The sequence below is a fragment of the Saccostrea echinata genome, unplaced genomic scaffold (genome assembly GCF_033153115.1).
Source record: "Saccostrea echinata isolate AGI-Se365-2 ecotype Australia unplaced genomic scaffold, CSIRO_AGI_Sech_v1 ptg000009l, whole genome shotgun sequence".
Taxonomy (NCBI): Eukaryota; Metazoa; Mollusca; class Bivalvia; order Ostreida; family Ostreidae; genus Saccostrea; species Saccostrea echinata.
The window spans coordinates 27935401-28079579 of record NW_026889758.1 but is presented as its reverse complement, the minus strand read 5'-3'; the positions used below and the strand labels follow the sequence as shown (position 1 = coordinate 28079579).

General features: G+C 32.9%; 3 protein-coding genes and 3 long non-coding RNA genes across 6 annotated transcripts in view; 5 read left to right on the top strand and 1 right to left on the bottom strand.

The window, feature by feature from the left end:
• Positions 1–14179, top strand: part of LOC133182612 (calponin homology domain-containing protein DDB_G0272472-like) — a 19723-nt gene extending 5544 nt beyond the window's left edge. The window contains exons 7-18 of the mRNA XM_061317458.1: positions 1–120; positions 423–482; positions 581–700; positions 3997–4056; positions 6127–6195; positions 6935–7027; positions 7266–7334; positions 8930–9007; positions 9124–9183; positions 9312–9419; positions 13533–13562; positions 14135–14179. Of these exons, the coding sequence (XP_061173442.1) occupies positions 1–120; positions 423–482; positions 581–700; positions 3997–4056; positions 6127–6195; positions 6935–7027; positions 7266–7334; positions 8930–9007; positions 9124–9183; positions 9312–9419; positions 13533–13562; positions 14135–14179 (912 nt within the window). The remainder of the gene's footprint in view (positions 121–422; positions 483–580; positions 701–3996; positions 4057–6126; positions 6196–6934; positions 7028–7265; positions 7335–8929; positions 9008–9123; positions 9184–9311; positions 9420–13532; positions 13563–14134) is intronic.
• Positions 12443–13194, top strand: LOC133183545 (uncharacterized). The gene is made up of 3 exons (XR_009720670.1): positions 12443–12517; positions 12944–13021; positions 13142–13194. It is a non-coding gene; the product is annotated as an uncharacterized LOC133183545 (long non-coding RNA).
• A 1055-nt stretch (positions 14180–15234) lies between the features above and the next one.
• LOC133182611 (coiled-coil domain-containing protein 175-like) lies at positions 15235–34829 on the top strand. The gene is made up of 12 exons (XM_061317457.1): positions 15235–15263; positions 16542–16610; positions 32432–32509; positions 32637–32696; positions 32834–32941; positions 33025–33054; positions 33151–33183; positions 34007–34084; positions 34203–34262; positions 34403–34510; positions 34636–34665; positions 34785–34829. Exons 3-12 carry the CDS (start codon positions 32453–32455, stop codon positions 34827–34829), a joined length of 609 nt encoding a protein of 202 aa, XP_061173441.1. The 5' UTR covers positions 15235–15263; positions 16542–16610; positions 32432–32452.
• On the top strand, positions 17106–17539 carry LOC133183546 (uncharacterized). Its single transcript, XR_009720671.1, has 3 exons — positions 17106–17122; positions 17239–17298; positions 17440–17539. It is a non-coding gene; the product is annotated as an uncharacterized LOC133183546 (long non-coding RNA).
• A 3467-nt stretch (positions 34830–38296) lies between the features above and the next one.
• Positions 38297–45431, top strand: LOC133183544 (uncharacterized). Its single transcript, XR_009720669.1, has 4 exons — positions 38297–38328; positions 40741–40773; positions 41101–41169; positions 44908–45431. It is a non-coding gene; the product is annotated as an uncharacterized LOC133183544 (long non-coding RNA).
• Positions 45432–46140: 709 nt separating this feature from the next.
• On the bottom strand, positions 46141–143286 carry LOC133182145 (uncharacterized). Its single transcript, XM_061316873.1, has 17 exons — positions 142839–143286; positions 136716–137110; positions 118639–119241; positions 97584–97786; positions 87616–87727; positions 77068–77660; positions 66046–66211; positions 60049–60240; positions 59745–59838; positions 57752–57949; positions 55794–55946; positions 55003–55095; positions 52205–52349; positions 50696–50858; positions 47420–50210; positions 47123–47319; positions 46141–46664 (listed from the first exon to the last, which is right to left on the bottom strand). Exons 2-17 carry the CDS (start codon positions 137073–137075, stop codon positions 46506–46508), a joined length of 6222 nt encoding a protein of 2073 aa, XP_061172857.1. The 5' UTR covers positions 137076–137110; positions 142839–143286; the 3' UTR covers positions 46141–46505.
• Positions 143287–144179: the final 893 nt, after the last annotated feature.

Below are 144179 nucleotides of genomic sequence, written 5' to 3'. Positions count from 1 at the left end.
AAAAACAAGGCATTGAAGGAAAGAAGTAAGCAACTAGAGAAGCAACTTAAAATTCTGGGAAAAAAGATAGAACAGAGAAATAAAGTTTCACAACAAAAAGAAAAGGAAGCAAACAAAAAGGTAAAACATCTTTCTCAGTATATCTTTTTTTTTTATTATACACTATTATTATAAACATAATTACTTTCCTTATTAAAATAAATGATAAATCAAATAATTACCTTACTTTAAATATAACATTTAATCAATATTTTTTCCTCTGAAATTCACCTTAAGCTTGATTAATTATTCAAAATCAGCCTCATCAACACAATTACTGTTGATCACTTTTTAGTGCAAATTAGTTTTATTTTATTTGTTGAAAAATATCTTTTCTACAATGTGTCAAGTTTCCATTGGTATTACTGGTTTGAACATTATAGTTGCAGAAAACAAAAGAACAGCTCTCAAAAATTTCAGCACAAAAATCTCAGTCAGTTAAGGTACGAGTCCAATGCACTGCAGACTAAGTTAACTTTATCATTTATATTACTAGTATGTCATTTTTTTAAATATACTATTTGTGTGACATTTACTGTAGGAAAATCAAAGGAAGATAAAGGAGGAAGCAAGACTGAAAACAAAAATAGACAAATTGAAAAGGAAGACAAAGAAAATCGCAGAAGAATCGCAAAAGAGAAATGAACTACTTAACAGAAAGGTATTCTCAGAAAAACACCGTAAAAATTTCAGTGTGAAATGAGGGCTTAAAATTAGTATGAAAAACTTCAGTCAGCATTTGGCCTAATGATAGATTGTATTTGCTGATAAGGTCAATCATTTTCGTCTTTATCCTGATATTGTAGTTGCTCTAGATGATATACAAAATAATAAAAATACTTTTATAACGCGTATTGAAAATGTTTAATAAATCTATAATAAAAATAAAGATAACGAACAGTTTTTAAGCTCATAGTCCATTTAAACAAAACAAATCGGGAGCAGAGCAAACACGGACCTCTAAAAACATTAGAGGCGGGATCAGGTGCCATGGAGGAGCGAGCATCGCTTGTCGGCCGATCACACCCGCCGTGTGCTCCTTGTCATGATCGAGAAAACAAAAAAATCCATAGACATTTCAATGTGTAAATAAAGGCCTAACAATTAGCATGGAAAACATCAGTCAGCATCTAACTTAATGTTAGGTTATATTGGCTGACAAGGTCATTGTGTCGACCATAAAACTTGTGAAATTATGACTTCAAACGAGACTGTTAATATCCCTGTTTCATCAACTTGTTTGTCAATAGCTGGCCTCGTTTTAGAAATGTTCATACTAGAGCATGCTCTTGCGTATCGAATCAACTGGGAGACAAAACACCATTTATGCAGGTGATAAGGGTATATTGCTACATAAGTAAGGAACGTTGACGATTGAAAAATTGAAGTCATCACGTTTATATGGTATTTTGCTTTTATATGTGTTTGTTTTTAAGGTATAAATCAGTTTTGCTTGGCCCATGGTCATCTTTGCGCAAATTTAAGTTTTGCACCTTCTTTTGAATAGGTGTTAACTTTTATTTTTATACAGATTTTTCGTTTGCCAGCTGATTGGACTTTTCGACATAGTAATGCATTTGTTCTTTGAAATTGTTACTGATTTAAATCCACTTAAAAGCAAATTTGGTAAGAAATGTCTTTGAATAAAACATACCAAAATGCCATAAAAATTCATGAGAGTATATTGAGTGAATGTTTCATTTCCACACCTTCAAATACTTCAAACAAAACGTTTGAAATTTAGAATTATACAAAAAATTTTAATGTATAATATAAAAAAGTACTTTCACAATCTCAAATGGTCAGATAGGCTTGTAAAACAAATTTTGAAAAAAAAATTAAAAATACCTTTATATCTTTGTTCACTGAGTGTTCTTCAGAGACCATGAAAGGCCAATACGAGAGGAAATGTGATGGGTTTACTTTATAAGCTTGAGCACAATTGTTTTGTTTAGTCTGCATGGTGATAGTAATAAATGGGAGACGAGTGTATTAGCACTGACAAATATTATGATTTGCTAATGAGTACTACACTAACTTTTTTTCATCCCTGATTATCCTATTTCTTCTGCTTTTGGGTAACATATCTTCAACTCTCAGTTTATTTTTTATTTCATTTTATACTTCTATGGATCCTTTACAGTGTTATACTCAGGTGACCCTTAAGGCCACTGAACCTCTTGTAAAGCCTTGGGGAATGAAAATTACTTCGAAGGAAGCGTCCATTCATTATAAGTGTGTTCGCTATAGGCGTGTTTTACTGTATCTATCACTAAGCATTTTCTTCAGAACTCTGTCACTTTCAGTCATTCGATATTAAATATGAAATCTAAGTATATTAAAAATTGGTTTATTGCTTGTTATCTTAATTAATGTACATGCAAAACTTTTCTTCTGAAGGTTCCGATAATTATGTTCACCATTCATTTACCATATATTTATGTCTCCCCTTCCAGGGAAGACATGTTTTTGTCGATTTTTTTCTTCTTTTTCTTCTTCTTCATCCAAATTTTGTCTAGGCCGTAACTTAAATACCCTTTGACATTAAGACTTCAAACTTGGAACATAGATAGATGACATTGAGAAGGAGTGCACGCCACCAACATTTTTGACCTTGACCTATTTATAAGGTCAAGGTCAATCTTTTGAGTTCAGCCCATAACTTGAGATCCCTTTGATATTAGGACTTCAAACTTGTAACATAGGAAGAAGACCTTGAGACAAAATGCACTGCATTAGAATTTTGACCTTGACCCCTTTCTGCCTTCAAGGTCAAATAGGGAAAAAACACGATCTGACCATAACTTGAGAACCTTTTGACATTAAGACTTCAAACTTGGAACATGCAGAGGTGATATAAAGGAGGGATGCATGCCACCAAAATTGTTGATTCAATTATTATAAGGTCAGGGTCAATCTTTTAAATCAAAATAGAGTCCAAGCCATAGCTTGAGTACCCTTTGATATTAGGACTTCAAACTTGTAACAGAGAAAGAAGACATTGATACAAGATGCAACACACCAAAATTTTTTACCTTGACCTCTTTTCTTCCTCAAGGTCAAATAGGGAAAAAACTTGATTTGACCATTACTTAAGAATCCTTTGTTATAAAGACTTCAGACATGGGACATGCAGAAGTGGTATGAAGAAGAGATGCATGCTACCAAAATTTTTGACCTTGATCCAATTATTATAAGGTCAAGGTCAATCTTTTACATCAAAATAGAGTCCAGGCCTTAGCTTGAGTACCCTTTGATATTAGGACTTCAAACTTGTAACATAGAAAGAAGACATTGTTATAAGATGCAACGCTTCAAAATTTTGATCTTGACCCCTTTCTTCAAGGTCAAATAGAGAAAACATGACTAGATCATAACTTGAGAACCCTGACATTAAGACTTCAAACTTGGAACATGGAGAGGTGGTATAGAGGAAGGGTGAATGCCAACATTTTTTTCACCTTGACCTATTAATAAAGTCAAGGTCAATCGTTTACATGAAAATATAGTCTAGGTCATAACTTGAGAACTTTCTGACATTAGGATTTCAAACTTGGAACAAGGAAAGACAACATTGAGACTAAATGCACTGCATCAAAATATTTGACCTTGACCACTTTCTTCAAGGTCAAATTAAGAAAAACACGAGCAGACCATTACTTGAGATCCGTTTGACATGAAGACTTGAAATTTTGTACACAGAATTTGAGTTGAGATGCACTGCATTATTATTTTTGACCCTGATCATATATTTGCAATCGTTAATGTCGGTAAAGAAGGGGAGACATGGTTTTTTTAGTAAAAAAAAAACCAATACCCTTTAGTTTCAAATTTCACATTATCAAGATATGTCAAGGTCACGAAACATAGCATTTTAAGACAAAATATATATAAATCTTTTAGTCTTCTATATACACATCCAATAGTTTTGTATTTAATATAATGGTCAATTTTCAGATGAACAAAGTGAAAGATAAGCTTAAACTGATTTCTGACCTAAAAGGTGAATTAGCCAGGGTAAGGAATGTTTAATAAAGAACAAGGTTCACTTAGGACCTTTTTTGGCCCTGTGAATTTCTGAAAAACTGAAACTGCTTAGTTTTAGTTGACAATGCATTAAATTTCATTTAGACCTTTGGTGACTGCGTATCAATCAAAAATGACGTAATTTTCTGACTAGTCAATGCATTATGACGTCATGAAATGCGTCATTTTCCTCATATCCTGAAAAATTCTACAAAAACAACCAATTTTTAAAGCTATTTTTCGATATTTAAAAAAGAGCGCAACCTCTGATCTAAAATATGCAACTATTAAATGATGGAACTATTTCTGAGGATTACAAAACATGTTTTATTTTTTAGATCAGAGGGTGCGCTCATATTATTTCTCTTCTGTGAAAGTACTCAAATATACTTGTTTTCCTTAAAATTCAAGAACATTGCAATTCCATGAAGCCTGTTTTCCAAGACCTTGGCTTTAAGAAGAAAATTTTTAATAGGAAATGAAAGCACTAAGTCTCTACTTTATCTTGATGTTTAAAATGGAACATAAAGTGTTAGTCTATAAATTGGTATATCTACAGGGCCATTTTATGCATAAAGTGAACCTAGCTCTTTTGTAATTGTTTCATAACCATTAATGTTTTAAAATAATACTAGTATGTGTGAAGCAATTGTTAAGCGTTATAGAGCAATTAACTATATTTCTATCCAGTGCAAACGAATTCTTTTACGGTGGTGGTGGTGGTGGTGTAGGGATGGTTGGTTGGAATAAAGGAATAACGTTGTCCGTCGTTCTTTCCGTCTGCCTGCCCTTCTGTTCACGCAGTCTTTTCTGAACCGTAACGAAGATTCATTGAAAGTTCATACATGGCACAAAGATTGCTTTTGACCTGAGGATGTGTCAATATCTTGATATAGGATTATATTTAGTTTAGTAAAATGTAACTAGCAGATTAAAAGTATAAATTGTGTGCGGAGTATAACTAACGGATAAGAAAATTATTCTCCACACAAAGACTTCTTTAATGAAAGAATGTTTTTGACCTTGACTAAAGGTCATTTGTACAAAATCAATGTAAATGGCAGAATGTGTATAACTTTCTAATGGATAAGCATAAGACGTTTATGGGAAATGTATGAATCCTCTCCTGCTTATATCTTGTAATGAAATATCATGAGAAGCTCGTACTTGACACAATGATTGCTTGTGACCTAAAGTTTTATCCCGACTTTGTCTTTTACGAAAGCGAAAAAGCAGTAATATTTTCGACTGTCCATAACTTTGTAAGAGAGAAACTGGGATGCAAAATTTTAAAAGTGCAGAGAGGGGGGGGGGGGATTATTTAATGAACTCACTCTAAGTACTTCTGTTATTTATTTATCTTAAAGGCGATGACTTTTTATTTCAATTATGACACATGTATTGGTTTGTAGCAAATTTGATTTATTATATAATATGATTAAAACCATTAAGTATAAAAACTGAAATAAAGTATAAAAAGCATACATAAAAGTTATAAAAATAGTACTATTAAGCTATATTTTTTAACATCACAAAAAAATTGATAGAGAGAAGAAACAATAAAACGAAAAGAAAAAAAAATAAAGAAAAAGATTGTGGAGCTAACCCAGACTGCTACGAGCCTTACGCAGGTAATATTGAATATCAATCACAGAGCCGTATATTAAGAATTAAGCTGTAATATTAACCTAATTACAGCCAAAGTAGTTGATATACTTACATTGTATTTAGAGTTCTTATTCATTTTTTTAAAAAGGGAAAAGAGGCAGTAAGATGGAAGAAGAAGAAACATGAAAAAATGGTATTCTTTTTTCCGATAGTGAGAAAGGAGATATAACCAATAGAATTTATTTAAGAATATCAATGCACATAATTATTTTTATTCAAAATAAATCTTCTGTGAGAATTTATTCAATTTTCCAGAAAATTCTTCCAGACTATGGAAAACACAGGAAACTTCCTGAAGGAACAGTAAAAGTGCCAGTTAAAAAAGTATCACATACTATATCATATAAAAAAGTACAACATTACCATGTCAATAAAACCCGTTTATAATTGTAGAAAATTATTCCAGACCACGGGAAAGGAAGAAAACTTCCATCAAGTACTATAACTATGCCACTTCATAAGGTAAAAGAGTTATAATTCAGATCCATAGCTTTATCAATGTAAACATATATGTGATTACATGAAGATTTTTATGTTTACTAGCAATATTTAGTTTTGCTGAAACCACAAGTGATAAAAATTAAGATTAAGTATTTGATTTTTCAAAATAATTCTCTTTTTATGGTTTTTATCTGTCTTATCAAATCCTTTCACAATAATACCAACTTAATGACAAGTACCTCATACGCTACATGATGTTGCTTTTACTGAAAAAGTTTATTCAGTGGGACTTACCTTTAAACGCTATTCCTGCTGGAGTTTCATGTGTACTTTGAAGGAACCGAAGAATGCAAGTAGATACATAATTCTGGTACAAAATTCTGTTACCAAGTCTTATGGTAACATCAGACTTTAAATTTACTAACTCTAAAAAGCTTCTGTCCCTTGTCTCGTTTAGATATAAAGGAAATTGTATACTTCATATAGAAAGTACAAAAGGGAAGCGTAATACATCAATGCAGCTTCTTCTTTTATATATATATATATATATATATATATATATATATATATATATATATATATATATATATATATATATATATATATATATATATATATATATATATATATATATTATTGTGGGTCTAAACCAATAAATATATACTGACCATTAGTTAAGGATTTTGTCCTTTTATTTTTTCTTTATTTTAATATAGATTTCTGTTTAAGAGTAGTGAGCAAATTTAACATTATTCCTCAGAACTGTTCTATGAACATAATGCCAAAGATTTTATCACAAACTTTTGTTATAACCATGCAGGCACAGAGAGTAAAGGGAAAGAAATCTAAGATCGTAAGTTTATGACATTAAAAATAAATATTAATGTTCTGGTGGTTGTTTAGTCCTCTCAAGAATTTATTACCTCATTTTAATTAGCTCTTCAATATTCATCAGTGTAACAATTTACATTGATTATTTAATTAGGAAATACCTGTAAACTTGAAGAAAAAATATGTTTTGTTTGAAGTAGTCATTGAAGTTTTCATCTATTTTTTTTTATTTTTATTTATTTATTTTTGTTTATGAAAAGAAAGTGACCCCAGATCGTGGTAAAATCAAGAAACTTACAGCAGGAGCAGTGAAAGTCACTTTTCCAAAGGTATTATGCTTGACCATAGTCACCAACAGTAATCCTAAAAATAAATTCTAACAACATCAAATAATCTTCCAATGTGGGTCGATGCATAAAATACAAATAAAATATGAAATATTTAGTTCGTTCTTTTTATCCGATCACCTCTAAAATGTAAGAAGAACAGGAAATCGATATTAAATCCAATATTAAATGGAAAACTATAGCTTAAATGAAGCTCTGAATATTTCATGTTTAATTTCGTGTTAAGTTATCTACAAAATTGTTAAAATCATTCTGATTATATGCACAGGTTTTCTGAAGTTGATATTGAAAAAATACCGGAGTTCCTCATTGACAATATCTGGAGTCTTTTAACACCAGGTCTTCCAACGATTGATTGGAATTCCAATAGGAACAATTTATGCTTCTTTTGTTAGCCGACTGTTTTGTATTTAAATAAAGCAGAATTTATATATTTTTTTAAAAACTTCTAAATCGGAAAAAGAAGATTTTTACAGTGGCTTTCAATTCGACGTTCAGGTCTATCAATGGCATTTTATCACAACAATATTTATTTTCGTTCATGTGTTGATTCGATATATTTCAGTGAACTGGAAATCAAAGGACATCTCATATTCTGTATCTTTTACGGCAAACTAAAATCTAAACTATGTGACATGTGGGAAGATATCAGCTTTTCTATTGTCAGTTTCTCGTATTTATGTAGCAATATTCATTTATCACCGGAATTTGGTGCCCTTGTCTCACAGCTGATTCGGTATGCGAGAGCATATTCTGTGAACAACTAATTTTTTTAACTGACGCAGGTAACTGACAAATAAATTGATGATACAGTGGATTCGACAGTCTCATTTAGCGTCACAAATTTGATGTTCGATAAAATGACACTGTTTGTAATAAAACCATTTTTACTAACATAATTCATACCAAATTGTAGTCGCCCGCGTGGCGCAGTGGTTAGAGCATTCGCTCTAGAGTCGCGGAGTAAGGAGTTGATCTTTATGTCGTGGGTTCGAATCCCACTGAGGGATGTGGAGACCGGTTCTTCAGATGAGATCGTATAAACTGAGATCCCGTGTCGCAGTAGGTGCTGACACAAAAAAGATCCCTCACTGCTCAATGGCCCTGAATGCCGAGTATAGGTCAAAATATGCAGCTCTCCACTGGTAAGAGGTGGCGTCTCCATATGAGTGAAAAATTCTCGAGAAGGACGTTAAACAAAAAACAAACAAACATACCAAATTGTTAGGCTTTCGTTTTCAAACTGATTTTGTTTAGTAATCTGTTTACCTACATGCATTTAATACAGACGGACATCTTGATGGTCTGTTATATATGAAAAATTCTTTGATTTGCACAAGCATCTCTCTCATTCTCTCTCTTTCATTCTCTCTCTCTCTCAACTGTCACAGACTGGAAAAAATATTGCTTTGTTTAATGCTTTACCAGATTATTTTTGTTATAATAATAAAGAGTGCTGAAGAATACAGTAAAACACTGTAAGTAAGTAGATAAAATTATAATGAAATACAAGTTCGTAGCAGTATCTTCATAACATTTAAGAAAAATCCGAATGACTTATGTATATTTTATTTTAGAAATTAGTTGAAAAGCTGAAGATGATAAGTGACAAGTACAAAGATGTAAAAGAAAAGGCACTGAAAATGAAGGAAAAGGTATTGACGGAAGTTACATAATGAGTTTGTAAGTTGGTAATTAATAGATAAAATTTAATTCTCTGAGATTTCCTGAAAAGTGTATTTATTTTAATTTGTTCTTTGAAAAATGTTAGCTTAAGGAAAAACTACAGGAGAAGAAATATATCTCGTCCTTACCAACAAAAACGACTAAGGTAAGATATTCCTAGTTAAACAGTGTTAATATCCCGCTTAAATGATCAATACAACTGTATTTCTTGAAATACAATGTTTTCTAGATTATAGGTGTATTCTTATAGGAATACAATTTTTTTATTTATAGGAGAAGAAAACTGTAAAGAAGCTCAAGAAGAAGCTAGAAAGAAAAATAGAGAGAATTAGAAAGATCTGCAGAATAACTAGAAAGGAATTAAGAAGAATTCGAGAAAGGGTAAACTTTTATCTATGTTTTTTTTCAATTTAATATAAGATACGTTATGTGCTTAGTTGTTAGCTGAGTAGGAAATTGCTGGAGAAGTGTACAAGGCATTAGTACGTAAAACTGTGAGGTGAGATCATAGTTCGGCATTTTTATTGATAGATATGTTTTATGAATTGTATAAAAGAATGTTACACCCTTGTTGTCATTATTTGATTATCTGCATTTTTGTTTATTTTTCAATTTGGATTTGTAATTTGTAAGAGTTAATGGAGTGATGACTCAGCAACAAATTAAAAAAATTAAACGTTTATATTCAAAAAAATGTTTGCTAAAATATTAGCAGCTTTCTTATATACATAACTGTCCACATAAAAGATGAAAATCTTGACTTTTCCCCAAGAGAAACTTTCCATTAAAGTATATCGATCGACATTTCAAAATTCGATCTAATTCATCTAAATTCTACCATATAATATTTAGAGAGGTTGTTCAATTAAGAAATAAAAGTATGCCCAAATAAGAAAAAGAAGACATAATTTAATTTATACTTTTTTAAAAGCTTATAAGTCCACCAAGTATGAATACAGTTAAGATATATGACATAGTGTATTTCATTATTTACAGAGAAGGAAATGGGAACGAAAGATATACGAAGTGAGTAAGACTGTCAATTAAGAATTTGGCATAGATGCGTAATTTTGTCAACGATGGTGATTATCATAATAAGAGAGAAACTATTGCATTATTTGCAGTCAAAATTCATATTTTCCAATAGTTTGTCTGATTTAAATAAAACTTACTGGATAGTCTATTTATTAGAAAACTATCCCTGATTCAATTTTTTAATTCAAATAAAATTCATCATACAATCGTAAAATACATAAGGATATAAATTCACGTTGTTCAATTTTCAGTTTCATACGGAACCATTAATGGTGTTTCTAAAATTTAGAAGAATTTCTATTAAAAAAAAAATAATAATAATTTTTACATTTTCTACAGTTTTTGCCTGCTTTGATCAAACCTTATTGCAAGTAATGGCTACGTAAAGATACATACCTACTTTACATAACACTGTATCTGTTACTGAAATATGACACTGTAAACGTACTTTTTCCCACGGGGTCATAATTCCTCAGAATCGCAATTACTGTTCAATCTGCGGGTAGACAGTTATGCGGATTTCTTGGATTGCTGTTGTATGTCTTAAACATACTTTTCGTGGAAAATTTGTGATAGCGTTGGTAGTGTAAATTAAACCCACATCAATTCCACGTGGAAAAAATGTACGTTTACAGTAGTTAAAATTATCTTAATAATATTATGAAGTTACTAATTTTTGTGGGGGTTTAATTTTCGTTGTTTTTGTGGTATGAGGAGACCAACGAATTCATGTCCTCCACAAAAGTGAAATTTCAAATGTCTAACAGCTAAACTCTTCGTCAGTCACGAAATAAAATTCCCCACAAACCAAAATTTTTTCTCTAACCATGAATATTTGACTCCCACGAAAAAAAATGTGATTTTACAGTATGCTACTCCGACTCGAGATATTTGTCGACTTTAAAAGGAGCTTTGCAAATAGGTGGCATACTTCTTTATAAAAGATTCTGTTATCAGTTTTAATGGTAACGATAGGTTTTCTTACATATCTAGCTCTTCACACCTTTCAAATATCGTTTTGATTAAAAAAAAAGATTTCAAAAAGGATAATTTATTTTTCATCATATTTTTCATCATATCATTTTATCACTTAATCAAAGAACTACGAAAGTATTACATTAGTAAACATTTATCTCTTTATGCCCCAGTCATAAAATGACTAGGGCATATAGTGTTATCTCTTTCCGTCATTGAGTCAATCAGTTTTGGTCAGTTTTCCGGACATTTTTGTCTTTGAGATGATGATCTGATTTTTGTTATGTTTTTTATTATTGATGATTTACAGAACGATTTCGAGTTTCAAGTTGTTAATCCATTTTCAGGAATATTACCGATATATTGTCCTTCGAATTTGAAAATTTTTTAATTATTTACTGTTTCCCTGATTTTTTTTTTAGGTAACCTGAGCCACTCGGGTGACCTATTGCTAATTGTTTCTGCCCCCCCCCCCCCCTTTTTGGTGTGATTTTAGATACTTAATTGAATTTTAGTAAAAGATTTTATGTTGACGACTTACAGATAAAGTTTGAGTCAGATAATGAGATGATTTTTGATATGTCACTTTATATTTATGATTTGTTAGATTTTCATGTTGATTGACTCATGTTCTTGAAAGTTACTCCAGCGTGTCAAGGATCCGTGTTTTTGCTCTGATCATGATTCCTATTGTTTACAGGATCTTCGAGACTGACCACTGTTCCTTTCACTTTTTCATTATTATCTTTAGACTTTGAAAATTTATTCCCTTTTATCTTTTCTTGTAGGTGATACAGTGTGATACAATTTTAGAAGTATGTTGTGATATTGACAACTGATTCCGGGAGATGAAAATATATTCTACTTTTCATTTCTAGTCATTGTCATTTTCAAATTTTAGAACTTCTGAGATATTAAAACTTGGATATCGACAGGGGCAATCATATCACACTGGCACATTGAGTTTTTTTTTTTATTTTTCTTATTGAGTTTAAAAACTAGTTCTATGAATACAGTGTTGTGTTACTCAAAGCATTCATGTATCATTAGGTTCTCTTTTGATTTTTCATTTTAGACGAAGACAGTAAAGAGGAAAAAATCTCATATAGTAAGTTGCCATCACACAAATAAATATTAAATTCTGGAGTTGTCCGTAAATGATTAATGACATATGCTTAGTTAATCAATGTCAAAGAGAAATACTCATCATAGAACTGAAAGATGTGGTGAAAAATCTGCTCCTATTATTTTCTTATTTAGCTTTTGATATTTATCATTATAGCAACATATTTATAGATTATCAGTTTACTTGTTTAAAAATATTGGAGAAGAAAAGAAAAAAGACTTTTATTTTTTATATTTATTGCACTTCTCTTGTTTGAATTTTCAATTGTCCAAAGAAAGTGTTCCCAGATCATGGTAAAATCAGGAAACTTCCACCAGGTGCAGTGAAAGTCAATTTTCAAAAGGTATAACCTTAACTATAATTAATTGTCCTTCATTTTTCTTTTTCTTTATCGTTTATTCTTGCAGATAATTTGAAGGGAAAGATATTTTATGGACATTTTCTAAAATTCAATCTCATGAAAAGGCACCATAATACTGTGTTATATGATGTAAAATTCGCAAGACAGTACATGCATGTTTCTGTCTCTTATAATGATAGATTATACCATGGCAAAATTAATATTGCAGTTAAAAATGTTATTTTACAATACTATTTTCTTGAAATTTGTAAAATGCAATTTAAAACAGGCCAAATTCTTGACATGAAAATAAAATGAAATGAACAATAAAATGAAATGTAATGCAAATTTGCAATGTATCTAATTTAAAATAAACAGGAAAAAACATAAAAGAAAATCTGCATGATTTATGTATTTTTCTTTGTTTAGAAGTTAGTTGAAAAGCTGAAGATGATAACTGTCAAGTACAAACATGTAAAAGAAAAGGCACTGAAAATGAAGGAAAAGGTACTGATGGAGGTTACATAATAAATTTATAAGTAGGTAAATTAAAAGATGAAATTTAAATCTGTTACTAGAAATGCAAAATTATGTGTTAATTTCAATATTCCTTTTATAAAATTTTAGCTTAAGGAGAACCTACAAGAGAAAAAAGAAATTTGGTCTTTACCAACAAAAACAATTAAGGTGAGACACACATATTAAACAGATTAATAGTATTCATAAATGAACAATACAGCTACAGTTTATAACTACTTCTTCAAGTACACTGTTTTGTTGGATATACATGTATCTTTATCCTTAAAGGAATACTTTTTGATATGTAGGAAAAGAAAACTGTAAAGAAGCGTAAGAAGAAACTCGAAAGAAAAATAAAGAGAATTAGAAAGATCTGCAGAATAACTAGAAAGGAATTGAGAAGAATTCGAGAGAGGGTAAACTTTCATCCATGTTTGAGATTTCTTTTATTTTTATAAAACATTTGATAGTAGATAGTATATGTGCTTTGTCGTTTTAGAGGAGAAAATTGCTAGAAGAGATGTACAAGGTAGGTAAAATGTAAGGTGTGGACATTTCTTCATTTCTTGATTTTTAATAATTGTGTGCTTTATCAGTTAAATATATTTGAAAGAACATAATATCCTTATTGTCATAATTTGAATGCTTTTTCCTTTATTTTTTCAAGTTTTTAATTTTTAGCTTTAATTTAATAATGGCTCAGTCCGATATAAATACGAATTACCAGTTTATATAAAAACATAAATCTATAAAATTATTTAGCTTCCATATAAATCTCTAAGCACAATCAACCAAAATAGTGCTATTTTCCACAAATGGAACTTTCTATTGAATAGAAAGTATATTGAATAACATCATGACTTTTTCATGTTTCTATTTTTATTTCATTTATATTTTATTTATTTATTTATTGTTTTTGTTTTTTCGACATTGGATCTGAATCTAATAAATTTTACAATAGAATATTGAGTATTTTAATGATCAACTAGAAAAACACAGTTTGAAAATAAAACACCCTTTTCATCATTTTGACTTAAGTATATTGATCAAGCAAATATAAATGCAATTAAAATATGACATAATGCATTTCATTAATTACAGAGGAGGGAACGCGGAGGAAAGATAAGCGAAGTAAGTAAGAGTTGATTAAAGGCTTCGCATAGACGCCACCTTAATTGGTAAGGAATACAGATACAATATCTGTGACTGCTTGTATTACAATACAAAGGTCTGATATAAGTTTGAGCTCTGCTCATTGTAGACTTGAAATGGTTAAGCATTGGTATAATAATTTCTAGTATTTCAAAAGGAAACTTTTCTTCTTGTTTTGTCTGATTTGAATAAAGATTGCCAAAATAGCTGTTAATGTCAAATTTTGAGGCGTCAACTTCAAAGATTGATAAAAAAAATTTCATTCTGTTATTAAAAATCAAATACATGTCAATGCACTATCCCTGATACAATTTTTGATTTTTGTAAAACTTGATACAATCGTAATTACATAAGGATGTACATTTCCATGTTTTATTGTTACTTTTACTAGGAATCATTAATGGTATTTTTGAAATATATATATATATATATATATATATATATATATATATATATATATATATATATATATATATATATATATATATATATATATATATATATTAACTACTACATTTCCTACAGTTTTTGTCTGGTTTGAACAAGTTTTGATACAAATGATAACTACATAAAGATACGAACTTATGTACAATCCATACTTTACCTGGCACACTGCTTTTACTTAAAATATATCAATAAGTTTAAATTATCTTAATATGATACCTCTGCTAAAGCTTATTACATGTAGAGTACAACTTGATACATGATCCCGATGTAATTATTAATGGTAAAACAAAGTGTGTATTTTACATTTATTTTACATTTAAATTTTACGTTTCCAAATGCTGCCCAAGAAGCTATTTTTAACGTGCTTTTTTTGTATTTTTTAAAGATGAAAATCCAGAATGTTAAGAAAAAAAAATCTTTTATGCAACTGTTTTTCTTTGAACCCTTTTCGGTTTAAATTTGTAGAGCTATACACATTTTACAGTAATAAGCATAAAATTCATTTTGTTTTCTTCAGTTAAAATTGTTCTATGTACCCAATATTGTTTTGCTCAAGGCATTTTTCGAATTAAAAAAATTTGTTTTAATTTTCTTTTAGACAAGGACAGTCAAGAGAAGAAAATTTCCTATAGTAAGTCATGACATTATGAGAAGTAAATATTAAAGTCTGGAGCATGTTTGGTCCCTAAATGAATAGTGGCCTTGACTCATTTTATCAAGATTACATATAGATAAACCTTAAAGATTAAAAAATGGCTTCTTATTTTCTCCTTTAATAATTTCTTTAATATTCATCAAAGAAGCAAGTTATTGATAGCTTAGTTGTTTATAATACGTGTACATGTATTTGTAAAGGGTAACTGCACTTAACACTGGGTTTTGGGTCTTTTTTCGTCGCCTCTGTTGCTTTTATATCTAAACCTTATTTCACTTTTGTATATTTACTAAAGAATTCTGTCAATTTGGCACCAAAGTTAAATGATAAGTTATTTTAGACTGTGATACAATAACATTTTTTATGTTTTTTGTCCTTACTGTTTTCCAAATATAGAGAATTCACACTTACCTGCCCATGATTATGCATTAGATATGCATGAGAGGTGGAGCTAACATTGTAAGAGGGGCTCTAAAGTAAGACTAGATAAATAACAATAACATTTATAAAAATAAGAGATTACTCTTTCCCATCTCCCCCTTTATTCTGTATGGCACGAGTACACTATTAACAAAGGTTTCAAAACGAAATTAACAATATCAGCACGTCTTTGTAAGGAAAGAATACTGTGAATCGATGCCTGACAATTCAACGTGTTCGAGCACAGTGTCCTAGTTAGCACAAAACATGCTACCTTACAAGTCATGTGACGGAATTTAGTATTCAAAGAGTTACCTGAGATAAGAAATCACGTGGGGAATTATAATATTCAACATGCCATAGTCCTTGGTTACAACAGAGAGGGCGAATGTAAGAAGAAGCATTTTTTTCTCATTTAAATCATGAGCGCATGTTTGTCTATTAATCTCCTTTTGACACATCATTATCAATGCAAATATAAAACTACTGTTTAACGGAGAACAATTGACAAACATGCGCTGACTATGTATAAAATCAGTGAAAAGGTGGGCGTCCTAATTATCGTACGGAGATTCAACAAATTGTGATGACTCCCGCCTTTGAAATCAGCTTCGTACTTCGTAAATACATACTTTTATTTAATGTAATTATGTAAAGTTGTAGATCAGATGTTGACCGTTTCTGCAATTAAAAGAAAAATGCTTGTTTTGAAAGTTTATTCAGTTTCAATTTTGGCATGTCCTTAAGTGCAGTCATCCTTTGAAGACAAAACATTTTAATTTTGAATCAATATAATTTCACTTTTTCATTCTTTGATTTTTCGTTTATCAAAAGAAAGTGATCCCAGATCGTGGTAAAATCAGGAAACTTCCACTAGGAGCAGTGAAAGTCACTTTTGAAAAGGTATTACACTTGCTATGATTTATTGTTCTTTTCTTTCATTTTTTTCATCACTCTTCTTGCATTAATTTAATTTGAAAAATGAAAAGATATTCTATGGAAAACTTTGAGATCAATAAAATTGTAGAATTCAATCTCAAGGAAAGATTTAAATATTTTACGTTGAGTGATGTAAAATTTGTAGGGCAGCATATGCATTTCTATTTCTTTTATGGTGGTGGACTATAACAAGAGTAAAAAAAATCCGGATTGCAGTGTTATATCAGAATACGATTATCTTGAAATCGCTGTTTTCATTTAACAATATTTAATACTCAGAATACACACCAAGCTCTTAACTCTGAAAATTGAAATGAATTGCAAAATCTTGGTAGTATAATGAACAAGAATAACATCGAAGAAATAATTTAATGTAGTATTTTGTGTTTTAGAAGTTAGTTGAAAAGCTGAAGCTGAAGATGATAACTGACATGTACAAAAATGTAAAAGAAAAAGTACTACAAATGAAGAAAAAGGTAACAATGGAATTTTATAATGAGTTTTAAGATGGTAATTATTAAATAAAATTTAAATCTGTTACTAGAAATGCAAAAAAGTTCTTAAATTGCATTTTTTTAAAATAAAATGTTAGCTAAAGGAGAAAATACAAGAGAAAAAAGAAATTTTGTCCTTACCGACAAAAACGACTAAGGTAAGACACACATCCTAAACAGGTTAATAGCCTTCTTAAGTGAACAATACAGCTGTAGTGTACAACTACTTGTTGAAGTACACTGTTTTCTAGAATAAACATGTATCTTTATTCTTAAAGGAATACTTTTTTGATATGTAGGAAAAGAAAACTGTAAAGATGCGTAAGAAGAAACTCGAAAGAAAAATAAAGAAAATTAGAAAGATCTGCAAAATAACTAGAAAGGAATTGAAAAGAATTCGAGAAAGGGTAAACTTTCATCCATGTTTCAATTTTGTTTCATTTTTACGAAACATTCAATATTATATAATTAATGTGCTCTGTTGTTTTAGAGGAGAAAATTGCAGGAAGAGATGTACAAGGTATGTATAACTTTTAAAACTGAGGTATTTGTTCGACGGTTTTTCATGAATTTGTGCTGTATCAGTTAAATACATATGAAAGACTGTAGGAGCATATTGAATGCCTTTTTTTTTAATTTAAATTTTTTTTGGAATAAGTCCTATTGATTTTTATTTTTAAGGATGGTTCAGTGGCAAATATAAAAATAAAAATGTTAGCAGCCTTCTTATATACATGTGCACATAAACAATCAAAATTATAACTTTTCCCCGAGGGAAACTTTCTAGAAAAGTATATTAAACAATATCATGATTTTTAAGTTTTATTGTGAAGTTCGATCTGATTCATCTAAATTTTACCAATATTGCATGAGGTTCTGAATCTCAGAGTTCAACTAGGAAAACGAAGTATGAAAAGTAATACACTTTTCGAAATGTTACTTTTGAAACCATTTATACAGTGCTTTTCTTCTTTTAATTGTGTAAATTAAAAAAATAATATACGTTTTCTAGATAATTCAGGATAAAATCGTGTGCAAATATTATCTTTGAATCTTTGTTTGGTCTAAATCATTAGATCTACACAGAATCTACATTAATTGGCATAAAATTCTTTTTTTTAACTCAAGTTTTAAAAAAGTCATTCTATATACACAATCTTACGGTGCTCAAAGCATTAATGAATCACAAACTTTTGTTTAAATTTTCCCTTTTATTTCCTTTTAGACAAAGACAGGCAAAGGAAGAAAATCTCCAATAGTAAGTTATTAAGACATTGCAGATATTAAATTCTGGACTTAGTTTATAGTCCATGATAGAATTATAAAGGTCGAGGAGAAATAATCATGATTTCACTTAGAAATTACAGTAAAAAAGCTGACTAATAATTTGTTTTTAATAAGTTCTTTAATATTCATCAATGTAGCATTTTCGACAGAATAGTTGTAATAAAAGTATATATGAAGACAGATAAGTTTTATTTTGAACTGATATTATTTTACTTTTTTCATTCTTTGATTTTTCGTTTGTCCAAAGAAAGTGATCCCAGATCGTGGTAAAATCAGGAAGCTTCCACTAGGAGCAGTAAAAGTCACTTTTAAAAAGGTATAACCTTAACATTAATTAATTATCCTGTATTTCCCCCTTAGTTTTTTTTTATTGCAGTTAATTTGAAAGGGAAGATAATCTATGCTCATTTTCAAGATTATTAAAATTTTGAAATTCAAACTCAGAAAAGATTCGATGATAAAATATTGAAATTCAAACTCAAGATTCTTTTTGTCATATCATGTTAAAGAGCAAGAGCCACTTAGGGCCTTTTTTGGCCCTGAGAATTTCTGAAAAATCGAAACTGCTCAGTTTTGGTTGAAAATGCTGTATTTATAGCTTGGACACTTGGGGACCATGTATCTATTGAACATGACGTAATTTTCTCTCTAGCCAATGCATTATGACGTCATAAAATGCGTCATTTTCTCATATCCTGTAAATTCCCTTAAAAATGACCAAAGGTTGAGGTATTTTTTCAATATTTCATATAGATCACAACCTCTGATCCAAATTATGCAATTACATAATGAAAGATCTGTTTCTGAAGATCACAAAATATGTTTTAATTTTTGGATCAAGGGCTGTGCTCATATTTTAATTCTTTGCTGAAGGTAGTTAAATACGAATGTTTTCTGCAAGATTCAAAAACATTGCATTTTCTCTAAGCCTGTTTTCCAATACGTGGATTCTCAAAAAGAAAATTTGTTATAGGAAATAAAGCACTAAGTCTCTACTTTATTTTGATATATGAAATGGGACAGAGGGTGATAGTCAATTTATTGATATAAGGACAGGGCCATTTTATGCATGAAGTGAACCTAGCTCTTTGTAGGACAACATGCATCTTTCTTTCTCTTAGATGATGGATTACAAGTATAATGTGGGAAAATCAGTTTTGCAGTTTATAATGTCATATCGTGATACTATTACCTTGAAAAATGTATTCGTTAAACGTCAATATTAACACTCAGAACACAGACTAAACGCGGGTTTGCTTTTGTCATCTATTTTGGCATATAATTTCCAAGGTATGTCTGTGCACATCAAGTATGATGCCAGTTTCGTCACAAAGAAAGACAAAAAGGTGACGCTCCACTTATTCCAGTTTTATTCTCTGTAAATTACTTTAGAAATAGTCCGTTCAAAACAAGTAAACTAATACAAAGTAAGTTAATCTCGAAATCTCTGAACAAAGGTAATTATAAGTTCGAATTCTGATATGATTATATGTAATGTCTATGGTGTGTAAATGTTAAAACAAACTAATACAACAGAATAGATACGATACCCAATACAAGGAATAATTTATATCCTAATTGATGCTATGATAAAAGTTAGTCATAATGAGACAGTGTAAAATAATGGTATTCAAAAAGAAGGTTATTGTTTAGCTGAAAACTAATAAGTGGGAAATGGTTATATAAAGTGTCGAAAAGTGGTACGTCTTGATGCTATTGATTTTGGTAAAATTTTGTGATTTAAAATTTTCTAAAAGTTCCTTGGAGTGTTTAATTATCCATATCTGATTAACACAATTTTCGAATATGTTGTTGTACAGTACTCCAGATGTTTTCACACTGTAGTTGATATTTTCTTGAGGGAGAAAAGAAAGAGGTTTGGTAGAACATTTACTAGAATTTGCTATGTACCTGATTGTAAGGATTTTTTTTGAAGTTTTGGAATCCAGTATGGATATGATAATTCATATTCAATTTGATTGTTGGCAATTAAAAAATTTAAAACTGACATACAGTGTATGGTTTTGAAGAATTTCCTTCTTCGAAAGGTAAACTATAAATTGGATTACAAATTGTAGAATTGAATCCAAGTTCCTCTAAAAGCAATTGTGATATTGAGCCTTACAAACAAAGACTATGCTGCTTCTCGTTTTTTTTCAGCTGGAACCAGTACATATTAATATGTATTTTATTCTTATTGAAGACCGAAGGATAGATGATTTAACAGGAGACTTAAATTTAAACATCCATCTTATATTTTTAATCTATTCTGACAAAGTGTCTAGGCCTTCCAATTCATATTTGACCCATCATCATTCATTATCTTTGATAGAATTTATAATATTTCTGAATTTTTGTCGCTAGTTGAAAATTTGGCCCTTTTAAAAAAAAGTGATTTAGATAATTATTGTTAACTATAAACTATATTCACATCACCAGTAATGGCGTGTCCAGCAGGACTGTAGTTGTAGGGAGAAGAACATGAGCATATAAGAGGATAAGTAGAGTTTTTAAAAATATTTTTAAAAGAGTTTGGAGCAATGAATATTTTTTGTAAGAAACACAAGGTGTGGACTTGAAGTATGGTGGAATACAAGACTGGGCCCTTTACTGATTAAGAATATTACTAAAGTTAATGACGTCAGTTCCTTTGTTGGCCAGGATTTCTTGAGGATTCTTGTATTCCGTAAAACGTGGATTCCTAAAAACCCTATGACTGGCAATATCCATAATCACAGAATTAAGTCTGTATCCTTGTATTGAAGAATGCAAGTATAAACTTTCTTCCTTGATATTTTGAAATTCCTAAATAATTCGTCTACTTCTGTAAAAAAAAAAAAAAATCTGACTTTTTTTTTCCCACAAATAATTCTATAAAATTGGTATAATAAAAACGCTATTTTCGATATACATGTATTTCAATAGAAAAACATAAAATGAGTTCCTCAAACTACACCACGTTCACAGTAATATTTAATTAAAATTAAGTAGGTAAACTTGATGAAAATTGCAGCTGATATGCTGCAAATTCGAAGGAGCGTTATGTCAGATTTTCAGGATATGTTTCTCAACTGATCTTAACACGGAAATTTGAAATATAATGCAAATTCATGGAAATATAAAGATCAACAATATCACTGAAGAAAATCTGCATGATTTATATGGTCTTTTTTGTTCTAGAAGTTAATTGAAAAGCTGAAGATGATAACTGACAAGTATAAACATGTAAAAGAAAAGGCACTGAAAATGAAGGAAAAGGTACTGGTGGAATTTATATGACGAATTTATGAGAAGGTTTATTAATACTAGTAAATCAAATTTAAATCAGTTATTTATAATGCAAAAAAGTTTTTTTTAAATTTTCCTTTATAAAATGTTAGCTTAAGAAGAAACTACAGAAGAAAAAAGAAATCTTAACCTTGCCAACAAAAACGACTAAGGTAAGACACACATCTTAAACATAACCTTCAAAAATGAACAATACAACTAAAGTGTATAACTACTTCTTGAAATACACTATTTTCTAGAATATACATGTATTTTTATTCTTAATGGAATATTTTTATATGAAGGAAAAGAAAATTGTAAAGAAGCATAAGAAGAAACTCGAAAGAAAAATAAAGAGAATTAGAAAGATCTGCAAAATAACTAGAAAGGAATTAAGAAGAATTAGAGAAAGGGTAAACTTTCATCCTTGTTTCAATTTTGTTTTATTTTGTTAAAAAATGATATTCGATAATTTATGTACTTTGTTGTTTTAGAGGAGAAAATTGCTGGATGAGATGTACAAGGTATGTATGATATGAGGTGGGGGCATTTGTTCGATGGTTTTTTCATAAATATGTCTTTTTTAGTTAATATGAAGGGGAAGAGGATCATTATTATCATAATTTGAATGCTTTTTTTTTAAATTTCTTTTTGAATATATCCTTTTGATTTTTAATTTTCAGTAGCAAATAAATAAAAGAGTTAAGGGGTCTACATGGGTTTTCATTCCGCAATACTTCTAACATGGTATTAAAATAAAGCGTTTTATGCTTTTAAAGAAGTAATTTTAAAACAAAATGTATTTTTCAAAAATGCTTTTGAAATTTTAAGCATAGGAATTTGAATATCTCTTATATGCCTGTGCACTTCATTAACCAATTTTTTTTTTTTTTTTTTTTTTTTTTTTTTTTTTTTTTTTTTTGTGGAAAAGTATTTTGAAGTACATCATGATGTTAACTTTTTTTTCATTATTCAACCTGAATCATTAAAATTTTACTATGGAATATATATTGAGGTTTTAAATTTCAGTTGACCGTCACGGTAGCTCAGTCGGTAGAGCGCTCGCTCCGTGATCGGAAGGTCGTGAGTTCGAATGTCGGCCGCGACTGGCCTAAGTCGATAAAAAAAAAATAGATAGCAAGTGTTCCTTCGCCAAACGCTCGGCACTTTGAAGTGAAAGTTGAGGGATGAGACCTTAAAAACCGAGACCCCGTGTCACGACAGGCGGTGGCATGATAAAGATCCCTCACTGCTCAATGGCCCTAAGTGCCGAGTAAAGGTCTAAATTTGAAGCCCTTCACCGGTATATGGTGACGTCTCTATATGAGTGAAAAATTCTGGAATGGGACTTAAAACAACATACAATCAATCAATCGATTTAAATTTCAGTAGTCAACTAGAAAACACAGTACGAAATATCAGACACCTTTCCCAGCATATGGATTTTTAAGTATATGAATGCAATTAAGAAATATGACATAATGCATTTCATTTTTTACAGAAGAGAAAATGGGAAGAAAAGGTAAATGAAGTAAGTAAAACATCCGATTAAAGAGGTTGCATTGATGCAAGCTCAGTAAGTAATACGGATGCAATATCAGTGACTGTATTTTACTTTTGTATAACAATACAAAGTTCAGATATACGTTTGAGCTCTGCTCGTTGTAAACGTTAACATTAGTAAAATGTTCACTCGATGTTGTCTGTAAACAATATTGCAAAATACAACATCTGCGATAATGTTTGAATTTTTTGTCTATAACGACACAATTGAAGAATATCTAAATATAAAAAAATTCTCATTGATTTTTTTTTTTCAAATTTGATTGTTCGTGCTGCTAATAAAAAAAATTACTGTTTAATTACTCCAAAAGGTAACTCTTCCTATTGTTTTGTCTGATTTGAACAAAAATTGCCACAATTGCAGATTATGTCAAGATTCATTTTTCATTACTTCAACTTCCTAGTTCAATAGAAATAATACAAATTGAATAAATACCCAGATTCAATTTTGATAAAAGCTTTTTCTACAATCATAAAATACATAAGCATATATACATTTTCGTGTTTCATCATTCAATTTTACAAGGAATCATTAATGGTGTTTTTGAAATATAGAGATATTTTTTGAATGCACATCTTTTGTCTGATTTGAACAATCCTTGATACAAACGAAGGCTATTTAAAGATTCATACTTTTGTGAAATTCATACTTCACATGCCAATGCATCTGCTACTAAACATCTAATAATAAGTTGAAATTATCTTTGTATGATATCCCTGCTACTGCTAATAGAACTTCCATGTAGAGAATGTTTTGATACATGATCTTGAAATCATATTTAGTAATGGTAACGCACGGAAGTGTGCACTTTTAAAAATCTTTCTACGCAATTCCAAATGCTACTTTTGAAACTATTTTTAAAATACTACTTTTCTTTCTTTGTAATGATTAGGTTAAGAAGTTCAAGAAAAATTTTTATATGCAATTGTTTTCTTTGAATCATTCTTGGTCTTAATTAGTAGTGCTACAATTTCCAGTAATAAGCATAAAATTTATTTTTTTTTTCCTTAAAAAAATGTTCTATGTACACAATTTTGTATTGCTCAAAGCATGTTTGTATCACAAACTTTTGTTTTAATTTTCCTTTTATTTTTTCAGACAACGACAGATAAGGGAAGAAAATCTGCAATAGTAAGTCATTTGACATTTTGACAAAATCGAGGGGTTATCAGAAAGTTCGTTGACTAACGCCATAAAATTAAAACCGCTTGAGATACATCACTGATTTTTTTTTAATTTTTTTATTTTTACAGATTTAGTCCGCATTACCTTTTCTATATCTGTAGAATAACTATAAATCATAAAAATTATTTTTCAACAAATTATTAATGATTTTGTAAGCAATCGTATGATCAAGAAGCGCAACCTCATAATACGACTTATTTTCTACCTGAGCCTAACGGAAAAGAATTCTTTTGATATGAGCATCTATCATCCAAAGATCACGTTAATTCACTTATGTGGTATGACACAATTGTTCCATAAAATTTACAATTTTTACTTCATTTTGTAAGTTTTATGAAATCTTATCGTTAATTTTACATGAAATATCCAAACAACTAAGGGTTTCAAATGACGCCAGGGGGAAGAATGCCTTTTTCCCACATAATTCTATAAAGTTTTCACCCCTTGAAAAACTGGCATAAACCTAGGAAATATTCAAACATGCTACAGAGAAATAAAATGCATTCAGAGTTAAATGTTTTCAACGTCAAAAAAGATTCAGAGAAAGGAGAGATGTACTCTTAGTCGATTTGTAGTCCGGTTGTCCATAGTCGAAAAAAGGACGTTGCTCTTGTGCCGTAGGCATTGAACTCGTACAACCAAATTATACAGGCATAATCAAGTGAGGGACTTTCCCTATATATAGATCCATTTACAATATTATGAATTGAAATCATTGTTCATGACATTGTAAAGTCATATAACCAAGACAGGTTTCAGTCTTTACTTACTCCAGGGAATGTCATCAAGAAAAGTGAAAGTGTATTGATGACACTGAGAAACAATGAGTCATGAAACTCAACGGCGACAGCACCGGGTGATCATGTAAGGCCTTTTGTATTTAATGAAAATTTAGCAAACAACGTATCAAGCTAAAATTTTCAACACTTCTTAAACTTTTGTTGTTTTATGTTTCTTATAAATTTTGTAAGCGCCGACTACATAGTATTAATTTTATAGCATCAGTCAACGAATTTTTTGATAACCCCTCGTAAATATTAAGGGGGTCGACTGGGGAATCCATTGCGCAATACTTCGCGCATCATAGTAAAATGAAGCGTATTTACTCTTTTAAAGCAACTGTTTTCACATAATTAATAAGATGGAACAAAATTAAGGAATCACAGGTTGATAAATCTTATAATAATTTTATATAACTGATTTTTAAAACGATTTTTCAACCGATAGGTAGATTGACGTTGTAATAGTGTGTTTGTGACGTTATGATAAACTGAAGTTCTTTAAGAGGGGGGTCATAAAAAATGTTATGAGAGAAAAAGTATTAAATATAAGCTCTTGAAATTCAGAACATAGAAAATTGAGAATCTCATAATTATTTTCGTAATTCTTTATGTAAATCCTTTATATCTGTCATATTTTGTAGTACTCCATAAAGACAAAAAAATCGTTAATTTTGACATTTTGAGATGCCCCCTCTGGAAACCACACAGTAGAATTTTGTATTTCTTACACAAAATGTACAATATAGTATTACTCATCACATATTATAATTTGAACAAAAAGTCTATTGTAGTATTTGTATAATTTGCTTTGAGGTGCGAAAAACTGGCACTTTCCCGTATAATATAGTAAATATACTTGTATTTTGAGACAGTCCCTTAAAAATACCTAGACGGTAGATTTTCCCTAAACTTGGCATGTACACTGAAGTCAATGTAAGTTACATATGGTATAAAATTAAAGTTTCTCTATTGTAGTTTTCACACAATAAACCCCCAGTCGGCTCCCTTAAATTCTCGCGTTAGTTTAGTCCCTAAATGAAAACTCATTTTATCAGGCCACAAGTAAATAATCATAATGTCATGTAGATGTTAAGATGAAGAAAATTAGTTAGCCCCATAAATTAATTTGCGTCCCTTTATCAAACACAGATAAATAATAAAAAATTACTTAAAAGTTACGATGAAAAAAGAAAAAAAAACAAATCTGGCTTTTTTCCCTCTTCTTATAAGTTTTTTAGGTCACCTGAGTCACTCAGGTGACCTATTGCTATCCGTTTTTGTCCGTCGGCGTGTGTCGTGCGATGTGCGTTAACATTTGAACATTTTTAGCTTCTTCTCTGAAACCGCTCAACCAATTTCAACCAAATTTGGCATATAGCATTTATGGGTGAAGGGGAACAAAAATTGTGAATTTCATGGTCCCTGCCCCCCTGGGGCCTGAGGGGTGGTGCTAAAACCACCAAAATTAATGCAATCTTTAAAAATCTTCTTCTTTACTCCTGGACATCAAGCAGTCAAACTGTTGGAATCATTGTAATGAGCATTGAATTCTCTACCAAAATTGTGAAATTCATGGCCCCAGGATTAGGGGTTCTGGTGCTAGGGCGGGGCTATATAGATCATATAGTGAAAGTGCATTATTTCTTTGAAAATCTTCTTCTCTGCTCCTGGGTATTAAATAAACTAACTAAGTATATAGTTAAGATGAGTAAGAGTGCCTCTTCCAAAATTGTGAAATTCATGGCCCCAGGGTCTGGGATTCTGGTGTTAGGGCGGGGCTCTATTGATTATATGGTGAAAATGCATTAATTCTTTGAAAATCTTCTTCTCTGCTCCTGGGTATTAAATAAACTAACTAAGTATAGAGTTATGATGAGTAAGACTGCCTCTTCCAAAATTGTGAAATTCATGGCCCCAGGGTCAGGGGTTCTGGTGTTAGGGTGGGGCTCTATTGATTATATAGTGAAAATGCATTAATTCATTGAAAATCTTCTCCTCTGCTCCTGGGTATTAGATAAACTAAGTACATAGTTATGATGAGCAAGAGTGCCTATTTCAAAATTGTGAATTTCATGGCCCCAGGGTCAGGGGTTCTGGTGTTAGGGCGGGGCTCTATTGATTATGTAGTGAAAATGCATTATTTCTTTGAAAATCTTCTTCTCTACTCCTGGGTATTATTGAAACACATTAAATACATAGTTATGATAATCAAGGATGCCTCTTCCAAAATTGTGAAATTCGTGGCCCCTGGATCAGGGGTTCTGGTGTTAGGGCGGGGCTCTATTGATTATAAAGTGAAAATGTTTTAATTCTTTAAAAATCTTTTTCTCTGCACCTGGGTATTATTTAAACAAACTAAGTACATTGTTATGATAAGCAAGGATGTCTCTTCCAAAAATATGAAATTCATGGCCCCGGGGACAGGAGTTCTGGTGTTAGGGTGGGGCTATATAGATCCTATAGTCAAGGTGAATTATTTCTTTGAAAATCTTCTTCTCTGCCAATGGGTATTGTATAAACAGACTAAGTACATTGTTATGATATGCAAGGATTGTGCAAAATTGTGAATTTTATGACCGCAGGTTTAAGGGTTTTGGTGAGGGGGGGGGGGGGGGGCTTCTATTGATTATATAGTGAAAAAGCAAAATTTCTTTGAAAATATTCTTTTCTGCTTCTGGTTTTAAAAGCAAAGAAGCTAAGTGTATAGTTATGATGAGCAAGAGTGCTTCTTTCAGAGTAGTGAATTTTATGACCCCTGGGTCAATGTGCTGGTGTGAGGGTGAGCTCTTGATAATATAGTGAAAATGCATTAATTCTATTAAATAATCCTGTTTGCTCCTTAGTGTTAAGCAGATAAACAAAGTGATTAGTTATGATGAGCAAACTTATGGTCCCAGGGTCAGAAGCTCTGGTGTTTTTTTTTTGGGGGGGGGGGGCTCTATTGATAATATAGTGAATCTGTAGTAAAAATGCATTATTTCTTTAAAAATCTTCTCCGCACCTGGGCATATCTGAGGTAAATAGAGTAGAAATTTTTATAAGGAAGGGAATTTTTACCAGATTTTTGAACATCTGGACCATTTGGTCAAGTGTTCTGGTCCTGGCCAGGGCTCTATTAGTTTGTATTCTACTGAGAGGAGTTATTCCCCTTTGCCATTTACTTTTGATAATTTATCACTGTAAATAATGTACTTGAAAGGTAAATAGAATAAGAGAATTATGCAAAAACTTTTATTGTACAATACAAAAAGTACTTTCATTGTTTTAATGATCAGATAGACTTGTAAGTAGTAGATAAATAAAAATGAGACAAAAATAACTTGTCTTATTAAATGTTCATCAAAGACCAAGAGAGGCCAATGTAAGAGATTTCAACAAGGGATTAAAATAGTACAGAAGCATTGATAATTTGTTAATATACCGTATGGTGATAGTGATAAATGGGGAACGGATTAGAACCTAATTCATGAACTGTTAATGAATATTAAGACCAATTATTTTGTTGATCATGATCACCCTATTTTTTTTCTTTTGGGCAACAAAGCTTCACCTTTCAGTTCATATTATACTCTATGCATCCTTTCAATTATTGTATCATACTCAGGTGACCGTTAAGGCCCTTGGGCCTCTTGTTTTTTTAAATATTCATTATTGAAGCGATTAATTGATAGCATAAGGTCTTAAATATATTTTTAAATATGAAGATGAAATACATGGAGATAACGAACAGTATTCAAGCTCAAAAGTCCATTAAACAGTACAAAATAGGTGCAGAGCAAACACGGACCTCCAAAACATCAGAGGTGGGATCAGGTGCCACGGAGGAGTGAGCATCCCCTGCCGATCGGTCACACCCGCCGTGTGCTCCTTGTCATGATCGGGAAATAACGGAAAAATCCGTCGACTATTCAGTGTGTAAATAATGACCTAACAATTAGTATGAAAAACGTCAGTCAGCATTTGACTCAATGATAAATTGTATTTGCTGACAAGGTCATTGTATCGACCATAGAACTTACGAAATGATGACTTTAAACGAGACTGCTGATATTCTTGTTTCATCAACTTGTTTGTCAATGAGAACTACTCACGCTAACTCTCGATTCCCGCCTACATTTTAAACCCATTTAATTTAATACTAATGGCAATTTGGCCGTAAAATCTTTGTTGAATGCAAAGAACAGTTCAATGGTAATTGATTGATAATTTTAATACCAGTGTTAAATATTTAATTACCCCTAATTCCAACTCTTTAAATAAGGGGGGTAGACAATATTTTCCATTGAAATCGGGCTTTAAAGCATCACCACATTTTAAAATATTTTTGGATATGAATAAATGTTCCTTAAATCTTTTCTTATGTTTTATGCATATAAAATCAAGCATATATTATCAATAAAATACAATGTTTCAATTGTAAACCCCTTTGAAATTGGTGAAAAAATAAGCATTTTTGTAGTTTTTAGTCTGTAGACATATGTTCCCCCCGTGAAACACAAAAAGCTTTGGTATGAATTTGTGAAATGATAGTTCATATTACCTGTAAAAAGGAATTTTTGTTTCACGGGGGGGGGGGGGGGGAGATGTTTTTAAAAATATATTCCGTTTTCCGTTGATTTCTATAGTGAAAAACACAAGTTTTACCAAAATTATAGAGTTATCTCTCTTTGTTTTCCCCAATGTTTTATGAAAATTCATATAAATATCTGTATAATTATGAAAAATCATTCAAATGTGTTAACTTTTGAAAATTGACTTGGAGGTAGGCGGGAGAACAATACTATCGTTCGCAGTTCTTTACTTCGTTTTAGAAATTGTACATACGTAGAGCATGCTCTTGCGTATCGAATCAACTGAGAGATATAAACCCCGTATGCAGGTGATGAAGGTATATTGCTGCATAAGTAAGGGAAGTTGACGATTGAAAAATTAAAGTCATCAACTTTATCATAAAGCTTGGTTGTTAGATTATCATTAACGTCTTTTTCAAGTAAAATATCTAAATATGAAACAGATGTGTCAGACTCTGTAGTATCTTTTATCTCAAGCTCACCGGGATATATCGTATCGACATAAGAATGGAAATAACCATTGTTAATTGACAATACGTCGTCGATATATCTAAATGTCGAGTTGAAGGCCACAGCAAGTGTTTTTCTTCTTTTCACGTATAAGATTTTAAACAAATCCTGCTTCATATGAATACAAAAAAGGTCTGCTAATAACGGGGCGCAATTGGTACTCATGGGAATTCCAATAGATTGTTGAAAGACCTGGTCTCCAAAAACCACATACTCGTAGATATTGTCAATCAGAAACTCAAGCATCTTTTAATGTCAACTTCAGAGTGCTTGTGTGTACAATCAGAATGTTTTTTAACAAAAAATTTTTGCAAATGACCAATGACAAGGTAAGTAAATTTACGAGTTCCATTTTTATTGAAAAAGCAGCTGTCAATGATATCAAAAAGCCTGGATTTTAATTTATCGTGGGGAATGGTTGTGTTTAAAGTTGAAAAAGTCGTAAGTTTTTAAGCTGTTGATTTTGGTAAAATCTTGTGATTTCAAATTTTCCAAAAGTTCTTTGGAATTTTTAAGTATCCACATCTGATTTACACCACTTCTCGAATATATTGTTGCACAGTACTCTTGAAGTTTCCCCTTCACTACTGTTAATGTCTTAGTGAGGAGTAAAGAAAGAGGCTTGGTTGAACATTTACTGGAACCCGCTATGTATCTTTGTTTGTAAGGATTTTTATGAAGTTACGGAATCCAGTATAGATATGGTAATTCAAATTCATTTTGGTCGTTTGGAATATTAAAAATATTCAAAACTGACATATGATTTTGAAGAATTTCTTCCTTAGAGAGAGAATTATGAGTATAAGTTGGATTACCACTTGTAGAATTAAATCCAAGTTCCTCTAAAATACATTTAATATAATGAGCCTTACAAACAAAGACAACCTTATTACCTGCTTTGTCAGCAGGGACCAGTACGTACTGATCATGTTATCTATCTAATTTCTTTTTTTCACTTCTAGATTATTGAATACAGAAGGAAAGATGGTTCTCATATTGCCCCTCAATCTTTTAATGCGCGATTTTAACACACATCTGATACATTTAATTCATTCTGACAAAGCGTCAAGGTCTTCTTTTTCATGTCTGGCCCATCGCCTGGCGTAATCCTCTACAGAATTCATAATATTTATGAAATTCCGACGCCAGTTGAAGGATCGGGGTTCCCTATATTTAGGACCTTTTAAAATTAGTGATCTAAGGTCCTCATTATTAACTATATTTACATCACCAGTAATAACGTGTCCAGCAGGACTATAGTTATAGGGTGAAGAAGAACATGAACACGATGGAGGATTATGTTTCAGATATTCTATATCCAGGCACTGTAAAGTTTTCTTGTAATTAAAAAGTTTGGAAGCAATAGCCGATGTATATTTGTAGGAAATTCAAGGTGTAGATAAGTCTTATTTTGAATTAATTTCATTGCATTTTTTTTATGCTTATCCAAAGAAAGTGATTCCAGATCGTGGAAAAATCAGAAAGCTTCCACAAGGAGCAGTGAAAGTCACTTTTCAAAAGGTATAACCTTGATCAAAATAAATTGCCCCGCATTTTCTATTTCTCATCGTTTTTCATGTAGTTTCAGTAAAACATGGATATAGCGAACACGTTTACATTGAATTTACGGTTACAGCGAAGTAATTTTCATTCTTCATTGTTCTAAAACGTATTGCAAACGGATATAACGAATTACGTTTATAACGAATCAAAATTGTCTGTCCATGGCACTTCGCTGTAAGCGTATTTTACTGTACTATGAATGGAAAGAAATACGATGGACAACTTCGAGATTTTTTAATTTCTAGAATTCAATTTCAAGAAAAGATTTCTTTATACTTTAAGTTGTATGAAGTAAAAAAAAAATTACGACAATGCAAGCATCTTTCTGTTCTTATGATGATGGTCAAATAGAGGGGGAAAACGCTTTTGCAGATTACATGTTATATCGTAATTCTTTTTTCTTGCAAAGTCTGCATTCATTAAAATTCAGTACATGTATTTAACAATAGAAAACTGACCGAACTTTCAATACTGAAGGTTAAAATGAAACGCAAATTCATGTTAGTATCTCAATGAATAACATTTTAAAAAATCCGCATGATTTATGTATCTTTTATTTTAGAAATTAATTGAAGAGCTGAAGATGATAACAGACAAGTACAAACATGTAAAAGAAAAGGCACTGAAAATGAAGGAAAAGGTACTGATGGAGGTTACACAATAAGTTTATAAGAAGCTTTGTTAAAGCTTGTATATAAAATTTAAATATGTTACTAGAAATACAAAAAAGGTTTGTTTATTTTAAATTTTCCTTTATAAAATGTTAGCTAAAGCAGAAACTAAAGGAGAAAAAGAAAATTTCATCCTTACCAACAAAAACTTCTAAGGTAAGACACACATCCTAAATAGGTTAATAGCCTTCTTAAATGAACAATACAGCTACAGTTTATAACTTGTTGAAGTACACTGTTTTCTAGAGTAAACATGTATCTTTATTCTTAAAGGAATATTTTTTTATATGTAGGAAAAGAAAACTGTAAAGAAGCGTAAGAAGAAACTCAAAAAAAAAATAAAGAGAATTAGAAAAATCTGCAAAATAACTAGAAATGAATTGAGAAGAATTCGAGAAAGGGTAAACTTTCATCCATGTTTCAATTTTGTTTCATTTTTACGAAATATTCGATATTATATAATTAATGCGCTCTGTTGTTTTAGAGGAGAAAATTGCAGGAAGAGATGTACAAGGTAGGTAAAACTGTGAGCTGAGGGCATTTGATCAACAGTTTTATGTTGCTCAAAGCAATCATGTTTTGCAAACTTCTGTTTTAATTTTCATTTTAGACAAAGACAACTAAGGGAAGAAAATCTCCAATAGTAAGTCAATTATGAAATCACAAAAATGTTAAATCCTGGAAGTAATTCATTCCCAAATGATTAATAACCTTGACTCATTTTATCAAGGTCACAATTACTCATTATAGTACATTTACTTTAGGTTACATCGAAAAAAGCGGGTTCCTTAGGGGTGTTGCTAATCATCTCTTTTATACATAAATTATTTGCTTTAAGATGCATATCTTCATTCCTAAATTTGAAGGAAAGGGTTTTTATTTAGAGGAAAATTCATCAGAGAATCTTTTCATTCTTTTATTTTTCGCTTAATCAAAGAAAGTGATCCCAGACCGTGGTAAAATTAGGAGACTTCCACCAGGAGCAGTAAAAGTCACTTTTCCAAAGGTATTACACTTGACCATTATAACATGTACAGCATTTTCTTTTCTTTTAATCGTATTTGATTCAACTAATTTGAATGGATAGAGAATCAACATGTATTTATACTTTTAAGATTATCAAATTTATAATTAATTTTACAAGATAAGTTTTGATGGTCAATTTTATAAACTCAAATTTACTCTCTCTCTCTCTCTCTCTCTCTCTCTCTCTCTCTCTCTCTCTCTCTCTCTCTCTTAGACTTTTATAGTATACATGTAGTAGAATTGTTGTGAAACTAAAACTAGAACATTGCGTTCTTTCTTTATTTATTTGGATTCAATATTTCACACTCAGACCACAAGTACAAACTTGAAACAGAGGAAATTGAAGTAGGTGGAAAATTCTTGAAAAATGTATAATAAAAAAAAAATACAGTAATAACATCCGAGAAAAATTCAGACGATTTATGTGTGCTTCATTTAAGAAATTAGTTGAAAAGTTGAAGATGATAACAGACACCATTAAACGTGTGAAAGAAAAGACACTGAAGATGAAGAAAAAGGTACTTATGTAACTTGTATAATAAAAAAGATGGTCGCTGAGATATCATTTTTTTTAATTGTTACTAGAAATGCTAAAAAAATTATTTTGATTATCCATTTTCCTTTATAAAATGCTAGTTAAAGGAGAAAGTACAGGAGAAAAAAGAAATATTGTCTTTACCAACAAAAACGACTAAGGTAAGACACATATCTTATCATAATTATCCTTCTCGAATAAACAGTACTTATCGCTTTATCTGCTTATTCAAATTCAGTGTTTTCTTTAAAAAAAGATGCATCTAGCCCTGTTCTTAAACCTGTTTTTTTTTGTTTGGCAGGAAAAGAAAACTGTGAAGAAGCATAAGGAGAAACTCGAAAGAAAAATAAAGAGAATTAGAAAAATCTGCAGAATAACTAGAAAGGAATTGAGAAGAATTCGAGAAAGGGTAAACTTTCATCTTATTTTAATTTAGTTCTTATTTGAATTTTTTAAAATTATTTTTTGTTATTATTCTTATATATATATTTTTTAATTTGGAATAAACTTTGTAATGAGCTTTGATCTTTACAGAGGAGAAAATTGCTCGTGGGGATGAACAAGGTAAGTGAAACTGTGTAGTAATGGCATAATTGTATGCTTTTTAGGTCACCTTGGTCACTCAGGTGACTTATTGCTATCTGCTTTTGTCTGTAGTGGTGTGAACATTTGAACATTTTCAGCTTCTTTGCTTCTGTACCAATTCAACCAGTATTGAGCGTCTATGAGTGAAGTGGAACAAAATTGTGAATTTTATGGTCCCTATTCTCTGGAGCATGAGGGGTGGGGCTGAAACCGTAATGATTTATGCAATCTTCAAAAATCTTCTTCTTTTACTCCTAAATGCTCATCTGGTGCATCAAAATTGGAACCGTATAAGATTAACATAATCACTCCTGGGTTGAGGCCTCTGCTGGTGGACTATACTTCGGTACTAGCTTGAAAATACGGACATATATTTAATTGTTGTGGTAAAATTCAGAAATTTATTTCAAAACTAAGGATTATCTCCCTCATGCATAGCTCCAATTTTCAACGTATTAGGCTCCAGTCTTTGACACCCCCTTTTTAGCTCTTCAAAGTGTTTATTCTTTAAATATTTCGGATTTCCAACGTTTCGGCATGAACATCACTGAGGAGACATAATTTGTTGAAATGTGCATCTGGTGCATCAAATTTGGTACCGTATAAGATTTACATCCTGTACATCAAGCAGTCAAAGCATTGAGTCCTCTGTATCATTTGTTGAAATTCATGGTCCCGTGGTCAGGGGCTCAGGTGTAAGAGTGAGGCTCTATAGATCATGTAGTAAAAATGCATAAAATTCTTCAAACATTTCTACTCCTGGGTAGAAGGCAGACACACTAAGTGCATAACTAGCTCTCCTGAGCCAAAGGCTCAAGTGAGCTTTTCTAATGAAAAAGTATCCGATATCCATCCGTTTGTCTGTTTGTCTCGATGTCATCTGTCATGTGTTGTCTAAATACTTTTCACATTTTCGACTTGTTGCCCGAGTGGCGCAGTGGTAGAACGTTTGCTCTAGAATCGCGGAGAAAGGAGTTAATCCTTACAAAGCAGGTTCGAATCCCACTGTAGGACGTGGAGACCGGTCCTTCAAAGGAGACCGTATAAACCGAGTTCCCGTGTCGCAATAGATACTGGCACAAAAAAGATCCCTCACGGCTCAATGCTCCTGAGTGCCATGTATAGGTCAAAATTTGCAGCTCTCCATCGGCAAGTGGTGGCATCTTCATATGAGTGAAAAATTCTCGAGAGAGACGTTAAACAACAAACAAACAAAAACTTTCAACTTTTTCTTCAGAACCAATGGGCCAATTTCAACCAAACTTTGTCATAAAGCATCCTAAGATAAAGGGATTTAAGTTTGATCACGGGAAGTGCCAAGCCCCCATTCAAGGGGAAATAATAAAGAATTCGTGAACATTTGATTGCATCAATTAAAAAAAATCTTCTTGTCAAGAACCAGTCGGCTAGAAAAGATGAAACTTATGTGAAAGCTTTTATATACTGTAGATTCAAATTCGTTTATATCATGAACCCGGGGGGTACGATGAGGCTACAACAGGGGGTCATTGTTTTACAGACTAATATATAGGATTTATTTTTAAAAATCTTATTTGCAAGAAGATCAAAGCCATTATTAGTCATATTAAAACAGAAGCACCATCAGGTATTGAAGATCCAACTTTATTCTAATTATGACCCCCTGGAAATAGGGCGGGGTCACAACAAGGGATCGATTTTTACATAACAACATATAGGAAATATATTTAAAAATCATCTTCTAAGGAACATCTCAGGCATTATTAGTCATATTAATACAGAAGCATCCTCAGTTAGTATAGATTGAAGTTTGTTCAAATCACAACCTCTTGGGGTAGGCCACAACAGGGGTCAAATTTTTACAAAGGAATGTATGGGAAATTTGAAAAATCTTCTTCTCAATATTAGCAAAGCCATAATTAGTCATATTTTTACCGAAACATCATTAGGTACATATGTAGTGTAGATTCAAGTTTGTTTAAAACATGACCCCAGGGGATAGGGCGGGCCACAACGGAGTATCAAAGTTATACATAGTAATAAAAAGGAAAATCTTGAAAAAAATCCTCTCAAGAAGAGCAAATCCATGATTATTCATATTAATATAGTAGCATCCTCAGAAAGTGCAGATTCAAGATTGTTCATATCATGAATCCGTGGGGTAGGGTGGGGCAACAACAAGGGATCCAAGTTATACATTGGAATATAAAGGAAATATCTTGAAAAATATTTTCAAGACCGGCAAAGCCATGATCTGTCATATTTATATGGAATCATCCTCAGATAGTGTAGATTGAAATTCATATCATGAATCCTTGGGGTGTAGGGGGGAGAGGCAGAAATGGGGGATCAAAGTTTTACATAGGAATATATAGGAGAAGTCTTTAAAAATCTTTTCACCAGGAACAGCAGGGCCATAATTGGTCATATTTATATAGAAGCATCCACAGGTTGTGTAGATTCAAGTTTGTTCAAATCATGACCCCCGGGATTAGGGTGGAAATCAAGGTTTACCATAGGAATATATAGGAAAGATATTAAAGAGTCTTCCCAAGAAGAGCAAATACTTATATGGAAGCATCTTCAGTGGTATAGATCGATGTTTGTGCAAATCATGACTCTCTGGGGGTATGATGGGGCCATTATATGTGATCAAAGTTTTACATAAGAATATATCGGAAAAAGAATCTGCTGATGAAGAAGAGAATGGTCATAGTTACTCAGGTGAGCGTGGTGACCCATGGGCCTCATATTTTATTGAACAAGGGTGCTTCTTCCAATATTGTGAAATTGGCCTCCTGGGTCAGAGGTTTTTGAGTTAGGGCGGGGCTCTAGTCATTTGATCATATGGTGAAAAGACATTAATTCTTTTTGTCTGCTCCTGGGTATTTAGCAGATAAGCTAAGTGCATAGTTATGGTGAGAAAGAGTGCTTTTTCCAAAATTGAGTCACGGTTTCTGGAGTGAGGATGGGGCTCTATTATGATCATGTAGGGAAAATTTAACTTTGCTTTAGAGACGAGGATTTATTCCTTATTGCTGTTCAACTATGGTAATAAACAACTGTAAATTATGTAATGAATAGGTAAATTAAATGAAAGACTAAAAGGATTATACAAGAATTTTTTATGTATTACACAGAAAATGTTCTTTATTAGTCATATAGAGAAAAATATCCAAATTATCATAATTTGAATTATTATATTTTCTGGAAAAGAGTCTGAACACAGCACACTGAAGAGCTCTTATTTCATGGTAGTTCAATGCAGTTTAATAAGAGTAAATTTAAAAGTGAGATAGAATAAACGAACATCTACAGTAAATGGCACAATTTTTACTCTTAACATTACACAGTACATGTATAACAGAGCAAGATAAAGTAACATATCTTTATTTGCATGCGTTTTCCCAATATAAGTAAATAATATGATATCTGTTAACTGATACTTCATCGTCTTGAAAAAAAAATTCTTGAGAAATATGGCAGGTAACCTACATCAAAAAATGAACTAGATAAACACAATACGTGCTATACAGCTTCCATCATTTGTAGCTTCAAGATATAAAGAAATAAAACACCATATATACAAAAGCGTAAAAAATGAATTAAAAAAAATGTTTTTATCGTTTGCAGAGGAAGAAATGGAGGCAGAAGATATTTAATGTAAGTAAGACTGTAAGGGGCTTTGAGTGACGAGAGCTTAATAGATAAAATACAGAAATAAAGCTGAACAGTATCTATGAAATAACTCTACAAAGTTCAGAAAGAATTTTTAAACTGCTTGTGGTTGTAGACAAGGTAGAATGTATAAGGTAAAGATAACGAACAGTGATCTGTCTCAAAAAGAAATCCACAAACAATACAGATAGGTGGAGAGGGCATAAAACACGGACCCCTGGAAATTCCAGAGGTGGGATCGGGTGTTAAGAAGGAGGAAGCATCCCCTGTTGACCGGTCACACCCGCCGTGAGCCCTATGTATTAATCGGGTAGACGGAACTATCCGTACTCAATTCAGTACAAAAACAAAGGCCTAACAATTGGTATGAAACAAGTTAATCAAAATACGACCCAATGATAGATTATATTTGCTAACATGGTCATTATAGGGACAATAAAATTTAGGAAATGCTGACTTTAAACGAGGCTGTTGAAATCCCTGTAGCATCAACTTATCAGTGAGTAGTCTGCCTCGCTTTCAAAATTGGTCGTACTCAGAGCAAGCTCTTGAGAAGCGAATAAGTTGGGAGACGTAAACACCATAAGCAGGTGATAGTGGAATATTACTACATAAGGAAAGTTAACGATGGAAAAGCTAAAGTCATCTCGTTTGTCGTACAATTTAGTTGTTAATTGGTGTTTACATCTATAGTGAGTAAAATATCTAAATATGAAAAAGACGTTGCAGACTCTGTGGTGTCTTTTATTTCAAGTTCACTGTTTCGAGTCGACATACGAATGAAAATAACTATTGTTAATGGATAAAACATCGTCGATATATCTGAATGTTGATTGAAGGACACAGCTAGTGTTTTCCTCTTCTCCAGTAGAAGTTTTTTTAATTAATTATGCTTCATAGGAATATAAAAACAGGTCAACTAATAAAGGAGCAAAATTAGTGTCCATCGAAATTCCAACCGTTTGTTGGAAAACTTGGTCTCCGAAGACTACATAAATGATGTCAATAAGAATGCAAAAATTTCCGAGTTCCGTTTTATTTAAGAAGCAGTTGTCTATGATATCAAAAAGTCTAAATTTTAATTTATCGTGAGGAATTGTTGTATAAAGTGTAGAATACTCGTTAGTTTTGATCTTATAGACTTTTGAAAAATTTGGTGAATTTAAAGTTTCTAGTTCTTTCAAGTTTTTTTAAAATGATTTTGAAGAATTCCTTCTTTGAAAAAGTGTCTATCGCCCGTTGTTTGTAAACAATTACAAAATGCAACCCTACAAGAGTGTTTGTGTGATTTGAATAAACTTGGTAAAATTGTAGAATATGTAATCATACAGATTTCTTCACGTCGATTTTAATACTTATCACCAGGGAAAAAAACGTACCACACCTATATACATTTTTATGGGTGCGGGACGTTTGTTTAAACATGGTGTTCTTGTCTTTATTGTAACAACTTTTTAAGTGTATTCAAAGTAAATTCAAAATTTATTTATTTTAACATTTAACAAACCCCTATGGTGTCAATATGTACCGATGGTCGACAATATGTGCAGTGAGTGTAGATGCATATTATCGCCGGCGACATTACGTACAGAGCAACAAAATGTACCCTAACTATCGGCCAATATCTATCTTACAAACTTCTTTTAAATAACTTGAAAAGCACATAACCAGCTATTCACCAGAACTTTGTGACTTCATAATGAGCTCTCGGGCTATTTTCGGGGAATCTCAACACTGAACAAACTTACTGAAATATGTTGCATGCAATGAGCAAAGGAAATTTGATTAATATAACTCTTCAGATTTCAATAAGACATAATCAAATAATTCATAAAATCTTAACGGAACGGTAAAAATACTTAATTTTGAATCCTTCACGTCCAGAAACTCTTCTATAATTCGTACTTTTTTCTGTATGAACTTAGTCTTACAGTTTGAGGTACAAGTATTATATATAGAGTAGGACTTCCCCTATAGCCACACCCCTACACAGAACTGAGTGTCCATATGCAGTCTAAAATTGTATGATTTATTCAATTTCCCTGAAGGTTAAAGATACTCATTTTTGTGCTTCAATTTTTAGTGAAAGTCATTGGTTCCATTAGTAAAATGGCACAGAAGTGTGTATCATGTTACTTTTGATTTCATCTCTTTATGTATAAAAATACGTAAAAACATAACTGCTGAGTAGATTTACTACATTAATATGTAAGAGTAAAATCTTAAACAATCAATTATCGTAAGCTATGGTACAAGTGTAATTATGACTCATTTGTATGATTGTATGCACCCGTTTTAACGTAAATTATGAGCAATATATGTAGAATAGCTAACAAAAAAATTGTCATACCATCCATGTACAGTGTATCATCAACTTTTGTTACAATTTCCTTCTAGCCAAAGACAGTCAAGAAAAAGAAATCTCAAATAGTAAGTCTATTATGATATCACAAATAAATACTAATTTCTGGTTGTGGTGAAGTCCCCTAGATAATTAATGATATTGGCACAATTTATCAGGGTACTGATATACATTTATCAGGCATATGTAAGTTACGATAAAAAAAAATGGAGTTCTTACGTATTTCTTTATTTTAAATAATCTCATTTATATTCATAATGTAGTAATTAATGTTACATATATTTTTTAAATGATTATTGCGTTTAAAAAATTAATTTCTCCAAAAGTAATTATATTTTAAAGTAGTTATTTTACTGAACTTTTTTCATTCTTTGATTTTTTTTGTTTATTTAAAGAAAGTTATTAAAGATCATGGTAAAATTAGGAAACTTCCATCAGGAGCAGTGAAAGTCTCTTTTCAAAAGGTATTGAGTTGATCAAAATAAAGTGTTCATCATTTCTGTATCTGTTCATCGTATTTCATGCAGGCCAATTAATTTGAATGGAGAAAAATTCTTAATTTCATAATTTTCAAGATTTTAAAATTTCAAGTTTTTTTTTTTAAAATTAAATTTGATGGCCTGTTTTACGAGTTAAAATTGGAAGGTCAGTACACGCATATTTCTCTCACCATCATATGATGGTACTTAAAGGTGCATAGACACAGATTTGAAGTTTATATTTTTTCAAATTTTCTGTATAATATCACAACTTATATTTTGCTGTAGCATTTCACACGAAAATAAAATTAAAAACTTATTTAATCTGGAAATTATTGGAACTACGAATTTCGGGAGGCGTTTGATTAACACATCCTTGCACTTTCACAATTTTTACCTTTATCCTTAATACTTAAGAAAAGTAGCAATTTTGTTGTGTATTAATGAATAATATTACATCTATAATCCAGAAAATTCAGAGTTAAAATGTGCGAAAGCAAATCCCACTCTTTAAGTGACTTAAAGTATTCTCAGCTTGTGCTCAGTGTTTTGTAGTTGTGTACAGAGTTTAACAAATTGAATACACCCTTGAAACGTAAAACTGTTTTTTGTAAACAGGGACGAGCTCCGTTGTTGTTAATGTTTACGTTTCACCGAGTGTGTTCAATTGTTAAACTCTGCACACACCATTGATCACAGACTGACAATACTGGTGAGAGGATTTTGCTTTCTACATTTTTACTCTGAAATTTCTGCATTATAGTTTTAATATTTTTCATTAACAAACAACAAAATTGCTACTTTTCTAAAGTAATAAGGATAAAGTTAAAATTTGTGAAAGTGCAAGGATGTGTCTTTCAAACGCGTCCAGAAATTCGAAGTTTCAATAACTTCCAGATAAAATAAGATTTTTATCAATTTTTCGTATTAAATGCTATAGCAACATATAAGTCATGAAATTATACAGAAAATTTGAATAAATATTTACTTCAAATCTGTGTCTAAGCACCTTTAAATATAGAAAAATTGATATTGAAATTTATAATTATAAAGCAGAACAATGTGATCATGCGCACTTTCTATACTCATCGATATTAACAAAGGAAATGCAAAATTCTTGAATGTATTTAAAACAAGAATTATTTTGAAGAAAACTCTTAATATATGCTTCAATTTAGAAGTACTAGTATGTTGAAAACTGTTGCACATTTTTTTCTAAAATTTAAGTTTTTTTTTAATTGTGCACAAGTTACTATAACTGAAGTGAAACAGAATTTCATGGTCCACGTGTACGTACGCATTCCCATGGCTTGAGGGTTCAAAAAGCCAAAACTATAAAGATTAAGGCAATCTTCAAAAATCTTTTTCTGTTATAGCATGTAAACTGCATGAAAAGGACCAAAAACTAAAATTTTACCCTAACAAATTTCAGGCCATTGAAAGGCAAGACAACTGTGGATGCAAAATTCATGAAACTTGTCTCATATATATGTTCAAATTTCAAGATCTCACAAGTAGCCAAGAAGGGAAATTGGTTTACTACATTATTTGACATTTTTGTATCAAATTTGCTATAAAGGTGGTAAGTTACAAGAGGTATATAGCAAGTGACAAAGTGACAAATTGAGTAATGTGAACCGATTACAGTGTGTATCTTACCCCACCTATCCTTTGCAGTTATCTGTCAAATTATATTTTTTACAAACATTGTAAATTTAATAAGTAATAGTTCAAACCAAATGTCTATTTATGGTGACAATGCAGAATGATCTTGTGTATAAATTCTGGTCTGAAAAATTATCAACGTCTTTGATATCTCAGGGATGTTTCATGGTTTTCGTTATATTTTTTTTCTTTTGAAACTGAAACAAAATACGAATAAAATACGTAAAGTGTACTGATCAAGCATAAACAAAATATGACTAAGGTCTTTTTTTTTAAAATTTCTTATATATATGCAGAGGGTTTACTTGAAAAAAGTAAGGGAAATGTGTATTTTGAAACGATTAACTGGTTAATCAGTCGGAACGCCTTGCAGTTAACCGATTAGCAATTCTGCATTTGATTGCCATCCTCAATATATATATATATATATATATATATATATATATATATATATATATATATATATATATATATATATATATATATATATATATTATTTTTCTCATTTATTACAAGCTCTCTGATTGGCTCAAACTTGATCATTTGATAAGATATATAACAGCATATCGACGGTGTTACTATTCAAAAATTCTGAAACGCATATCAACTTGATGTTTAAAACATATAGGTAATCAGAGATTACAGAGCTCACCTCAACGAATGTTGTCTTTAAGTAAGGCAAAGTCCCACACTAAACTAATAATCTAGGAGTGTGCATCCCTAGATGCAACATTTATGCAATTTTGGTCTGATAGGGCTTGCAGTTACTTGGGAATGGACTTATCTGAAGACTTAAAACTAATCACTCATTCAGAAAATGTAAGTCAAATCCAGCATCCGAAGCAAGTTTTGAGATTGTTCGTCCCTTGATGCATCATCCATGCAAGTTTGGTTCAGATAGGCCTTATAGTTACTTGGAAATGAGATCTGCTCCAAAAACTTTAATCTGGTTACTCATCCGGAAAATGTAGGTCAGATCCAGCATCCGAAGCAAGTGCAGTAGTGTGAATCCTTAGATGTACCATCCATGCAAGTTTGGTCAATATAGGGTTAATAGTTACTTGGAAATGAGACCTGCTCCAAAAACTTTAACCTGCTCCAAAAACATTAACCTGGTCATTCTTTAGCTGAAATTGCAGCATCTGAAACCTTAACTGGTACAATGAAACACACTAGAAGCATCCTCCATGCATCTCTGACTAATATAGGCCATAGAAGTACTTGAAAAGAAAACTGCTCCAAAAACCTTAACCTGGGACGCCGACGCCAACGCCGAGGGTATTACATAAGCTCCCCCAACTTCGTTGAGGTGAGCTAAACAAAATGGAAATAATCTTATGTAAAGCAACAAGAGTGCTGAATTCACAATAGGTAATAGAGTGTATGACTTGGTGTTTGGGGGAAAAATTATACTTAAACTCCTATAATTTATTATCGTGATGATCTGTAATAATTGATAAGACATAACAATGCCTTGAATAAGGATCTACTCTATATTAAAAGATATTAGATATGTTTTCATAAATCGACACAAAACATAAAACAAATGTAGCCTTTTAACATGTTTAAATTCCCTTAATTACTCTATCAGTATAAAGGAAACACAATTACATTAAACAGCTTAATTTATTTTGATCGCTAGTCTCTATGTCTTAAAAAAAAGGACAAGAAACAAAACTTGTGCCTTGCTCCCACTATTTCATATTTTGTTTTTCAATCTCTAGAACAAATAAAATAACAAATGAAGCCCTTTCATTTGGTCCATCCATAGATATATCGACTTCACAGAAACGTATATCGACCTCACACTTCGTCGATATGCTTTTCTGTGAAGTCGATATATCTATGGATCTACCGAATAAAAGGGCTATATTTGTATTATGTCTATTCATTCAAGGGACAAAAGCTCATTGTCAATGTTTTGGTATCTAAATTAACACAAATGCACCTTAGTAAACAGAAAACGACTACCTCCAAGGTAGCTGTATATTTTGATAGGAATCTGGTCTTTTACTTCCCTTAACCAGATTGTACATGTCATTTTTTTTTCAATTTTAGGTTGGCCGGTGAATTGAACAGTGTGCCAAAGGAAAGTTCTGGAAGCAGGAAATCTCCTTCAACCTTTGCCTGGCGCAAATAGAACAGTGTGTCAATTCCTGTTTAAAATCCATGTAGATCTCAATACAATAGAGATACATCTCAGTACAATAGAGATACAACTCATAATTTCACTTTAAAGACCCAACTAAATTCAGGAAAAATGATTTGAGCCCTTAATTTTAGAAAAGAAATAATTGCCATCAAGTTCTTTTTCATACTACAAAGGATTGTCTTTTGGCAACAGTTAAATGTTTAGCTCAATCTGAGCAGGGGTTTGCAAACTCTTAATATTTATATTTTAGTGAAGTAAGTTGATTTTATCTTATAATTTTATAAATAGGGTGTAATTTTAAGGTTATATCGAACCCTGTGTTATTTGTAACAAACTTGTACCTTCACTTAAATGTATCAATATATGTTAATTTTTAACATTGTTGCAATATACAACTTTATTTACAATGTAAGATTTTAGCCCATCTCTTCTTTCACCTGATCACTAACTTAATAAAATAAAAAAAAAAAGGACGTATTTGTATTAACCAGCTTAGACCACTTAAAGTCTGATTTGACATAAAATTGATGAAACTAATAATGCTCTTTATTTCAAAATCTGATGCTGATGAAAGTAAAAATGATTGATTGTATATTGTTTTACGTCCCATTCGAGAATTTTTCACTCATATAGAGACGTCACCATATACCGGTGAAGGGCTTCAAATTTTGACCTTTACTCGGCACTCAGGGCCATTGAGCAGTGAGGGATCTTTATCGTGCCAACGCCTGCCGTGACACGGGGCCTCGGTTTTTAAGGTCTCATCCGAAAGACCCGCAACTTTCACTCCAAAGTGCCGAGCGCATGGCGAAGGAACAGTTGCTACCTATTTTTATCGACTTAGGTCTGTCGCGGCCGAGATTCGAACTCACGACCTCCCGATCACGGAGCGAGCGCTCTACCGACTGAGCTACCGTGAAAATGAATGCATCTGCATATTTCCATTTCAGCACTGAAACGAATGACTTACATTTAACATTCAAGTTAAATGCTGTTTGTATTGTGACCTTAGCATACAACATGGTTGTCACTGTACAACTGTAGTCCATACTTGAATTTAAGTTTCATTACTGCTTTCATTTTGTCAACATTATTAACCTTACCAAACGCTGAACTGATCCAAAATTTGAAAGATACAATTTTTTTGAAATGGTACAAATATATTTATTAATACCACATTACAATTATATATAAGTACATAGATGTCATAATTCCCAAAGTCTACCATGCATAACCACTATTGCAAAGGGAAACTGCATATTTACTGCATACATAACATAAATAATAAAAATGTACAAAATCTTTTACAGTTTAAATGCATGTAAATATACATGCAATCTGTATATATAAATAAAGTTTATATACAATATGTACAATGCATAATGATATAAATCAGAACAAAAACAAATGCACACATAATCAAATCCTGCAAACTCTTTACTTAATGCACTTTAAAAATTTGGCAGCCAAAGTTCATAATTATTTTATTGGCAAGTTGGACAAATTACAAGTCTGTCTGTTTCTGTTTATTACGGCAAAAACACATGAAAAAACGACAGTCAAATCTCCAATTACGGTTCTCCATCACAATCTGATCTTTATGGTCGATGAGTTCCAGTGGTTTGCCTTGCTTCAACACCCTTTCCTTTTTTTGATCATTTTCCTACAAAAAAAAATCAAACTATAAGATTTATCTTTCTTTAGCTTCTTTGTGGAATGTAAATGTTTTAGGACTTTGAAAAATCTAGTGTACGTTGAGTTTAACAAGTTCATTTTCAACAAAGGGGTACTTGCCATATTTCCCCAAGAAAAATGTTCAAAGACAATGAGGTGTTAGTAAACAGAAATCACTCTTGTCAAACTATCAAGCTTCCTTATATTGGGAAAATATATGCAAATAATGTATTCAGTAACTTTCAGTTGAGTAATAAAGTACTAAAGTCTAGAACAAAAGTGTCATTCACTGTAGATTTCCATATGTTCTATCTTACACCAAGGGCAAATCACTCCAACTGCATAAAACTACCATGGAATTAGAACTCTCTAGTGTGCAATTCTTACAGCCTCTTTTGTTTTTGAAACACCAAAACAATGTAAACAACGTTAATCATTATTATTTACCTCTTCTTCATTTCGTCTCCTAGCAAGTCGCTCCACGTCATCCATATCATATAATTTTATTTCAAATGGCTCCTCCTTGATTCTCTGAATCTGCCGTGTGTCAACCCAAGCCTTTGATGAGGGACTTGAAATTACTGACCCTTTACCATCAGGACTTTCCCCTGATCTAGCTGGGGCAGAGCGACTCCGTTTGGTGCCTACAATATCAATCAGTATGTCTAATTAAATATTGGTTTAACATATTTTTCTTTCACTTAAAGATCATATTTAAGAAAAACCTAAGAGGGAAGTACTAACTTGACTTCTTTTTTTTAGATCCCTTTTTTTTATCACTGGGGGCCTCGCTGTTGCTCTCTTCCTGTCCAGAAGATGTTGCTGATGCCTCTTCACTGTCTCTCAACATGCTCTCATATCCACTGCTGGTCCCACCATGAAGTTTGTCTTTGATTCCCAGCTGTGACCTCAGATCAGCACTAACAGTGCTACTGTTGTCACTGCCATGCCCACTGCTGGAATGGCTAGGAGTGCGTGGTTTTGTCACTGTGTTATACGGAGAAAGCAATTTCTTTTCATGTGCAACAATTCCACTGTCATTACCACTGTCAGAGTCTGTTCCTCTACTGGATGTGTTCAGTTCAACCACACGACCATTGCCAACTTTATTTTCCTTGTCTTTTTTACGAGATGTTTTACTGGAAAAGATGGGAAGTTTACTGGGAGATGGAGATTTTGAAGATTTTGAGGATGGACTGGTGGTGAATGGAAGAGATGACTGCGAGGACACTGAAGATGTTGAAGTCTGACGAGACTTTTCTTTTGAACGACTGACATGGCCAACTGGTGAGGATGTTTTACTTGTATATGAGCCAGAAGATTTTGGGCTGAGACTCAGATCCTTACAGCGCGATGGGCTAGCACTGTGAGATTTACAAGATAGTTTAGGAAGCGGTGGTTTTGACTTTGATTTTCTACCATCAGGTTCCTCATACTTTACAAATGAGGTAGCTTTCTGGTAAATATCCATATTCTGACTAGAAATCTGCTGCACATGGTTAATGATGTATTCTCCTCTCATGAATTTCAAGTCAATTTTTTCTTCATAATCAAGTTCATTGACTAAATTTGGATTTGAAGCACCATCAGGTGTACGATGTAAAGAAGATATTGGTTTAGCTTTGTCATAAATGAATAAATTTTCTTTGATTTTTTTATCAATCTCACAGTCTTCATAAGATTGATCCTGGTTTGATTTCTGCTGATCTGCACCAACTGGTTCTGCAACAAGTGTTTTCAAACTCTCAACGGTCAAAGAATGAGGAAAGCTAAAATCTTTTGCAAGGAGAGGTTCATTTTCACAATCTGAGTCCTCATCTTTGCTTACACTACTGAATGTATCATTGTCTGGGATATCAATATTTTTCAAGTCACTCTTTTCTAATTGTGCATCCATCTGCATTTCGTAAATAGATTCCCTGTTAAGTGAGTTGCTGGTGTCACAAGCGTCCACACTGCTATCAAAACTAATGTCGCCAATATTGCACTCAGCCATTTCATCTGGTCGACCATCACTGCTACAGGGAGCTGTGTTCATGGTTGTTTCACACTGAGAATCTACTTCCATAGTAGTTTCTAACTGAATGCTACTACATGAAGACATATCCTGAGAAGTATTCAATTCAGATGCCCTCACATTAAGTTCACAACTAAAATCACTAACTGACACAAAATTGTCACAATTTGATTGGGTTTGTTCTATCGACACAGACTGTATCCAATCTTTGACTCGTTTGGTAGGATTGGATGGTGTTGGTAAATGTGACTTTTGCAATTTCCCAACAGCTTGTGAGTCACATTTAGTTTTTCTTGGAACTGATGGTGAATTCATCGGTGACTGTTTTGGTGTTGAAGCACTCAGTTTACGATGAGACTCTGCCTTTGCCTTCTTATATTTACACTGGGACTCCATGATATCAGACCGATCCTCTCTCTTTGGAGCATTTTTACTGTCAACAATTGTACTATGTTTCTGAACCCAGTCTCTTACAAAAGGCTTCACATTTTGCTGGTTAGCATCAGTTTTTCCCTCAGATTCATGCAAACTTACTGGCCTTGAATCTGGGCCTTGCACAGCCACTGACGAGTTGCTTTCCTCACTGAAAGTACTCTCTGGACGTTCTTTTATATCAAGCATTGGTTTGGACTTGTGTTTTGATTGTTTTTCAACTTTACAGCTAGTGTGCACAGATAACTTTGCATTGGTTGCTTTTCCCTCTTTGTTTTGCTGTTGAGATCCAGCTATCATTTCAATGGGTCCATCCACCCATTGCTCTTCAGCATTCATTTTGGGATTGAATAGATGTTTGTTTGCAGGGTCCAAGGTATTGACAAGTTCTTGTTTAACAAAAGCCTGTGGTCCATCAATCCATTGCTCCTCCATTAATTTGCTCTTTGAATATACACCTGGCCCATCAATCCACTGCTCTCCTTTTAGCTGCTCTGATGAAGGCCCTTTCACTGTTAGTCTTTGAGGTGAATCTTGTGATCTTGAACGTGCTGGAGTTTTGAGAGGATGTTGACTTTGTCCAACACTTGGTGACATCGGTGGTGACTTTGCACGAGAGGACACAACACTGACATCCCTAACAGCTGATGGTGGTTTAACAGGCTGTGGCTGGAACCTTGGAGAAAGAGTCCTATTCACATTAAAATTCTCATTGTGAATCATAGCAGCTCTTCCGTATTTGAAATCTGAAGATGCACGACTACGTCCACTGTCTGAATTGGATCCCTCATCTCCAGATGACCTTGACCCACTTGGTCGTCTAGGTAATCTTGGATTTGTCCTTGGAACAGACCTTGGTGGTCCTTCATTGTCTGTGATTTCACGGTCACTGAGAGACTGCCCATTAGCACCAACATATATAACAGTATCACATGATTGTTCACTGCTAGAGGTATAATAGTCAGGGTCTGAATGAGAAGAATTGTACAACATATCTTCTCTAAGGGTTCCCATTCTGCAGCCTTTGAAAGGTCTCCTAAGTCTTCCATCATCTGTTGAACTGTCATCAGAGCTGGTACTTGAAAACTACAAAAACAATGCAATGTGCAGCAAAGTGATTTAAAAAAAAATTATGTATATTTTTTAATTTAATATATATAAACAAATAAACAAAATGTGTTTAGGAAAAACAAACCTCTTATCATGGCCAAGTTATGATATGATATGATTAATGTAGTTCCTGGACATTATATTTCTGTGATTATAAGAATTTTGGTGGATGGAGAGAAATGTGGTTACATATGTATACATGCAATTATACAGTCAATCCATAAATTTAATTCCAAATCAGTAGAGAATGGATGCAGATTCTGATCTGTCAGGTTTAAATATGATATTTAACAAAGAAAATCAGACACAGATCTTTGATCCAGGTAAATTTGAAAGGGCAGTAATAGTTGAATATGAGTTTCACACTGAAAAAGATTAGCTACAATGATTCAAAAGTTGAAGCAAAATATTAATGTTCTTTGCAGAGAACATGGGCATAAATTAATCTAAAGATTAATTACCTTTGTTTTTCTCCTTCTCATTCTGTGGATCCTTGCTGCCAACTGAATTACTTGCAGGGTCTCGTTGTGGTGACTAACAGAAGAAGAGACATGAACAAGCATACACGTACGGCAAGAAATTCCTCCAAGAGAATCCCTCAACAGCTGGGCCACTTTGCTATCTCTGTAAAACAAAATGATTTACACTGTTATTTTTAATTTCGCATGTTTCTATGGCTATTCTTTACTGAATTCAATGCATATAATAACAACCTTATCTAAGCATTTAATGAACACAACTTCCAAGATATGTCTTGAAACTTCAACTCACTTAACAAGCAAGCAGGATATGTAATCCACTAATTACACAAATTCCTGCATCATGGGTAGATCTCAAGATACAGGTAATTAACTATTTGTTCATTCTGGATTGAGTAAATTTATCTAAATAATAGTTCTTTGGCACATCAAAGGAATTTATGTAGATAATAACATTCACAATCCAACCAACGGCCGTTATTCTTTGTCATAATGTCAAGAGCCAACAGTCGGCACTCAGTGCTGTTAAAGATTCTACCTCATGATGCAATCTTTTACATACTTTAATGATAATCTATCTCTTCTTCATTAATAGGTAATAAGACACTCCTGAGTTAAAAAAATCAGTTACATCTCTGTTTTTATATCCCTCTTTATAACACCTTAATAAAAGATTGTACTTCTTGGCAACACTTCCTGAAAATAGGATATCTGCCAATAAGTTCAAGATACAATAAACACTGTTTTGCCCCTCTTCAGTGTAAAAATCTGTTTGTCATTACCCTAGGTTTTTCTTGTTAATTTGCTTCCTATATAACTTGCACTATAATTATTTGAAGTTGAGGCCAAAGATTTTGAAGCGTGTCAAAACTAGCTTTTCAATCCACAAGCAAATTCATTATGGAGATATTTTTTTCCTAGGCATTATGACATGAAAGTCATCCTAATGAGAAGAGAATTATAAAGTCAAGCTTCAGAGATTCCAAATCTTATCTTTTTTACACAATTTGTGGACTGCACTTATTAAAGCTAATGAATTTAAAATAATAAGCTTTTCTACAGAGGTTAGAACATATTATTATATAGTTTCGGCACGTGTATATCATTACTGTCATTACTACTTTTTTCCTTAAAAATAGATAATTTAGGGATCAAGAATATCCACTGCAATATAGATTGGAGAACCAGACAGGGAGTATATAACCTTGTACACTATTTCTTCTTTTGGTTCTTGTGAGGTCCAAAGTTCTGAGGTAAATATATATTTGAAACATATGGCAAAAAAGTAAAAGAATTCAAGATAAAATGCATATAAAACATAATGATGCTAGCAATGTTAAATTTGATTAAACCTTGAATACCAAACAAACTCCTAGCATTTCCACAAAATGAAACAAGCTTAATATTCTTTCTGAAAGACCTCATAAAGCTTAAAACACTGCTTACTATTAATGAGGTTAGAGGGTATATAAAGAATGTTGTTTAATTTACCTGTGAGGGACATGTCTTTGACCATTAAGAAGAGCCATGATAACATTTCCCAGTGCAGAAAGACTAAGTGATACATTGTCAGGATCTTTAGACTTTGAGGAACTTCCAAGGTCAATTAGATGAAGTCTGCTTCTTCCTCCCGCCACTGAAATATTTCAATTGTTCTAAAAATATACTTTCTTACTCTGCTTACAAGAAAAATAGAACTAGAAATCTGTCCATAGGACATGGATGCCCCGCCAAGGGTATATTGGTAATGCAACATGAAAATTTGTATTAGTGTATGAAATTTGATGAGAATATCTTGAACAGTTTCTTTAAAATTGAAATCTAAAAAGTTGGATATAGATGATAAATTCTCACCAAATTATGTATAAGTGCATAAGCTTACACAAATATATCTAATTGGTTTCTTTAAAACTAAGCAAAATGCAAATTTAAGAAAAGTGAGGTCAAGATCACAGAAACATTCAAGGTCAAACATTTTTGATGCAGTTGAATAGGTAATATGTATCATCATATTAAGTTTGACAAAAATATTTTGAATGGTTTATTTAAAACTGAGCTAAACACTAATTTAAAATAAATGAAGTTATGGACAAAGGAAAGGTCAAAAAATAATGATGCAGTTGAAAACTGACATCAGTATGTATTAGCATATGAAGTTTGATAAAAATATTATGAATGGTTTCTTTAAAACTGAGTTAAACACAAATTGATGAAAGTGAGGTCAAGGTCAAATGAAAGTTCAAGGTCAAATATGTTGATGCAGTTGAATAGCTCTCATCAGTATGTATCAGCATATGAAGTTTGATAACACTTTCCTGAGCGGTTTCTTTAAAACTGAGCTATGATAACACTTTCCTGAGTGGTTTTTTAAAACTGAGCTAAACACTAATTTAAGAAAAGTGAAGTCAAGGTTAAAGGAAAGGTCAAAGTAAAAAAAAATGTTGATGCAGTTGAATAGCTCTCATCAGTATGTATCAGCATATGAAGTGTGATAAAAATATCTTGAATGGTTTCTTTAAAACTGAGCTATACACTAATTTAAGAAAAGTGAGGTCAAGGTCAAAGGAAAAGTTAAGGTCAAAAAATGTTGAGGCAGTTGAATAGCTCTCATCAGTATGTATCAACATATGAAGTTTGATTTCACTATCTTGAATGATATGTTCAAAACTGAGCTAAACACTAATTTAGGAAAAATGAGGTCAAGGTCAAAGGAAAGTTCAAGGTCAAAAAATGTTGATGCAGTTGCAGAGCTCTCATCAATATCTATCAGCAAATGAAGTGTGATAAAATATCTTCGATAGTTTCTTTGAAACTGAGCTTTGAACTGAGCTAAATGCAAAGCGCGATGGAAGGACAGACAAAAGGATGGAAGATGGACATGACAAACACTATATGCCCTGGCCAGGCATAAAAATACCTTTGTATATACAAAGTCATGTACCTAAGAAATCTGATGTTGTGGAGTGTATGTGTATATGTATATATTTTAACAGTATGATAGAGGCAATCAAAAGTGTTGCAGATTTGTGGGTGAATAGGATGGCATTATCTTTTCTCAGTGCTTTAGCAATCTGATTGATTGAAGAGTTTGTTAACAGAGAAATGGCATAATTGATGTTAGTCCAGGGTAAGGTCTACTTGATCTGACGAGAGCTGTTCCAAAGCTGAGAAACTATCAACCTTTCTGTGTACATTTTGGATTACCATTATTGATTACATTCACTTTGGCCACTTCTGTATCTAGATGCATTCTAAATAACCCACTGATTTCAATACCAAATCAATGGACCACTTCCCCAAGCAATGCAACCATATTAGACCGATTCAAAATCTGTCATCTGCATGTGCTTTCTAGAGTTGATATCTCCTTTCTTATAAATCCCGAAAGCATTTATTTTTCAGCCAAGACATCAAGAAAAAGTGCTTCAACTTGTTGCTTTTTTATCAAGAGAAAAATGCTTTCACTCAAATCACACAACTAGTTGAATTGGTGCCGAATCAAGTTTTCAAATTTGATTTAGCCAGGATGGAGGAATTCCGTGATTGGCATGCAGCATACAAAATTTGATTTAGTGAGCCTCACCAGGGAAACTCAAATTTGCATTCAAGAGAAAAACTAAAGAATATTACTAGTTCCTGTTTGATGATGGGAGTAGGAACTTCTACATTGATAATCCACTACCAAGCCTAAGAAATTGAACTACTGAATGTAAATTAATTGTTCAGATATAACTCTACATAGAGGGTACTTAATTGATTATGAAGTCTATTTATGATGTTAAATTTATTCCTTTGTGTACAGTTTATTTTAGCTTTATACAAAAAAATTAAGCAAAAGTAAAAAGATTGAAATAACATCACAAATTTAATTTTTGAAGATCATAATGTATCACAATTAATTTTTCAATGTTGGACACATCAGAGTGAGTTTATGATTCCAACTATATCACAAATCTGAATCTCAATATTCATGTCTCACACACTTCAAGTTTTTCTGCAGTATTGGTATTCATTTTAAAATGAGTAGACTGATAGGGAGAAAAATCATTCTTATTTGTTGTCTGAATAATGCAAATGGTCATTTTGCATCAAACTCAAGAGGAAATCCCCCAAAAATGCAGCTTTTCATGGAGTCTTTAAGCATTAAAAAATAATCTATTCAACCACACTCCACAGTTAAAGCTTAGTTTGTCAAATATTTATTTGTCAAAATGTGCCAACATGTTTTAATAGTCTCATTCTGAGAACTGGTTTAATCATAACTGCATGAGTATAAGAGAAAGCCTTACCTCCTGGAAGACCTGCTTGATTTGCCTTCTCTATCCTATACTGATAAACATGAAGGGTGAACACGATGTGAGATGATCTCAGCTCTTCTTCTTCTGCAAAGGTATTCAATGAAACTTTGTAAACAAATTATTAGAGTTATACAAGACCTCTGGTAATGTGCACTTTTTAAAAAAAGTTCATTGTTCTTTCTGCACTTAATAATCAGGCATATGTTCATTCATTCATTAATCCTTGATGCAAACTAATTTTTGGCCTGAATATTGCAGGAAAATCATGGAGCGACACCTCTGTTTAGCTAGACTTTACATTATACAATAAAACTCCAAACCCTATCAGAGTAGCCCTCTGTTATGTGAATTCATATTTTTGCAGAAGATTGCACCTTGATATGGTTGGCTAGTTCTAAGAACAAGAGAACAGAATTTCCAGATGTGTGCTGTATTTGAAATAAATTGTCAATTTCAGTAAGGGTTAAAACATGTTTTCTGCCAACAGGGGAATTTTCAGGTTGAATTAGCAGCTTTCATGTCACATAACTGTCTACATCTTGGCTAGCTACAACCCCTATTAATATGTGTAGATCAGCTTTGCAAGGTTATGTTAGAATGTTTTAGCCAGCATCAATGGACTCCACAATGTTAACCTATCAAAATTCATTTATCTTTTGCACTTTATGCCGACTATATTAACGGACAACCATTTATCAAAGCATATTCTTAATACTGGTTCAAACTCTCAAGATATCAGTTGCTTTAATACAAAATAATTTTGCAGACAACTTGATCCTAACCTTGTGCTCTAGAAGCCAGAGCAGCATCCAGGTAGTAAGCGGCTCTATCAGCAGAGGGCGCCCTGAGCTCACTCTGGTTCTCTAGCTGAGTTCCACAGATTGGGTCTTCTCTCAGATACACACCAGGGGCTGTTCCTACACCTGCTTCAGTATCTTAATAAAAAGAAATCTAATTATTAAATTTTAATGATTTAAATTTATATGAAAATGGTCACTCAAAATAGGGCTACCTTTGCCTAATAAAAACAAAACCAAACTGCAATTCAACTCATGAAACAAACATAATACAAAGCAACATAAAGAGCAGCTAGACTTCATAAAAATCTTCCTCTTCATTTTGTGGTCATTGTGCTTGAAACATTAAGGCTCCTTTAAAGAGGAGAAAATGGTTAAAAAAAAATAAATTAATTAAAAAAAATCGGCACCATACCATGCATTGTGGTGGAGCTGTCAAAATTGACACATTTTTACTCAACATATAACTCATCCTGGGTAATTAAATAATGGGAGGCAATTAGTCAAACAAACCTCCCAGTGTTATACTTCATTAAAAAACTATTTTTTGCATTAAGTTTATGAACCCGAGGACCAGGTCAAAAACCTTTCAAAAATATGACTTGTCTAATGAGTTATATAATTTGAGATCTTTTTAAAAGGGTGTAAAAATAATTAAATTAAATAAAGCATTCATTTCTTTTAAATAATGATGCTGCAAGTTTATCATAGCAGGCATAAAACAATTACTAAATTACTTTTTGTAAAAGAATAACTAAATATTTTTATCAAGAACATTCTACATCAACATTTCCTGACTACAACTTAAATTCAGCTTAAACTTATAATGTTTATTTGTTGTGCTATAAGACAAAGTGCAAAATTAAGGATTAAGGATTACTTTCTTCTTTTATTCCCAAGTGTAATGCATGCATTGAAAATGAACTCCATACACATCAAGCAGTCAAAATTCATTTGAAAATCAAAGTGTTGCAAAGATAATGTTTCTTGCCAATTAAATCCCACCTTTATCAAATGCCAAAATATGTACAACAGATTTTAGATATTTCTTCTGTTAAATTATTATACAAGTCTTTTTGATTTCCAGACAAAAACACCAATACGTGCAAACAGTTTTGACAGTGAGTTCCGGCATGCTTTAATGAGCATTCTTATTACAGTAAATTCTTGGAATATGTCCATCAATGCTATTTATTCATTTCATGAGATTTTTCAAAGATCATATGATGAACACTTAGAGAGTACTTGTAGTTAGCTGTCTGTTGCATGTTTTTCTCCAATAAAAAAGCCATGTAATTAACACTAATCATGGCAGTGAATTCATGCAGACATCTATAACTGGGATGAAATGGAGTTGGTTAAGGTTTGTATTGTAATGCAATTACTGGCTTCAACAATGCATATAGTCTCCAACATAGCTAAAGATGAATTTCAGGTGCAGATCATTACATGCATTAATGCCAGTAAAGCTCTCCACAATACTTTTACCAACAGACTTTTTTTGGGTTGCACATGCACCACATATGCTTATCTGATCAACATTTCATCAAATTATCATTTGGAGAACTTCTTACAACATAGACAGAAACTTTTGGCTTAGAGAACACAATTATTTTATACAATGTAAATAAACTTCCTCTGTTACACCTATCACTCTCTGGTATGCATAAAACCTTCAAAAATGCCTTTGTAGCAGAAGACTAGATGCATCCAGGCAAAAACGAGAAAGCGTAACACATCTTCCTCCTTGTGTAAATAGTTTGAGTGTGTATGATTATACATCAAATCAAAAAAAAAAGGGGGGGCAGCGGCATAGCTATGCAAGACAAGTTGACACATATTGTCCACCATTGTCAGAAGTTTCATACTATAATAGTTATTATTAGTAGTCTTGAATGAGAGGGCAACAAGATATTTTATACAAATTAATTGACTTTTCTTACATTTTGCAACTTCTGCCAGAAGATCTTTCAATTGTTCATTTTTTCCAGAAACTTCTATAGCTGATACCCTTACAGAAAATCTTGCCCCTGTTTTGTCTTTCTGTTCATCGATGAGACGAAAAAGCCAAGAAATGGCACAAGGCATGATTCCTAAGGTCTGTGCTGACACATCCTCTCCCATCATAGTATGGGATTTACCTAAAAGTAAAACATATCAATGAGCAAATAATTCACAAAATTTAGATTGTCATGGAGATCATTCTAAAAACTAAGTTTTCTGCTACTTTGGCTGAATTTTTGGTATATTTAACATATATAAAAATACAAAATATATATTAAAATTGTACACTTTCCATATGTGGACCTTTACGCTAACTGAAGCATTGATATATCGTCTACAGTATCACATCTAAATAAAGATCTCATTGCATTAGAATCTTGGCTATCTAATTCATTATTTTTTCATTAAATTTCCTTTTTATGGCTATGAAATAAAGACATGATCCACATTTCTGCACTGACAGAGAGAAAGAGCTATTTTCACTTCACACCAATTCCCCATCTCCCTAATTCATCCCATTAACTTCAACCATATCATCATCAAAAATAATTACTCTCTACAGACTCAATTCAATAAACAAAGTAATTGGCAGATTTAGATATTTGGTCAGATGACAAGCTCTTTATTGGAGGAAGTGAGGACTAAGTTTTTTCTCTTCCAATTGGAATCAAATTAATTTAATTGATGAATGAAAACTTTCTCCAGACATGATAATAGTCTTGAATAGAATCTAGTTAGGAAGCAACTGATATTTGCATGTTTTTATTTGATTGAAAGCCCAGTTGCTCAGTCTGCATCACAAGGTTCTAATTAAATTTTGGCACATCTTTTTCTGTTTTGGTTTGAGTCATCCCACACCAACTTGTGGGGACACTGACATTCAGAGAGCAGCTCATGAACTGTTGATTATCCATATCATTCTCAGCAACTGCAGCAAAAACTTAACCAACAAGCACAATTAGAAATGTTTCACTCATATAATATTCTTTTGATGAATATTTAGGAAACAGATTGCAGCTTTATTACATTTAACAATTTTAAAAAGTCTGACATTTCCACAGTACAGTATTGAGACCAAGCTCTTGATCCACACTCGACACAGTCTCTTTTAGATACACAATATGGATGAACTTAAAGGGTGGTTAAAAAGCATAACATTTTTTAAATGACAACATAATGATAGAAAACAAAGGACAAGACAACAAATCCCTTTAGCCCTATCAATCTAATTGGTACATGAGAAACATGAGTCAGAACCAAACTCTCTCACTGGGAAGATCCAGGACTGTCAGAGAGACAAGATCCAGGAAACCCCCTAGTGGCAAGGGGAGGTAAATTTCGTGTCAACAATTAACAAACTATTCACTTGGCATGTTCATGGCAACCTTAAAAATGTTGTTTTTGTTACAGTAAACTGTTAACATGGTGGAGCTCTCCAAAGTTAATTAAAGGATCTGTTTCGAAGACTGCTAAAAACCCAGCCAATAAAACTAACAGCGTTCACAATCAAGGATACATTATATTCAGATATTTTCTCTCAGGTTATGTTTAGGATACACAAACAAAATGTCTTCCTCAGCATTAATCATCTATATGTAACACATAAAATTTCTAGTAATTCTGCCTGTGCACATCTTCACCACATTTAATAAAGGCTTTCATGTAAAACAGATGTATCTTCTGCACACCAGTTTAATTATCTTACAAAAATTGCACATTATGTCTCTGGGCTGATGAAAAAATATTTCTGAATTAATAAATCTCACATGGGTTGAAGAAAACATCATTAATGATCTAACCATAATGACATGTGAGTTCAACCTGTAGCAAGAAGTTTTGATGGCATGACAAGAGGCATCATCAGCCTAAAACAACTTAGATGAAAACTGATTTTATTCCTCCAAAGAATGTGTTCTTTGTAAGAGTACAAACCATGTCTGGAATATCCATAGGAGAAGAGACAGCCGTCAGCCCCATTGACAACACCTTGAATAATGTCTGTCAGGCTGCTGGAGCAAATCTCCGTCTGAAAGTCACAAAATTTGAATTACAAAGATTGTACAAGGTTGCCAATGTTCTGTCTACTTTGTCTTGCTACAGCCATAAATTTTCTTATCTCAAAGACTTACTATTATAACAGACAGTAACAGGATTGGATGATACTAAAAATTTCAAATCTAGCACACAACCAGTAGACAGCAAACCTTCTAGCAATTTACATAGTTTTAAAACTTACCTGCGAGTCATCAGGTGAAAAAACTGCATCAAAGGCAAACATTTTTGGGGCTGTTGGTGTAGTTCTACGATGAGATGATGTTGTGACCCCAACAGTAGAAGGGTCAAAGACTGTGACCTGTTTCTTTCTAGGGTCAATGGATAAACAGGACTGTGCTTGTCCTTCAGAACAAATCTTCAACATGACCTTCACCTATAAATAAAAAAAAAAATGATTTTTACTACATGTATACCCATGACTTTTTAAATTCCTATCAGCTTTCTTTTAAAAGTGATGATCTTTGAAGAAGTAATTTTTTTCTATATGAAATGATAATGAAATAATCTTAGAACTTGAAAATCCCCTCCCTTTAAATCCATGCTGGTGTGTCCACATTCACTTTAAAATACAATTAACCAAATCTGCACCTGCATATCAATCGATACATCAATCAAAAACAATAGAAAAAAATCTTGATTTCAATATTTTATTCATTGATTGATGCTAAATTTAATATTTCATGAGAAGCAGAAAGCATGATAGCAGGATATTAGTATGACCAACCATAACACATTTTCTCTCTTTTATTTTCTCAATCAATCATATTGATAGTTATGTCATTTGATTTATTGATATTTCAGAAAAATATGACATTTTCTTCTACTGCTCCAAACTGAACACCTGCATGTACCTAATGCATATTTCCATGGAAAAAAAAACAACAACAACAAACCAAATAGATCACCATCAAAAGGAAATGATGACATCTTCTTTATCTCTAAATACCCAATACTAAACTTAAAAGCTTAAGCTAAATAGCAATTTGTTAAATTTGTTCATTTATAATTTCTATTTGTACGTTAGGTGAAATGCAAATATTTTTTGTCACTATAGGCCTACTCTAAGATATTCATTTGCATATTATTTTAAAGAATCATCCTTGCTCAATGGAAAGAATCTGGGCCTAACATTTCTACAAAATTAAATCAAATTCTGTTAAATCAGTCTTTTTTGAGAGCAGTTTCCATGAAATCAGATTTCCCTTTTCCATAAAAAATACATTGCTTCCACTATCCTTCTACTTGCTCAGTAAAACAAGCACACAGTGTAAATGGACTTCATTAAGCAGCACTTTTTTTTTTTACTTTGAGTGGAACCTGTTGAATAATACTGAATTAGGAGATGATTAAGTTTCATGGTCTCTAAAACAGAATGGAAATTGGATGGATTTTTACACTAACTTTTGATTGCATGCCAAAGATGGTACAGTTTCTCCCTCTGATTAGAGAGCGCAGTCGAGGTTTGTAATTTGTTATGATCATTCTGTCAAAACTGTTCTTTTAAAATAAAATTCACACACTTAAACCGATATTTTATGGTTGTTAAAAAATGTAACAAATAACCATCTACCAAAAAGGCCATCAAGAACACGACTGGTCAGCTGACCATAAAATTGCATCCCCTGGCGTTTCTTATTACTTTCTATTTTTTGCACATTTTCGTGGGCATGTTTTGTGCAGTTTTATAATTGGCCATTTTTTTTTATGTTTAACAAATGCTAAGCCAAATAAAACATTCACAGAATATTCCTGGAACAGTACTTTACAGTTTGGCAACCACATGTTAACAAACAGATGCCTCCAAGACTACAATGTTCCTTTAACATAAATTATTAATGATACACAAAATCAGCCCTCAAAAGAATTAACCTGAAAGGTTTTTTTTAAGCAAAGGGGTGATGTATTTTGTGTAATATTTTACATCCTTTAATTGTTCTGTGTAACATCATAAGTTCTTCCATTTTTTTTTTAATCTGTATGTCCATCTACATTTAATTCTGATCATCACTGAATCTTTAAATAAAAATTAATAAACATATCATTACTGGGATCAGCCACAAGTCATGGCCAACATCATCAGGGGAGACATAAATTGGCCATTAAACCATCCCTATCTCATTTTGTATGAATATTTATCCTTAAATTTATTTTTAAGGAATCTTCAAGAGATGATTATCTGCTAATGTTTGCTGGGGCTCCATTCATCCTATGTATTGATGCCACTTGTAAAACCCGGCAGTGTGTCTCCAGCTCTACACATTCAAATACTAAATTCATATTCCTAGTAAAATCAATCTTCCAATTACTGAAATTTTGCTCGAAATCTATGGTCAGACACAAGTGACCACTGCCTGTTGATAAGTGCTGGTATAAATTTGAAGTGGGTGGAGTGGTAGCCGTGTCCTTTGAGGCATTTCTTCATTGATTTGTATGATACTGTATCATGTTGACAGGTCACTTAAACCTTCTAGTTATTACTATTTACAATAACAGATCTACAGTTACATATCAACTAAAACACCGTAGAGTTATCCGACATCTGATGACAGATCAATTTTCCAATATAACAGATTGATTCAGCTCAGATACCTAAGCCATCCACTTAATAATACGATAAATAAAAATGAAATGATAAAAGGAATCTTTACAGAACTGATAATTTTTTTTTCTGTTTTTTTCTTTTAATTACTTCTGGAAATGATTATGTGTTGGAATCAAATATGCAAGCAGGTTACTTCAGACAACATAAAAGGGATGTGAACTGTTCATTAGTTGACCAGGAAATAGAAAGACCCTTTCAATTAGCGGGCAACAAGTTATCATCCAAACCTCACAAAAGTCACGTCAAGTGCAGAAAAATTAATTATCATCAATTTCAAAGTCTTTTCTCCTACTCTCAAAATGTTTCCAATTAAAATATACAATTTTTCATCATGTTCCATCAAAGTTTAATCTTGCTGATTATTTCTGAGACTGGAATCATGATTTTTCATTCATATGCAGGATATGGGATCACGAATACATCACAGAAAGGTGGAATATCTAAGGTCCCCTATTTCCTGTGTGTTATTGTCCCCATGTTCTGATAACATCAAACACATTGCTTATCAGAAGAAATTCTTTAAACAGTGAAAATTTTATGTCTATTGGATAAGATCTAGATTTAATCTCTTTCAGATTATCTGGAAAAAAAAGTTTCATAGTGAGTTCTGAACTATGTTATATAACATTGCAAATGAATGGAAAAAACCCCAAGAGTACGAGTTTTTGAAAGGTTCTGCAAAACAGTTCCTTTTTTTGAAAGAGACAGTTCTCTGACATTCTGCTCTATGGATTCATAAACAAGAGGCCCATGAGCCACAATGCTCACCTGAGTAACTTTAGCCCTGTTCTTCATTAGATTTTTATATTCTAACAAAAATTGTTACTCCATAATCTGAACTGCAATTTAGAATCTAGCAATTTAGAATCTACACTACCTGACAGGAAGCTTTCACTTAAGTTTCACTTTTTCTGGCCCAGAGGATCTTGAGAAGAAGATTTTCAAAAACATTCTCCCTAAGTACTTCAATGTAAAACTGGTCCCCTGTGGCCCCACCCTATCCATATATAGTTGCCATAATTTGATAATTTGGAATTTATGTATAAAAGTAAGCTTTCACAAAAGTATAATCTTTTATGGTCCAGTGGTTCTTGAGAAGAATTTTCAAAGATTTTATGTTTCAATGTAAAACTTTGATCCTCTATCATATCCCCACCTATCTGCTGGGGCCATGATCTTAACAATTTAGAATCTACCCTTCCTCAGGAAGCTACCACATATCTTCACCTTTTTTTACCAAGTGGTTCTTGGGAAGAAGATTTTTAAATGATCCCATCCTATTTTTGTTTTTCTTTGATTATCTCCCTTTGGAAAGGGGCTTGGTCCTTCATTTGACCATTTAAAATCCCCTTTACCAAAGGATGTGTTGAATTAACTTTAGTACAAACTGGCCCAGGGTTCTTAAGATGTTGAAAATGTGAAAATTTTATAGTCGGACGGATGGACAGATAGACAGACAAATGCTGGGCAATGGATGATCAGAAAAGCTCAGTTGAACTTTCAGGTCAGGTGAACTGAAGATGGGCACCAAAGACTGCATGTGTATAACAATCAAATTTCTCATATTTATTTATAGTTCATTAACATTTTATTTTGCAAAGCATTTCTCTTTCTTGCCAAAGTTCATGTACCACTAGCCCAATCTATCATTCTTCACCTATCCATCTATTTCACTCTATACATTAACACAACTGACATAAGGCACAGATGGCTGCATGATCTGGTCAAACTTGTGTTAACTGACCAAACCCTATATGTCTAGACTCTAAATCAACAGTTTATTTGGGTAAAATAAATCTCTCTCTCAAAAAAAAAAAACATCTTTGATATCAGGTTTAATAGAGAAAGTGCAAAATGTACTTAAAAATGAAACTTCTGAGCTAAATGACAATAAATTTGCCAAAGAACACCTGAAAAATCACTAATTTCCTACTTTATTGTCATTAAAAATAGTTCTAGACTACACTACAAAGCATTTGTCCAAAACATTTTTTATAACATAAACTATTGATCTATAATTGGCCCAGGTTCTTACGGCAATCCCCCACTGAATAACACTAGTCATGTGTGTGGGTCACAATGAAGACAGTGAAACTCTCTCTCTAGTTTGTCCTTATGGTCCAAGTTTTGCACAGCAAGACACTGGCTCGATCCTAACCATAATCCCTCCAATACACTTCTAGTTATCTTCAGATTGATACCAGATCCTAATCTATTACAGCTATTATAGATGATCTTCTGAGAGGGTAGTATTTCTTGATTCTTGATAATTAGGGATTATCACTTTGCTTAGGAGAGATTTTCACAAGGCAACACCAATCCTAAGCTGTCTTGACCACCACCAAGAATCAAGAAGGATGGGTTTGAACATGCATACATTATTTATTTACATAGCTAGACCCCCCTCAAACTTTAAAGCTTTATGAAGCTGATTGTTGTTGATTTTGTGTGAGAGTAATTTTTCTGAAGGGATATTCCCACCCCCAGAAACAATTCAAAATATGTTCATTCATGAAATGGCTACAAGACTTTGGGCTTCAAAGTTGTAACTGCAATTAACACACGACCATGGGAAATTGCATGTCCTCCCTAGCAACTATATACAAGATAAAATGACTGATAAAAACTTTGGTTGTAAGCTGCAGGGCATAAAACACATTAAAAAGACCATCCTATCCATTCAAAACAATAGTGAAGCCAAAAGAATCATTTCTGACAGCTATACTATGTAACCAACTCCCCCAATGTTTGGTTAGCTATGCCAAAGATTGATTGCTTCTCATCAAGTTTACTTCTGACACCTCATTTCTACAGCTACAGATAATGGTCATCACCAAGGAATAGGGATACTCTATGTCTGTTTAGCTAATGAGCTGTACACCTATAAAGACCCTCTTTACACATCTCTGGCATGTCTGACCTTTAGTAACATATGTAGCAATGATGTTTCTGCAACAAGATCACTGGTTTTTGTCAGACAAATTCAAAGCTACTGGTTTTATTCCTTTTTCACAGTTTGACCATTTCCAAGCCATATAGGTATCTGGGCTTTTTCAAACTTTTACAACTCTAAAACACTACCATCTGTCAGTTGTTTGATAGATGGATATGCTTGACCATGAAGTTTCTCTACAGGAGAGAATATAATAATCATTCCTGTAGGCTAAAAGAAATCTACTTTAGGCACTGAAAGATACAGGTACATCTATGTTTTCAAAAATTCTATTTTTTTGTTAGAGTCTAATCCATCACTACTGATATGGGAGACATGTTTATGGAGAGATAGGTATCCCATGTGTGAAGAGACTAGCCAGGTCTCCATCTATCATCCCCCTGGGTGCTGGACCATTCAGGGTCACAACAACCTTGGACAGTTCTGGCAGGTTTATGATAGAATTTAGATACACTGACACTGAACATCCTTTCCTGATGAAAACTCACTACTTAATCATCAACATCAGAAACCTGTTTTAACCACTTCTTTGTTTTCTTCTGCATTCATATATAAAAGATTTCACAGGAAATTAGTTCAGACTTTTGCATGATTCCATGAAAGACTGAAAAAGGTATGCCTACCTTTCCAATTCCAGGTTGTTGCAGTCGTCCTGCTGCCCTCAGAAGACATGGTGGGGCAGGGGGTGGGGAGTTCTTCAGAACCTCATTGTATTTGGTGGTGTACTGTGGTAAATCTGGCTCCTGTTGGTGGTGCTTCTTCTTTTTCTTTCCTAGTTTTTGTGCAGCCCTAAAGAACAAAAATTCAAAGGTTGGTTACAAAATGTTAAACTACCTCAAATATGCACAATAAATCATGAAGAAAAAAAAGATCAATCCTAAAAGTTGACATGTATGGGACAGAGTAATACATGCCTGGAATTTTCACAAAATAATGAAAGTGCGTCTGAAGTTCAGCTTCTCAAAGCCCCCATTCATAACCTACTTGTGACTTCAAATGTAGCCACCAAAACTTTAACCTACCCAGATTGAGTGATAAATGTTTAATGCTAGGCATTTTCACATTCCTGATACATATGTTTACTCAGTGGGAAATTCCTCAAAAATTAACAGATTAATATCTAGAAAAAATAAAGTTCCTTCTAATCAAAAGTTTACATAATTTGTATGCTTTCATCAAAGAACAGGAAAACATTTATTGCATTATTCAAGAATAAAACCCAGAAATTCTGGAAAGATCATATAAATAATAATTAATATCATCTGTTTATATGTTCTAAGGAACCTTTGTTACATCTCTAAATGGAAAAAATATACAAAAATGAATTCATCTTTCTTGTAAAAGTTAAAAAATACTGTCTTGAAATGTGTGATGATTAGATAAATATAACATTCATGAACAATAAGTCAATTTACACTCAGCATTTTCACATTCGTCTCAATGCTTTCTTTACCATTGTTTTCATTTCATGAATAATCTCATCGATCAAACATGATTTATATAAATATTCCTCCAATCTGCCAGATCATGTCTCAAGATATATGGACAGAAGATTTAGATAGATAGGTGTTTAATATCAGGAAAAGTCTACACTGAGATATATCACAAGTTCCTTCAGTATAAAAAAAATCTAATGTGATTTGTTTTGAAGATTACCCAGCAATTAGCAGGAAATGATATTTGTCTTGGTCACATAAATCACTCTCTCCCCTCTGCTATCATCCATCATGGGGTATTTACAGAGGCAAATATTCTGCAATATCTGAATCCTAATGTGGTATGCATTGCATTCTCTGTATTATGAGATTCGGGACTTTCATCTATCAACATTTTTCACCCAATTCTGCAAATTTATTCAAAATCCATATCACTGCTGAGATTTAAATCAATCTTAAACCAAGTTTAACTACAGCATAAAAGTTGTTCTTATTTTCACACTTCCAAATTTAGTTTCAAATCGTTCAACTGTTAGAGTTCAGAAAAAAAGTCAAATGAATCAAAATACTATTAAGCAAGGGACACTGCAACTTTCATCATCATGATCATTGTTTATACATTGCAGTGTAACTTAGTAATAAGCAGGTTTTTGCTGAGAGTTGATCTCAGTCAATAAGTTTTATTGTATACTGACATCTAAAAGTGGAGTTGTAGTTCTTAAACTCTGGAGAAATTGTGTTGTCAACTATTTTCTATAGATTGTTTTCATGGCTGAGAAAAAGCCTACAGAGATAGCAAAGAAAACAACAGTTGTTTAATATTAAATTGATAACCCACCAATAAATTATTGCTTACTTCTCAATATTTAAGAGCCTTCTAATTTTAGGAGTAACTGATATTGATTGACTGCCAGATCATCTGTACTCTATTCCCATTTGAAGCATTAATAAAATTAATATGCCTGGAGACCATATATGACCTTAATTAGTGCACAAACAGATGGAGGGTCAGCTATGTCCATACTGATGATTGGCTGGTGATATTTGTACATAACTATTACAGGAAGTCCTCAACATTTTGTTGATTTTTACGAGCAAGAGAAAAATGAACCAAAAATTAAAAAACAAACAAACAAACAGAAAATGTAAATAAAGCATACCTGTCTTTTACTTTAGGTGAATTCATGATTTATTCATAACCTGGTGTCCAGAGGTAATTTTAATCCAGTAATTTATTACATATCACAACCACAAGTTATGCTATAAAGCTAGCAACTCTATCTGAAACTTACAACACGCAAACCGTCACTCATCCCTACTGCAGTCAATACAATGTGTGTCATGCAATAACTCAAAAGTTTTACCCCCACAATATGCACACATCTCTGTCAAATTAGCATTCTGAAGGAAAAATCACTTCAGAAAAATGACAGGAGATCTGCCAGATGCCCATCAATTCTAGAACCAATCCAAGACTTCTTCAGGTAAATGTCAACTATTCCCAATCACATTTATCCAATAGCTTATAAAGTTTTCCAAAGTTTTTTTGTAAGTCACAAAATCCTTGATAAATAATGTCATCAATCACTACACTGCATGTGAAGTGATCAATGAGAGTTGTTGAGGAATATAATATCTATATCTGACTACACATGCTCTGGGTTTCTGAGGTGCTTAATCAGTAGTAATCAGTTCAGCATCTCTCTGGCTGTATGGCAAACAGGATCCCAGGAGGCTACTACATTATTACCTACTGGCTTCAAACTTTCAATATGCCTAATCAACTTAAAACTCCCATTAGCGCTTTATGGCCAACAGTTTATGTGCAACATACACAGAATTAATTTCCAATCCATATATATCAATGACCAGGAATTCCCAATACTGGAGGGAAACTGCATTCAAACTTTTTTCTCTTTGTCTAGTTTTGTGGTAAACTTCACGCCCAAAGACATTTATGGCCCTGTATCTTCTTTTGTCTTGTAAATCTCTGAGCTTCAAACAGGCTGCTAAGATGTAGAACACTTTTTTGCCTCTGAAGTTGAAGGGTTCTTGCCAAAAATGATTTTATTCAAACATATTCTGTGACAAGGATCTTGGCAAACACAGGGTCTTATTTACACAAGGATTCATCAATAATTTGTCCCATCAAGCTCCATTTATGACAAGCAGCAAGCTATCCATACAATACCAACTTGTTGATTATTGGAAGAAAAGAAAAGCAGATTCACTCTAAAAGTCCATTCTCACCACTCAAATAACATACTCTTCTGAAGTCTCTGACCACAATTTTTGAAATGTCAAAATTTCACAATAAAATGATAAACAATATACCAAAAAAGTGACATTTTTTCACCACTTGAGCACCATTACCATATTTCAAAAAAAGGGGTAAAATGCAACAAAATTTTGAAGATGAAATTGATTGTTTTTCTGACACTTAGAAGTCACCTAAATGGGAGATTGTTCAGAAGGAATTATAAATGGCTATGAAGCTACATCATCTGCAATGTTTTGTCTTTCAAACCACTGTGAATACCATTGTATGATATATGTGCCCTGTTGTCCAGTTCAGTTTTTACTGCTTCAGAAATAAACATGAACTCTTACAGACTACAGCACATGGCATCCTCTCCTGGAACAGTGCTAGCTAATGTTGTGTCTGTTCTCACTAAAGATTCGCTCTTGGTGGTTTGACATCTAATGGCTGAGCAACAAAAATGCTGGCACCCAGCACCATGAAAAGGCTCAACAATGCTTACTCACAATTAACATTATGAACACAATAGGATTCTTAAATAAGCAAAAAGTTGCATCAATTCATTTTTATATCGAATACCAGTGCTTATGTAAATAATGGGCTAGTATCTGTGTCCTTCCAGCAACCCTTGGACATAATATCGATGGTTGATGAAAGATGCATCAACACAACAGGTTTATGAGGTATCTAAAGGCCACTTGTCAAAAAGAATAACCACTAACAATAAACAAATAAATTTTCCTGTCACAGACATTACATCAAATTAGCATCACCTCAACCCTGCTCAGTAAGTGTCCATTCCAGCTTCACAACAGACTGCATATTTGCCTCATACCTCACCTCCCTCCTTGTACAAGTTTCGTATTTAAGAAAGTTTAGAGTTCATGTTATTATGATATTCTTTGATTTCTGCAAGTTACTTCATTAATGTGTCACTAAATAGCAAATATACTCAAACAAGAAACCCATAAAACCAGAGACGATGAAATTTTCAAATTTTTTATTTTAATTTTAACCTTCTTCATATGGTTGTAAGTGGTTCAGCCATTGCAGAGAAAATTCTGCGTGAAAATGTTCTCAGATTTATGAAAGTTGAATAGTACTGCACAAAGATGGATGGGAAGGGATACCAATGGGTCACCTGAGTGACTAATTATGACTATCACAATGGGAACCAGAAAACTTCATTGCTAACAACTCCACAAAACAATTTTGATCATGCTCTAGGGAATAATGTAAATATGTCAAAAAAGTATTTCCTCAGCTGTAGCTGTTTCCTCACAACTTACACCATGAATATAATGTTTTGTTTTGTTTTTTTGTTGTTGACCTTGCAACTCTATCACAAGTCTTTATGCAGACTCCACTATTTTTTCCCTACAAAACCATCTCATAGATCAACAAGTGATATAGCATACATTGCCATGCTTCAAGCAAATTCTATACTTTTCTTGGCAATGATATTCCAGTGGCAACTTCCTCACACAAAAACACTAGAAATCAATTACTTGGTGCAAAACTAGCTTTGTTATGTTGACAGCTAAAAAGGGTACATGTCAGTCGTGAATTTGTGATCAAATGATAAGACAAGGAAAAACAATAGAACCAATTAGAAAATATTATACAGTTTCTTTCTCTATTGCACACCAATTGGTTGGGGTTTTTATGTGTCTCTGATGGAGAAGCCAGCCAGAGAGGCAGCTCTGTGTCTCTGCTCTCTGTACCACTGATCTCCATAGTGAGTCACAATGGCTGCCAAAGTGGCTGATATCGTCTTTTCCTTTCAATTAATAACTGCTATTGAAATTTATTTTCAAAAACCATTTCTCATGACTTAAGAATAATAAAATATGAACATTTTTGCCATTTTCAATAAATTTTCAGGAATAGAATTAAACATCAAAATGGAAAATGACATATAGTTATTCCTAGTTGTCATGGTCATTAGTTAAATTAATCAAAGAATCAAATTTTGAGTAAAGAAATAAGAAAACTTGACTTTTTAATTAAGAATCGCAGTGACATTTGCAAGGCTGATGAAGGGGGTAGACTCTTCATAGGGGACTACTTTCAATCACAATAGTGGAGCAGACACAGAATAGGTGCACTCCCTCAATGTGACACACAAAAGAAAATTGAATTTCACAATGTCATTTGTATTGATCTGCCAGAAACCTGCTAATATAAACTGTACAATGCCACATATCTATCACTATTCTCCTTTTTAATGGACTTTTTTGACACTAGATGAGTGCCTAGTGGGGATTTTTTGCTATCAAGTAAGATTTCTTTTTACTAACTCATGAACAATTCATGAGGAAGAGTTAACTTTTCCATGCCTTTCAGTCAACGCTTGTAAATCTTGGACTATTAAATCTCTAAACCTATCTCTACAGGCATTATGGAACAGTTTAATAACCTAAAAGTGCTACAAATTTCATGGTCTTTTATAGCCCAAGACAAGTTCACAACATTGCAAACCCCATCTCATAAAGTCACTTTAGATTGTGTAGCATCTAAACACTTTTCGTAGACCCGTTTCATGCTTGTTTTATTCTCTGGAATTGATATGTTTAAATTCATCTCTAGACCTTAATCAAAAAGTTTTATGTGCTTTGACTGAAATTTCAAACTCATAGGTGATGCAGTTCCTATTTCATTTCATCATAAAGTTTACAGCCTTGTTCTTGCATGAATCAATGGTAAAACCTGTCACCCCAGCTGAGCAGACAGCTGAAAACTGCACTGTGATATCTCTACCTCCATGTTTGTTTAATTTTATGAAGTATAATTAATCTTGTAGATGACAAATTAATTCAATATGAAATCTTATGTACCATCATGTATCAACCCAACTTCCCATATGTCTTGGAAATATGTGCACTAACTATATTCACTGTCTTTTACAATATTGGGATACTCTAATTCTATGCCACCTGTACTTACATACTTTGCATGTATTCTAACAATAAAAACTAATTTCAATACAGCAAGTGTAATAATTCAAATAATAGAACTGGGAAAATACAAAGACTTGCTTTCCTGCCCATTTTTTTTTTTTCAATCTAAAAGTGAAACTGTTAATGCAAATGTTACCCGCGGTGGCTTAGAACCACCTGTCCCTTCATATAGAATTTTGCACACAAGACAAAACATTGGCTCTGGTGACTCAGGCATGATCTGCTGGACATACTGTCTACTTTCCTTTTAAAGGATGAATGTCATTACGAGTTCAAAACAAGATTTAATTAATTGAAATGTGATTTATGAACTGGTCAGCTGTTACCTGCCTATAGCAGGGGCACCCCCGAGAATGAATCACATGGCCATTGGTGTTCAGTGAGCCACATAATGAACAACACAAGCCTGCTCTACTCAGGCATTTTGTTCTTCATCAGCAGAGGGATTAGGAGTTAGACTGTTAATTAGCTCCAGGTAAAGTTTTCAGGTGCATGGAGTGTTTAGTGGAATGAGTAATCTAGCATTTACACAGGCTCAATAATTCTAACCACATGAATTCTACACATCAGCTAAATCCTAGTAATTCAACTAAAGCCTTTTGGAAAACTGAGAATACATCAGACAAGCACATGCTTCTAGATTATACAACAAAAACTCTTCTTTTTTTTCAAGGGGAGTTAACTATGTTCCTTTTCCTAGTTACAGCAACATTCTGTGACTAATACAAAGCAATTTATTGTGTGCCAGGGATTCACATTGCAATTTGCTTGGCCATTTAATTGATATGATCTGACCACTTCTTAAATATGGTTCACAATGCATTTATCATGGTAACTTATTAATTCTCTCAATTAATTGCTGGATCTGAGTCACCAATATTTTGTTGAACAAGCTAGGCCAGATTTGTAACTTACAAGTTCTCTATTTCCATCCTTTATGTAGGATATTAAATTTATAAAGATCTAAAGACACTGAAATAGTTTGAAATAGTTTCAAAGAACTTTGAAATAGTTTCAATATTAACAATGTTCCTAAATTACAAAATTACAATTCACTCATGGTGAGGAAATGAACTTTTATTTTCTCAGACATGAAGGCCCATTTTATTGACCAGAAAAAGGCCATATACAGGATTCTACATCCTTTCTCATTTATAACATGCAAATATGACAGAGAATAAAAAAGGGGAGAAAATGAAATCTCCACAAGTCCAAACTGATTTATTCCCTATGCAAATATGAATGCCCTGGCACAAAGATGTTAGAAAATTGATCCTATATTGATGCTTTGAGAGCGTGCTAGCGTCACTCACTTACCACGGGGAACCTACTCCTCAAAAGATCAAAGAGAGAGGCCTGCCAATATCACTTAATTTAAAATTTACGCTCGCAAAAAATTAATTCTTTATAACAAAAGAAAATCATTGAGTAAATATATTGAACAGCTATGTTAAAGACCCCTTGTATCAAACTACCCCTCGGAAAAGATGATGTCAAACTATTGAATGAACCTGAACAGCCGCCGTATCCGTCTTGTGTAACCTAACACCTAAAATACCAGGCGAACTTCATTCAATAATGGCCATTTACCATCTCGATTTAAAAAATGAACAATTAACAAATCAATGATGAATTTTTGCGATTTTTATGACTGTTAAAACGTATTATGTTTTTTCGTTTATTTGTCAATAGTAGTCCTTCAAAATCATTTGAGTTGTATTTAAAGATTTGAAAATTGGCTATATATCTGAAAAAAAAAGTTTGCATGAATCATGTTTGTCATGGGACTCATGCAGCAAAACTAAGGATTTTCCAATAAAGGCTGTACTTTTTTTTTTTTTTTGAAAATTCAATACTTCTAATGTAACTTACATCCAGTTCCTTGTAATTGCAGGAGAAATGTCATCTGTGGCTTTTTTCTCCTTCTGCTTCTTTTGTCTGATATCTTTTTAAATTTTTTTTTTTCTAATTATGCTTTGTGTAAAGCCGGCATCAGTCAACTTGAATGATTATTGAATAGGACAAGAGCCTCTCTAGGAAATCATTGTTTATCCATTCTTAACTATTCACCCTTCATATTTGATACTCTATTTAATTACCAGTATTGATTTTATCTTTTGGGAATCCGAGCAATATCCAGCCTGAGAAAAGAGAGATAACTCTGAATAGCAATTTCCACAAAAAACTTGGTTCCTTGGAACAAAGATAATCATATTTTGGACCATACAGGTGTGTTGTTCAATTGAAATCAGCATGATCAAACAGTAAATCACTGTCTGTTCTGCTTGGCAACTTTCTGAATTTTTATGAATGAAATTTGAAATTCAGTGATGCTTGAAAAGTACCTTTCTTCATTCTATTTACCTTCCTAGGTGTTAAATATTATTATACAAAACCCTAGAATATTCAGCCAAGGGGGCAAAGACACTCCATTTTTTTGGTGTGATAGTATCATTGGCATATCAATGTGTGACTTTTATTATTGAGATAACCCCAGAAACATAAATCAAAGAGATGAGTCAAATCCATTCAATGGCTGTGGTGAATAAAATTTGTGTTGGACTCTCAACACAATTAGTTGTGTTTGGAAAAGGAATATAATCAGCAATAATTACCATAAAAGGACCATTGATGATTGTCATTCAGTTAGACCAGCCTTTAATCACTAGTGTTGCATGTCCACTTGTTCATATAAATCAAGATAATTTTTATAATGGTCAGTTCTGCCATGTTAACAAAATCGAGAGGAAGTTGTCAACACTCTCATTTCCTGGAAAATGAAGGCAGCATCAGCTACTGCCATCATCTGCCTTGTGTCCATGTCAAACTGGTGGTGCCCCAGGAATGGAAGACAGGAAACAAAGAAATCGGCATGAACTCTGTGGAAAAGGTGAAACAGCCTGCAGTCCAAAAGGTGAACATGTACATAGAGGATTCATCACACTATTGTTTTTGACCTCAGAATCCTTGCTCATACATAAACTTCCCCTAGGCAGAAAAAACTAACACATTTTCTAGTTTTTGGAACTGGACCAAATTATTTAAAAGTGACATTAAGCTAGCTCACCAGTTATAGACATAATGAGAGTCAAATATAATTAAATGACCTCTGCCTTATTTAGATCATAAAATGGCAACTTCATAGAAAACCCATGACAGGACTGCTTCAGAATATTCTACTAATTATCTATCCAACAGATCTAATCAATCAGACCTCTAATCTAGCATTTAACTCTCTACAACTGGAGATTAAAAAGTCTGTCAGTTTTATGCCTGGTAGATATTTTGGTAGGTGTAAGAGCGGAACAATCAAAAGCGAGGGCAAAACAATAAAACTCATCTGCCATAGATTTCACTGATAGAGAGGGTGAAAATTGTTTGACAACTGACAACCAGGTCAAATTCTACAAAGATGGGGACCTAGGACTCAACCTGTTACCAATCAGATAACTGGAAAATACAAACATTATACACTATACTATGTGACTGAGCAACAATAAAATCAAGTTTATATCAAACCATATGTGACTTTTGACATTCCACTGTTGTACAGCTCAAACATAAAAATAAATTCTGAACATCTGCATAAAAGCCATCTGTTGAAGTTACACCATCTTCAGAAATTGAACTATTTCTCAACAAACATTATGCTCTTTCAGACATATTGGGTAATTCAGGATAATTTACAAGAACAAAAGAAATTGTGCAACATTGCTCCTTTATCTGATTAATCCCTCCCCATGTCTTCTATAAGAGCTAGTAGCCCAGGACATGGTTTGGTTGTTCATTTCTATAAGACTGTTCTCTCCTCTGTCTCTCATTATCCCACAATCAATCCCTCACTCTGTAGCTTCCACTGTTTGTATTGCCTGAAATACACTACTAATGACAGAGGATCAATTTTCAAAATTGCTCTTCCTGCATCAGAGATTTATTTAATCATGACATAAATCTGTAGAAATATTTTGACAAATTTCCCCAATTCAAACGATTTCTTTTGTCCCTGTACATTACAGCAGAGATGAGAGGAATTTGTTATTTTCTCTTTTTTCCATCCGTCGCAACAACAATTGGAATTTAGAGAAGACTTTTCTCATTGACATTTCTCTGAAGCTACAAATGAATGTAAGGAGAGGTTTTGACACCTTTTACAAAGAGATCTGTTCCCGATTAGATACCATCTCCCCAGCCAATTTTCCTTAAACAGATTTGGCTTTATGGGCATTGGCTGAAGTACACCTTCTCTGGTATTTCACACCTGTAGATCTGACATTTTCTTGACTTAAGGTCATTGAGGCCGGACAAGGTGACAATAGGATTATCAGATCTTAATCAGGGTGATTTGTCAGCACTTGTATCTATCAGTCATAACAAAGCATGTGATGAATATTATCTACCCCCTTAATCCACCAATACCTATCCATATAATGAAAGTCTCTAAGGTGAGAAACAGCTGATACGTTAAAAGTGTAGTGTTAATTCCAGCATAAACAGAAAATAACTCTCAATGAAAGACACTCTCTCCAGAGAATCACTGAAGAAATATTTGATTTTTTCACGTTCTTTAAATGGAAGCTTATGAAGTGTTTAAACATTGAATTCCACACCTACATTCTAATTAATTTGGGTTTCTGTCATTCGTTGCTCTGTGAAGAGTTTAGAAGATCATTATAAGGTTAAACAGATATTGCTGTATCACTTTTACCAATGCAATTATACATATTATATGTACTGCCCCAGGAATTGAAACTGCAATTATATTTGAACTTCTTTTTTTTTTTTTTGTATTAGATAAATTTTCTTTTTGTCATTGCTATAGTTCCATATTCTTGACAAGGTTATATATATAACTTACATCAAACTTGTTTCTGAAAAAATATACTATACAAGAATTCTTTTAAACTCCTCCTTCTTAAAAGGAAATTTTAAACAAAATGTAGACATACTGCTAACAAAATATGAAGTTCTACCAAAGTAATCCTAGCTTACCTTGCAAAAAAAGAGGCTGCTGCAGACTGCTGGCTGGACACAGATCCAGGGGAGGACACTCTGGAGAAAGGAGGGGGAGACATGGCATGGGGTGGTGACATGGCTTGTGGTGGAGACATCGCTCTGGAGTGGTGGGGGACAGGAGACATAGGAGAAGGCACAGAATAATTCAATGGTGAAATGTAATTTGTTCCTGACATAGAATACTGTAAATGAGAATACTGAGCACTTTGCAGTGGATCTGAATACCCTGCATTGGACTGGTTGATATGAAATGGAGTTCCTGTATCCCTGTAAGGGGAACCTGGAGTCACAGGGTGAACACTATATGACTGGCCATGACTCAGATAATTTTGTGGGTACATCAAACCACGAGAGTGCTGCTGCATATATGGGTTAATTCCTGCTTGCATAGAATATTGTCCAGCTTCCATGTCTTGTAAACTGTTTGATTGCATACTTTGTTGCCGTGTTTGGTTAGCATTCACTGAGTGTGGTGATCCAGGGTACATCATGGAATTTTCCATAACCTGAGCTAAGTTTTCAGGGACAGACTTTGCTCCTGTTGCACTGGTTCGCTGGTGTGTCAGCATCTGAAACGATAAGCCAACAATAAATGGCTATCAAACAATATATTTCTAGTTATTGTATCCATGTACAAAAGAAATTATAACAGACCCTTTCAATTATTTTCATATTACACAAAACTTGCTTTCAAAGAGTATTCAATGAGACATAAAATTTGCATTGCAAGGCATATGGCATGAAACTTGTTTCTTGATACTGTTGGCCATGCTCAGTATGAAGTGTATCTTCTGTATAATTTATCAAAGATACGAATGATCAATCAAAATTTAAATCACTAAAAACTTTCTACATTCAACTGTCCAATTGATGGAAACATAGATTTACACTGAAAATAATCCTCTGTAGCAGAATACTTGATCACTTCATGCTACCATCCTTCTTAATCTGATTTTTCGGAACCAACTACAATCTCAGATATCACTCTAGTATTTCAAAAAAATGTTGGTACATTACAGAAAATTCAATCCCACATCCTACCATAAAGCTCTTGAAATGTAACACATGGCAGACATTACTTTATGCATCATTTCCTGTATCAGTAATGAAAATATTAATATGCATTTGTGCACATGAAATGTTCATATTGTTGACTTAAGTGTCAAGACCTACACCAAGATCAAAGACCCAGGCTCACATACTACTAATCTCAATGAAGACATCATCTATCGCCACTTACTACTTTCTCCCCCAAGGCTGTTTTTTGATTGGTCAAATCTTCATGATATGGCCATACATTAGTCAAAGCAGGATCTTCCTAACATTACAATAACTTGCAGTACATAATAGATATCAACTCTGTTCCATTGTCAGTTTTATTTCCCATTAAGTGCATTAGTTGTGTCATGGGCTGGCAGATCAAAGAGGGAGGTCTCTTATTATTTATTGAGGATTTGGTACCTTTTTGACAGTTTTTATTGCTTGTACAACATTTTTGCTGTTGTAAGACTGTAAATCAAATTTTGATGCAATGCCTTAGAAGTGTAACTCAACACCTTAAACTCAACACCTTCAACATCATGAAACACTGTAAAAACAACTAACATTTCCGAGCCTCAATTCATTCATAATTTACAATCCCAAGGAGCAGCACAGTAATGTGAAGAAAAAAAATCTAAAGCATAGACATGGGTTAAAACTATTTTGTGGCTACTAAATGTCTAAATTCCACAAATGACCAATGACATGTGTGCCAGAAATTTTCTGGACAGAGAAATCTGACATGCTCAGTTAATTTTTATACTGCCAGGTGCGAAAAATAGCCAATGGATTTGAATAGTTGTGGATAGCAGTTGTCAGCTGTATTCCCCACAGAAAGAGGCTATCAAGGAAATAAAAGAGAAATTAAATTTGTTATCAGCAGATTTTTAACAACAGGATGAACCTGGCCAACCTACCTTTATCAAAGACATTTCCACCAAGTTTAGCATCCAAAGGGTGTATCAATTCATCTGATCTAGGCTAATGAAGCAAATTTAGAAACCAGAGGTCTAAAATTACTTACGGCGTTATCACTATAAAGTGTATACATCCATGACCACGATATGAATTTGGATGATATTTCAAACTTTTTTAAATTTTAACAACTGTAAGCTGTCCTTTGAAAAAAACTGCAGGAAAATTTTCTTCTATGAAGCTAAGTCATCACTTTCTTCACAAAAATAATATAATGATCCCCTTTACCCACTGTGGCAGTAGATATCCTTAGAGCCACCTTGCACTGTAATTACCCTGAAGTCTCCGAGGTGCATTAATAAGGGGTCGTTACATCATAAACCACCAGACCAGTAAGTAAATCTCTCCAGATCATCAAAGGCCTGGGAAACCTGATCCTGCTACAGTTTGTTTAGCACTGACCTGATAACATATAGGACACACAAGAGAGCAGATTTCATGACTCCTGTACAATCACCACTAGACTGTAATAAATGAAGAGTCTTAAGCATCATTATAAGGCTTATCTCACCACTAAAACAAACAGTTTGACAAATCTTATCAGGTTTCCCTATACTAGTATCCTATAGATGAAAGTCATTCTGGTCAACCATAGTCTAAATATTTACTCTATTTATATTACGGGACATCCTTTTCCTTCTCAAGAATTTATTAAGAGAAAAGACGTAATCAAAGGTCATAAAAATATTTCTTAAACTTGTACACTTCCGCAAACCCTTGCATATCTCACAGATGTCTAACATATAAAACATACCTTTGCATTTGTTTACTACTACCTTTAATATGTTAAGTTTCTTGAAGATACATGTATAATTAAATTGTAGTCATTCTAAATACATGACAGCATGATGTAATTTAAAATTTATAATATTCAAAAAATGAAGAAATAATGAAGACAAATCTCACTCATTAAGCAAACAGATCCTAAAATTGTGATCCAAAAAGCACTGCTCTTTTTTAAAGTTTCTTCAAAAGAAGTTTGCAACAGTTATTCTTTCAGAAATCCTTTATATTGGCAGAACTACCCCACCCCAAGAAAACTAACTGTGCATTTGTTATACCTGAAAGTCGCTACCTGTAATTAAGCCAATCAAACTCACACCTGGACCAAGACCCACACAAAGTGATCAACAAGAATACCTCCAAGGACAATTGACTTTTTTAACCCCCTGCTGTTTTCAAACAAATTTCTTTGATAATGAAGGCTTTCTCTGTTACATTTTATAGCTGGGGTGCTAACTCACACTATATATTGAGGCACTGGGCATGAGAAAAGAAAAACAACAAGGTAATCCTCCTAATGACTACTTCTGCCCCACAAGAGGTTCCTGACACTGTTCTTAAAAGCTTAGGCTATTGGGAACCATCAATAGCCAATCATTTTATTACATTAATAATTACATCACAACACCATGTAGGTCTCTGTATTAAATTAACAAAATGCCCTTCACTTGTTTATAATCCTATGGAATGTGTAAATAACTATTATTAGATTCCACTGTGTTTTATTAAAATGGTAAATAAAGCATGTGGCTTACATGACTTGGAATAGCTAATCAGCTACATGGCATCTTAACTTTGCTGACATTTACCACAATGGTTAACATTTGCATGTATATTAAAACTTTTTTTCCCAAATCAAGGCTAAATAAGAATGTATTAACCTTGATTTTTCTAGCAATTAGCATTATACTGACACACAAAGACAACTAACAAAACAGTAAATTAGGCAACCCGCTGATAAAATTTCTCTTAAATGAATATGTCCAAATTCACAATGCAAGTTGACCAAAGGGAGCCTTCAACTAAAAAAATCCTTTCTATGAATCCAGTGAAGATAATGACATCCTTTATGTAACCAGACCTATAAGAAAGTCTTTATCTACTCTCAGCTGACAAATGAGGACTGAATACGTTTCTAAAAATGTCTTGTAACTTCCATCTCCGAGCTTTGACCTGTATACTGCATGACACAATCCCTCTGGCCATGTCTCTGTAAATTTTCCCCTTTGAAAATGTTTCTTTAAGAGATGACTAACACCTTTGTAATGTAGAGGTGTACATTGCCCTATCTCAAAAAAATAATCTTTGTTGCTGACAAAATCTGTCCCTCCCCTCCAATTTACAACTGGACACCCACTAACTGTGTCCATAATATTCAATCTCACAAGTTGACAGGGATAGTTATTCCTCAAAAGGTGACCAAGTTCATTCATACTTTGCATTTTCAAAGTTATCTTTAAAATGCTCTCTACTAATATATATATATATATATATATATATATATATATATATATATATATATATATATATATATATATATATATATATGGGAAAACAGGGTAAAGCAAAAATTTCAGGTAACCCCACAAGATCCATTGCATCACAACGATGCATAAAACATGATTCCTCTAATTTTACACAAGCTCAGGTATTTTTAAATTTTTGAGAGAGAACCACAGAATGACATGGTGTGGATGCCATTGTCAATTTTCATATGCAGTCAGTGATCTGGTGCAGGTGACCTGTTATTTATTTCTTTAACTACTGATTTCCACGACAGTAAAAAATCCATTCATAAAAAAACAGGATACCAGAGGTGTGAGAAAGTTAGATTATAAGAGGCACTTCTGAACATATGTAAGTACCATGTCATACGAGGAATTGTAAATATACAGCAATTAATTCACTTGTAAACTTGTAAAATAAAATTAACTCTGTAATATATTACTTCAAAGTGCACTGCAAGTCAGAGTTGATGATTTTCTTAAAAGTAAAGTTGCACCTCACTTCACAAAGAAGTTTTTATTTTTCTAATCAACATCAGAAAAAAGTATTAAATTTTCTCGTTACATATTATAGGTTTAAATTTCTAAAATACAGCTGAAATTTTCTAACAATTTTTCCCCTATTCCAACATAAATCAACAAAATTGTTAAATATATCAAAATTATTTCTGTTCAAAATATGTCTCCTTTTTCTATATATACTGACAATATGTAATCCTTACCTATCCATTTACATTTCTTTATAAAGGAGGTCTGTATTAAAGATCCGACACCAAATCATTTGTCAGACTGTAAGACTGATCATTTCTCCAGGTGTACACTAACATGGGGATAATCACAATATCGCACAAGTCTACACCACTTCAAAATATAAAGCGATCCAATACAAACAATATATTCCTTAATCGTAGCTCCAGGTCATTTTCCTTATAAGGATAAATCTAAGATAATAAATCAGTTTTTTTTTTCAATGAACTATTTTCTTTCTTTATTAATACTTGAAGGTGAACAAACTTGTCAGATTGATGAAATCCGAAATGATTCAATTTTTGATCACTTTTAAAGTTTTCCTCATCCCTGGAGATATTTTATCCGTTGAATAGGTGTCACCTTTCACACACCAAATCAATCCCGTTGTCCACATGAGCTTGAATTAAAATCTTGCACTCTGATAAAAAATATTCCTGCTCCGAGAACTCTTAAATAGAACTGCTACATCTTCATTTTGTCTGCAGGCCTGTCTAGTACACAGGACACAAACAGTTTCTGCAGTTTAAAGCACCTGTAATTTTAACTATCAAACAAAATACAAAAAAAGCAGCTATCATTTGATTGTGTTGTCTGTAGTTCCTAAATATCTCTGAAGTTTCAGATAAGTCCTTTACTTAGATATGGACCCTATACCTTAGTTCTTCAGTTGACAGTATACGTCCATGTGTAACAGAACAGGCATTTAAATACCTGAGACAGAAGAATGTACCTGGTTGCCTTGCAAGTATCAGAGAGAGCACGCTGAACAGCCCATATGCATGGCCTTACTTGGAGAATAAATAGTCTACTCTTTCTGCTGCGTTTAAATCAATGTCGTTATTTTAAGCCACTCTACAAAAAGACATATAAGCCTCATCCCAATGTGCAGTTATGGATCACACAAAAAGAACATTAGAAAGGCGCAATAAAAATGCTCGGATTCTGACGGAGGTGAACATTTCCTATCCAATATCTGTAACGGTGTAACTAATATTACTTTCCTATTAAGTAGTTAAGTATGCTGCGAAAATTGATCCAAATCGGCCTGTGATACTTTACAATGCTTTTAACTTTCCGTCTCGGAACGAAGTAATCAATCAAGACAACTACAATGTAGCCTTCTCTTATATATTATGCAAAAAATATTTATCACTACAAAATTTTGTCACCAATCATAAAAAGTACTGTTTGTTGATTTGCATTCATCAGATGTGTCATGCTAACATTACTGTTTTTATTAACGACATGGACTTATTTTTTTGTTTAAAGTTAAAACCTTGGCAGGTTCAATGATACAATCATTCTGTCGTAAACCTCCCATTCATATTAAAAGTCTTTGAATTCATTTTGAGGCTTATATCAATATTTTGACAGAATCGGTGCCATCTGATAATTAAATATTTGAACCTGCTACATATACACTTGATAAAACTCCTCAATGTAAATTAATGCCCGACTTTAATTTGCTGGCACCACATTTGCACATCTCTTATACTGACAGTATTTAGATGTTTTTCTAAATCTCTTGTTCTGTACTTTTACATTAACAGAATCTACACTGCATGACAATGAAAAGTAAACAAATCCACTTTACTGAATAGAGTCACAACACGAGAACTGAATAAGAGTGCAGGGAATTGAAGAATTAATTGAGTCATTAATTTTGTCCATTAATATAAAGCAATGTGGGGTTGAACAGGTCAACTCTACTGAGAATTCATGGTTTTGAGCAGAAAAAAAATCAAAAATATCTAGTAATTTTACTTTGTTAATATCAACTCATAATTACATATACAGTTGAATTCGGTATCTCGAACATGGATATGTCGAATACCATGGATATGTTGAAGTGATTTTGAAGTTCCAACTGCTTATTCCATAAGTATTTTATCCTGCATATCTCGAATCCTCGGTAATCTCGAAGTATTTTCTCGGTCCCTTTGAATATGAGATGACAAGGTTTGACTGTATCTAGTAATTTACTAAGTATAAAGATTTTCTTCGAACCTTGAAATGTGTAACATATACGAAGTTCTTATGGATTCAGCAATGAACAAAACAATGCATTTTCTGCCATTACTAAATGAACATAACCATTTCCTAGGAAGACCAAAGCATATGAAAAAAAATTCCCAATATTTCCACAAGCATAATTAATTTAATCGGAGAATAATCATTCACTGGTTAAAATACAACAGCAAACAGCCTCAGCTTCAAGGAAATTAATGCGACAAGAACACGGACTGCCTCAGTAACAATGAATTCAGATGTATAACAATTTACTATAATCGGTAAATCGCCCTCTTTCTGAAGGAACATCTATGGAACATCAATGAATTACCAGTCAGTGCACACTTGTAAATCTGTTAATGTGTTATAAGTCTAGTAATCCTAAATTCTTTAGCAATAAAGGTTAATTATTCTCTTCTTTTTTTTAATCATTAGGAAATTGAACATTTACATTCAATCAATGGTTTATTTAATTTTCTGTCAATCTTTTTTGTTTAATTCTATGGCCACAGTGTTATAATGGATCTTTACTTTTCATTCACAATTCAATAAAGATTTTACATATAACATTGACATAGCAAATTCCAGCCTTGTGGTAGTAAAGTAAAAGCTTAGAAAAATATTGTGAATTCCTTTGATTTGTCTGTTAACAGCAGCTTGCATATTAACGCAAACAAAAACATTTTCTAACCGTTAATCATCGAGTAAAATCACACAATTTTGTAATCAAATTTCTTGTCAATTACCAATTTTCGATTTTCTTGCATTGTAGTTTCTTTCAATACCCAAAAGGTCCTTTGATACACGATCCTTTAATTTCATGAAGCAAATCATGTGGGAACTGATTATGCATCATTTTACGTGTTCCAGTAAAACACAACACAGATCATTCCTATTGGAAGCTGTCCCCAATTTGTCAGGTGACTTAATCTCTGAAGTTAGAAACCAAGCTTCAAAACCTGACAATTCAATAAACATTGCTTTTATACTCTGAAAGTGTTCATGTTTCCCTCTATTCTGATCAAATATAAAAACTTTCATTTCTTAAATAAAATTAATATCTGAAATACTTATTAACAGAAATTGAGCATATAACATATTGAAGCCAAAGTCATCACTTTACAGTGAGCATCACTAGAGAAAAAAATGTATGTACATCACATAAACCCTCTCAATTATTTGCTTTTTCCTAATTTTCCCCCAGAAATGTGACATTCAAATAGATTTCTGAACACAATGATGTTTCTTTGAAATAAACAGAGACATACACAGAGACAGATGCTGGATGCACTCTAGTCATAAAAACAAATCTTTGGCTTGAGTGAGCTAATGATAAAAGAAGGATCTATAGAATATGAATGTCTAGCTATGGGCTCATTTTTGTATAGCAAAAATTAAGAATTGTGAGGCTAAATTACTAGAGATGGTCCAATTCACAAAATTTAGATATGAATAATCAACATGTGCTTGACTGGATCCTCTACCTAACAAAAATTAAATGGACCCAATAAGAACTGAGATAAAAATTTATCCAGACAGTCTGTCAAAGGTTAAGTTCAAGGTCAAAAAGAAAACCTTCCAAAAAAAACAAGAGGCCCAAGGGCCACATCGCTCACCTGAGCACTGTGGCTAGGAAAAAAGGAAAAATCAGTTTAGTATTGAAAAGCTTAAATGCATAAGTGGTCCCAACCTACCCCTAAAAAGGGAGTGGGGGGGGGGGGGGGGTCATGATTTGAACAAACTTGAATCTACACTATATGAGGATGCTTCCGTATAAATATGACAAACCGTGGCTCTGCTGTTCTTGAGATTTTTAAAGATTTTTCCTATATATTCCTATGTAAAACTTTGATCGTCCAATGTGGCCCCACCCAACCCCCGGGGGTCATGATTTGAACAAACTTGAATCTACACCACCTGAGGATGCTTCCAAATAAATATGACCAATCATAGCTTTGCTGTTCTTGAGAAGAAGATTTTTGAAGATTTTTCCTATGTACACCTACATGTATGTTAAACTGATCGTCCATTTTGGCCCCACCCTACCCCCGGGGGTCATGATTTGAACAAACTTGAATCTACACCACCTGAGGATGCTTCCATATAAATATGACCAATCATAGCTTTGCTGTTCTTGAGAAGAAGATTTTTGAAGACTTTTCCTATATATTCCTATGTAAAACTTTGATCGTCCAATGTGGCCCCACCCAACCCCCGGGGGTCATGATTTGTACAAACTTGAATCTACACCACCTGTGGATGCTTCCAAATAAATATGACCAATCATAGCTTTGCTGTTCTTGAGAAGAAGATTTTTGAAGATTTTTCCTATATATTCCTATGTAAAACTTTGATCGTCCATTGTGGACCCACCCTATCCCCGGGGGTCATGATTTGAACAAACTTGAATCTACACTACCTGACAATAATTCCACATGAGTTTCATCTTTCCTGGCCCACTGGTTCTTGAGAAGAAGATTTTTCAATAATGCCATTAATTTTTTGCTATTTCGTAATTATCTCCCCTTGGAGGAGGGCGTGGCCCTTCATTTGAACAAACTTGAAACCCCTTCACCCAAGGATACTTTGTGCCAAGTTTGATTGAAATTGGCCCAGTAGTTCTGGAGAAGAAGATGAAAATGTGAAATTTAGTTTACGACAACAACGACGCCGACGACGACGACAGACAACGGACAAATTTTGATCAGAAAAGCTCACTTGAGCCTTCGGCTCAGGTGAGCTAAAAAAAAACTCTTCAAACATTCTTAATGTCTTGCTCAACATCAAAGCTCAACCTCTCGAAGGTCAAATTCAAGGTCACTTATTCTGTAAACTACGTATTTTATGGAGGGTATATTTATAATTATTAATTTAACAAGCTAAATATTAGAGCCATATTTTTCTTTTTCATACTTTGCAATGAAACTAATTCTTGAAGAATAGGTCAAAGGTCAAGTTCATGAAGTTAATAACTTTGATATTTTTTGAAAGGCTTTGCAGCAAATAAAGTTATCCTTAAGTGTCAGTCTCCTTTGCAGGTGAACCAAAAATATCTGGAGTAGTTTCAGTGATTCTGAACTACTATCCCCATCATGTAAAACACATAGTTAATATGAAGCATTCTCATCTTTGAAAGCCATATGTATCAGATGACAGAATCCAGTGGTTACTGTAGATTCCTCATTTTTCGCGATCGAGTACTTATTTTCGTGAAATGGCTCTTTAACGTCAAATCGTGAGAACAATAATTCGCGAGTGGGCAATTGATCAAGATATTTAACATTGATTTCAGCACCATAAAAATAAAAGCGAGTAATTTTATTTCGTGAGTGGTGCTTCTCGCATAATTACGCGATAATTAATTCCTCGCGTATATTTAGGAATCTACAGTATGATATGCAGCTTACTGGTATGTAGAGCTCCCCTTTCCTTCTTTTATTGTAGTGTATGTTTCACTTACCTGACTGACTCTATAGTGGTAGTTCTTCTGATGCTGCTGCTCCAAATATACATTGTTGAGGCCACCTGTCCCGGATGATGCTGGGCCTCCTTTCGTCTTTTGCTTCAATGATCTGAAACCATTTTTGAAATTCTTTATACAACAGTCCCTTAATAGCATCATCAAATATCCTTATTAGGCCTAATACTCAAAATCAGAGTACACAGTGACCTAAACTGATAATGACAAATGCTCATGTAATATAAGTTTAAAATTGGTTTCATCATTAAGAGAAAGATCTAGTCATCACTGAATCCAGGGATGGGTGTTCAGCTCTTGTATCCTTACTGATGTTGTAAATAAATTTCCCTGTCTAACACATTAACAAATTTTCATAGAAAAGCAGTAAATCACAAGCATTCCTTGTAACATTACTCAAAAGCTAATCCTGATATCTATGTTCATTTACCTTCTATCCAAAAGGACAATGAATTTTGAACATCATCATCCTTTACTAGGTGATTTGTCAATTAAGGCAAAGTGATCAGCTTATTGTGTTCACTGTGTTCGTCTGATTCATTGCATGAAGATCAAGGCATAAAAGTCTTCATCAAAAAGAAAAGTAAGGATTGACCATTTATATTATTCAAAATTTTTTTTCTGATATGAAAAAAGAAATTTATATTTAGCATTTTTGGAATCTGTAGTCTCCCTGCATTTACTAGAACCTTTCCCTAAGATATCCATCTGGCACTCTATAAACTTCAGTGCAATTTAAAGGAGAGCAATACTGATCAGTGGCTGCACATTGCAGTTGCATAATACCTATCTGTTATGAAATGAAGAAAACCTCTGTGATTTGACTTTCTGTCTGATATCTGATGAACTTAATTGTGTTCGTGCATGCTTGTAAAATGCAATAAACATGCAGTAGTGTTTGTTAAGTGTGGAACTAAAGTATAGGAGAGGTCTTTGATTTTTCACTTAGGGTTTGATGTGATATTGGTTCATATAAATGTTCCATCATTGAAGCAATGAGGGTGAAAATTAATTTAAAATGAAATATGAACACTTCAGTCAACAAAAGAACATTTTGACATGAATTGTATGTGCCTAACACTTGAAATATTTACATGTAACAAAATATAAAGGTAAAGGGATAAAAGTGTTTGCTTGAATATTACTTTCAATTTGATGACAAATCACATGGAAAGACCCATATGGTAGCACTCAAGTTTCAAATATGATGGATATATAGTATTGATATTTAAAAAATCAAATGCGCAAGTAAATGTTGAGTCATGGATATTGTCATTTTCTTATCTCAATTTATAGTCTTCATACTCAAAATTAGTTTGTAAAGGACCCTCTACAATGCAGAAAAAAAGCCAAGTAATAAAACAAATTGTTAATGGTCTAATATCATCGATAACACTTCATTTAGTATATTGATTATGGAAACAGACAACAAAAAGTTAATTCAACAATATTATAACTTCCACCTGTAAATTTCTCAGATTGTCAATTTCCAATAAAGTTTATTCGCGAGCTGTCTGGGTCTTTTCTATCTTTAACAAAGGTCCACACTGCTAACAATCTCGATGAGGAATCTGTATCAATATTTTTTCCAACAAACCATTTCTTCCCAAAATGCAAGAAAAAGATAGCAACTGCTATCCGTATTGAAAATCAGTGGACTCTGAAGATGGCACTCATATAAATCAACTGGGTTTTTTTCAATTTAACTCGACATTTTTTATATATAAATAGTTGTTGGTAGTGAAATGAAAAAGATTCATAAATATGGGAAATGTTAATAATAAGATGGAATTACAAAAAGCTTCTCAGAATAAAACCACCTGCATTCAGAGATTCAACACCTGTTATTTCATCTTGCCAAGAGCTTTTGAAATTATATTAAATATTGTTTCAGAATATCAAAAATCTTTTTTGAGATGCTGGGAACTTTCAAAAATTGTTCCCCCCAAATTTCCAACCAAGCATGCAACAGAAGTTTTAAAAAGAAAAAAAAAACTTACATTCTCTCTTTTTTTTTAACCGTCTTAAAAACATGCAAGTTCTTGAAATTTACACAAGAGAACAACACAGTACAATCATGTCAATTTTAAAAGCCTCTAATTTGTAAATGATAAAATTCTTCCACTTTCCACACTTTCTATTTTGTTTGAGAAACAGAGCTAAGACAGAACCTGACACCATTCACAAAACACATAAGTCTTTCACAAAGAAAAGGAAAACTTGAGTTATTGCTTGTGATCTCATTCTTCAGAGGATCTCTACCATACACTTGTTGTAACACGACCCTAAATACGTTGAATTGTATATACTAGGGTCCAAGTTTCACCTGTGAAATCTACAGTTCTATCTATCTCTCTCTCTATATGTATATACACACAACACTGCAAAGAGATATCAATTTTTGTGCTTCCCTCAAAAACTTTACTGAAAGAAAGAGGAATAAAAAGTCTATCAAAATCCCCTATCTAATGTTAAAGGAAGGGGTCAAACAGGTGTTTGTAGTTAACTCTTTGATGTGGATTCAAAATTCCTCAAAACAGACCTGTCAGTATGCTTATATTTTACAACCTTGTAAAACCTCACCATGTCAAAAAGTCACATTTACAATTTTCATTCAAAAAAGTCTCGAAACTTCAAACTGCCTGATGTTTAGAGCGATATGCTATTTCAGATGAGCAGCTAGTGAGAGGGATATGTATTATCAAGGAGATCAAAAGCCAAGCCAGTACACTGATGGTAGATAGAAGTGACAGGACCATATTTACATATATTCACCTAAAAAATAAAATAATCTACACATCAATGTCTTCCCCAGTAGTTTGTGTTGACAGTTGTATAGCATAAATTTTACCCATCATTGAATGATAAGTCTTAACAATGGACCTTTTGATTCAAACACCTGAAACAGTAATAATTGTATAGATTAATCAGATATACAGAATCTTTGTGTGAGAGATTTATGTTTCATTAACTATTTACACTCCTATTAAGGACCCTCTCTACACTCCACCTTAATTTCAGGATACTTTTGTGTAGTTAGACTGACCCATCATTTGATATAGAAATAGAATAAATTGTAATCTGCGCTGTATGACATAATTTAAAATAGATCCAAGTATTCTAAACATTATATTAGACCAAGATAGAGTAGTCAAAAACATTATTTGCTTGTATTTTCTCCATTTGAGTAAGCAAAAGCGAATTTTATTTATAATTACTTCATTATCTTTGAAGATTTTTCCTGGATAAAAAAGGCACGCTCCCTATATTAAAAATGAATTAGTTAAATTCAAAATATCCTCCTTTACACTATATAATTTTCTCAAAGTCCAAAAAACATTTTTCGTCAGTGTATAGAGGGTCCTTAACATAATTATCAATGATAAACAAATAATAAGCATAGAGAAGAAATAGTTCAATTGTTCAAGTTCATTTACTAATTCTCTCAAAACCATGGTAAGCATATGGTACATAAGAACAGTGCAATATATCACAAAATATCTACTGAAGAAACCTATAGTTCCCTGGGTTTAGGAAATGAATTCCTTGGTATGCTACTGAGGATGTTCAACATTGGTTTTGTGACTGATGTCACCCATCTTCGCTAGCCAAGGGTTTCTGATACGCTACTCCTCATAAACCCTTGGCATACGGTGATGACAAAAGACGGGATTGTTTTCATCACGTGATCACGATTCTTACCAGGTACGCACAGATTGCGTCATCGACAGAAATAAAAAGCGTATTTAAAAAAATAATGTTTTTAAAGAATAATTAACAAGAAGGTAATGAATTATGTTAATTTGTTATTTTAAACATGTTAAAACGCAGATCTACACCTTCAGTATAGATTCTTAATCACATATTTTGCACGTAGATTAGGATTATTGTATGACACCATATAACTATTCATAGAATGACATGTTATCTTACGGATCTTTGTTTACTTGCATTTTTCATTCCCGATATTAAAAAGTCAAGATATATCCCGAACGCAAATATCGTCCATTACAAAAAACAATTGCTGATTGGTCGAACGATGTCGATCAACTCCAATCACAACTTTAGAAAAAAATCCCAACTTTTTTTAACACCGTATGCCAAGGGCTTATGAGGAGAGTAGCGTATCAGAAACCCTTGGCTAGCGAAGATGGATGTCACCAAAAAGTTTTGTTTCTTCATTTAATGCTATGACTGCAAATGAACTTTTGTGACTATAATATTTACTCCATTTAACTCAATAAAACATATTACAGTACATTTATTTTAGTTCAATTGGGATCCTTCAAATTCAATGTCTATATAGCAAGACCAAATATATATATATATATATATATACATACATACATACATACAAATATATATATATATATATATATATATATATATATATATATATATAAACAAAGTCATTAAATGCAATTAAAAGACAAGGGTTTGTTTGTTTTTCATTCTAATGATAATTCATCAAAAGACCTCATTAATGTCTTTCAATGCCAAAAAACCCCAAAACATTCTATTGCCTCAGTGTTTCAAGTGATTTATCTCTAATTCTGGCGTGCCATTCATGAAACATGTATATAAATGAATTTTGTTTGTTTATATATTGTCCCTTACATAATTATCACATCAGTAATTTTTTTTTTTAAATACATGTATTACTTGGCAATTCACTCCATTCCTGTAGATAGATACACAATATATGTGTGAATGAGAATTTGGTGTGGAGTATGTTGTCTTCAGGGAATCTGAGATGATGCTCTCAACAGCTGCTGCTGCTGCTGGAATTGAGAGTTCTCTCCCCTATACCAGATTAATCTAGTACATGTCTTGAGCTGAGTGCACAAAGAATTTGGAAATAAAAGTTATATCATTTCTTAATTTTCTTCAACAAATTAAAACATGCTAATAATAGCTTTTTAACTTGTGCCAAGTTTGTCAACACTGTTAAATTGTTTGAAAATGAATAGTTGCCATTTAACACATTTATATAATTTATATTTAAAGGTTTAAATTTTTATACATAAGGATGGTAACTTGTATACCATGCATTTCTTAATGCCCATAATTAAATGTCACTGACGCAAACAAGAAAATTTCTTGTAGCCATAAATACTACTATTAATTTTGAAGAGGGTATATCTTTCAATATTAAAGATTCCAATACTCCCTGTTTGTTTGTCCTACGACATCTTGATAGCTATCTCCAATTTTTAAATTGACGACATAAAATATTCCTTTACATCAGAAAGGGGATGATAGATATTCAAACAGTGACGCTATCAAGAAAATAATTGATAGAAAGTCCTTCCTGTGTTAGAATCTGGAATTATGAAGTATTTACACTATGAATCATATAGTGGTATACCATTATACGCTGACCCATTAAACAAGCCCCATTTCCTAAGATTCCTTTTCAATCAATCATTTTGATGAAAAAATCCTTATCACAAATCAAAAAGATCAGAAGGCTGAAGTTCTCTTTTGCAATGGCAATCAGTACAATTCTGCTTGAACTATAGGAAAGAAAAGTGCAATCAATTTTAATACATGTATATGCTTCATAATTCTCACCATGAAATTGTATATCTTGGTGAAGATCCCATTGTGTCTGCTCTGGTGACCTACGACTTCTGCAGACATTACCGCAAGTGTCAGTCAATATACAAAACTACTCAGGTATAGACCCATGCTTCATTATCAGTCAGATCAAAAGTAAACTACAGACCACCAAAACAAGATACTTTTGGTGAAAAGAAAGTTTCTGATTATTTCAGAATTTCACACCATTCAAGTAGGAAGTCAGAGGAGAAGCCTTGCTTTGCTTCCCACCCGTCTGGAGCGAGTCTGGGTAAACAGTGCCACCAATCTAAAACTTCACAAGTCTCTCACAAGGTCAAACTCCAACAAAGGCCACAAGTTGTCAATATTACACTGAAATGGTGTAGAATTGCAGACAATTGTCCCCAGTATACTTTGAAGTTATTTTATGGCTCTTTAACACCATTTGGTCTAAAATCTATAGAATGGAAATAATTGCACTCGTGGCATTCAATGCATGTATTTCAATTTCGAAATCTCCAACATCTAATTATTGCATATTAGTTTAAATTTCATTTTAACTACAGCTTTTTGATCTTTTTGATTCCAGGAGTGTAATTAAGTTGTCAGTTTGTGGGAGAAATACTGCTCTCTTACCGAGAAACATATCCTAGTTGTCAGTCACACAAAATGGAATACCCTCCTGTCCTACATATTTGGTTCTTACTCAGAGTATGGTATTCTGCCTTTAATTCCTAACAAATATTGGTTGCAGTGTCTTGTTGTGTACAAAATGCTTTATCTTTACCAGTGTCTAAAATTTCAAATGTTGGAATCTGATGAAATCTTTTTCGTATTTCAAAATTAGCATCTTGAAAGTTTATGAAATAATGTGAAAGAATGAAATATGAGAGCGTTCATACCTACAAATTTCATTTCTCATTAACACTAGATAAATTCTACAAGATTATTACTGACCTAGAAGTATCTTATAAAAATCCCTTCAAGTAGTAAACAGCCCCATGCAGTGAAGTAGCTATCCATGTCAAACATGTCGTATTCAAGATTACAACTTTTGAAAATTAAAGAAGTGACAGTTATTAAACTTGTACAAATTAAGCCTCTCAATCTTGCGATTTCTCTCATTTGTTTGAATTTTAGATTTAATCTCCTTTTTTGTATCTTGTGTCAACATTTGCTCTAAAAATGAAATCAATCGATCTTTATATTTGTCTCTAAATCATTTCTTTAAATAATTGCTATATAGAAAATCTTATAGGCATCTTCTTTGCAGTCTTAATGTGTGTTTTAGCACCAATCTGTTAAGAAAGTCTTGACCCCTAGAAGCAGGAATTTCACATCTTCATAGAAATACCAGGATAATATTAGCTCAGGTCTTTGTTGAGATTTTTCTAATTTTCAATACGCTGAACCCCCTTCTACATGTTCTAGCTTACGAAATCCTGACCACTCCAAATGAAATGTATGCAATATGTCAACAAGAATTGCGTAAAAGCTCCTCAAAAACTTAATTCCTTTCAAAATAGACCTGCAAGGAAAGTCCTTTATAATTCAATGACACTGAACTTTAATTATAATGAGGTTTGCAAGCCAGAAGAAGCATCTCCAATAAAACACACAAAAAAACTCAACAAGACTTACCACTGCTCCCTGCTATAGCTATCCCAGAAGGCAGTACTGACCACTTCTGTATATCACCTCCTCATTAAATGTATAAACATCTCATCCATTGATCTCTTAATGATTTGAAGGCCATGAGAAAGATGTATTTTCTTAATGATGGGTCAATTGAAAAATTTATCAAAAAATTACTTCCGGCACAACTCCACTTTTCTCAGCATCAAAGTCTAAAGTATGTAGCTTGGACGCTAATCCTCTTTGATATTTTAAATCACAGTTGCATTAATCAACTTCAAAAAGATCAGAAAAATATAACATCTATGATTATAGGATTATTTTCTTTCAGGTTAAGTAGCTGGCATCTTTAAATACACACTAAAACACTTAGGTGTTTAAATTGTATATGTATATACTCAGCTATCAGAGGACTCAATTACTGTCCAGCTCAACAGATGTCAAATTAACATCTGATTCACCTGTTAAACCAACATCCACAGATAGATACTGAAATTCATTAAAATCATAGTTAGGGGTAAAAAGCTAAAGACTTGCTTCTTCAGAGATACTGATGTTTATCTGGAATGTTCTTTTCCCTATCACAGAATCTCAATACAGTCATTTCGTGCTTCCATGCAAATTATGTATCTTCATCCTCCAAGAAAAACTAACTTCATTAATTCCGACATTTATGTTTTACTCAGTGGTATAAATTTTCCAAACAGGGACAATTAGTCTACAATCACTATAATAATCTGTAGGCTTGTAGCCTACCTCATTCCAATACTATGAAAATGTCAGTCTTATCACCAAAAGACCAGGAAGAAACTCTATAACTCATTTAAAAAAGAATTCCATTATTTCACAAATCTTCTATTTTTACCATACTTTCCTTTCATCACTGTTAGGTAGATCTTTTTTTTCATTTTTATCTTTGAAATCAATGATGACCTTAGAAAAGGTATGTTCTTAGGATACGAAGAAAAATGGTTAATATGTACTTCCAAAATGTTTTTATCTACAATTTATCCCTGGAATTAAATGAATTCTCCTCTTCCTACATTTCAATGAATAATAAATATCTAGCTAATAAAGTTAAAGTTCATGTCTAGATGAAATATTCAGTTTCTATACACATCTATCAAGAATCTTTCAGACAACATACTGCAGAAATCTACCACCAAGGGAAATCATCAATTCCAAAAACATTAGCAAAAATATCATCCATTGAATTCCCTAGCCCTAGACACAACATTTTCTGTTTTATGTTATCAGTATCCCTCACTGCTTGGGTGATTCCCAATTGTCTTCAGCCATGAATATTCACCATAAAAGAAAACAGCAGAAGCAATATGTCTACTGATGACATATTCGCCAACTTGCAAGGAGGTGACGGATGCAGTGATCTATGGGAATTTCTACCCCTGTCGAAGCTTTTCCTGCACACTGGTATCACAGAGGGCACTGCATTGATATCTATCACCATTAGAATCTGACTATCACTGATTCTGTCAACAACCTGTCAGCAGCCTAGACAGTTGGCACGCTCCATCTAATCTGTAACCCTGTCATACCACAGTTTTCTAGTTGTTACCATAACCTAGCTTACTCAAAATATATTCATAGTAATTTTTTGTTACCATAAGCTTACTAAAATACATTAATGGTAACCGATTCATCCAACATCATTGTTGCTAGGATTATGGACTTTAGCTCACTTCAGATACCTTCCTGTAATAATTTCAAGGTCACACTACTGAAAACTGTGGTTTTATCCTGTTATAAAAATTCCATATTAATCTACTGAACACTTTATCCTCACTTATTATTAATGCAGAGTTTGAGCCCTTATTGAAATTGCATTATTTATCTAATAATGATGGATATGACCTTGTAAAGGTCTTGACCTGATCAATCATTCAAGGCAGAAATGATGAGTATCTGCAGTATCATCTGAGTGGGAAAAATTGCCGATTTATTAAAACTTTCAGCAAATACACAATTCAGGAATGGAACAGAATAACTAATAGCTCAATGAAAAAGCTATCTGTTTTGTCTGTCGGATGTAAAGGGTGATTTTTCAAGGCTCATGCAAGCAAATACTCATGATATCCATATCTAACTGAGCTATCATTTGAGTGCCTGATCTTCTACAATTTCTGAAGAGAATACTGGTCTCTTTTTGACAACATTCTCAATGAAATTAATTTCAGCCTCACCATCTTTGTTAAATCAACTGAAGGCAAACATGACATGTAATTTGTATCTCTAAGCATCACATCTTGATTTGGAATTCTGAGTGATTAAACTTTATCCAATAATAATTATTCAAATAAGAAAGCTGACAAAGCCTTTACTTGAGACTCAGAAGCACTGCACACATATTGCAGTCAAATGTCTGTGGAATTTTACATGATGAGCAAGAGGTTAATATGTCAAATATAATGCTAGCTTAACAATTAATTCATGATTTTGATTCTTTAAGTTAACCCCTCCCCACCCCCCACCCCCCCAAAAAAAATTCCTAAACCTACAGAAAATTCTGTAAAAGCTAATAATATATCATATGTATATTCCACACACAAATGGCTAACAAATACAGAATTAAACGTGTGTTCATATGTCCTTTTGAATTATATATATGAACATAGGAACGCAGTTGCATATTTATGAAGTTTTTGTGCATGCTTTCATTCATTCTACTAAAAACTTTTACAAGTTGATAAAATATTAATCTTCAATATCTATATTAAGCAGCATCTAGCTCCTACCTGTTGCTGGACTGCTGACGGAAGACATGACTAGGATGTACAGGCGACTCGGTCTGTGCCTGATGGATACTCTGGACCATTGCCACCACCTCTCGCTTCAGCTGGACAGTAGATGTGTCACACACATTACAGAGGCCCTGCTGAAATTGCTTGCAGGTGTCTGGGATCTGTAATTGCTCTCCTATCTTCTCAACATGGAAATTCTGAAAAATGAAAAACATTTCTGTATATTGGATATCTCAAAAATTATGTATCCCTCTAGGATGCCTGTTTTAAAAACAATGTACAGGCTTATGTCCAATGTTCTTTTTTATGATAAAATTGACATTAAAGTATACAAATACAAGTTGTAATCTTTTGATCTTATGACCTTGACCTAGCTTTCCAAATGACCTTGGATCAGGGGTGTAACATACCTACAGGTAAGAAGCAACCTTTGTGCCAAGTAATTTCTCCATTAAAGATAATCCCTGGCACCCAGAACTGGCAAGGACAGATGGATTGACAGTCATGTTATTCCTATATATTCCTCATAATGGGAGGATCACACATAACTATATTATCATGTTTTACATAAAATTTGTTACACCAATTCTCAAATGATGTTTTTATAATTTTCATCTGCAAGTTAATGGAAGTATGATTCCAGTTTGTTGAAACTATCTTCTTCTATCCTAAGTCTGAAAACCATCCTTTGACAAATAATCAAAATTTAGAGGTTTAATTTAATGATTACAATGACCCATGAAAATAAGATGACGGTGTTCCCCATAAATCACAGTACCATTAATTAGATTAAGTCAGCAATATAACACTATCAGGGCTAATTACCCACAGTGAATATTCTCTCCTCCCTCTCTGTTGCTTCACACATTGGAGTGATACCTCACTGTGGAATCTGTCAAGACCCTACAGCAAGGCCAAATCCAGAACAGATGCAAAACACAACAGGATTTTCCTTGCTATGAAGATGCTTCACAGAAAAAAAAACCCTTGACAGTAATATGTTTTTAATTTCTATTTATTGCCATGATGAGGGAGAATGAATGAACATTAACATTTTTATATCACCATAATATTTCTAAAACTGTACAAAATCATGGCAATTTTATGTAGATTTCTGATTTCACAATTACTGGACAATTAATTTTTGCAATTTTACTTTTTTTTTTTCTCAGATAACATATACTAACATATTATAAAACACACCCATCTTTAACAGGGATGCAAATGAATTCTTTTCTCTTTTTTCATTTACAGAATGCATAGAAAGAAGCATGTCTACTCTACCTTTTTATAAAAGATTATCAATTTGACATTTAATTTTCATCCTTTCATCACAAATCTAAATACTCATATAATGGCTTAAGAAATTTGCTATCCAGAATTAATTTACCAGCATGTATCATGAAGCCTATTGAAAAAAGACGAAAATTGGAGAACAAGACAAAGTCGTGACATTTCCTATATATCTCTGTCTGAGAAGTGCCCACCCTGTGGAAACACAGAGACATACACACAAACACACACAAGTATGTGGCCCTGAAAGTCATTTTTCACTGCTCTAGATATTTGCCAACCTAAATAAATTGTAAACTGGAACTTCATGCATATAATACCTGCACTTCCAATACAAAGGTGACACGCAGAAATATGAATTTTTTATCTGCTTTAATAGCTGGGACTGAGTGAGGAAAATTAAATTTTCTGTTCTCAAAGAAAACTGGATTTTAATTTACTTTGTTAAAGATCACAAATGACATTCAAATATCAAATTAAAGGAAAATATCTGTTCCATTTAATATAATGTCTGTTTAAATTGCATTTGGTATGTTAAAACATAATTTCAGTGTGTTTCACAAGGTCCCAGGTGTTGATTCTTACATAGGTATGCTCACAGAATACGAAGTACTGTGCCACCCTTATATGTACCATTGAGAACTGAAACAGTTAATGTCAATAGTAAATATATTCTGTCAACACAACCTAAACTGAAAAAATTGTTCAATGTTTGAAGTTTAAATATCTAGTTAAATCTGGGTTATCAGCTGTCCAGATGCAACCTTCATCACCTTTGATAAGATAGAGGGATTATTCTGCATGACAGTGCTTTTCACACAATATGTCCTCAAACTTAAGATTCATTTACTATGAAGATATTTCATCATCTCTGAGCACTCAAATGTTAACTGGCAGCTAGAGAATCTTTACATAGAACCTGTTAAATGCATTACAGCTATGCTGAATAGGGAAGAATTTGGGGTGCACCCAATAATGGTTTCTGATGATTCATAAAAACAGTTGTGATGGTACTTCTAGTGTATTCCTTTACTAAATACAACACAGAGAAGCTGTTCATCAAGATAATCTCACTGACAGGTGCCCCCCAATAAAGCTGTCCTACACTCCTGATAGCAGTATCAAAGGCTGCACACAAAATGACTACTGCATCATCATCAGAAGCTGTTCACAATCTCAGCAGCGCAACAGCAGTATCAGAAGCATGCCTGCTGCCACATCTTCCATAGCTTACACATCTGTTCCTGGTCTATATACACCTCTTTGATTGCAGTGACCAGTGTATACAGCCTCTTTTATGTTGGGAAATGGAAGTTGATTTTAATTTTTGCAGTATGTGTGTATGAATGCTGCATTAAAATTGGATCAAAGCTGACCTTTCACATGATTTCCTTGTAATGTCAGCTGATAAAGCCAAATGAATGTAGGATGCATGACCTTGCATATCTTAACATTTTTCCCATTCTATGGGACCTCTGATCAGTACTCATCATCTAACAGTTTCTTTGTACAGCAAAGTATTATGACAGGATCTCCAAACTTCTTTACAGTGTTTATCGCTTAGTCATAAAAAATGTCAACATATCAGGCCTTTAGTATGTACCATCATACTCCCATTTTTATGTTCTGATAAATATATAATATATAAAGGTCAATATTTGATGTTATAACCTGGTAAACCTTGATATGTTTAGGTATGTTCAATACACTCTACTACAAGAAAAAGTCATGCCTCACAGTTTGGTGAGAAATTTCTTTCTTTCTTATCTTTGAATTGTAAAATTAATGGCTTAGACCACTGAATCTCAAGCAAAATCCTTTTGAATGAAACTGTCAAAATGCATGTGAACAAGTGCAATTTACAACGGATTATTACATCAGTCATAAAAACAAAAAAGCGATCATAGCGACTTCAAAAACAATCCCACACATATTTCTGTCAAACCTGATAGCCACAAAGTTTAGAATCTCATTAACATGCAGATATCCTATTTAGCTAAGAATCAAAGCATTTTATCACAGTCAGTAATACTTCTATTTAACATAATCTCTGTACTTTAACAGTCTAAAAACGATTTTAAATAAGGTTTTTACATGTTTCCAATAAAACTCATAAAATAACATATCAAAAGGAATCAATTACCTTTCACTAATTTTCAAAATCACTTATTCAATCAGAAGTGTTATAACACGTATTATCTATGACACACTGGTCATATATATAGACAAATAAAAAATAAAATTGGAGACAAAAATTAAGCATATTATCATAAAGTTTATTTTTATGGATTCTCCTTATAATGCATACATCAGAAAAAATCCTTTGTTCAAGGACCTTCATAGGAAATCACTAAAGTAAATATTTTGGCAAGAAGTAGACAAATACGGATTAGATATAGACAATGGTGGCTAAATTCCCACCCCTAGTCATTTAGAAGTTCAGGACATTTACAGACCAATACTTAACTACTGACATTAGACCTATATAAGATAGTGCACTCTTAATCAGGTTTCTAATAACCAATGGTGCCAATTTATACCTACTTATAGCCATAAAGTACAGAGTCATTTAACAGATAAAGACACCACAAAGCTGTAGATTACTGTTTTGCTGGGGGTTCTATTCATCCTGAACCTTTTTTTAATTCCATGATACCTGGCTTAATGCTCATTAAGTTAGATTTTTAATTTGACCTTTTAAAATCCATCTGCAAATCCATAAAATCTGCTACTCCTTTATCACAAAACAACAAGCCCAAGGAAAGTTCCTGATAGAAAAAAATCCTAAAAAATCTTTAAATCTAATGCCAATAAAACTATTCCTCTATTGGTTAAAAAAATTAAGCTACTTACCATTCTATTTTTCTCCTAGTTTTATGCCTTTTATATCATTCCCATTTTATTGCAAAACTACTTAGTCACACACATCAACTTGTTTTCAAATGTTCCAAAATACACAATGATCTATGAGGAATGGTATCCATAGATTGAATTTTGTTTGTTTTCCTGTGACTTGATACATTTATCTTACAACTTCCTAACAGGTGTCCAATTTTCCTTTCCCTTTTACTTTGTCCACTTTATGGGTAACTGATCCTATACCTCTATCACAGGAAAACCCCCACAGTGACTGACCACACTCTGATAGTGGTACAATACTTGGAAAACCACAGTGCACTTGTTGGCTACCAACAAAGATTTTTTCCCTCATGTCTAATAACATTATGAATAGAACATTGACAGACACTCATTGTAAATTTTTAATGCAAATTTTATCTCCCATTTTCCTCAGAGTATCAACAGTCAAAACTCGAGATGTCAAAGCTTTCTAAAGCCTGAACAAATAATTTCTTACATAAACCTTGGACTTATCTTGTTTGCCAAGCTAATATTTAAGAATAGCCAAGAACACTTAGCTACAATAGACAAATACTTAGGACTGTTTTTAACATTCACAGGATTCTCTGTAATAAATTAAAACAACATTATAATTCTGCCGAGGTTAATATGTTCAGGACCTCTCTGATCCATTGTCTGCACTGCTCTATATGTACATGTAATTAATGGGCTTACAGTTTGAGAATAGGTCAAGAAATAATATTATAGTTTTTATATGATACATATTATGATATCTTTTTATGAACATAAATTGTTTAACCTTTCAGCCAAAATCAGTTAACCAATTTAATTATCCAGAGACCAATCCGTTTTCATTTAGAGAATAACAATCTAGGTGGTGGTATGTTATGCTTAGGCCTACTCTCTTACTTAATTTCTTTGTATTTACTTCATTAAAATTATTAATGTAATTAAATTATATTTTTCAGTTGATGAAGTGTATCAACACATATATTTATGAACCTAATTAAGTGCATTTGTCTTGCATGCTATAGCCATTATGTTATTTTTTTTTTTTTTTTTTTTTCTGTTCAATGTCTGTCATATTTTGACTGTATACCAACATGGTAATGTCAATAAATTGAATTACATTGAGGTAAGGGAACATCATCTCAGCCCTTATACAAAACTTAATTAAACTCTAGGTACTCTCTACAGAAAAACCTCTCATGATAAGTTCCAACAAACTGACCTTGCATCACTACCCTCACTAACAAATAGACTCAGTAGCTCCATACCAAATTATCCTTGATTAAGAAATTATCTGCTACTTCATAGAACTTGGTATTGCTGACAATAAAACAACAGCTTTAAGCAGGCCATGTAAATTTTATTCTCTTTGATTATCCTTTTTTACGTACTGTTAGAGTTTTTTAACATTTCAACTCTTTTATTGATATTGCAGGTACAACTGTCTTCAAAGGAAATTTTTTTTCCTAGAGTTTTTAATGTTCACCTCTTCTAATTAAACATAACAGATCTCAATAGCTTGGAGGTAACAACAAAAATGTTTTCTTATTGACAAAATCCACACTTGTACAAATATATAGATCTCCACCCACTTTGTATTACCCAGATTAACCGAACATTAATTAGAGCATTCAACCTTAAGGGTGTATTGGCATATACAGTTTTATAGACGCAGGAGTTTTGACAATCGTCATTCCCTTTTTTGTGTATCGGTATCACATCAGGCCAAACATCCCAATCTAATTGAACAAACAAGCGTGTCACAAGCTGAGACCTAAAACAGTGTTTGTTTTCTTGCTAATCCCCAGTTATGTCAATTGAAACTGTCCAAACTTCAAATTAACAATTGCCCATGTTACAAACTCAGCCCCACTACAATATATTGCCATTACATATAGTAAACAATTTGATATAGAGAGATTCATACATCTCTTTGTTTGCCCTTTATGTTGTAAAATGGGTCCTGGTGGTCAAGTAGGGTTACCTTAAACAATGTTGTTGCAACTACTGAAACATGCATGGTGACAGCTAGCTAGCAAATTTTTTTCCTTAGATTTCACACCAAGATGACCATCTCCAAAGACAATAAAGGATTTGACACATTATGCTTTTTTTTCCTTTGGTGATAATTTAATCCAGCAATTACAGTTAAACTTTATCTCAAACAGTTGACCCATCAAGTTCAAGATAATGAGGTTTGACTGTACATATTTACAAAGCAAGTCAACTTAACTGAAGTATAAAACTTAATTATAAGTATAAATCTTGTACAGATTCCAATGCACAGCAATGAATGTGAACACTTTATCCTTCTTATTTTAAATGTTCCTCAATCAGCATTTCATTTTTTTTTTTCGCCGAATCAATTAAACTACTGTAATTAATTAATTTCTGTGAAATTGGTGCGTTAATACCCCATCTCTTGAAGAGCACAGTGTTAATGATGTAAAAACCTTGGTAACTGAATGGGAAATTTGTCACCACTAAATCAGGAAGGACAGAAGCACCTGGTCCTGTGTAAAAGGGTCTTAAATCACAATTCAATTCAATTTATTAAGTCTGTGTTGGGAAGCTGGTCACAAAAATGCATCCAACTTAAGCAGTGAGAAAAGAAAAAATGAATTATGTAATCATGCCATCTGCTTAATTACAAGTCTGCAGGGCTAAAATTTGAGAAAATGTGTATTTAGATCCCATTTAATTTCCTTGTTATGGACTCCAATAAAACTGATGAAAGATAATCTTGTGATCAAATCTTGCTTTTGTCTGTAACAAACCCAAAAATTCAATTATGGCTGCAAAATACACTAAATGAACAGCAAAAAAAAAAAAAACAACTTAAAACACAACATATTGTTTTCCACCTAATAATGATCGAGTTCTGAGTAGTATATGAGCACTGTTTATCAGAAAAGGAATCCATATAAAACACAACAGATAAAACTTGTCAGCAAGAAATCATGGGACAAAGCACTGGATAATCTTTTTTGCATTTTCTATCCTAGCTGAGGGAAGATCTTAGTCTTGTCCGTGTGTTGAACATTTTCAGCAATTGTAACACATCTGTATAAAATGTACTTTCTTGGCTATACATTTAGTGCCCTCCCTTGTTAGATGAGCCATACATATTAATCATTATTTCTGTCATGTGTCATTTATGTAGTAAAACTCTTTTGAAAACTTAAAGATAAACGCTCAGGTTAGGACTGATTCTGGTTGTTCAATTACATTGATTGATTTGTGGAATATAACATAATATTATGAAACTGAAAAGGCATCCTCATACTTATAGATGCATTACATCAAGCCTGACAGATTTATAAGTGGCAAAGCAAAAAGTGCTATTTATTTTCTCATTTGAAAAGTCCACACCTCTTGCTTCTCATTTTAACTAAGAAGAATCAATATATATATACATGTACAAAATTACATGCATATAAACAATGTTTTCTGTCTAATTCATTGCCAGGGTTGTAAACAGTGCCCATGATAAGTATGTTATTGTTAAAGTGATTGTGAAGAATGAAACTTTCATAAAAAGTGGAAATTAAAATGATTTTTTTTTTGTTAAATCAGAAGTAGACAACATTGTCTAATAAAACCACTGACGGTGAAAACTGCTACCACAGAAAGCTTGTTTAAGTTGATGGGTATGTATGTCCTAAAACTTTCTTTTGATGTGTAGATGTATATAAACATAGGAAATGGCAGGAGATCTCCTCGATACACACAGGTAGATCACAGGTAAACAAACCCACTCTCAGGAAGGGAGGCTACCCAATTAACCCGCGGCTGAACCTACGATACCTTACAACCATAATCTGACCTTAAATAAGACTTACAGTATTATAAAAGAGACATGGTATATAGGTACATGCAAAAGAAGAATTTGTTCTCCATGCGATCATGACAATAAAAGAAATTTTATTTCTTCTTTATTCAATATTGTTACTGATGGTTGTTCATTTAAAAGAGAATGAATTAGTTCATTAGTGCTGACCAAAGTGGAGTGTTTTTTTTTATGTGCTCACTTGTGGTACCAAATAACTGATAATGTTTCCTGTATGCTTCTCTCTACTTCAAGTACCTAGCACTTTAGTTACTTTTGAAATCTACCAACTTCAAAGTTGTGGAATCTTTAGGATTCTGTGAAGATCTCACATAAGACAAGAAGTCTTGCACACCTGTTGGCTTTAATTGGCTTCCCTAAGTAAATATCCATAAACTCTGGGTAAATTTCTCAAATTGATATTTTTTCCCTCTGTTAACTTTATAATAAAAGAACATTATATTGTGACTCATATTAAAACTGTACGTGTTACAAGAACATTCTTTAGATGCTCAATCTTCATGTTTTAAACTGAAAAAAATATCTGATGCCAAATTTCGCAGTTGAATTAAGATTTCAATCTTTTGTTTATCAAAAACTATTAAACAAATATCCAGGAATCCAAAATAAAACCCCATTCCCTGGCTTTACAATATAAACAGTTTTGCTTATCACAATGGTGTTTAATGCATACTTCTACATAATACACTTTGATAGCCAATCACAACAAATTGTCGTATCCTGATCCTCACAAATTGCTAAAAAGCTAAGTAGCCAGGATTCTGAAGATAAAATGTTATTGCTCTGTTTCTGTGTACATTTTTTGGGGCATCTTAATAACCAACCTTTCACACCAACACATCAATTTTAGAAAGTTATGGTTAGTCCTTAATCTGCCCTGCTCTCTCAGAAATAATCAAACTTCCCCATAAATCTCCCATCCTCATTTTCCTAACTGCTTCATTTCATAAATATCCCCATAAATAAACATATTTCTGCCTTCTGCTAATTTTGTTTATGGATTTGAACATAATTATTTTTTACAAATAAACAATAAATTGATTCCATGCAGAGATTCATTAAATAGTCTAGAGGCATTCTGGAAAATTTCTCAAAACTTCTCCCAGTTTTCATTCCGTGGTTCTTTTTGTGAACTATTTTTCCATGGAAAACAATCCTGGCAAATATCACAAATTTTGAATCAACATTCCTGCTCCCCTAACAATAGGAAATTTTCTTTCCCAAGTCAACCACATCAAGGGAGTTTAATTGCTTAAATAACATGCACAGACACAGTGTAAGAAAATAAAACATTCTGCAAATGGTCACCACAAATTACATCACAGGTAATTTTTTTTTTTGTTTTATAGTTTTTGGCAAGGTATTTCAATTATCTACATTTAATTTTCTTTCTGTACTTGAAAAATCAATGGCTGGATTACATGTATATCAAGTGCACAAACAAAAAATTCAGCTTATCTGGCATTTTTTCAATTTGTTTGTATATATTGTCTGAACAATAAACTTTGTTAAATCTAAAAGTCAAGCTGTTACAATGCAAGTTTCGAATCTAATTTTTTTTTACTGTATGCATTCAAGCCTTAATTAAGGTTTTACATTAAAATTTAACATGTCAATGGTTAACCGGTTAACCAACTAATCGGTCAGAAAGATCGTAACTGGTTACAATTTTATAATCAGTTAATATTTTTTGCAGTATATGTAGTTTTTAATTTTTTTTTTTTTTATAATTTTATAAACAATAAGTCAATCCTGCATTTTTAACCCTGCATGCTAAATTTAAATTTTATGAAATTCAGTCAAAGAAATTCTACATGTAGGTCCAGCCTGCATGTTTTTGTTCCACAGTATAAAAAAACTAATTTTTTTTTCTATTCAGCAATGTTATACAATGTAGGTTTTAGCAGGAGAGTATCTTACACTGCAGAAAACAGAATCTACACCGTCAGAGCAAATTTTTGTGAATAAGAAGAGAAGTCGCCCGTCATTATCAGTGGTTGAAATTATCAGTGGCTGATGAAATTATTTTAAAACTTAAGTTATAAGAGATTACAGAGCTCACCTCAACAAATGTTGTCTTTAAGTAAGGCAAAGTCCGACACTAAACTAATAATCTAGTAGTGTGCATCCCTATAGATGTAAAATTTATACAATTTTGGTCTGATAGGGCTTGCAGTGTCCTGGTAATGGACCTGCTCCAAAACTTTAACATGGTCACTCATCCGGAAAATGTAGGTCAGATCAAGCATCCAAAGCAAGTTCAGTAGTGTGCATCCTTAGATGTATCATCCATGCAAATTTGGTCAATATAGGGCTCATAGTTACTTGGAAATGAGACCTTGCTCCCAAAACTTTAACCTGGTCACTCATCCGGAAAACGTAGGTCAGATCTAGCATCCGAAGCAAGTACAGTAGTGTACATCCTTAGATGTATCATCCATGCAAGTTTGGTCAATATAGGGCTTATAGTTACTTGGAAATGAGACCTGCTCCCAAAACTTTGACCTGGTCACTCATCCAGAAAATGTAGGTCAGATCCAGCATCTGATGCAAGCATGGTAGTGTGCATTCTTAGATGTATCATCCATGCAAGTTTGGTCAATAAAGGGCTAATAGTTACTAACTTGGAATAAGACCTGCTCCTAAATTTTACCTGCTCAAAAAACATTAACCCGGTCATTCTTTAGCTGAAATTGCATCATCTGAAACCTTGACTGGTACAATGAAACACACTAGAAGCATCCTCTATGCATCTCTGTTTAATATAGGGCATAGAAGTACTTGAAAACAAATCTGCTCCAAAAACTTGGACCTGGGATGCCGACGCCAAAGGTACATCATGAGCTCCCCCCAACTTTGTTGAGGTGAGCTAAAAAGTATTACTGTGGAAGTGGAGAAGCAAAAGCAAAGTGAATACAGTGTTTATCTGGAGGCTAAAGCATCTGGATATCTGGCATCCAGATATCTGAAGGTCCACTGTATCGATAAAAAAATGTTTTAAATCTGATAGCAGTAATTTGTGGAAAGAAAATCATGTTGATATCTGTTCTACTTTGTTTAAAATGTAAAGAATTCTGATTATCCAAATAAAATGGCCAATCTGATGAAATTGATTGATTGTTAACATCCCATTCAAGAATTTTTCACTCATTAGAGACAAAACCTGCTATAGGTGAAGTGCCACAAACTTTGACCAAATCATGGTGCTTAGGGCCATAGCAGTGAGGGATCTTTAATGTGCCAATGCCTACCATGACACGGGACCTTAGCATTAAGGTCTGATCAAAAAGACCCTTGACTTTCACTTCTAGTGCTGGTAGCATAGCAAAGGAACAGTCAATACCTACATTAAATGTATTAGGTTTGATAGAGCACCGGGAACGAGAATCGAACCTAGACCTCCCAATCATGAATCGAGCACCCTATCACTAGGCTATGGTGTTATGAATAAAATTATTAAAACCAGACTATTGGTAAACTTTAGGAGAAGAATTGCCTTTAATTTATGGGGGCTTATTGTCGAAAATTTCATGAAAGTCACTTTTAATGACCATCTGGGTACTTTGGAATGTTTATCATAAATCTTAAATTAGTTCATTGAAACAGTCAATGCCCAGTGCTTTTTTTTTTATTTTTTAAGCTGAATTACTTAGGCCAAATAAAAAAATATGTGTGGTTCCGGTTACCCGACCTTCCCTATTTTATACCCCCGACCCTAAACTTTTTTTTGGCAATTTTCATATTTTTTCCGGAATTTCCCCCGATTTCCATCAATGGCTCCAGTTTAAGTTTTAGTTTCAGCAATGACGGCCTCCTTGCAAAACATAGCGCAAGTGTTTAATAGTGTTTTATCCAAAGCAAGCTAGCATGTAGGTGTCCCCTACCAATATTGACTAGTATATTATCACACCACATCTAAATGCCATTTGCAAAGCAGTGATAGGTAGGTGATGATTAGAAAAAATTAAGAAAATCATTCTGTTAAAAAAAAAAAAAAAAAAAAAAAAAAGAAAATCCCTACCTACCTACACTAATTTTTTTGGAAGTGTAACCGGAACCACACATATTTTTTTGTTTGGCCTTACATTTTAAAATTTTCATATCCAAAATTTCATCCATTTCATCTATTACAGGTCTCAGGTCTATAAGTGTTGCAAGCCTTTTAAAACACATTATGGAACTATGTAGAAATCACAAGTTAATTAATATTGCAGGCTTATTTAATCTGAATTAAACTAAACTGGATTAAACTTCACATAACATCAGGATCAGTCCTTAGACTTATCTACAGCATATTATATTCAATTAATATTTACTTATAGCACCACAGTGTTTGTAAATGACTTCCAAAACAATGCCCTCTGTTGACAGGTGCCCTGGATTCTGGCCAATGAAAATGTAGTGGCATTACTAATGTAAATAAACAACAGTATAATATAGTAAATCACAATCATGGCATAAACTATAACATCTGTCTCAATCTCCTGGCTATATACCTTATACCTTCTAAATACCTCAATTAGCATTACGAATGTATGTTATCCAACATCCAAAATATCATTTAAGAAAAACACATCAAAACAATTTTTAAATGTTAATTGAGAAATATGACACAAAAATCTCTGTATACATGTATATAGTTATCACATATGAATCACATTTCTACATCAGCATCATTCAAGTTTGGCAAAGTCATAACTAACTACCTTAGCACATATCAATCTTGTATTTGCATGTAAATCAAAGAAATTGGCTACATATTTACACAGCATTACTTTTTCTTTAGGATTCCTCTGTAATCATTTTGAATTACAATCGTATGAACTACTATGGTGAGCTAATTTTGACCTAAAACAGTCTCATGAACAATGGCCTCAATACAATCACAATGATTACATCACATTTTCAGACTTTTCTATTGATTTTTCAATTAAGCTATTAAATGATAGAGGATCATTTTTTGAAAAATGTTAATCTAATTACATTAAGTTTTGAGAAGAACTGAGATTTTTCAGCCAGATAAGATTAATGCATGTATTCTTCATGAAAAACTGACACATGAACTGAATGAAATCTTCCTGCATGTTTGAAAAAAAAAATCTCCCTTTGTACTCTTAATGTGCTCTTCAAATGAATAAAAATATTTTGAAATGAATACTAGAAACTCCTTCAAGAATGTCCCACAAGAAAATGTGAAACAGGTGACCTGTCACCATGTATATAGACAAATTAAGACACCTTAAATTCAACAAGTGGAAGTGGTTTCTCATTTAGTCATTAATAATATGAAGTGAAACTTGACTTTTAAAACTCTTCATTAAAAAATAGAATTTTACAGATGACTTTGCACTTGACATGTGACCTTCCGTTTTCTTTTTTAGAGTTTATGACTAAAATGATGAGTCACAAAATTTAAAAGATTTTTTAAAAAAAATTACAATCATCAATTTTGCAGAAATAATAATTTTATTATGTAAATTTTTTCTCCATCATGATCATTATTTATTTGTTTTTTATCTGTACTATTAGAACTTAATAAAGAGTTGGTACTTTAATAAAGGTGCAAAACTGAATATTTCCAATTTATTTTTTCAAGTTCTTTTCTTTTTTATCAATCTGATCATGGGCTTGTTCGAATAATCAATTTTCACAAAGCCAGAACAAGCATAATCTCACCCAATAAAAATGATGATCCCATTGACATCAACATTTTATTCTCCAATCATTGAGGAAGGATTATCTTGTTAAAGTTGATCTCCACCACATGTCCCTTGGATCCACCATGATACTGTCTATATCCCCAAACTCTGTGGGGATTCTTAAGCAAAAAATCCTAACTCCATTTACTTAAATCCAAAACCTAAGCTCTCAGGCTCCACCAGGATCTTGAACAATATAACAGCAATTCTCAGTCAACATGTTGCTTTAGAAAATGATTTTACCCAGATATTTTCTAAATAATAACCTTATCTCCAAGTTGAACCTGTGAAAAAACTTTTAAGTTCATCAACAAATGTCAGAATTTATCAATATCGGACACAATTTTTTTCATAATGCTGTAAAGTCTTTATGATTTTTGCCAGATATTCATGAATAATGCAAAATCTGTAAAGCTTTGCACACTTCGATTCCATTAATGTAACAAAAATATTATGTAATACGCCTTGCAGATTTTAAATAATAAAGGCTATAAAATGCTATTATGTCCCCATCATCCAATTTTTGGATCAACTCTAGTGTCTTGTGTATTCAATATGCAGTTTACTTGTAGAAGTCAGTGAGAAAAGGTCTTCTTTATTACCTGATATGCATAAAGATGCAATTTCAGGTGAACAAGCTGAAATCAAAATAAGCCCCGAGCTGCAAAGCATCAATGGAAGAACATAAAGATGTTCACATTTCCATTTTTTCCTTGGCAGTAAGTTGTAGAACAGGCAATCTTTAATTTGCAATGATTGCACAAGACCAGGAAAATATGGGACAACCTGGCACCTCTGGGAGATAAATATTCATCATCAGTCTACCCAAAAAATAAACTGAAGGCCTGGTCTGATGGCTTCCTTACTTCACCTGAACAGAGAAATCCTTTGTTCTTGACTGAAGTAAACTTCTTTCCATGTTCATCTGTTAAATGTCATACATTCACATAGGCAAGAGATCAAGCAGGAATTGTGTGTCTACTCATTGGAGAATTTATTAACAATTAGTATTTCATGATATTTCTTCATCATGATACAACTTTTGAAGAATCCACACAGAACAAGTTCATCAAGAGTTCATATTAAAGATTTTATAGAAAAATAACCAAAATTCTTTAAAAGTTTGTTTCCCTTATAAATACAAAACAACTATCTCGTGAAAATAAGGTGTCATGAAAATTTTGTTATCTACAGTTTTCTATTTAGTTAATTTCGTTATCTACAGTTTTGTATGTAGTTATCATGCATTTTACTCTTGCAGAAAAGTTGTATATATTAATTTGGAAATAACATCCATAATATGTCTTGACAGGTTTTTTTCCCCAAAATAAATACAGGTGACTCTCGATGGCTCGAACTCCGATCTCTCGAAGTTCTCGATCTCTCGAAGTGAACCTCCGGTCCCGTTTTTTTCCTCTATATAACTAAGCAAATTTACCTCTGATCTCTCGAAGTTCTCTATCTCTCAAACCAAGAAATTGGTCCCGTTATACACATTTCATTGTTTTTTACTCTCTATCTCTCGAAGTTTTGATTGCGCGTGTGTAAACGCCAATCAAGCATAAAATTAATGCAGCTTCGACTTACCTGGATAACAGTGAACGCCTGGGTCTGGCAAGGAGGTGTTAATTGGGTGTTTACATAGATGACACTATACTTATGAGCATCCGAGTGTTGATATACATGTAATTAATTGGTTATAATTGGTTAATTATAAACGAATTGCTTCACAACTTATTTTGACTTGACAGCGAGACGATAATTTTTAGAAAATAATTTAAGGGACGTGTCAATAATTTTCAAAAGATTACGAAGTTTTATTAGAGTCTACATAATCCCAGTAAGACAAACATTGCACAAGAAATCCTAGCTCAAGAATTGAATACCGATTTAATACGAGAAATCTGGTGAAGGACCCACCAAGCCCGGGGGTAGCTACACCGACGATTGCTATTCAGGTTTCATGTTATCATGAAATGAGAAAAAAATATATTGAAATTTAAACAGATCGTTTTATTTATTCAAAATACGATCGTTGTTGAAATCAAGTGAATTAGCTGTAAAAAACGAATGAAAATGTGCAATGACATTATCAACATATACTTCCGATATTTATAATAGTAGAACAATGAAGATCGGAACTGAAAATTCCGGATTTTATTCACTTTCTATCTCTCGAACCCCTCGATCTCTCGAACTTTAATTGCGGTCCCTTGAACTTCGAGAGATCGAGAGTCACCTGTATTAAAATTTTATAACATGTCTTGGAAACGGGTACAATACATGTATTTTATACAATTATTTTTCATGTGCTAATATATTATATATATATATGTATATGAACACCAAGTTTATTCTACTTTCCACATAAATAATGATGTATTTTAGCTTTCTTCCAGTTATCCTATTATTCTAAAATGTGCATCTAAAAACAACTGGTATTTCTCTTGATAACTTCTAAATCACTTGTTGACAAGTTTCTAAACTCAATGGATCAAAAAATGATAAACAACAGCTATTGACTACTTATTAATCAAAGACTGTATACCACATGTTGAGTATGCAAGACATCAGACGTTCTTATTGCTGTCACTGAAAACTATTAAAATGTTGAACCATCATCTACTGATAAAAAAAGGAAGCACCCAGTTTATTTCTGGACCTGTAGCCAGTTCCCCCCCAGCTCTGATAAGGAAATGTGATGTCCATCTACATTGGAGATTGTTTGCAATAAAATGAAAGATGAAGAGTGCATCAGTATCAGAGAAAATTGAATCACAGATATCATAGATCATATCATACAAAGACAGAATCTCAACATCTTCTTACCAGACCCAAATAAATGTCAGAGGAATGAGAAATATTCCTTCTCATAAATCCCAATTTGGAATGATTTCATTACACCCCTGTTCAAACTCACAGTCCAAGTTTGGAAACCATTTCATAATACAACTGACAGCAGCTAATAAAAATTGCATGTTCTGAGACAATATCGACAACAACACATATAATCATTATTTCTGTAGATGCACAATTATCAGTTTAATATAACCCGGCTTCCTGATATTGTTTTACTTATAATGATCACTAATTGAAATGGAACTACTCTTTGCATATTTTTTCACGAAACTGTTACAATAACCTATGAAAACTGAGCTCTGTATCATGTGTGAATAAATATTGCTTATTGTTTTACCCACACAAAAGTTTTGAATAACACAAAATTTGAAAGTTAATCCCAAAATTGTTTTCAGTAAGAGCTACCTGCTAAAAATATTCATCAAAAATAAAATTATTTATAACATGATTGCTCAACATTCGTTATTTTGTTTGTGGAATTGTATGCAAAGCTCACTGAAATCATACTGTTTCTTAAAAACAGTAACAAGATAACAACAGTGAGAACAAAAATCATTTCTGGAATTGCAAAAAAAGAATATGCTATTGTCATCATTTTTAACACACACTAATCTCAGGAGAATGGCCTATGTTTGCTTAAACAAGCATTCCCTAGAGTATTTACATTTCCACCTGCTGAATCAAGATATACCAGTAGGATAAGTCAATTTATACAATTTTTGAAAAGGAATACAAATGTAAAACCAGATAGAAGGAATCACTAACGCAATGAATGGAAAGATAAGCTTGTTTTGTCAAGCTTCATGAATCTGTTGGTAGAAAGCTAATCACAGAGATAAGATAGATTAGAAAAGCACAACATAGGCCAACAGAAAAACAAACTTCCAAAAGAACCAAATCTTCAGAAGTTCTCTTTAATTTGCTGAAAATTTGAAATAAAGTTAATTTCAAACTTAGTTGAAAAGGTCCATTCCTTGAGCTTATACAAGAAATATTTTTGCATTTAGGATAAAGATTTTGCGCTGTATCATAGCAAAACAAAACTATGATTGGTAACAATCCTAGTCTTAATGCATTAGCACTTCTAAATTAACCTTCCAGTATATTCAATCTTAAATATTTTTATTTGTAAAATAGTTTTTGACATATTATCTAACACACTGACAAATAAAAGATAGCATTAATTCCAAATCTTTAAATCTTCTTCTTTTTTTTATTTCTGATACGGACTTACAGAGCTTATAAACCAATTCCATTCTGCATGGTCACCTCTGCATCTTTACTGAAGCTTGCTCTATGAGTATTTTTATAATCCAATGATGGGCTTCCAAAATCCTCTCTAAAAACATTTACTGATGAAATTAGTTCAGCTTGGCTGAGCACAAAAGTGTTCCCAGAACTGGGTGAGTCACTTGAGAGATCTCCCAAACCAATTTTTTTTATCTTGGCCTCTAAGACTGCTTTATGTACAGGGCAATGCCACTGAAGATGATCAAATCAACATATAGACCAGAGGGCATTTATTGTCTCTGTAAGATGGAAAATTAATTAACGATGATTTTTAACAGTGAAATGTTCAAATATGGCCCACTTCCACAGTTTCATTCAATGGTTTGGTTACTCTTCTGGAATACCTTATCAAAGTTCCCAAGTACCGAAGCTGACTTTAATGGACATCATTTTATAATTCTAAAGAGCTAAACAAACACATCAAACAGATTAAGAACTTGTACACTTGTTTTACTCAAGTATCTGAAAAGGACACAAGGCTCATCCTTAGTGACTGCAAAACTGGACCAGAGATTATTGGTCTATTCCATCATACTTGAAAGGAATTGATAAATGGTGCACTATTTTATGTTCTACATTTAATACCTCCTTATTCAATTTTCGATTTTTATCTACCTATTAATATTAATTCAAATACAGTTTCACATATATTTATATACCTTGTTACAGAAAGTTGAATATTAAGGAGGCTGGGGGGTCAACAAATTAACCACAAATTAACCACCAGATTTAACTTAATTTTTTAGATATGATATCTTAAGCTGTCAACTATCATTTGGAAAAGAAAAATTTCAAAAATTTTAGTTTTAAAATTTGATCATTTTCTATATCTTCATATGGAGCTCTTCTTCTAAAGGAGATCAATATAGTCTAAAAATGGCCACAACCCCCCAGCCTCTTTAAATCACTGATTTATTATAACAATTTTTGGCAGAAATGTGTATGCTTTTATGAAATGGTCTAGTGTACTTTTCAACCATAACATTTTCGTTTTCATGAAAAGTTTCCTTTGGAATTTTTAATTCAATTTTTGACTACTTCAAAACATTATTAATTGACAAATTCTCACATAAGAATGTGTCATAAACATCCAAAAATTGTTCATGTTTTACTCAAAGAGAACACATACTTTTTCCTTACGCAATTATCAAGTGTAAAGAACAAGACTGTAAATTCTATACAGGTATGCTATATAGTGTCAAATTTAGACATTTTCTTGAAAAATCTGACAAGGAACATGTGCTTAATTAAATAAAGACAAATTGCCAGTGGAAAAGCTATCACCTATGCACCTTAAGCCTTCCAATTTTTAACAATATCACTAAAACCTAATAAATAATGGTCCAACTTCTGACTTTTAACACCAATAATTACCCATTTCCTCTCTTTCAACATCTGTCATATAATATTCCTTCTCCAACCATACAAAAATACTCATTTTAATTGAATCCCCATGATTTTAAGACTGACAAATGAAATTCAGTTTTCTGTTTGCTGTTCTTGCAGCAGTGGACAGACATCTAAACTGTCAATAAACTGACCACATTAGTCTCATGGGTCATCTGCAGCTTTTTTATGACCTTTGAGTCCTTCTTCCTTTTGTTGTACCAGCTATTGGTCAAGTTTTCATTCTCTGTAGAGAACCATCTGTCAAAGATCTGCAGAATTTGACACAATACAGCTACCCAATAATTAAGGTGATCAGTTCTGTAATGTTTCTCATTCCTGATATGTGACATAAGCTGAATCAAGTACCAAAAAATATCATTTCCTCCAAACAGAAAAAGAAAACAATATAACAGACATGGACCCTTAAATAGTGAAGCATATAGGAGTTAATAAAATATGAATAATTATGAACCTTTGGCTATAATGGTCAATGCAGGTGTTCACACAACTCTATCATTAGAAATTCCAAAAATTACTGGCACGTACAGAGCAATGGTTCGGACATTACACCTAATCAGGTGTTAAGTTATTGAGTGCATTCATGTAACCTGTCACACAATTCATCATAAAACTGCCCATTTTTTCTCTCCTGAACGTATAAAATTTATTATAAATGTTACAAGGACAGGATTCAATTATTATGGACAAAAACAGCACCTGCTGGCATACAAAATAGTATATTTCTTATTGAACATACTGAGTATGTTTTTTTTTTCACCTGTCCAAGGAGATGGGTGAACATGACGAGCGATAAGCCTATAGTGTGACAAACATGAAGATGAAAAATTAAATTTCAATTACATCAAAATTTTCCTTTATATTTCTTCTAACATTAAATTATACTTTATGTAAAATCTCTATAATTTGCAAAAATCCCTCAAAGATTGAAATCATTTGCCTGTGAAATATTAGACACACACTAAAGCGGGCAAAGAGAGTCATTTTCTCATACTATAATACTGTTTTTCGATATGAGTGGGTCTTCGCTCCACCTTTTTGAAAGTTAATCCTCAAATTTTGCATAAAAATATACATTTTTTGGTTACCAAAAATATGGAGCAATGACCCACTATACTTTAAAAATATACTTTTATGACATAACATTCGCATCTTTTCGAGAAATACTTGAAGTCCATTAAGTCAATGGTCATATCACAAACATGATTTAAATGCCACTATTCATCAGGACTTACAAGTGTAGTCTAGTGGTTAGCGTGGTAGTCTCGAAAGAAAATGATACTCAGGATTTTTATTGCTAGGGTTCTAACCCGAGAATACCACATTAATTTTTTTAATAAAAGAATAAATTTTGTCGAGAAAATTTTCATCAGAAAAGTTTTGTTTATCATAATTTCATAAATTTCAATAATGAGAACTTAACTCTAAATACTAAATTCACAAAATGAACATGATTTTTATATATCTGAAGCTATAGGCTTTCTGCACGCTATGTTCGCCCATCTTCTTTGATCAACTTCATTCATGTTTCTTCATTTTTGTCATATATTTAATAAAATACTGATTTACAAGTTTTAAATATTCAAAGTCTCTATACATTCATAAATTTTGATCATAAATCAGTGTCAGTGTTAAAAAGCTGGTCTACTTGTCAGACAGGAAAACTACATGAAAAACACAGAACAACCTCTCAAATGAAGAAGAAACAAAGAAATGCTAGTTTTAGTAAAAGACATAAGGCTGTATAGCTACCTGATATTGACATATGATGAATTCTTCTTACCTTTGACACAGCCTTCCTCTGGGGATCCTCCATATTCATCAGGTAAAGAGCTTGTTGTTTGAGATCCACCAGACAGGCCACACACTGGTCACAACACCGTAGGCCCTGGTTCCCATTCATCCCTAGCATGGCTAGGTAAGGCACTTTGGCAGACTTACTAGGAGGTATATAAATTGGTGGCTTACCATTCCGACCCCTGTATCTCGCAGGGTTAGCACATTTTCGCCCGACTGCTGGTATTTTGTTGTCGTAGGGCGGTGACACACATCTACTTTCTGGAGACAAAGGTCGACCAAAAACAAAAGAAATTTGACTTTCGGCCCCCTTGTCTTCTTGACTTTTGTGAATGCCAGGCAGAGGTGAAATTGTGCCCCTGATTGTGTAATCCATATCACTTGCTTTGTCCTTCACATCAGCCTCTTTTACATCCGATGTCTCATCCCTATTGTCTTTTCTGTCTGTGAATGGTGAAGTTGCTCTCTCTGCAGCATCCTTCTTAAATGTCCTGTCTGGAGTTGGCAGTTTCCGTATTTTGGCCTCGCCACCAAACATGCATACAGCGGCCTTTACAGAGACATTCTCTGTACAAAACCTTCCTTCATTCTGTAAGATAAAATGTTACACATCATTGAAAACCATGTCAATAGCACTTGGATTCACATCAATTCACATTTCAAATTAATGAGAGTTTAACTTTGCAAGAAACAAAACACATGTTAAGTCAAGAATCCTGATTAACATCAAATTAAAGTAGACATAGAAAAAGAGCCACCATTTTCTCAAACCTCCCACATTAAGTAAAAAATTCACAAAAACATGCAAACTGAAAATGCAGTTTCCTCCATATTATTATTTAATACATATATCAATAATTTTCTTATGATTACCAGTAGATAAATATTCAATTTCACTTTTTCATACAGTAAACAGTCTCGGCATTTCTTGAAACCCCTCCCTGATTTCTCATTACCTATCTAATCCCGCCAGCACATGACCGCTTAATGTGTCCAGATTATTGTATTTTTTACTGGATTCCAACTGCCTCTTTCTCCTTATCTTAATGCCCACTAAATCTTAAAATCCACAAGGAGTGAAAAATAGCACAAAAAAACAAAACTTCTGAGATTTCATTTTGCAATTAAGTCTAGAAGGCAACCAAACTGCTCAAAGCTTTCTATCATATTTTGGCAATGCATGGCTATAGTCTTAGAACATGTAATGTGTGAATATTTCCATGCTCTCGACATCTGAACTCTTATTGAAAAAAATTGAAAATATGTGCAATGAAAAAAAAACCCGGAATTTTCCTTCAAATAAAATCAACTTTTAAAAAGTATACTGTATACTGCAATGTTTTACATTGGACTATTTACAAAAGACACACACACATATATATATATATATATATATATATATATATATATATATATATATATATATATATATATATATATATATATTATACCTCTGTGAATTTTTTCTATATAAAAATATTACGAATAAACATGCTATTTTTTCCAAACAGCCCCTACCGTGGAATAGTTTTTGTGCTATTTGCCCATGGTGAAACAGTCATTAAACTATTCACCGGCAGCATTCTGTTTCCCTCCCTTTTCATCTCGGAACTCTTCTGGTTTTATATAGATTGTGACGTAATACAAGTAAAGACTGCTTCGGTATAATAAAACACTTATTTACTGACTATTCGGACAATAGCAAGTTAATTGTTCCCCTCGACAGCAACTATTTCCCTCGGCTGCACCTCGGGAAATAGTTGCTGTCTTTGGGAACGATACACTTGCTATTGTCCTCATAGCCAGTAAATTATATATATATATATATATAAGTTATATTTACAGTACTTTCTTTCGTTTGTAAGGGATTTATTGTACAGAGAGGCGTGGCAGTCGATTCGCGCAGCAACGAGACTGTCATGCCTCTCTGTACAATAAATTCCTTACAAACGAAAGAAAGTGTCTGTAAATGTCTTGTGTCATGGTCATTTGCATAGTCACTGGCCTTCAGCACCAAACTGCACGCGACATTACATCACAGGCCTAGGTCCATCATAAGTGAACAGGCCCGGTGTTCAAACAAAGCAAAAAGTACGAAGGAGATGGTTGCATTGAAAAATCAAGCAATGTTAAACGACTGTGAAATTGTATTTGATGGATTAATTTAAACAGTATGAGTATTTCAAAAACCATAACAAATACAGGCACAATACTGGAAACCTGGATCCGCCCGCACTATGACCCGCTACATTACTGTTACTAGGGATACGCTTGCATGTCCCGAGGAAATCCGAGTCAAGTACTGTAGCCACAGGTATCAATATTATGGAATGTAGTGTGAAATAGTCCAGATACAAGTATATACGAACATGTATCAGTTTGCATGTAACTCAAAGAACTCAGAAAACAGTTGCTATTAAGGGAATCATCGAACTGCGCGTTTTCAATATTGTTAGATTTCAGTTATCTGTTTTAATTTGAATACATGTATTTCAAAAGTCTGTGTATTTTTAAAATATTTGTTTAAATTAGTTAACTAATGAGTTTACATGTTCTCCTCATGAAAATGGTTTTTACGTATGCATTTTCAGATTGAAAAGGGGGGGGGGGTTGAATTTTGTGAGGTTTCTCATTTTTCCTCTGGATAGGTTGTATATGCTTACAGAAATTGAAGAAAAAAAAATTCAAAACTTAAGTATTGCGTTCCTTCGGAAGTTATTGTACAGTACATTGGAAGTTATTGTACGGCTAAGCTCCGCCCCCTAGAAGTTATAGTACGTTGGAATTCAGCCAAAGGTTTTCTATCTGATTTAAAGTATGGCTAACATCAAAAGAAAAAGTACCGCACCATGACAGAAATGCAATATACTTGGCAGTAAGTCCATCCAAAAAAATTACATCTACAATAATTCACATGAATAATAATTTGTCAGTTATTTGGTCTTATTATAATTAACTTGTGACGGAAACTAAGAAATGACATTAATGTTTCACTGCTGTATAAACATCTAAAATTCTGCAGGTTCTTGATTGCTAGCTGGCACAATTTGTCTAAGTTTGAAATGTGCACATGCATTCATATTTTCCTTGAAACCTACCGCATAGCTCATAAAACAGTCTTTCAATGTTGGGAATAAAACCAAACACTATAATTTGCATGAAATTATTTTTTGATACCATAAAAATTAAGTTTCCAAAAATAATTAGAATGTTGAAAATATTTTGTAAATATACATCATACTAGAAGTTTTTCTTTCTGTTGTAAGCATGCAGTTTAATCAGCAGAAAGCTAAGTGTTTCACAGCATTTAGGTAATCACTCTAAACTTTTATACAAGAACTCAGTATTACCTAGAGTTTAGGAATAAGACTACCATATTATACCTGGACAATTATAAATTTTATTTACTATATCTATCTCTGTCTGAGATCTCTGTGTTATGCTAATTATATGAGAGAGAGAGAGAGAGTGTGAGAGCAAATAGATTAGAGATATTAAAACCTTAAAAAAAAATGAAAAGAATTTGATAAATTTAACAGATTATTTTAATTGGGTTTTATGTTTTCTAATATATGTTGGCTGCATCTGAGTTAAGATTCTCTTTAAAATATCAATTTTAAATCTGAGACTGTATCTCTGGTACTGCCAATATTTTTATTAATCAATAAGTGAACTTAGTTTTACAAAAATCATCAATAAATTAAAACAACTAGAAATATGTCCACGGGACATGAATGCCCCACCCAGGGTTCTAATGCAACATGAAGTAGAAAAGTACATTGCTTTAAGATTAGGGCAAGAATAGTGAAGTTACTTTTTTAGGGAAGGATATACGATCAGAAAATTAGACAGCTCCCATCAATTTGTGTAAGTGTGTGAAGTTTGACAAAAATATCTTGTACAGTTGCTTTGAAACAAAGTTTTGAACCCAGCAAGTATTAAAATCAAGAGGTCAAGAAAAAAGAGTTTGGACACAGTTGACAAGTTCTCACCAATATGTATCAGTGCATGCAGTGGTTAGATAAAAATATTTTTAACACTTTCTTTGAAACTGAGCTAAATGCAAATAAAGAAAAGTAAGCTCAAGGTCAAACATTTTGAACACAGCTGAAAGCTCTCATCAATATGTAACAGGATATTTGTTTCTTTGAAATTATAAACACAAAATGCAAATTAAGTTTCTGTAAAACTGAATTGAATGCAAAATTAAATAGTAAATTCAAGGTCATAGGGGAGGTCAGGGTAAAATAATTTCGATGAAGATCAATAGCACTCACCAAAATGCATCAGCATACGAAGAATGATAAAAATATCTTGTTCAACTTTGTTTTGTTGGAAACTGAGCTAAATGCAAATTTAAGTGAGGTCAAGATCAAAGGGTAGGTCAAGGTCAAAAATTTTTGAAGCAGTGAATAGCTCTCAATAACATGTATCAGCATGTGACGTTTGATAAAAATATCTTGAATAGTTTCTTTGAAATCGAGTACCGGTAAAACATAAAGTGTGACGGATAGAAGGACGGAAGACGGATATGGCAAACATTATATGCCCCCGTCGTATTCATGGTGGGGTATAAAAAGGTTATGCCATGTCAAATAAACTTTAAAATTTTTTTAAAACACTAGTATAAAGTCATCTATAAAGAAATAAAATATAATGAACAATGTGGCCTTGATCTTTATCAGTCCACCTTCTTGCACATAAGTAAAGCCTCAGAGGCAGTAAATATCTGACACAAAACAGAAACAAGAAAACAATCTGAACACCACCATGACTTATCAGCTCAGGTCTGAAGCTCCTCATTAAACAGCTGTGGGGAGGGGTGTTAGTGAACCCCCTCTAAAATGGTAAGGAACAATTGAAAGAAAACATTAACACCACTACCTACAAGAGGAATATATAAACAGTAGGGGAAACACTTCTAGTCTAAATCAACAATCCTCTGAAAATGTGCAGATTGCTCATGTCGCCACATGGTTTCTTGTAGTTCTTGCCCAACAACAAGCTACCTCAAGTGGATAAAAGACATTAAAATCACCAAATGCAGATCAAAATCAAAATAATAAATGTGTTCACTGTTGAGGTTCAGAACTAACTACCTGAGGAAAAAACCACACTGGAAAAAAAAAGAACAGAAATCTTACCTCACAAGACATCCTGTCACATTAAAAACTCAAATGTACTTTAGAGATACAGTGCAGCAAAAAGCAAAATCTTGTTATCTTCCAGCAGAAGCTGAATTTTTTTGTCAGAGAGGTGACAAGTTCATCATAAGTTCTGCTTATGAAGAGGAAGAGGTTGGAGAGAGTCTTAAATCAGGGAGTGCAGTCATTCTTACAAGAGTGTGCACCTGGATGTTATGTCCGATTTATCACCTTCTACCAGGCACTGAACATGATGATGGGTCATTAATACAGTAAATCAAACAGACATGGGCTCTAAAACAACATAAAAGTCAGGCCAGAGGATACCAGGATTTTGTCCAGAAAAAGTACTCCTCGGAAGCAATTGCTTCCCTTAAATAATGAAGCAAATAAACAAATTTTAAGAGCTCTTAAAAATTCTTTGCCTGGTAGGATATATTCAACTTTTAAAGAAAAGCAAACTTTTTTTGTCTTACTTGGTCTTCATTCAATACACTAAATGGAAACTTTTTTTAAATGTAAACAAATGTAAATCCATTGTTAAGAAAACATTTATAATTAATTTTATCTAGGGGAGCTATGAAAGAGGAGCATATATAATAGCTTTTCAGTATTAAGGTTTTTATGTGGATCTGTCACTCATGCAAATCTTTAAAAGAGTTCTGCAAAATATCAGCTGCTTCAAATCTTTAATACCCTTTGCTACAGAGGTAGGAATTCATCAGGGTAAGCCACCTTGCCACTGCTTTTTTTTTTTTTTAATAAATACAATTTCTTGCTTATCAAAGGACTAAAAAAATCCAGGTAATGGAAATTCTTAAGACTTTCTTGCTTAAAAGATTCCAGTTTTATTTTGTGAATTTCAATTAAAGCTAAATTTCAATCTTTCAGACATTAGTATTTCAACTGCCAAAAATATGTTGGCAGTCTGCAGTCCAGACTATACTTTTTTAAGCTGTTTTTTCCTTCAATATCTTGAACCCTAAGATGTTGATCAAATTTGTGTTAGTCCTGCCTTAAATTCTTCTTACTGATTATTTGAGAAAAGTTATCTATTAATACTGATAACCCTTTTTAAGTCAAAGATTGTATCAGTCATTTCTGTCAAAAGAAAAACCACATGCTTTAAAAATGATTTTGAATATCTCAATTTTTTTTTCATTCCAGCTTACATGTGCATCACTTGCATAAAAAAATAGAATGCAAATTGCAGCATCACAAATCATTAGGCCTTACTAAACTTGCAAATCACATTTAAGACATTTAATTTATGAAATTCTGTAAGCTTTAATTAAGAACTATGAAACATTAAAATAACAAACCTAATACATTGTCAAGTAAGTCCACACAATTCCACTTAACAACATGTCAAAACTACTTCATCTAGGTCACACTGCTGCACCAATGTCAAAATATTTGGAAAAATAAGCAGTACAAGAGCATCCCTTACTGGGGTTTAAATGTGATCATGGCCATTAAATCCCTGTGACTGGACACTCGACTGGGTGGCTTTGTTACACTGACATTATTGGTTTGTTCTCAGCACGACATCCCTCTCATTACTAATGCCAGATTAGACGCATCTATTCCAAATAATCGGCCATTCATGCCTCATCCTCATCCATCATAATATTTTTAACACTTCATTTATGACCACTTCCACATCCATTCTTCATCATAACTTACCTAATTAATTCAATTTATTAATGGCTACTTTTTGTATCAAATTTTCGAAAATTTTGGCACCAAGTACATAATGGTATAATACAAAAACCTGGTCAGGTAAAACAAGTCCAATAGCATTTATCTGTTTGACCTAGTCAAAGTGTAAGTAAACCTGTAATTAAATGATCGTTTAATTAAAACACCATTCATACAATACATATAACACTAACATGACCTTTTATTAAAAATCTTTTCAATATCCCTTTATAAACTGACCTTGTCAACATGACAAGAACATCTTTTTCCAGACATTTTTCTTTTAATTAAGACACTGCTAGACATTGCACAGTAATGATGCACAGACTATAATTATGTTGTCAGTCTTTTCCTATAATGAGTGGTTGGCATACTCCCTTGTTGGGGAGTGATTTACTATGGGGGACATCCTATTAGTGATTTTTCATGCATCTCAAGTGCATTTAACGGGATCTTGCACACACCTCCCACCATTCCCAAGTAACATTTCAACATGTATTTAATTTTCCGAGATGTCACAGAGCAATTTAATCCCAAGTCTTGTTATTGCCATATTGGGAAACAATGGTCCTGGCAGTTGGGGAAAAGGGAAAGAAGTTTAGAATTTCTCTTCTACATTTATCATGGTTGATGAATTTATGAAAATATATGAGGGTAATCATTGACCTTTTGTTTTTCTGTGCAGGGATGGCAGATTTGAGACATCTGCTCAATTCAAGCCTTTCATGGGCCTCGTTTATCTACTTATCAAATTAATTTCAATTCATTTACAATCACTTTCACTGAATCAGATGCCATGCAACTCTGAGTAAAGAATGGTTTTACCACCACATTAATGCAACGTGTAAATCTTCAGCGATAACTTGATCTAAATTCATAAAAAATTCAATCAATTGAGTATTCTTATTCCTTTCCAATGTTTTCCAACAGACATACATGTACAAATAAATTCAGTCTCCAACTGCACAACTGCTACTATTCCTGCAATAATAATGCGTATCATTTTCAGTTGTTAAGATGAAGGTTGCCAATCTCTGCTACAAACTAAAGCCTATGGTATTTCCTTGCCTCTTTCATACTACTCTATTGTGCAGAATGAATCCCCTTCATGTTGCCCTAGACTTAGCCAATATCACGATTTCTGAAGATCTTATATTAAAAACCATTTTGGATCTTGACCCTTAAGTCTTTAGCAAACTTAGATATATTTACAATTCAAAACAGAAAAAAGGGAAATTACAATAAATCAATGCTATGTTATACTCTATTCCATTGTAAGTTTTTTTTTCTCTCTATCATCTCTAGATAAGCAGAGCTTTCAATTTTTTTTCAATGAGATATTCCCAAAATTATTTTTAATCATAACCCTCCTGAACAACTGTTTGATAGCCTGCATGGCACAGTGGTTAGACTGTGGAGTAAGGACTAAGGAGTTGATCCTTACATTGCAGGTTCATATCCACTGTGGGACATGGAGACCTGTCCTTTGGATGAGACTGTGTAGACCAAAATCCCTTGTCAAAATAGGTGCTGGCAGCAAAAACATCCTTCTCTGAAGTGCCGAATACATGTCTAAATTTTCTGTCTTCTACCGGCAGAAATTATGAATTATTCCAATGTGAGTGAATAATTCTTCAAGGAGCATAAAGCAAACAAACTCTTCCTTGAACAAACTTGAATCTCTTTCACCTAAAGATGCTCGTGGCAAGTTTGGTTAAAATTAGAGAAAAGGATGAAAATCTGTAGAGTTTATAGTAGACAATTCCATAAGCAAGATGCCCATATGGGTAAGCGGATACAATTCAAAAAAAATTTGTTCAAGCCTTTGGGCTAATGTGAACTAAGAAATACAAACCAATAAAATCTGAAATTTTTTATCAGGAATCTTGAATTTTACCTTTCACAATACCAGTACTACAAAGCTTTGAGAATTCAAAGTGTATGAGAAATGTTTCCTGTCAAGACTTACACTTCCAGCTAGTAGCAATGTCCAGTTTTACAATGTGTACAGGCCTTACAATAGACAGCAAGGAAAATAAATAAATACACCTTACAACATCAAACTAAACAAATTCAATGTTCCCAATGATTGGTTTGCAGTTTTCTCACAATATAAACATGACACATTCAGGACTGAAATATATTCAGAAAGAGATAATGCTAGAAAAATATTTTTTTAAGATGGATTTCCATCAAGTGCATGTCAAGAAATGTAAGGACAAATTCTGTATTCTTTACATTAATGTTTTCCTATTTATCAGTGTCATCAGCAATTCTCTGAACAATAAAACAAGTGAAAGAAGACAACCATCTTTTTATTACAATTGATTTATAGTCTGTAATGAATTTATTAATCAGTTAATTCTTATGTTCAAGCACTATACACAAGAAAGAAGAAAATATAGGACAGTGCCAAGAATAGTGGACCCATAATACTGAGGAATAATAAATCCATCATACATCAACAATGCTTTTTTACCTTTATAAATATTAACAGTCTCTTAATTTGACCTTAGAAACCAACTTATTAATCCACCATTTCCATCTAATCATTCAGCAAGTAAATATATACATCTTCAATGGTAGACATTTGGCATTATAAGCATTTTTTGTGAAATGCAAAATTATGTTTAACTTTTAATTCATTCTGTTTATATGTGTATTATCATTAAAGTGACTATAACCAAATAATTTTTTTTTCATAAAAAGTCAGGAAATGCTGAAAATTAGGCTTGCAATAAAAACTTTTTGAAATTTGCAGGATTTTAAACCCAGTGACTGTGAGAATGATATAACATGAACATAAAGCAATGACAGTATTAGCTGCTTCAACTTGCAGAGAGCTTCAGATAAGATCTGATGGTTAGACAGATAAGTCAATGAGGTTTAATCCCTAAGTTAATCAGACAAGATCATCTACACTGATAGACCAGTACTTGTCATTGATCAAGGCAATCATTAACAACATGTAGCATTTACACCAGCAGAACCCATTATTTGTTTACATTCTGAAGCAAAAGTCCTGGTTACCAGCATAAATACTTATAAAAGGTGTTCTAGTGCAAAACATAATTCAAGTCTTATCGCACTTTTTTTGGAAATTACACTTTAGATCCTGTTTTACCTGATACAACCCTAAACTTTGAGCAAGCTGTTGAAGACCCCCAGTAGCCTCTTTGTACAGGATCTGCTGAGGATAGCTAGTGCATTTGTACTGGACATACTGACTAACACAAGTACAAAGCTTTCAACTCTTGCACTAACTGGGACAGTAAACTTTTGTCAACTTACAGCCAACATTTTAGAGAAAACTGGTCTCAAAGCTTTCACATTCCTCTTCCTGGATCATTATTGATGGTTTATTGATGGTTTATTGTTCTTTATCCCTTCAAAATAGCAATCAATATATTCTCAGAATTAAGTTAAGATTTGGGAATCTGAGTTAAACAATGTTAATTAACTCTTGATTTTTCTGTTTTGCTTTATTTAATTTTAAGAACTCCCAAAAACCTATCTCTAAACTGAAGACATATATTTTCAGTTGTCACAATGTTTTATGATGACGGTTTGTGAATTATATCATATAAAATTTTATCTATGACACTTGGACACAGTCTGTGCCAACTCTAAAACCAAAATAACAATGCTTCAGCAATTAGCATTATCCCAATTAGCTCATAATAACAGCATCTATTAATTACCAAAAACATCTCAGGTTACTGAAATTAACATGAACCATATAAATCAAGATTCATGTGCATTTGATGAAGATTTGTAAACAATGAAAGTACGATTTATAGGTTTGTACCCCATGCCTGATTTACTTTTTTGTCTGTGGTTGCAACGCATACTACGTAGAAAAACATACTCTGAATGCATTAAAGTGCCATATTCATTTCAAAATATATTTCACAGAAAACAACAGACATGTTTGTTATCATGATAATTATAATGATAATATAATTAAATGTGGTATTATCATTTTTAATACAAATAATGGTCATGTGAAATAAATCAATTAAGTCATAATAATATGCTACCTGACAAATCCAACATTAAAACATCTTCAAAAATCATTAAAATGCAAGGAGAAACAGATAAAGTACGAACCGATCTTATAACAATTGTAACATGTACTTATAGATGTTTATGCTCACTGCACCTTTATATATTTTTGGCAAACTTTAAAATCTTACATGTAATTGAGGAACTGTCCACCTAGTTTTTGCGAGATCTTTTTTCAGTTTGTGAATAACAGGATGCACTTAGCCCTTATAGCTAAGTACTCTAGGAAGTATTCAACTTTAAACTTGTTGACAAAATCAGATACCTAGTATTTCTTATCCCTGATAGTCCAGATTCTCACAAAAGCCATGATATGGGTACAAACCTTACAATTACATGCTCTAGTTTGTGCTTTTAAATTGATGCATTCACCATATTTACTTAAAATCTTATTCAATTAAAAGTCCATCCCTATTTAATAATCAAGGAAGTAACTTGATTTTTTTCTCTCCAAGTATGTACCTGTACAAAGTAAATTTAAGAAAAAGATGCATATTTGTACTTGAATGAAAACATCAGGCCCATGGGCCATAAAGCTCACCACAGCCACTTCAACCTTTCTGTTCTTCATCATCATCAGATCTGTAAGGAAGAGCTTTGAAACAGCTGACATTTGAACCTAATCTTGTCATACAGAGGGCCTTAAACAACTGGATTTGACTATATATAGTTATGAAGTAAATTGTATTTATTGCTTCTGATATACAACAATCACTTTTTGTAAGAAATAAAGAAAATATTCAGTATATGTAAATATATGATCATGGGTTGAGCTTAACATGCCATTTGGTTGTTTATCAGCAACATCTGAAAATCCAAGCTTTCTTTGTTTAAATGTAATAAAAACATTCAATTTAAAGAGGTCTGATATAGCTCCCATAGCAAGTATTGCCATAAAGCTTGATGTAGCAAAGAAAACTTATTATTTGTAAGACTTTACTGAATCTTAAAATACACTTTTCAATTAACTGCATGTGCACTCTAAAAACAAACTGGATAACACAACTTTGAATGGAATAATTATATACAGTTAAACTTCTGTATCTTCTACACTGATATCTTGAATACCATGGACATGTGGAAGTCATCAAGAAGTGCCAATCACCTTTTGTCTTTGTATGTTAATTACTCTCAGTATCTCAAACCACTGGATATCTCAAAGTTTTTTCCTCAGTCCCATCAAGTTCAAGATCATGAGGTTTGACTATATATTGTAATCCACTTTTACCGGTAATCATGTGCGAGAAATATTCATGACTTAAATTTTGCAACTTTTTCTTCACAGTTATTTCTTGCTGCAAAACATTTATTTATTTGTGTATTATGTAAATTGTTTCCTCAGTCTCAAAAAAAGTCGCTAAATAGTTTATGTGAATAATATTTGGTTTACATTATAAACATAAGATGTGTTGGCGAAACACTGATACATATACCCCATTTGGCAGCTCAGGGCCAAGGTTCACTTTTCGAAATTGGTGAAAATATGAGGTAAAAAATTAGAGAAATACACATGAGAAATATTAAACCCCTAGCACCAACCATTCAGAAGTTATGGCCAAGGTTACAGTTTCTCAAAATAAGGTCAAACTCCAAGGTCAAGGTTGTTGGTACCCAAAGAAAGGTCTTGTCAAAAGTAACTGTTCCAAAGTTATGCCCAAGGTTAAAGACATTGCAGACAAACATACAAACAGAAAAAAAAGTATGTTAAACTCCAAGGTCAAGGTCATGAGGTATAAAAAATTGGTACTCAAAGAAAGGCCTTGTCACCAACTGTTCAAAAGTTATGGCCAAATATGTTTTTGCAGACAAAAATACAGACAGATAGACAGACCAAAATCCATGCGTCCTGATGTCAGGGGCCTAAAAAGATAACCAAAATCATCAATATGTACTTTTAATTGTAATTTGTAATTAATGCCACCCACAGGCATCAATAAATTATGCTGATCCAATGGAAATATAAATGACAAAAAGACAAGTAAGAGTAATGATGGTTTATACACCCAATTTAAAGTTCTCTTTGATAATTCATAATCATATAAATATCAAAGTTTACATTGTCACCTGATACAGAGTAATATATTAAAAATCTCATTATCCTCAATAATATGATTAAATCCTTAGTCATTCATTTTATGTTCTATCTAAGTAGTGCAAGAAGCTGACCCTGAATAAATTATCATTCTAGCTTAAACAATTCCTTAATTAACTGACACTGATGAGATTATATACTTCACATTTTATATATTACTAATAAATGTGGACTGATCCAATTAAGTTAGCATGTTTGTCAGATATAAAACTGTAACAATGAACAATGAAACACCCTTTAAACATATCGTGACTTAGAATTAGTTTGGATAGAGTCCATAAAAAGAATAAAATGATAGCTCCATGTGTCAAAACTGACCTACTGTCTTCTTATACAATGAAATATGAAAAACAAACATATCAAAGCACCTGTAATGTCAGGTAAACAGAATAAATGTCACACAGTGCGACCATTTTTGTCTGAATTAGGACTGATATTGTCATTTCCTATCTGTAATGAGCATCAAACGACCTCTTAAATTGTGATGTATATATATCTATCAATAATGAAAATATTGGACTACTCTTGCAAGCCAAATGGTACATTGGCCTTTATCACAATCAAAGGGAGATAACTTTTGCAACTTTTTGCAACTTCCTCTCTTTTGTCACTCTTTAGATATAACCTGCTCTTACAAGGAACACCGAAGAAACCCTTGGGGGATTTATGGTCATGATTAAGGAAATACCAGTGCAAAATATGACCTTTTGTACATACTGGCTTGTGAGGTCTGAATATATCAAATAAAGAATCAAGTCAAAGAACTGCTCTCTAAAATCTCAACATCTGATAAACTACCACCTCCCAAGGAATGCTGTTAATTGAAATACCAACACCTCAGTTTAAAAGGTAGTCATTAATCCTTCAACAATTAAAATAAACTTAAACAATGAAGTCTTGAGAAAATTATATAACTCTGTTATGTTAATTAAAAAGACGATTGTAATCAAAAACCTTAAAATTTTATTTTGGATAGTTATATAGACCAAGTTATACAACCTGTAACTGCACAGGAAAGAATTAAGTGCATATGTTATCAAACAGATCTTCTGAATATAGAATTACATTAACAATATTGTATCTGGTGCTGTCTTGACTGTCTTTCCAGTAAACAAACAGCAGATACAAAAATCTTTTTCCTTGTTTATTCAAAGAAAGAATAATATCTACCCAACTTCAGTGCATTTTGCCTTGTCTATCCTATAGTCAGTTTACAAGCAGATCTCCCATAGACAGCAATTTGGGCTATCAGAACTTCTTTATTTCAGTGATTAATATTCAGTGTGTCCAGCTAAAATCAAGCATCAATCTCTAATTACAGAAACCTTACTGCTGTAAAAGATCTAAAGATTAATAACTATTAAAAGTCATCCTTAATACGTATTTCTAGGCTTTATACAGTGCATCAATTGTTTGTTTGGGAAAGTTTACAGTTGCCAGTATTCTCAAATACATGATACATTTGGTACTCAAAATATACCTACATGTATACAGTGAACATGTATTTGATCAACTTTAGGAACCTATACCACAGAAACAGAATTCAGATTAAATTGTTAAAAATATCTAAGTTACATAAATGGACATTCCCCACAGAACCTGATGTTCCCCTTGATTCTGTCAAGCTAGGGAATGAAAATATATGAGGGATTTTTTTTTTTGAAATCTCCATTTCACACAACTGTTTTCCTTCCAATGTCCAAACAATTTGATCTCCAGATCCAGTTAAACTGATCCAATCTCAGACTGATTTTTTTTGTCAGGATGTGTGGAAGTACAATTCAGAGCTTGATGTGTCATCACTAAATCAATATACCCAAAACTATGGAACTGTCCCACTAGAATCTTTACAAAGCCAAGAACAAATTCTATGTCAATTTGTACTGCTCAAAAAAATATTTCAGATGGTATCTTGTTTCACAGCCCTTGCATGATGGTGTCTTCTAAACTTGACAACTATTTAAAAGGGGGAAAATCTGTGACATGTTCACTAGACAATTTGCACATAACACCTATTTGTAACATGCAATCATGGCAGTGCAATCTGACACATACTTTCTGAGGTACCCTCTGACAGAACAGACTTGGGCCACCCAGGTAATTGTCACAATAGATACACAAGCATCGTAGAAGTCCCCGATAGTCAATGTACTCTGTGTAGCCCTTCCAATCCCTCAGAGAATCAGGATTCTACAGTCAGTTTTAATGACCCCTTTGATTTCTTGGGTTCATTACCTTGAAAGGGCAGTAAAATCAACTGCATGTGATTAGCCTATAAAAAAAATTAAGTGTTCTTTTAGGCCATGCAGTGAACCAGACATCAAATCTAGCAAGCATGAAGAAAGAACAGTGTGAGGATTAAGATTAAAGTACATAGACCTTTTAACATCTTCACAACCAGGACAAAATTTCCATTTCATTCCATACAAGTCTTCCTTAACATATCAGCCTTTCCAAAAGCCTTAAGAATGTTTACTCTTCACTTCCTAGAACAAGGTCTGGTCTGTTTGGTTTCCTGTGAAATTCCAAACATCTGCAGGTGAAGCCTATGTAAATGGCAAGAGAGTAGTAATTATTCTGCTTCATATAGAAAAGCTGTTGATCTCTGTAATCATATTTGTAAAATTCCCTACTTGAGCATTGGGCCAGATGCTCAGAACAATGTGAGAACTAGAACGGGAGCAGGCTCTACAATGCCCAAACAATGCTCTTACTATGGACTATATCAGATACAATGGAGGGGCCTTTCATACAACATACTAAAAACAACTTTTATAGCTATTAATGATAATGCTACAGTTTATTTTCATTCATTTTATGTATGGAAAGATATGTATTACCTTCATATTAGAAACAACTTGTATAATATTTCTGTACAAATATCTTCAACTACGTCAAATATCTTAACAATGGTCTATAATCAAATTTGGAATTGAATGTAACTTACCAAACACTTCTTAGAACACTATATTCCTAAATCCCAGTATTGTCACTTCAAATGTATAATACCAGAAAGTTTAAAATTTATGTTACATAAGAAAACTGAGTTCATTTTTCACCTCAGTACCACAACAACGTGTAACAACCTTCACAGTCTTACATGCACAAATCTTTCAAGACAGTAACTTCACTTTCTCCAAAAAACAGAAGGAAAAGTTGTTAGTTGTAGCAGGTGGGGGCATGCCCTCTGTTTTTCCTTTCCCAGACTATGTGACTTTATCCTCAAAATTATACCTCAGACACTAATAATGAGGAAATTCTAGGCTGGTTCATTCAAGAAAATCAATAAGAGTTTTTTTTTTTTAAAGACTGTCATCATTTTCCCCCTCCTTTAATGCTGTGAATTGCTTGTGATTTTAATTCGCTTCACACTTTGGAAATTGAGCCGGGACACAAGCAGTAAATGAGGGGGATAACAGAAATGTTAGACTTATTGTAATTTATGCAAATTCTGGAAATTTTTGCAGAGATTTTGTTTGCAGACACTGAATGAGATAAATGATTGGACAAAGATTTTGTCAGCAATACAATGTGTTTTTTAATAGTTGATTTGTTGCCTTTGTTTTTCATGCATATTCAATTAAACCTTCACTTTCAGGCAATACTTGAGATGGAAATGGTATAATTGTCATTCTTTTAATATAGTTTAAGTATTTTGATTATCTGTATGCTTATCTGAATGAAAGACTGTAAAATCAAGGTATAATGTTACTTAACTCTGAAAAAATATCTTAGTCTGGAAAGCCTTATTCTTTAAGTGCAAGTGATTACTGCCGAAGGAGAGGTTTGTCTTGCCTGAGATAAGTTAATAATTTATCTATCTGAACTTGGCTCCAACCACAAATAAAAGGTTAAATTTTTACCACATCACCCTAAAAAAAAGATACAACTAACCATTATTATCCCGATAAAACTTCAAGGTATCTACTAACAGTACTTTTTTTATTTTCTCAGATTTCTTTCACAGAAAACTGAGGCAGAAATTTTGATTTCAAGTCTTTCTTTGCCTTTAAAATGAAGATGATTTGATGTATCTGTATAAAAGTTATTCTGAGATACTATCTTGTCCTTTATAAACCTATAAATTGTCTATGGGGAACATGGAATGGAAAGATAAGGACTGTGTTGAAGATCTAGAGAATGCATCTGTAACAAGTCACGTAAATGTTTCATTTCTACCCTGCTGTGATTAAACTAAAACTCAAAGATTCTGGATATATTCAAAAATGAATTGTCTTACAAACAAACATGTATGCTACTAGAACCACCTGCAATATTTACTTAATCTGCAACAAAATAGGAATACCCATGCAGTAAAAGGCAGATAGGGCCAACATGCTTATAATGAATTCATGTCTTAATTATACAGATGTGATTTTCATTCCCTGTGGTTTTAAAACAAATTAGGTTTATAACAAATAATTGTTTGTCCCTGGCACTTTGTTTTATGTGTGTTTACTGTAGCAGTATGATAAATATTTACATACAGGTAAATATAAAATGTAAATTTCATCAAGTGTACTGATTTAAACATAAGGCTATATATACCTACCTTTTGCTATCATTATTTGAATTTATAAATCTTAATGATCCAAGTCTTAATTCTAATACAAGTGAACATACCCATTCATTGAAGAATTTTAGTACTTGTTAAAGTATCTATCTGATGCTTTAGTACCCACCTTCAAACTAATTTAATTATGTACGTAAAATATCTATATTCTTAAGTTAGAAGATTAAAGCATTCTGCCCATGTCCAACTTTGATGACCACTTGCACTCCTTAATCATTTTGGATCCATAATAAAAAATATTAAATTTTTAAGAAATAAACACGTTCAACTTAATGTTCACATCATATAAGCAGTTAATAACAGTAACCTCTTAGTAATCTGTACTGCTATGTTCCCAGCAAATTGTGCTTATAGTGAATTCCTTCTTTAAAAACTTTTTTGTAAAATGATATTGGTAACACCCCCCACCCCCCACCCCCCCAAAAAATCATTTTAGCATGTGAATTGACTGGGTTATTAGAGTACCTCTGTAAACACTTGTAACTTACTTGATTTTCATTCTCTGTCTCTGTTACTGTCTGGGGTTGCCTTGTCATCAGTTTATCACATGATTTTGACTGCTGCAAGACATTGCCATCTGAAGGTTTTCCTTTCCGGACTTTTACTTGACCTAGTCCTTCAGAGGACTGCAGCAGCCTCTTGTCTGTATTGGCTAGCCATTTCCCTGATGGAGTCCTGCCCTGACTGACAAAGCCATTCTCCCATTGCTGACCCCTCCCCTCCTGCAATTGACCCTGATACTGGTCCCTCCTAGACAATCTTGGTGGAATGGGTTGAGAAGCACTTCTTCGAATTTGACGTGGGATTGGAATACCTGAAGGATGAGGAGATTTGACTTTCCCATCCATCCTTCCATTCCAATTAAGTAGTTTTCAGTGTATGCCTAATAAAAATAACATATTTACACACATATAAAAATATCTCTTTAAAAAACATGCAATCCATTTAAAAAATTGGTAAATGTTTTACAGAAATACTATATCTATATATTTGTATTTATTACACTCTGCTTTGCAATACCATACATTGCTCAACATAATTCCACAATTTTTTCAAATGTAAACATGGTTGCCCAAATTAATGTACCATTTCTGAACACTCTGCTTTGCAATACCATGATCAGCATAATTTCTAACGGTTATGGGAGACATTTACTATCAGATCCACTTACATTGTAAGTCTTATCTCAAAAGAAGAATGTGAAAAATAGTTGAAAGTGCATGTTTATTTTTTTCATAACCAATAATACAAAAAAAAAGGAAAAAAAAACAGTGTACTAAATAATCAAACTCTTTTTTGCATTCAGAATTTTCCTTTCTTATGAGGAAAATTCTTAATGCAAAAAAATTAAGTCTTGCATTCTGATGAAAAATAGTTATTTTGCTTATTACATAGAATTTAATAGAAAACATAGCTACTTAATGCTTGTGCCCCTTCAACAATGTCTGATCCCCCCCCCTTTTTTTTTGGCTTGTCAAAGAAATTATGCTTGGTAGTGTCTCCCTCTCAACTGAAAATGTTTGGTTGTGCCTCCCCAACTGCCACAAACTTGAATTCCTTTATGCAAACATGCAATAGAAAGGAAATTAATGCGAACCAATCCTGGATGCACACCTGACCTACAGAATGATTTTCAACCATATCCTTCTAAGTTTGAAGACACACACCTCAGAATTACATACACATGCCAATCTTTTTTAGAACATGTAGAGTGTGTTAATTAAGACTTATGCTAAATCATAAAGTAGAGATCTGCATGGAAAAGGGTTCGAGGTTACTTTTTTAAGCACTACTCTGTAAGGACTAGTGCTTTCTAACGTTTACTAGTCCGACACATTTTTAACTAGTCTCGGACTTAGGGACATGAGCTAATTTCGAACCCTTTCAGAATCATCAGACCAACATTTGGACCCAGAATCCATAACTTGAGATTTTGCGATGCCTTTAAGATTTATTTCGTCTCCCATTGCAAATAACAAACCTTCAATAAATAATTTAAGAGAACAAGCCCTCATTCTCACCACAATCGTTTTTTCCTCCATCACAAGATAATGCATATGATATGGCTCTGCATTAAACTGTTAAACACAATGAAAGTCTACAATAGAATGTCTCACAATCATTGGATTAATCAAAAGATCATCATCGACCATGTTTCTAAGTACACAAGAAAGTACTCGAAATACCGAGTGTTTCTTCCAAGACAAGATCGACCAAGTTCCCGCGTTCATGTCACCACTGTGAATGACATTTCAGGAAAAAAGACAACTCGAACGTTTTTTATTCTATCAAGATGAAAAACAGAAAAGCATGTAATTTTACCATTGAACACAACTTCTGAATTAAAAAACAAGAATACGTTCAGTTATGGAAGCCATACATGTTAAACTGTTAAATACAGGCCCATAGGAAGCATTTCGGAAGGGGGCACAACCATATACCTATACACTATTCACTAACAACCAAAGAAAGCATTTTATTGTTTAAATCTTCAGTCTTGAATGCATATGTGATATATGTATATGTGAATTTTTACATCAAAGTTTTGAAATGCGCTCTAGAGTGCAATGATGTAGTTATCTCAAACATGGAAAAGAACGCAAGATATTATTAATTCCAGTTAAGTGTGCCGTTTTGCATTACGTCACAACCTATGATGACAGCTGCGATCAAGGTATATAATACACGCCTCCTAACCGCAAACTTTATGACTGGTAATTTCTTCTTATCCTTGATTGGTTGCTCATGCCACAGACTATTTCCATGTCAATGTTGATAAAATGAGTTGACCAATCAGACAGCGGCGTCGTGAATTGTTTACGCTGGGCGCATCTATCGAAAAAGATCGTGACGTAATGCGAAATGGCACACTTCACTGGAATTGATAATATGTCAAAATAAAAAGTATAACAAAACAGTGGCGGATTCAGGGGGGTTGGGGGGGTTCGGGAACCACCCCCCCCCCGCCCAATCAAATTTTTTTTTTTTTTACAAGTGTCATTTTAACAATATATTTCATAAAAAATGAGACTCTAGCCAAGCCCATTGTTTTACACAGAGGTGAAATATGCAGCCACGAGAAACCCCTTTCCGCTTGAGCGCACACAATACACAGGTAATCAACAGTACAGAGATCATGATAATCCGTGCAGCTAGTGATGACAAGGTCATACCGGTATACTGACAACCAAAACTGCACATAGTTATTATAGGGTATTGTTTTGGTATTGCTTAAGTAATATTCTTTCAAGAATTTTCTTCTTTCTTCAATAATTGAATGTTACTTTAGTGAACTACGTGAATAAACTGCTTTTAGAAGAAAAAAAATGATGAATACATCAGGGACGTATACTAGTTGTTTACATTGTGACCCGTACCAAAAAGCACATTGAAAGTATTCCTTTTGTAGATGGAAGGTACAATGCAATTTTAAAAAGCAAAAGATCTGCAAATATATTTTTTTAAATTACAGTTGAATGATGTTTAATAAAAAGAATTGGCCACTTTTTTATTGATTGTTTTTCAAGATTTTTTCCCAAACATTTGGCTGATAAGTGGGTAAAATAAAATAGAATTTATGTTACTATTGTAATTAACACCCCCCCCCCCGAATAAGCAGTAATTCCAACAATTTCCCAAAATAGTTCATATTTATTCTTCAATATGAAATATCATTATTTGTTTATATTGAAAATATAATTATATGAACAGTATAGTCAAGGTGTTGAAAAGAGTAATTAGGGTTTCTACACAGAATCCAAATTTTCTAAGTGTTGGGAAATTGCACATCAAATGTATTTTGGTAGTCAGAGCTTCACATGCGACACATTGGACATGCATTTTAAAATGAAGAATCGGATATTATATATCAAATGGCAACATTTCTGATTTTATCGGATTTAACATTAATTATTTTTTAAGAAAAGTCTCATATTTTATGTTTACATGGAAGTTGAAAAATAATCCCAAAAATTTAATTTTTTGTTCAAATTCTTGAAAATTTGGCTAGGTCGATTTTGAAAACCAACAAGAAAAAAATAGCCAAAAACTAACTAATTCAATCTAAAATGCTGGAAAATGCACAATTTGGAGCCATTTTTAAAGAAAATTTCTCGGGGGAGCCTCCCCAACCCCCACCTATGGGAGGGGGACACCCCCTCCCATGCCTTCCCCCTTCGGCCCTACGGGCCTCAACCCCCCCCCCCCCACATGAACTTCTGGATCCGCCACTGCAAAACTTAATTAATTGACTATGTCCTCGGGCAAAATGCGACTCGAGGGCCTAACGGCTTCGGACAGCTTGGTTCTAGGGTCCAACAAAAATCATGTTGCCCTCGAACCCAGTCAATAAATTTATTCAAATTTATATATTGATCAATTCATCTTTGTTTATATGCTGTATGCCAAGTGATTATGTATACATTTAACAGTTTTCATTATAGTGTAATAATACAGTTGCAGATCCAGAATACCAACATGCATCTGACAACAACAAAATTAAATTACCATCTTACTTAATTTTGGGTCACAAAAGGGAGGGACGAGCCCCCTCTCCCTCTTAATTTGCCATTGTAATCTCTCTCTCTCTCTCTCTCTCTCTCCCCTAAAAACACATGGCTTCTACAAGCTTTCCTATCTAATATTAACCTGGTCAAAGGGATGTAAACCTCGTTGCTATCATTAACAGTGAATTGTCAGAAAATAAATTTGAAAATATCTTATTTTATCTTCGTTATATTGATGGTTATTGCGAATTCTTGACATTTGACATTTATATTTATTTCAAAATACATTACAAGGAAAATATTCCACGTGTTTTGGAGAAGTGATATATCACGTAAAATTTACTTTTCCACCAAACCGCTGCGTTCTAACATAGTTTTCCTGAAAATTTGACTCTTGAAAATCGAACAGACCTCCACAAAAAACTCTCGAATAAATCCAAGGATAATCTGACCCCGGTATTATCAAAATGATTTCCATGTAATTATTTTTCCATGAAGTTTCTTCTCAATAAATCTTTGCTCCTATGCAAGAATGTCTTTGTCTTTATTTATGAATTCATTTCATATTGTTAGAAAGATACGAATTGGAATTAAATTCAAATTCTACCAAAATAACAGCTAAATATGATTTATTATAAATAGCAGGGTATATTATATCAGTCAATTATTATTTCTTAAGGCATTTTAAGCTATCACATATGTAGTTGGAACATTCTGAAAATTTTAGAATGGAATTTGATAAATGTTATTCCAGAGCTGCTTTTTACAGACGGAAAAGTTGTTGCCATGAAATAACCTCGCAGGTATGGACCTAAATCATCTTGTAATGGAGGGCAATTGTGCAGAAAATTGCACCTTCAAAGTCAAGCAGTAGCTTAGTAGACGAAATATATATGCTTCGTTCACCAAAAGTTTGGAATAGCATGGCCAATGTTTACTTATCGTGGTAGAATGTTCACATGGAAAATCACTTAGGACGGTTAGCAGGAACGCTAGAAAACACTCGTGCTTTTTTCTAGTGGCCTCTTCCGGGATTTCGCGATCCAAATAAACAAACTATTCTTAATTAACTTTTCGGGACAAGACACTAAATCAAATCTAGAAATCTGTTGCTATCACTCATAAGAATGTAATTTACCTATATTTCACGTACGCTACTGTGGGAAATATGTTTCAAGTTTTTTCCCTCTTTTTTCTCTATTATGGTTTTTTTCCCCGACAAAAAGGGTTTAATTCAAACCATATATCTATGCAGGTTTTTAAAGAAAATCATTTCAAGCTTAAATGGTGCCAAGTTTAAGGTGTTTCGTTTCCAGCTAAAATGATATGTCCGTTTTGACAGACAGGGAATAAAAATGCAAATGACATCTTTTGGTAAATTACATGTATATACTTTTTAAAGAAATCGCTTACAAAATTGCTGCAGCCTCCTTATTCACGAGTTATCAATATAAAAAGTTTCAAAAAATCCCCAGTCATGATCGTACATTTGTACGAGATTTTTGAAAATTCAAATCATATGAAATAAAGTTCTTATTCTATGAAATTATGCTTATCATAAAATGTAAGTACATTTATAGTTAAAAGTCATGAATCATTCTAGGGGAATAAATCACGAGATACAAAACTAAAGAATTAAATATTAAATGAAATTGCACTGTAATTAAAATTCAAATTTAATTTCTAGGGAATCAAATAATAAAATTGCATCATACAGTTTTAATAATTTTAATTCATGATTTAACAGATAACACTCCCTCCCCATAAAAAAAAATAATTAATAATTTTACTTACCCTCTTCAAAACAAATGTTTACACATCCTTTATCGAAAAAATGTAATTTTTCTATTTTTCTAAAGAAAAGAAGCAAAATGAAGGAAGACTTGGGGAACCGCGGGAAAGTTGATCAGGCCTATCTCGACCTATACACCACCTCGGTAAGTCCCTCAATGACCCGCCGAGTTTATCGTGCAAAAGTAAACGTTACGTTTCATTGCAAACTCTCGTATCTCATCTTACGGCATCTCTACAGGTAACGGGAGGGGTAGGAGAAATGAAATTTTTTATCATGGATAGGAAGCTCTGTTAGATAAGTAATGAATTTACCTTGCCTCGTGCGGCTTAATTTTGATTTGGAATCAGCTGATACGATGACTGTCTCTTTATTGTTGCAGATACGACTTCCGCGCGACGCTAGCTTCTTATTTAACGAATACACCTAGTATTAATTTTGGTCCTTTTCATCGATACACAATATCCAATTGTTCAAACAGTCCCCCTTTAATGACGTTTTACGTTATCATAAGCACTGGGTGGCCTTCTGGGTACCCCATGCAGTTCAGTAGCCAAGGAGACTTCAAGGACCCACTTGTGAACAAAAAGAAATTAACATTATCCGTTCTGTTCAAGACTAGATCGTAAATTTCACTTCCCAATAACTGTGCGAAGAAGCTTCAAGTCACTCATTATATCATTGAAGAAAGTAACGATTAAACAACACATAAAATATTTATACGAATTGTTGAACAAACAGTCGGAAGGATCAGTGTGTTATAATTTCACATTTTCCCTTATCCAAGGTAATCTCACCGCAATTCCACAATGCCATCAACTCTTAAGATAATCATTGGTTGCAAATCCAGAAAACTCAAGTAAGTCGGTTTCCTCTAGACAAAGCAGTGATATATAAAAACCTTTTAACACTTAGAAGATTCGACTTCTAAGCCCTGGACTCGATCAAAATGTCATCTGTAACAGATCACTAAGCTAAAGTCTGGGTTTATATCTAAAAAATATATTTGTCTGAACATTAAGGCACAAACGTATATACGGCAAAGTAAGATCCCCTGAGTGTCACTTCATTCTGTGGAAAGCAAGTTGGCAAAGACTTCTTGCAACAAGAATAAGAAGAGCTCTCGCAAAACGTGGTGGCAACTACTGACGGCAACAAGGGTTGTCCACATATGTTCTGCAGGTAATGACGTCTCAAGTATGAAGACAAACGGCTGTCTGTTCAATTTAGCGATGAAAAAGAGATGGTTTATAATTATTTTACTTCCGCACGAATGATAACTTATATGTAACGTAGTAACTTTGTGTGCCTCGATGCTTCCAGACTGGGGGACACTAGGTTTTTTGTTATATGCTGACAATGACTGAAATCTCTAATCAAATATTCTTGTTTCAAAGAGGTTTGTAATCTTTGGCTAATTTCTAAGATGTGTGAATAAACTAATAAATTATTATATCGAGATATTCGCGTTCAGTTCCTTGAATTTAATCAATAGGGGCGTTCAAAGCGATTAACGTTAGCAAAAATAAATGTAAAATGTCATAAATACAATGTACTAGTATACCAGGCGATTTTGATTTTGTAGGCCTTAAAAAGAATTCTTGTTCCCTGTATCACTGTTATTAACTTATTTTCTTCCCCATGTGTTTAAGAAC

What these genes read in the sequence shown, in the direction of transcription:
- LOC133182611 (XM_061317457.1), top strand. Translation starts at nt 32,453, where the DNA reads ATGATAACAGACAAGTACAAACATGTAAAAGAAAAGGCACTGAAAATG. An exon ending in CACTGAAGATGAAGAAAAAG is followed by an intron (nt 34,085 to 34,202) that starts GTACTTATGTAA and finishes ATAAAATGCTAG; the next exon opens with TTAAAGGAGAAAGTACAGGA. An exon ending in TGCTCGTGGGGATGAACAAG is followed by an intron (nt 34,666 to 34,784) that starts GTAAGTGAAACT and finishes GAACATTTTCAG; the next exon opens with CTTCTTTGCTTCTGTACCAA.
- LOC133182145 (XM_061316873.1), bottom strand. Translation starts at nt 137,075, where the DNA reads ATGGATGGGAAAGTCAAATCTCCTCATCCTTCAGGTATTCCAATCCCA. An exon ending in CTATGGATATTCCAGACATG is followed by an intron (nt 57,950 to 59,744) that starts GTTTGTACTCTT and finishes TTTTACTTTTAG; the next exon opens with GTAAATCCCATACTATGATG. An exon ending in TGAGAAGGAGAAAAACAAAG is followed by an intron (nt 50,211 to 50,695) that starts GTAATTAATCTT and finishes TTGTTTTTGTAG; the next exon opens with TTTTCAAGTACCAGCTCTGA.